General features: G+C 51.6%; 7 protein-coding genes and 1 non-coding gene across 12 annotated transcripts; 3 read left to right on the top strand and 5 right to left on the bottom strand.

Annotated features, from left to right (window-relative positions):
* The first annotated feature begins 14,260 nt into the window (after positions 1 to 14,260).
* On the top strand, positions 14,261 to 21,975 carry NR1D1 (nuclear receptor subfamily 1 group D member 1). Its single transcript, XM_033090134.1, has 8 exons — positions 14,261 to 14,927; positions 17,626 to 17,958; positions 18,232 to 18,320; positions 18,422 to 18,566; positions 18,933 to 19,576; positions 19,887 to 20,072; positions 20,610 to 20,820; positions 21,490 to 21,975. The coding sequence occupies exons 1-8, from the start codon at positions 14,897 to 14,899 to the stop codon at positions 21,687 to 21,689; spliced, it is 1,839 nt and encodes a 612-aa protein (XP_032946025.1). The 5' UTR covers positions 14,261 to 14,896; the 3' UTR covers positions 21,690 to 21,975.
* A 166-nt stretch (positions 21,976 to 22,141) lies between these two features.
* On the bottom strand, positions 22,142 to 44,707 carry THRA (thyroid hormone receptor alpha). The gene is made up of 9 exons (XM_033090135.1): positions 44,506 to 44,707; positions 33,997 to 34,347; positions 31,528 to 31,595; positions 30,854 to 30,954; positions 28,897 to 29,044; positions 28,104 to 28,309; positions 26,963 to 27,109; positions 26,110 to 26,368; positions 22,142 to 25,552 (listed from the first exon to the last, which is right to left on the bottom strand). Exons 2-9 carry the CDS (start codon positions 34,047 to 34,049, stop codon positions 25,302 to 25,304), a joined length of 1,233 nt encoding a protein of 410 aa, XP_032946026.1. The 5' UTR covers positions 34,050 to 34,347; positions 44,506 to 44,707; the 3' UTR covers positions 22,142 to 25,301.
* On the top strand, positions 44,166 to 74,729 carry MED24 (mediator complex subunit 24). Of its 5 annotated transcripts, none has more exons than XM_033090130.1 (27): positions 44,166 to 44,322; positions 52,087 to 52,297; positions 52,382 to 52,464; positions 60,465 to 60,503; positions 60,845 to 60,918; positions 61,288 to 61,520; positions 61,662 to 61,718; positions 63,166 to 63,277; positions 63,420 to 63,570; positions 63,864 to 63,977; positions 64,470 to 64,517; positions 64,943 to 65,025; positions 65,306 to 65,392; positions 66,020 to 66,131; positions 66,627 to 66,769; positions 67,281 to 67,318; positions 67,751 to 67,833; positions 68,211 to 68,389; positions 68,525 to 68,624; positions 68,919 to 69,094; positions 70,973 to 71,237; positions 71,639 to 71,820; positions 72,001 to 72,091; positions 72,430 to 72,529; positions 73,428 to 73,508; positions 73,838 to 73,986; positions 74,179 to 74,729. In XM_033090130.1, the coding sequence occupies exons 2-27, from the start codon at positions 52,168 to 52,170 to the stop codon at positions 74,293 to 74,295; spliced, it is 3,027 nt and encodes a 1,008-aa protein (XP_032946021.1). In that variant the 5' UTR covers positions 44,166 to 44,322; positions 52,087 to 52,167; the 3' UTR covers positions 74,296 to 74,729. The 5 variants fall into 5 exon arrangements, with proteins under 5 accessions (XP_032946021.1, XP_032946020.1, XP_032946023.1 ...); XM_033090129.1 differs by lacking the exon at positions 44,166 to 44,322 and adding an exon at positions 51,619 to 51,698; XM_033090131.1 differs by lacking the exon at positions 44,166 to 44,322 and adding an exon at positions 51,677 to 51,698 and having other exon boundaries at positions 52,109 to 52,297.
* Positions 67,569 to 67,672, top strand: LOC117014144 (small nucleolar RNA SNORD124). Its single transcript, XR_004421448.1, has one exon. It is a non-coding gene; the product is annotated as a small nucleolar RNA SNORD124 (small nucleolar RNA).
* Positions 74,730 to 76,154: 1,425 nt separating the features above from the next.
* On the bottom strand, positions 76,155 to 78,578 carry CSF3 (colony stimulating factor 3). The gene is made up of 5 exons (XM_033091021.1): positions 78,529 to 78,578; positions 78,227 to 78,381; positions 77,743 to 77,850; positions 77,494 to 77,640; positions 76,155 to 77,136 (listed from the first exon to the last, which is right to left on the bottom strand). The coding sequence occupies exons 1-5, from the start codon at positions 78,539 to 78,541 to the stop codon at positions 76,972 to 76,974; spliced, it is 588 nt and encodes a 195-aa protein (XP_032946912.1). The 5' UTR covers positions 78,542 to 78,578; the 3' UTR covers positions 76,155 to 76,971.
* A 6,787-nt stretch (positions 78,579 to 85,365) lies between these two features.
* Positions 85,366 to 98,279, bottom strand: PSMD3 (proteasome 26S subunit, non-ATPase 3). Its single transcript, XM_033090911.1, has 12 exons — positions 97,880 to 98,279; positions 95,551 to 95,741; positions 94,025 to 94,162; positions 92,641 to 92,777; positions 91,527 to 91,717; positions 91,269 to 91,372; positions 87,908 to 88,022; positions 87,684 to 87,803; positions 87,442 to 87,545; positions 87,031 to 87,186; positions 86,028 to 86,078; positions 85,366 to 85,836 (listed from the first exon to the last, which is right to left on the bottom strand). Exons 1-12 carry the CDS (start codon positions 98,097 to 98,099, stop codon positions 85,759 to 85,761), a joined length of 1,605 nt encoding a protein of 534 aa, XP_032946802.1. The 5' UTR covers positions 98,100 to 98,279; the 3' UTR covers positions 85,366 to 85,758.
* A 2,491-nt stretch (positions 98,280 to 100,770) lies between these two features.
* On the bottom strand, positions 100,771 to 110,912 carry GSDMA (gasdermin A). The gene is made up of 12 exons (XM_033089110.1): positions 110,761 to 110,912; positions 109,109 to 109,327; positions 108,739 to 108,919; positions 106,559 to 106,724; positions 105,635 to 105,731; positions 105,091 to 105,138; positions 104,668 to 104,694; positions 104,111 to 104,131; positions 103,241 to 103,395; positions 102,642 to 102,756; positions 101,847 to 101,920; positions 100,771 to 101,336 (listed from the first exon to the last, which is right to left on the bottom strand). The coding sequence occupies exons 2-12, from the start codon at positions 109,320 to 109,322 to the stop codon at positions 101,094 to 101,096; spliced, it is 1,341 nt and encodes a 446-aa protein (XP_032945001.1). The 5' UTR covers positions 109,323 to 109,327; positions 110,761 to 110,912; the 3' UTR covers positions 100,771 to 101,093.
* Positions 110,913 to 127,338: 16,426 nt separating this feature from the next.
* Positions 127,339 to 129,392, bottom strand: LRRC3C (leucine rich repeat containing 3C). The gene is made up of 3 exons (XM_033090145.1): positions 129,285 to 129,392; positions 129,040 to 129,107; positions 127,339 to 128,683 (listed from the first exon to the last, which is right to left on the bottom strand). The coding sequence occupies exons 1-3, from the start codon at positions 129,390 to 129,392 to the stop codon at positions 127,882 to 127,884; spliced, it is 978 nt and encodes a 325-aa protein (XP_032946036.1). The 3' UTR covers positions 127,339 to 127,881.
* Between the last annotated feature and the right edge of the window lie 1,613 nt (positions 129,393 to 131,005).

Genomic DNA, 131,005 nt, shown 5'->3' with positions numbered 1-131,005 from the left:
TCATAGTTCTTAATACCATCTAATACATAATTTACCTTGTTTATTGTCTTCTCCCACTAGAATGTAAGCTTCATGTTTTGTTCACTGTTTTGTTTATATCTTCAGCACCTAGAACCATACCTGGCACAAAGTAGCACTTAATAAATATTCAATGAATGAGAAAATGAGCTGTTTAGCTATATTAAGAGAAATCATCTACCCTTGACCTTTACCTTGTTTGAGAATGACAGTCACAACATTAATACAGTGTAAAAAAATATTGAAACCTAGGGGATAATAAAGTTGTCTAGGACAGAGAAAAAAGAATATACTATGTGGAAGGAACTGAGGAAGTGACAACTGAGGTGGGTCCTAAAGGTTGAGACAGTAGGAGAATATTTCAGACTGATGATAACATTGCAAAGCATGGGATAAAAGGATGTATGGAAGTAAATGGGAGAAGTTGGCTGGCATTTAGCTTGGATAGTGGGGAGCATAGGGGGTAAAGCAGGTAAAATGGATTGAGACCAGATTATGAAAAGTCTAAAGGCCCAGTTAAGAATGAATAATTTACCAGCCAAGGTGAACCATCAAGGGATTTCCAGCAAAATATGGAATGATTAGATTTGTTTTTAAAAGCTGACTTAAATATTTCTTTGCACTGAAGGCAGGAGGCCAACTTGAAGGCTGTTCGTCCAGGTGTGAGGTGATGAATGGTTAATGTACTAGTGGTATGGGGATCTAGAGGGAAGGGCAGGAGATTCAGTGGTTAAGAGCAAAGGCTCTGGTGTGAGACTGACTGCAAGTAGCAATCGCACTTCCACCATTTATGGCTATGTGTTACTTAACCTCTACCTCGGTATCCGCATTTGCAAAATGACTATGGTAGTACCTTACCACACAGGGTTATTAGAATTAAATGAGATAATCCATGAAAAATGTTTATCATAGTGTGTGGTACCTGGTAATGCTTGAGAATATAGTTTTCACATTATTAATTTGCAGAATATGTTGATCAATAGAAAGTGGGAAGGGGTGAGGAAGGACTTGTGGTCAAGATTTCTACAACAAGGCAGATGGCAATTCCATAAACAAATGGCATGTTTTCTTCCTCACTAGACCAAGTGTGAACTTAGACTGGCTTCATCAGCATCACCTGAGAACTTGTTAGGAATGCAAATTCTCCTGCCCCACTCTAGACCTAATGAATCAGAAACTCCGGGGTGCATTTATTAGTCTGTTTTAACAAGCTCTCCAGGTGGTTCTGATTGCACCTTAAGTTTGAAAACACTGCCTTAGAGTCTATACCATGGGGTTGGCCAACCTTAAAGTGCTAGATAGTAAATATTCTAGGCTTTCACAGCCCTAGGGTCTCTTGCGCTATTCAATTTTACCATTGTAGCAAAAAAAGACAATATGTAGATGAATGAGTGTGGCTAATGATAGGTGGTTGGTTAACCTAAGGTACTAGTGGTATGGCAATATAGAGGGAATGACAGGTGGGAGACTCATTATTTAAAAGCAAAGGCTCTTGTGGGAGACCAAGGAGTAATCACAGTTCCACAATTTCATAAAATTGTGTTTAGGGACACTGAAATTTGCATTTCATATAATTTTCTTGTGTCATGAAATATTAATTTAGATTTTTCAACTATTTAAAAATTCTGAACTTATTCTTAGCTTGCAACACATACGAAAATGGTTATTGGGCTGGATTTGGCACTCAGGCTATCGTTTGCCTACCACTGGTCTAATAGACCAACATACTAAACTGGAGCCGATCGTCAACAAAATGAAGGGAAAAAAGGCATTAAAATAGTATCCATTTCAGTCAAGGCAGGGTGGCCTAGAACTGTTATTTATTCTGAGATTACATGCCTCCTATTTTCTGTGTATTAAGATTCACTTTTGTGAAATGATGGTGATAGTAAACAGCAATTGGTGGTGGTAGCTTTTTAATATCCTTACTTGGCAAAATAAAAAACTGGCAATCTTACATCAGTCCCCCACTTTTTTTTCCTGGAAACTTTACAGCTCAGAAATCCAAAGTGTAGGATTTCACTGCTCCAGACTCAGTAAACATGCTTTTCTCTCCCAAAACCAAAAGGCTGGAATTTTGGGATTGGAAGCCTGATCTTGATCTTCATTCACAAGATAATGTGGATAAATGACCAGAAAACTGAAACCTGGGAAGAGAAGTTCTTCTAAGAAGGAAAGAGAATTCTTGCTTCCAAACCATTAGGTTTTAAACTGTGGAAATCCCTGAACTAAGACATAAGGATGCAAGGTAGCAAAGAGTCAAGGCCAAGAGGGAGAAAGTGGAGCTACTAGCTGTGAGGGAGCCTAGGAAAACTGTAGGACCCATAAATCAAGTCCCCAAACAATTCTCTGCCTATTTTATCTCTAATAGGATAATAATCATTCCCTTTTGCCCTCTGGCTAAGAGTAGGGACAAAGTTAAAGCCAACACTTTCACCATTCCTCTAGGGCTTTTGGAATGGTGGAATTCCGTTTCTATGACCTACATTCTTTGAAGGGAGCATCTATGGTGTGGAAAGAGCATGTAGCAAGCCCTTTTACCTGTCTGGGTCTTGATTTCCCCAGCCCAAAAAGAAATTTGAAATAGATCATCTTTAAGGTTCCTTCCGGCTTAAAGGCTGTATGAAGCCGTGTTTTCCTGCTAACAGTGGGCAGAAGTAGGTAGTTAAAAAAAAAAAAAAAAAAGGCTTGTTTTGACTTTTCCCCAGGGAGAGAGGATTCATCTAGGCGGCTTCCTGAGGCTCTTGGAAAGGTAAATATAGATGGATTGCGTGTCTAGCATTACCCCAGCCCCACATGGCACCAAAATGAGACCATGGATGGAGAGGACACCTTTCCCTTCTTCGGGAGGATGGGGGCTGGGGAACCATTTTGGAGCCAGTTTCCGGCTCCCAAGTTCGGCCCGGGCTCCGAACTTTTTCTGGCAGACATCCTGTTCTGCGTTCCAGGCATCCACAAGCAGGGTGCTCATGTGCCGCTCCCCTTTTCCCCTCTCCTGGGCCTCTCTGAGGGCAGAACACACCCTCCCTGGTGCCTTTTTTTTTTTTTTTTTCAATCACAACTCAAATTTGGGTATTTTTCTCCCTTTGCCAGCCCCGCCAAAACTTTCAGTGGGCTCCGCCCTCTCCACGTGGACCTCCCTTCCCTGTCCCAGCAACCCCTGCGAGAATCCCACCCCCAACACGTGACCAACCAGACATTGTTGTGTTTCCTTCCTGGGGCTCCCTTTTCGCTGGCACCAACTAAGGACTGGACAAAAGTGCCCCCTTCAGGGTGAATGTGAGGTAGCAGCCTGGGGAGAGGAAAGTTGACTGAAGGCTGGATGGAGTACAATAGGGGAACGTGGATGCCTCTGCTTAAAATGATTTCATATCCATATAGCTCCCTCATTAATAATTAAAAGATGAGGCAAATTCAAGAGAAGGGATATCATCAAAGAAAACTACTTTGGAGCTAGAGTTGATGTGTTAATCCCTAGCTGCAAAGTGGGTTACCTCTGCTCCACCTCCATTTCCCCTAGAGTTCTTCATGATGTTGGCATAGCTCTCTGAGATCCTCAGATACCAGGCAAGAACCAAGTGTTGTTTAATTATGGGCTGGATAGCGGAAATATGGACTCTCCTAGGGACAGTGTTCAGTTTTTTGCCTCCTTCACCACCTCCCCTTCCCCAACAATACTGGAAGTAGCTCTCCCTCTATGGGCTCATACTCCTGAAGCTGACATAAATTATTTCCAAAATGGAATCTCCTCGTCTCTCCTCGTTGGGAACATTTGTCCTGGATGGGAAGAACCCCAGGAGATCCCGCTGGAGGAAGGGGGAATGGGTAGGACAGCAAAAATTAGTCCAATGGGAAGCCTTGATGCACAGAACAAGGGAGCTAACCAGGAAACGCTAGAAAATGGGTCAAATGAACCCAAACAGAGGGAACCGGTTTCCTTGGGGAAAAATCTGACCTAGACTTTGTCTACTTCCTCCCCACATGAGAGACTGGGTGGTGGAATTGGGGTAACGGAAGGTATGTGGTTGGAAGCCAACTGAGAGAGTTATACGTCGTGTAATACTCAGAAGGAAGGATAGGGAAGGGCAAATTTAAAATCAGAATGATCACTGGGCTATTTGTCCCTCCAAAGTCATAGAGGTCATGAATAACAGCCCAAGAGCTACAAGTCTTGGAGCCCAGGGAGGGGGATCTCTTTGTAGCCAAGAAGCTCGCCACCCTGAGGCATGTTAAGGAGCGCTGTGTGGAAGGGAATGGGAGGAGTCCTGGGGCAAATAGGGAAATAGGGTCCTGTCTCCCAGGAAAACAGCCCCAAAGCGATCAAGCTAGAACGTTAAGGACTAGGGAAGACACTTGCTCTCCTATAACTCAGCATCTGTCAGCGCTCTCATTACCAGGTGCTATTTCCAGAGTCCTGCGCCTAGGGGAGGAAAAGGGAGGGGCCCTGGTGGAGAGACAGAGGGAGACCCAATGGGCTCCTCCCCCAGCCCAGCTGCAGTTTCAGATTTTCGCCACTCGGGGGCTCCCGAGCTCAACCACAGCCCCTGAGGAAGGGAGGGAGAGAGCGAGACAATCTCTAGAGGACAGTGTGGGATGTCAGTAATGACCTGAGCAAAGAGGTGACCTAGGGGTCATTTGCTCTGAAGCTGCAGACCCTTTTCGTGGCCGTTGGGAAAGCATCCAGCCTCCACCCTTCTATCTAAAAGGGACTCGTGGCACTGAGAACCATCTCTGCACCTCTTACCCTCACCCTCTTCTCTGTGGTCATTTCCTCCTCTGCGCGTTTCCTTCCCCTCCCCCATCCTGGCGGTGGGAACACCAGCACCACCCCACCCCCGGCCTGTCAGAGTCCTGAGGAATGCTCTCACCCTGGCTGGGTGCCAAACTGTGGACTTCCTGGGCTTTGGGGTGGGGCTTGGCCGATGGGAAGCCCTTTGGACAGAAGAGCCACCCAGTCCAGTGCAGCTTGCTCACCAGCTCGGGCTCTCTCTCTCTCTCTCTCTCTCTCTCTCTCTCTCCCTCTCTCCCTCTCTTCCTCCCTCCCTCCCTCCCCTAAGCAAAAGGTTCATCTATCATTCTCTGTCACCACCACCTAATTTCCTACCCCCACAATAGGATTTCCTTGCCAGGGCAAAACATCCACAATCTGGAGGCAGTGGGCATCCTAAACACTAGTTTATAGTGAGAGAGAGAAAAAGCACCTATTTCAGAACCTGCCTTCCCTGTTCCAGAGGCCTGTACCTGGAAGGAGAGATTCAGCTGTCAGGGTCCTGTGGTAAGGGGTTTGTAAATGGTCATTTGGCTCTGGGGCTCCTTCTGGATCCTTCTCAGAACCCTTGGGTGTCTATATAGTAAAGCCTGGGAGTGGCTTTCTGCATATCTGACCACCTTTACTCAGCCTCCATATCCCTGAAATAAATCAGCTGAAATCTGAACTCACTGGTCCACATCAAGGCCTAGGAAACCTTTCCAGCCAGCTGCAGTGGACTGGGTGTATTCAGTAAGAATGGGGAGCAGCAGAAACCACTCCCAAATCTAATGACTAGAGACCAGGCTTGTCAGAGACCTCTGGCTCCTATCCAAGAGGTCATGCTCAGAAGGTTTTTGCATTTGGGGGTTGGAGGGTCTTCTGATATCATCTACAAATGACCAAGTGAGAATTCAATCCTGTGGCGCCCCCTGCCTCACCGTCCCTCAGTGCACCTTTTGCCGCCCGTCTCCCTCACGTTGTCATCTGTAGACCTGCGCCCGATTCCCAAGTTCATATCTTGAAACCTCGCCCCCACACCCAGGGCCTAGGGGAGAGCTAATGTAGGTCACTGCAGCTGAGCCTGCAGCGCTGTCTGCTCCTTGAGCCCAGAGGCTTTCAGGCACGGAGAGGAAACCTTGCAGGGAAGTGAGAGAAAGGGTTCTGTGAGAATCAGAGGAAAGCATATTCCTCAAAAAATGAAGCAGGGAGAGGCCAGGAGTCAACTGGTAGTAATGGGATAGTAATGGGACTTGAGATAGTAAAGGGGCCCCTGAGAGCCTGCATGTGATGGAAGAGGGAAGGCCAGAGGAGAGGGACTGAGCAAGGCTTCTATCCCTGGCTTCCTCCAGCCCCCAACCCCCCATGCCTACCCTTGCTCTGTTTGCCTGTGTTAGGGAACCCTTCAGATCCCCCATTCTCCAGTCACTTAGCTCTCCAGGCTCAGGTTTCATTCTCAGGAGCCTTTGTGATTTGCCTTAGGGATCCTCTGCTTCCTCTGGTCGCAGTTTCTGGGTCTCAGAAAGCTGGAATAGGCCAGGATTGTCCCCACCCTCCCCCATTGAAAGACTTTTCCTGCTTGTTATCTGTTAAACTCATTTTGTGGGGTACTTCCAACCCTCTGGGACCTCATTCATTTTCTTGGCTCTCCCTACCCTTGCCTCCAAGATCCCAGGGAACGTGTGTGTCTCATATGCTTTTAGTTATGCATGGGGAGTCAAGGACCTATGGCTGCAACTAGCTTGGGGTCCCCATGGCCAGCAAAAATAGACAAGGAGTCAATTTCTCTATCTCCGGCCTCAAAACCACTTAAACCCCAATCAGTTGCTCTAGTAGGAGCCACAGGACAGGAAGTAAAGTAGGTAAGATGGAGAAAGAATAAACAATTAAAAGCCTAGCCTTCTCTTCCCCTTATTCGTCCCCCAGTACCTTCCCTTCCCCCTTCATATCTCAGCTACTCATCCTCCCATTACAGATCTGCCCTCATTTCCAGAATCCTTGAACACAGTAGGCACTCAATAAATGCTTTTTACGCGGAGTCGAACTGTATCTGGTTATGCTCTCTAGCTAAACTTTGAGTGGACGAAGCACAAAGGGGGAAAGTGGACATTCCCCAGAGCTGGGCTAGGTTCTCCTGCAGGACCGATTGCTGGGGAACAAATGGTTCACAGACTTCAGCGGGCATTAGCATCACCCGGAGGGCTCATTAAAACTCAGATCGCTGGGCTTTACCATTGAGTTTATGATTCAATGGGGCCCGAGAATTTGCATTTCTAATAGGTTCCCAGGTGATGCTGACCCTGCTACTGATCCTAGGGCTACTAACCTACCTGCTGCTGGTGGAGACTGTGAACCACTGTCTCAGGGAACCACAGCCCCTCACCCCAATGCGCTCACCCTGGGGGCCCGGTTGGTTCCAATTTTGTATAGTTTAGGAGGAAGAAACAGGTGAGAATTGGAAACATGTGACTCCTGCTCTGCCCTCCACCCCAAGGGGTACAGGGATCTAAGAAAGAAAAGGATGAGCAGATGTCCGTCTCGGACTGATTATCTGTTTTATCTCTTTTGAAATAGTCCATTGACTCTATCCTTATTGAAAGTCACTTCCCAAAAAACATGTTTTGCAGCAGCAAGGGAGCACTAGGAATTTCCTGTGGCGAGGCAGCGCCAGTGTGGGGAAGGGAGAGGCAGTGCTGAGCGAGCGCCTTCCCTTGGCTCGGGCAGAGCCACGTGCCCCACCCCCTCGCTTGCACATGTCTCCGCCGCCACCGCCAGCAGCAGCCGGGCTGTTTATGAGCGAGTTGTTGTGGTAGAAATGGAGCAGGCTGCACATGCCCGGCCCATGTGACCCCGGCAGCCCGCGTGAGCCTCGAGCCCAGCCGGCACAAACACACTCGGCCCTGTCCTCTGCTGGCGGGAGAAACAGGAGGAAAGATGAAGAAGGAGAAAGGCGCCCTTCTCCTTGTCTCCTGGCTCTTTATCCTGCTACTGTCTCCTTTTGTCTCTCCTGAAGCACCAGGGGAGCAAACACCCAGGAAAGAAACACGGTTTCCCTGGGCATATTCTCCTCCCAGGCAGCCCGGTGACGTTTATACAACCCTGAGCCCTAGGCCCTAAATGAACAAAGAAGGGCCTCCCCAAGCCAAGAGAACAGAATGGCCCATGCCAGCCCTGGAACTGATGTGCTAATGTCAGCCTGGAGGCAAGACCTGGTTTCCCTTAGCCTGGGCTCCTCAACTCAGGCTGCCTCGTCCCCTCTTTCTAGGAAGGAAGATGCCACACAGAGATGCAGCAAGTGCCCATTCCGGGATTAGCACAAGGAGAGTTCAGGGATTTGTGGGGTCAGGGACACCAAGCAAGGGTTCTTTCTTTAGCCGTGTCTGTGGGGTTAGTGGACAGGAAGGGGAAAGTCCTTCTGCCAACTGGGGATAGGGAGGAGCTGAGGGTGGGGTAGGAGGGAGCAGGGGGGAGGAGATCTGGAAGAACTTCACACTAACCCCAGCCCAGCTGGAGAACAAACTCGGGTGCTAAAGACAAGTTCAGTCTCCATCCGTCATGGAAGTGTCTCCTTCCACTCGCCTGGCCCTGAGAGCCTGTAGAATCCTTCTCTCCGCACTCTAACCCCAGACCCCCCCACTTCCAGCCCTCTGCTCCAGCCCTCTGCCCATGTCCCTGTTTCTGAGCAGCAGTGCCTCTTGATGGGAGGTGAGACTGTGCTGGAGTCAGGCGGACAGTAGGTTAGCAGGAACAAGCAAATGAAATGAGCGAGCACGACCCACATTTCCTCATGGCACCAAAACTTTGCAGATCCTGCATTGCAGAGCTAGCGCTTTTTTTTTTTTTTTTTTAAATCTCTGCTGGGCCCCTACACACGTCTGCATTTTTGCAACGAGTACAGATTTTTTTTTCTTCAGGGTGCAAACTGTGCATTCTAATACGCCAAAGCTCCTTCCTGTGGCATTGAAAACCTCTTTGGCAAATTGCTTTTCCCCCCACCAATTTAGAAGAAGGGGGGGAATCCCAAATTTATCTTTCTCTCCTTCCCCTGCCACCCTCCCCCAAGATACTGCAGTCTTTCCAGCCCAACTAACAGCTGCAGACCAGGGGAGAGGGATGAGAGGAAAATGATCCTTGTTCCTTCTTTCTAAGCGCTGAGCTGGTGGAGCTGGGATTGCTTTTTTTCCTGGGCAGCCCATTGCACCCCCCTCTTTCCCTCCCCATTCTAGCCAGTGTTTATGTAAGCCTCCCAGAAGCTCCACACGGCCCCTTATGCCTGACCAGCCCAAGGCTCCTCTGAGGTCCATCCTGCTCACGAGGACTGTCATGAGCCTCTGGCCTCCCCAGGCAGCTGCATGGAGATCTGCAGAGGCCCAGCGACTGGGGAGAGATGCTGGATAAGGAGAGGGCTTGAGATAGAGCTTGAGATATGGGGTGAAAACAGGCAGGCACACAGGCACCGCCCACCCACCACACACACACATTCCCCTGAATCTCAGTTCTACAGAAGCTCAAGGATAGCCAATGGACAGGTGCAGGTACCTGGAAGATGACACCACTAGTTGGCTCCAGCAGCAACATAGCAGAGGTTGGGCAGGATGGCCTTGGCATAACATGTGCTGGATGCCACCACCCCCTAACCCAGGAGAAGGAACCCCATGTCAGAAAGAGGGTGATCTGGGGTTGCCAAGGACAGTCCATGCCACCTCCTGGATCCTGTGAGGTGGGTGGCATCCTGGGCTCTGAGAGGGGGACCCTCTTTCAGGTTCCCCAAAGAATCTGCTGAAGAAGCATTGGCCCAGGACGGTGGGTGGCTTTTAAAGGGCTGTTTCTAGAGGTATCCATGACTCAGGCAGGTGAATGGGGAAGTGGGATGTTGTTCTTTAGGGCTTTTTACGCAACTCTGTCCTTGGTGGCCTTCCACACTCATTGAACCAACCCATTCTTAAGACCTCCTGAAAGGAGGCACCGTGGCTCTTTAAAGGGCCTGGACCTACCGTGTTTCCCTGAAAATAAGACCTAACCAGATCATCAGCTCTAATGTGTCTTTTGGAGCCAAAATTAATATAAGATCCTGTATCATATCATATCATGTCATATATCATAAGACCCGGTCTTATATTATAGTAAAATAAGACCGGGTCTTATATTAATTTTTGCTCCAAAAGATGCATTAGAGCTGATTGTCCGGCTAGGTCTTATTTTCGGGGAAACAGGGTACCTGCCCCTTTCCTTTCATGACCAGTTGCAGATCCCAAAGTCCGGGAGGCAGGGAGAGAAGGGAGGTCAGATGCCTGCTCAGTTACTCACCTCTGTAGCAGTCTATGTGGAAGTTTGTTTGTTTGTTTGTCACACCCTATTCTGGCCCTCTTCTACCTTTACAACTAGATGAGGGGAATGTAGGAGGGAAGAGTGTAGGGAAGAGGAAATGTGGTTGGAATTAAAAGAGAGATTCTGGGAAGCTGAGGTACTGTGGGGGCAGGAGCCAGGGGTGCTTCAGGCTTCTCTTTTTGGGGGCACACCTCACTTCCAAGTACCATCACTGCTTAGGAAACACCAGGATGAGCCTGGTGCTCAGACATTCCAGCAGGAGCAATCACGTCTCCGGGAAGGGCAGTCTTGCTGGTGGCAAGAGTTTTATCCTTAGGCCTGGGGTTGAATTCCCAACATTTGCCATTTTCACTGTGTCTTTGGTAGTGGTAGTTCTAAGAGATAGCTGGGGGAGCTTTAGCCCCTCCAATAATCTTCATCAACTCTGCCATCCTTTGATGTGACATCTTAATTTTAAGTGAAGTGCTATGCAAATACATAGAGGTTCAAGACGCGTCACCTAGCCTGTGAAGCACCTTGGGCAAGTGAATAAACGTCTCTAAGTCTCAGATTCCCCATCTCTAAATTAAGAATGAAACCTACAGCATAGTTTTGTTGTGGATATTAACTGAGGTAATGTGTGTTAACGCACTTAGCACAGTGCCTGACGTACAGTTGGTACTTAATACTCGTACATATTTATTATTTCCTTTCTTTGGAAAAAGGAGTAGTGAGGTAGAGATAAAATCTGAGGCAACACACATCCATGGAAGCTAGCCCTGAATCATGCCTCACCTGCTCTGCCTCCATCTCCCCCAAATGACAAATTAGCTCAGACTTTTACCCTTCCCAAGACATCAAGGCTCTGGGAGGGTTCAGGAAAGTTAGCTGGCCTTTTAGAGAATAGGAAAAGGAGCTAGGAGGGCAAAGGGATGAGTCTCTTCTAGGCACATGGCTGGTTCCCTGATTCTGGGGCATCCCCAGGGTTTCTGTCCCAGGTTATCCCAGGTTTGCATCACCTAGGCAGGCAGGTTTTTCCTCTGGGCAGTGGTTTGCTTGGTGAGAAAGGAGGGGGAAGGGAAGGCACTTACTGAAGCTTGACCTGGTTACTAGCAAGGACCCACCCTCAGTCAGTGAATCAGTCAATCAGTCAGTCGATGCTGGCACAAGATTTAGGCCACCCAGGCGTTGCCCTGTTACCCAGAACAACCCACTGGCAAGGAGAGTAGATCTTGGATCACACGCACACATCCACACGTATTCACACTATTCACACTTACACACTCACATGTGTGGTTTCTCATTCACAGTCATATGATCACAAACACACACACACTGGCCAGAGCTTAGAGCTCTCAGTCCCTTGCCTTTCTCTATCTCTGCCGTCCTCCTCTGTCTAAAGAAATACAGGAGAGTTAGAGACATATTTGGAAACACACACACACACAAACACACACACACTCGCACAGGACCTAACCCTGCCCCTAAATGGTGAGGTCAGTCCCCAGGATCCCAGACTCTGAGGAATCTGAGCAGAAGTGTGTACAACATGGAGCCAGGGCTGGGCCTGGCTGTGCCAGGTTTTGGACATGTATCCATTCCACATGGTTCCAATCTGAGTACGGTTTATTAGGGATCCAGTTCCTTCTTGGGCTCAATGTGGCTATAGGAGGAATGGTGTGTGTGTGTGTGTGTGTGTGTGTGTGTAGGAGTAAACTGGAATGTCCAGCTGGCAGGAGGGGTGGGAGGTGGGGTTGAGATGCACCTGTTGTCTTAAGGTCAAGGTTGAGGTCAAAGAGAGGCCAAAGCTAGATTCCACTCCAGGTCCCCAAAAGAAAGCCAGACAACTCAGCCTTTTCTCTCTCCCTTTGGTGGTTCTGGGTCCCACAGTCTCTGTCCTTCTCCCAGCAGCTGCTGGCAGAGAGTGGAGCAGGGCAGATAGACTAGTAGCTTCTGGACCAAGGGACAGTCCTGTCTCTTCATTATTCTGTATCCTTCTCTCCAGGTGTAGAAGGAAGACCCCTAAGTTACTTCTTTGTCAGGGAGAAAAGGAAGGCCCTCTAAGAAGTGAAGAAGAAGGAGGGAGCAGAGGTAAGCCCCCTTCTTTGCCTTCTCTGTCCCAGACTCCACCTTCATACCTCACACAGACTGCAAAACAACCTAGCTTCTTGCCAAGAGTTAGGCTGACTGAGTTTCAGCTCTAGCTGCCTCTGCTTCCTCCTCCCTCTTACTTGCTGCAACTCAGGGAGGGAATCTTGACCCCTGGACCTACCCCTATAGGGATAAACACCAGCAAATAGAACAAGGGGTGGGCAGGATCGCCAGAAGAGCCAGAGCTGTGGGCCTTGGGAGGATCCAGGGCAACTAAAGGGAGTGTGCCAGTGGTGGTGCTGGGGCTGGTAGAGAGCTAGAGGTCATGCCAAGGGCCCTGATTTTGGGCCCAGCCCTGGCAGATCCCTGGACTCTGACTTTGGCTCTCATGGAGAGTCAGGAAGGGCACAGAGAGCATGCAGCACCAGACATGGCAGCTCACCTCCCAGCTTTTTCTCCAGAGCCCAGGGGGAGGAGGGAGAAGAGGTGGAGGCTGAGTTCTGAACCAAGTTTTCCTGAAAAGCCTCTTTCCTTGTTTGTCCGAGCCCCTCCCAATCCCTCCCACGCTCTGCTGCAGCTTCCCAGGCTCTGGGCCAAAAGGCCAGGGTAGGACAAGGAAGAGCCCACTGCCCTCTCTTTTCCACTTTTTTTAGGGGAAAGGAAACAAAGCTAAAGTCCCAGCCATTCTAGGGAGCCCGTCTTCTATTGGGAGTCAAAGTCTACTGGGATCAGTGGTCAGGCCAGTTGCCCAGCTGCCCCCCCTTTAGTCAACCTCACTGTCCTCTCAGCTCACTTCCTTACTACCCAGCTTACTCCTTCCCTGGTGCCCACACTCCTTCTTTTCTCTACCTCTCCGGCGGCTGTCATGTTTCAGGCACTGATGGCAATGCTGCCCAAGGAGATGCCTGTGAATAAGTAGAGAAGGGGGGGAAATACCCTTCCTAAAAGCACTAGGATTGAGGAAGAATTAGCCGGAAGCAGCAGGTGTCCCAGGCTCACTTGGCTGGTTGAAGAAGAGGCTTTTCTCTCTCTCCCATAATCCAAGCTCTCAAATGGGATAGATCTCTACTTGAGACCTGTTTTTACCAGTGGGGCAATTGCTGCTTTGAAGGGTGATGCTGGCTGTTCCTAACCTCTATTCGGTGTTTCATTTGCTCATCTCCCCATCTCCTGATGTTTAGGGTGGGCAGATGAAACTAGCAATGGATGTCTGACTTTGGGCCAGTCACTTCTAAGTCGCATTTTCCTCATTAGTAAAGGAGGGAAGGTTAAGATGATCTTAACCCTGGGTGCTCCCTTCTGAGTTACCTTCTGTGGAATCCACAGCTACCCTCAGGCACTGGCGTTGGTGGGAGTGGGGGGTGTCACGATGCTCCGAGGCCCCTGCCTCACCTCTGGCCCCATTACTTGAGGACCTCAAAGCACTTTCACCATAAAGTTCCCCTCCCTTGTCCTTTTTATTTCCCAAACAAAGGGAAATGACTCACTGCAAAGTCACCTCCAATGGGTGGGGTGGTGTCATACAAGCAAACAAGGAGTCCCCAGCGGCATCCCCACCCCCATGGCAAGTCATTTCCCTAGGGGTTGCTCTCCCTAAGCGGACTGGAAGGGGAAAGGGGTCACATTTCCTTTTGGTCTCAGGATTTGGCCCTGTAGCAGAAGTTCAGCTTAAGCTACTGACTCAGGGGATATCTCCCTCCCCTACTTGTCTTCTCTCCCCGTGTCACCAGTAACCTCAAGGCGAGGTCAGTTCTGCAATCACGTGAAGCCCTCACGTTTGCAAGGTTTGCAGAAAAGGCCTGTTAGCTTTGATCTCCCAGAGAGCAGCCAAGCTTGCCAGTCCCTCCCCAGGAATTCACATGCCTCTGCCATACAGGCTTTCCAAACACGCCACCCTGACTCTTCAGCGCACCCCACCCACCCGGTTCTCAGCTCCTCCCCAGTCCCAGCAAGAGCTTTTGCGAGGCAGAAAGGGGGAAATACACGCAGTCTGCCCACTTTGCCCGTGGACTACAAATCCCGGCAGCCTTGGCGTTACGCAGGCGCAAGGAGCTCAACGTGCCTGCTGCTGGAAAAGTGTGTCACTGGGGCACGAGGCGCTCCCTGGGATCACATGGTACCTGCTCCAGTGCCGCGTGCGGCCCGGGAACCCTGGGTTGCTGGCGCCTGCGCAGAGCCTTCTGTCCCAGGGAAAAAGGCTGGGGCAAAAGGCGGCTGAGATTGGCAGAGTGAAATATTGCTGCCGAGGGAACGTAGCAGGGCACACGTCTCGCTTCTTTGCGCCTGAGTGCCCTGTTTTTCCCCATCACCTACTTACTTCCCGACTGCAACCTCTCTCCCTCTGGGACTTTTACACCGGGAGCTCCAGATTCGCTACCCTACAGCGCTGCGGAGCCGTGGGGCAGTAGCACCCGGTGCACTGCAGAGACCCGACCTACCTTGCTACCTTCTAGTTAGAACTGCTGCAGGCCGATTCCCCCCTGGCCCTTTTCCTCCACACTCTCTCTCCTCTTCCCATGCAAAGCAGACCTCCGTTGCCTCAGCGTCCTCCCCTTCTGCAGAGCTGCAGTCCGGCCATCCCAAGACCTTGCTGCAGGATACCTCTGATCCTGATCGGGAGCCGCGGGGTCCACTCCCTACCCTCAGCCAGTGCCCTGGGGGCGACAGCGGCAATTGCAACCTCCAGTTTGTGTCAAGGTTCAGTTTGAATGACCGCTCTCAGCCTGTGAAGACATGACGACCCTGGACTCCAACAACAACACAGGTACTGAGATTTCTTTACTGTCGTCATCCTTTCTGTGTCACTGTCTCCTCACTTCCATCTATGCCTTAGAACAAGAGGAACTTTGTAAGGGACTGGGGACTCCGTCGGCGCGGGGAGTTTCTAGCGTGATGGGGGCCATAGGCAGGGATTTCTAGAGCCGGTTGTTCGGCCTGGCAATACGCCCGGAGGCGCTCTACTACCACCCCTCAGAGTCCTAAAGCTCTCTTTAGCCTGAAGACTGGAATCCTGGGCAGCAGGAAATGGAGAGCAGGTATATGTGATGGTGAGGTGAATAGTTTAGAGGGCCTGGGAGTTTTGGAGCAATGCCCCCAAACGCATCCATCTGTCCACCCCCTGCAGCTGTGGCATGCCTGGCCTTTTCGGAAAGAGGGCCTTCTCCTTCCTCTCTTTCTCTTCTTCTAGTTTCCGCAGGCTGGAAGGAACCTGAGGAGCAGTGGGGTGATCGGACTCCAAAGCAGGAGGGGCTGGGGGAATGGGTCGGATCTCACTGGGGAATCCTCAGTGACAGTAGGAACCGGCACTTGAGGAGCTGGGAGAGTGGCGCTTGGCCCCAGGGAGGATACCCACTGCGCTGGGGCGGCCCAGAGGGCTCACATGGCTGCAGAGCCGGGCCCACGTGCTGCGTTTGTTTTCATTCAGCAGAAGCCGTGGTCGCCACCTCATTGGTCGTTGCCTCTCGGCCCCGTTACATAATGAGCTCCGCCCTCCGGTCGCCCCGGCAACGCGTGTTCCCTTCTCTCCTCCCCTCAGTCGTCCTGGCCCAACTTGCGTTGGGGGCCCAGCCTAGGACCCGGTGGCCCGGGAGGGGCTGGCTGCTGTTCCGGATTGACGGGAAGCGGAGAGGGCGGGCCCTCGAGTTCCGGGGTTCCTCGTTGGGGAGCCACGTGCAAGAGGCACACGTGGAGCGGGGACGTGAGGCCTGCTGAGGGCTCCGCTCCCGCCCCGCCCCACCGAGATCTGGGTGAAGCTGGGCTGACTCACCGCCCCCGCCTGCCTCCTTTTCCTGTCCGCCTGCTCCGGTCCCCCCTCCTCCCCATCACCGAAGCAGAGTAAGATGGAGCCATCCCTGACCTCGCGTGGCCTCATGTTTACACTCCTCAAAGAGCTCTCACATTTAGCTACCCTTCTCTTCACTTCCTTTCTCTTTATTCTGTTTGCACCTATTTACTGTACTGCCTTTAGACTCAGTTTCTCCACATTCCAAATTCTTTCTGTTCCCCAAGCATCTCTTTCCTTAGTCCTGCAAACAGTCTTACTCCCCACCCCGACAAACAAGCGACAGTTTCCCTCCTAAGGACTTCCCCCAAAACAACCACATCCCAGAATCATAGATGAAAGGATATTAAGTCTCATCTTTTTTGTTTCACAGAAAGGAAAACTGAGACCCAGAGAGGGGAGTTGATTTCCTCTAGGTCACAAATCAAGTTGGTAGTGATATCTCTAGATCTAGAACTAGACTCTTGAGCGTGCCCCTTACTTCCAAGTTGGAAGTATCTTTGAGGAGTCTTAGCCCTCTTTTGGGGATGGGAGAACTAGGTCAAGTTCATTTACCACCAAATAAATATCCCACCCCCCATGTCAGCCTTGAAACTGTAGGAGCTGATCCTGTTGTGCAACTATTTTACAGGGAGCTAGGTTCACCCTGACCAACCTTGAGCTATTTTAGGGTTGCCCTGCCCAGCTTAGTGTGTGTCAGTGGGTGAGCAAGACATGTGCCTCTGGAGACACGGTAACATGGCCTGTGTCAGCTCACACGTGTTGTGTCCTGGGATCCTCCCTTCTCCCACCCCTCCCATGGCAGGCCAAACTAGGTGCTTGGCAAAGGTGTGGCAGGCAGGTCACCTTTTTGTCCTGCTGATACCACGGGAACACGGCCACCTGGTTGGCAATGTAATCAGAGGGCCAAAGTCCCTGAGTGGCCAGAGAACCAAGGTCGTTGTCACCAGGCTGAGAGATGTGGACGGGGAGTTCCAAAGCTGTAGGCTGAGCAATTTGTCCTTCATGTTTACCTCCTGCAATTTGCACTGTTGTCTTTCCTGGACTGAGAGGGAGACTCCACTCTGACTCCTGCTATTGGAGACCAGGGGAACCAGACTGGGCAGGTTCAGTATCTTCTGTACCTTCAGAGAATATATCTTTTGATTGGGGGGAATGTGACTATCCTACTCTTGTAAGACCTCCACTCTCCTCACTGTTGGCTAGCTGCTCCTCCATGGTCTCATCCCTGGAATGTTCTTGGTGTTAATCAGCAGCTGTTTATTTTGGAAGACTGGCCTTATGAATGGGTCTCAGCTGCTCATCCCATCCTTAGGTCTGCCGCTGACAACTCAGTCATTAGCTGCAGTCAGTATTCCCAAGGAAGGCATCCAGGGCAGGGGGGCCATCTACTCGTATGTGAGATGCCCACAGGGGTCATACCTCTAGGGACACACCTGACAAAGCAGAAGCTGAATGTACCCTGCAAAGGGTCCTGGGTGTTGGTTGGCTGTATCTAGTATGCGTTGGGGAGTTGCTTATTGTGGCTCTCCTGGGGACTCTTAAGATTAGGGTTCTACATGGTTAACTTCTGAGTGTCCAACAGTGTTTGGGGGGAGGCAGGTGGAGGACGAACAGAGTGGTGCCCTAGGACCAGAGATATATGATGGCTAACACCCGCTTCCCTGTGTTCTCCTGCCAGGTGGCGTCATCACCTACATTGGCTCCAGTGGCTCTTCCCCAAGCCGCACCAGCCCCGAGTCCCTGTACAGCGACAGCTCGAATGGCAGCTTTCAGGCCCTGACCCAAGGCTGCCCCACCTACTTCCCACCGTCACCCACTGGCTCCCTCACCCAGGATCCTGCTCGCTCCTTTGGGAGCATTCCACCCAGCTTGAGTGATGATGGCTCTCCCTCTTCTTCATCTTCCTCCTCCTCGTCCTCCTTCTATAATGGGAGCCCCCCAGGGGGTCTACAAGTGGCCCTGGAAGACAGCAGCCGAGTGTCCCCCAGCAAGAGCACCAGCAACATCACCAGTGAGTACATTTCCAGCTGATGTGGGGGATAGGAAGGCGGCCAGGCCTACGTTAGGAGTTGGTGTCCATGTGACAGTTACCCCCAGGGCCTACCCTGGCCTTGGAGATTTCTCCTAGAGCTGCACCAGCGGTCCAGTCGTCTGGTCATGCAGGTGCCCCCTAGATACTGACGCTGCTCCCCAGTGTTATCCCAGAATCTCCAGCCCAGAAAACCTCCATCTCCAGCCCCTCCGACAGCCCCCCTGCTCACCCGTGGCCCCTCTTTTCCCACAGAGCTCAATGGCATGGTGCTACTGTGTAAAGTGTGTGGAGACGTTGCCTCGGGCTTCCACTATGGCGTGCATGCCTGCGAGGGCTGCAAGGTGAGGCAGGCTGGGGGAAAGGGCAGGGGCAGGTGACGCCCTCCCAGAACACAGAGGTCTGGCGGAGACAGAGGTGCTCACTAGCTGCCCCTGCCTTCCAGGGCTTTTTCCGTCGGAGCATCCAGCAGAACATCCAGTACAAAAGGTGTCTGAAAAATGAGAACTGCTCCATCGTCCGCATCAATCGCAACCGCTGCCAGCAGTGTCGCTTCAAGAAGTGTCTTTCCGTGGGCATGTCCCGAGATGGTGAGGAAGCACTGTTGGCCCACAAGTATCCCCACGCCCTCCCTCTTCCTTTAACCCAAAGTGTCTGAATTAATCCCACCTTTAAAAAAAGTTCGAAACGAAGACACATCTACCGGGAGCCTCATTTCCATAGGGGGTGCCCATACTTCATCTTGGTAAACGCACATTTCTTTCCCATTAGTCTCTCTGGTCATCTCCTACCGCAATCCCTACTTAGAAAACCCCCTGATGGGTGTGGCTTTGCTGGTTTGAGGTTTGCTATGGAACCCCAAGCCTTTTCAGGTTCTTGCCCTTTCAGGAGGAAGGAAGAGAAGCACGTGAGTGTGTATGAGAACTTCCTGACACATTGCTCTCATCCTGTCACAGCTGTGCGTTTTGGGCGCATCCCCAAACGAGAGAAGCAGCGGATGCTCGCGGAGATGCAGAGCGCCATGAACCTGGCCAACAACCAACTGAGCAGCCAGTGCCCACTAGAGACCTCGCCCACCCAGCACCCGACCCCAGGCCCCATGGGCCCCTCACCACCCCCAGCTCCGGCCCCCTCACCGCTGGTGGGCTTTTCCCAGTTCCCACAACAGCTGACGCCTCCCCGATCCCCAAGTCCTGAGCCCACAGTGGAAGATGTGATATCCCAGGTGGCCCGGGCCCACCGAGAGATCTTCACCTATGCCCACGACAAGCTGGGCACTTCACCTGGCAACTTCAATGCCAACCATGCATCAGGCAGCCCTCCGGCCACCACTGCACATCGCTGGGAAAGTCAGGGCTGCCGGCCTGTCCCCAATGACAACAACATCATGGCCGCCCAGCGTCATAATGAGGCCCTGAACGGTTTATGCCAGACTCCCTCCTCCTACCCTCCCGCCTGGTCCCCTGGCCCTGCCCACCACAGCTGCCACCAGCCCAACAGTAATGGGCACCGTCTATGCCCCACCCACGTGTACCCAGCCCCAGAAGGCGAAACACCGGCCAATGGTCCTCGGCCGGGCAACTCCAAGAACATTCTACTGGTGAGGGCACTAGGGGTGAGGTGGGCAGGGGGCCCAGACGACTGGATTTAGCTTAGGGCAGCTGGGTGTGCCTGAAGGCTGACACGGGGCTATCCTCTTCCCAGAGGAGGATGCTCAGCCGGGCAGCAAGGGCTCTGCTTGGGAATCCCCGATCTCCACGTGGCACCTTGTTGCTACTTTACCTGAAAGACCCATCCTCCAGGGCCACAGCCCCTCAGTGAGGCAGAATCTAGGTCCCAGACCTGCTGGGGGAGCCCATCCGAGATTGCCTAGCTGATAACTCCCTTCCCCAAATCCCTTTCTCCTCCAGGCATGTCCGATGAACATGTATCCCCAAGGACGCAGTGGGCGAACTGTGCAAGAGATCTGGGAAGATTTCTCCATGAGCTTCACACCCGCTGTGCGGGAGGTGGTAGAGTTTGCCAAGCACATCCCCGGCTTTCGTGATCTTTCTCAGCATGACCAGGTCACCCTGCTTAAGGCTGGCACCTTTGAGGTGAGTGACTCTTTGTGCTCCCTACTCTTGACCTTGGGAAGCATCCGGAAGAAGGGGTTGGTGTCTAGGGCAGGCAGGGGCTCTGAAAGGCTTTGGGAGCCCAGTATTTTTGTCTTTAAAGACTAACTGATGAGGGGACAGAATGCCTCCCACTCCTGCCTCAGGATGGCTGGGACTTGTCTTCTCAGCTGGGGTCTAATCATATCCCACTGCCTTAAAATAACACCATAGGGCACATTGCTACCCCCATTCTAGGCCCGAGCACGTTCATTTTGGTGAAGTGCCTTGCCTAAGGTCACAGGTAGTGACAAAGTTGAGACTCAGATTCACGCCTGTTGGATTCCAAAACCGGTGGGACATTCCCCATCCTACCACCCGGTCCCTCCCTCCCCCGCTCCAGCACCACCGTTACCCATTCGGAAACTATCCCCACCGTTTACTGAAAAATCTAAGGCAGCACCAGTAAACCCTTCAGAACACTGTAGGGGTGATTGTAAGTGCTCCTGCCACCCCCACTCAGGATGACTGTCCCTTTAGGTGCTGATGGTGCGCTTTGCATCGCTGTTCAACGTGAAGGACCAGACGGTGATGTTCCTGAGCCGCACCACCTACAGCCTGCAGGAGCTTGGCGCCATGGGCATGGGAGACCTTCTCAATGCCATGTTCGACTTCAGCGAGAAGCTCAACTCCCTGGCGCTTACCGAGGAGGAGCTGGGTCTCTTCACTGCGGTGGTGCTTGTCTCGGCAGGTAGGTCAAGCTTTCGCCTGAGTCTGACCCCGGGGGAGGAGGCGGACGCAGTTCAATTCAACACACCTTTTATGGAGTACCTACTCTATGCCAGGCCCTGTGCTGGGCACTGGGGATACAGACATGATTCAGACACAGTCTAGCTTGGGAGACAGACTCATGCCCGACTAATTATAAAACAGTGAGATAAGTGTCACAGTAGAAGCATGAACCAAGGGCTTTGGAAACAACTATTTCTGCCTGGGGAGCTGGGCATGGAGGTGACATTTAAGTGGGGCCTCAAAGGACAATTAAGATATTGCCGGGTGGGGGTGGTGCGGGGTAGGAATTGGGGGGAAAGGGCATCCAGGCAGAGGGAACTACAGAGCACAAAGCAAGGGAGCCTGGATATGTTTGGCCTGTTCAGGGAAGGAGAGGGGCCTTGTGGGACGGGAGGTGACCAGCCCTGCTGAGCCCATGCTCCCAGCTCTCAGGCACCTCCTGCTCTGGGGCAGAGGCCTGGGAGGAGGAGTGATGCTCTCCCCCTCCTCCTTCCCCCTCGGCCGGCCTTCTGAGGGGTTTCAGGGAGAGGCTGCATTGCCCACCACGTCCTCCTCCTCCTTGCAGACCTCCGGTTCCTCGTCAGAGGAGCTCAGGGAGCCTGCCTCACTGCTGTCGTCTTCCCCACAGACCGCTCGGGCATGGAGAATTCCGCTTCGGTGGAGCAGCTCCAGGAGACGCTGCTGCGGGCTCTTCGGGCTCTGGTGCTGAAGAACCGGCCCTTGGAGACTTCCCGCTTCACCAAGCTGCTGCTCAAGCTGCCGGACCTGCGGACCCTGAACAACATGCATTCCGAGAAGCTGCTGTCCTTCCGGGTGGACGCCCAGTGACCCGCCCGGCCGGCCTTCTGCCGCTGCCCCCTTGTACAGAATCGAACTCTGCACTTCTCTCTCCTTTACGAGACGAAAAGGAAAAGCAAACCAGAATCTTATTTATATTGTTATAAAATATTCCAAGATGAGCCTCTGGCCCCCCGAGCCTTCTTGTAAATACCTGCCTCCCTCCCCCATCACTGAACCTCCCGTCCTCCCCTATTTAAACCATTCTCTCCGCCCCTTATTCCCTAGCCCCCCAATTTGTTCTATTTCTGTCTCAAATCCAATAGTTCACAGCTGAGCTGGCTTCTGTGGTGTGTGCTCGTTGTGGGGGTGGGGTGGAAATATTGCCAAGGCTGGGGGCACACCTCTCCATCTGGTCAGTTTGTGGGGCGGGTACTCTGCCAGCAGATGGGAGGATACAGGGAAACAGCACGCAAGTCTAAGGGGGGGGGTGCCCAAGGGGGTTATTTTCATCATATATTTATTACATAAATATATAGTAAAATAGACGAGCAACAATTACCATAAAAATATCTTTCTTTAAAATCCTGACCCAAAAACACAACGGGGTGAAAAATCGCACATAACAGACATACTGATTGTCAATGTGGGGCAGGAGTAGGAGCCCCCCCCAATTCACCCCTACTGGCCCCACCCCTCCCTGGGAAAGGGACCTACCTCCTTCCCTGTTTCTGGCCACAACCCCCCTCCCCCCACCCCAGCACCAGCTTCTCATACATTCAGTAGCGCCTCCAGGGAAGTGTCCCCCTCCCCCAACCCAGGAGTTCCCAGGGCAGGAATTACTGTCCCCCTTATGGACTGTGTCTGTCACACGCCCTGCCCTCTCCCAGCCCTGTAGACCCGCCACCAGGGGAAGGGGTAGGGGGGCTCCTCCACCCCCACCCTCCCCAGTTCCGAGCAGAGAGGAGGCTGGATGAGGTATGTGTGTTATGAGTGATGGGACGGGGATACTGAGATGGAGGCAGGTGGTGGGGGCGGGGTAGTGGTCATGGCTCTGGCACCCCCTTGTCCTGTCCTGGCCCCCTCATCCGATTCTCAGTAGCCACTCCTCCCACCAATACTGCACCTGCGGCCCCACCCTGCCTGCCCTAGTGCCCCGGGCCAATACTGGGGGAGGCATGCTCAGCACCCACATCAAGGCCATCCCCCTCATTAGCACCAATGGCCCCCAGGAGAGGGCCCTGTCGCCCACTTCCAAAGCAGGGACTGGGACAGCTGCCTCTCTAGAGCAGGTTCGTGGCACTCCTGAGTCCCCCCAGCTCCTCCCCCACCACGTGTACTCGCTCACACATTCACGCAGAGAAACGCACACATACACCCCACGTCACTGAGAGTGACGGGGAGGGGGTCGAGGGAGGAGTGGGGGTCACAGCTCATATGATTGGGGAGGGCTGGGGGGATTCCCAAATGCCTGTAAGAGGCCAAGCCTCTTCAAGGCCTTTTCTCCACCATGACCATGGCTGAGAATGGGGCTGGAGGGGTAGAGTTGGGGCCGGAGGGATGGGGAGACAGCAGACAGGTCAGGAATTCCACTGGGCCCCCAGGGGTAGGAGGAGGGTACAAGAGGGGCTGGCCCAGAGGACAGGAGGAATACAGGAATCAGTGCCCCAGGGAGAAAGAGGGAGAACAAAGACAGCCTGCGCAGCCCACCAGCCCAAGTGGGGCAGGGCAGGCACACGCACAGGTGACAGCGGATGCTCTTCCAGGCCCTCCCACCTGTCAGAACACCTGAACAGTGGGGGAAAGACATGCCCTGATGGGCAGCATAGCATTGCCTTCGTGTGTGTGTGTGTGTGTGTGTGTGTGTGTGTGTGTGTGTGTGTATAGGGGGGTAGGGGGCTGTGGCAGGCTGAGGGTTAGGGTGGGGTGGCAGGTTCCCCACTGCTTAAGACATGTTTGCCCCAATAGTGCAAAGCGCAGGAAGCCCTGGCACCCCTCCCCTGCCCCTGCCCCGTTCCCCATGGCTTCCGGGGGCATCTGTGTCCACCCATTCATCCCTGCCGACATGCAGCCCTGAGCCCAGGGCCCTCTGGTCTGCTCTGTCCCTCCCCACCCTCCCCTCGCCCCACCCATGGGAGAGCTACCTCCGCAGACCCTCTCCCCTGCAGAATGGATGGTAGCCAAAGGGAGGAGGAGGAAGGCAGCTCACCCAAGTGCAGACCAACAGAGCACTCCACACCAGAAGGGTGGGAGGAGGCTCAAGCCAAAGTCCCTGAATTAGAGAAAAGAAGAGGGGAAAAGGGTCCCAAGGGAAGAGGGGCGGCTGGCCTAAGAGCTTCAAAGAGAAAAGGAGGAGCACCAACCACCCCTTCCCCTGGGGCTTCAACTAAGTGCCATTGATCAAAGCACCCCATTCCTTGGGGCCTGCCCACCCAGAGGCTGGGTTAGTGAGTGGGAGTGTGGAAGGAGGAGGGCAGAGGTCAGAGAGAGCCCAGAAGACATATGGGAAACAGAGTCCTAAGGGGGTGGAGGCTCTGGGAGAAGCTCACGCACAGCCCCCTTGCCCCTAGTGCAGCAGCATCTGGATTGTAGCTAATACTGCAGGATGTGAGGAGGGCGGGAGCTGGAGCCACAGTTTTTCCTGTGTGGGTGCCAAGGTGCAGGAGTGGGGGGGTAGACAGGGAGAGGCCCCTGGGGCTGGGCACTTGAAAGGGGAGCTGTGCGGGCAGCAGGGCAGGCTGGTGAGGGGCCAGCTGGCATCCAGCGTGAGAGGTAGATGGAACTCAGCGGGCACGAGTGGCAGAGAGCAGAGGGAGTACGAAGGTGGGGGTGCCAAAGGGGCACAGAGGGACGGGCAGAGCAAGGGGGGGGTGGCCAGGACCCTGTTGTGTTAACTCACAGCTCTGATCGGCAGCCCTACCTTGGGGACCTGGTGTGGGGAGCAGTTCTCTCTGATTTAGGGGGAAGAGGGGCAGCTCTCAAAGTGCATGGGGGTGGTAGGGGGGGTCCTCCCCTCTGGCCAGCTTCAGTTAATAATTTAATATCATCTCTATCAATCGCTCGCGCTCTCTTTTTTTTCTTTTTCTATCTAGTTTTTCTTCATTTATCTTCTCCCCTTGCCTGGTTTCCAAAGTGCAGTTAGAATGACTATAATTTTTAACCTCCAGGGAGGAGCCAAGCCAAGCCCTTCTTTGCACCCAGGCATCTGGGGAAGCAGAGAGGCCCTTAGCCTGGAGGGGGAACCTAGGCCAAGGAACTGGGGGGGTGGGCTCTCTCTCTCTCCGTGTATGTGTGTAGGGGGTGAGTTGGGGGCATCTTCCCCCACCCCATATTCCTCTCCCCTACAGTCAAGATGGCTTGTCCCCTCTTAGTTCTCCCTCCCTTCCCCTATCTTCTTAGAGGACGGGGTCCTGGGAAGTGCAGGACAAGGTCCCCGAGCCTCCCACTGTCCTTTTCATAGCAAGTTCATTTGTTTGCCCTGTTCCAGGGCTGGAGGTTCTGAGAAGGGAGGGGCTAGTGCAGGGGTGTGTGTGGGAGCTGAATCTATCCGAGGATGAGAGGAAGGAGAGAAGAGGTGTGGGGGTCTCCCTCAGCCCCCAGCTCTGCCCCTTCTCTCCAGGCTCCTCCCCACCAGCTCCGCACACCCTCTGGCCGCCTGAGGCTTTAGACTTCCTGATCCTCAAAGACCTCGAGGAAGAGTGGGGGGAAGAGTTCGGTGGGGCACTCGACTTTCATGTGGAGGAAGCGGCTGGCGTGGCAGGCCCCGATCATGCGGAGGTCAGTCACCTTCATCAGCAGCTTGGGCCAGAAGTGCGGAATGTTGTGTTTGCGGTGGTTGACGTAGTGCTCGAACGCCAGCAGGTACGCCTCCTGACTCTTCTCAATCTTGTCCACACACAGCAGGCCTGAGCGGTCTGCAGGGAAAAAAGAGGCCTGGGGGTGAGCAGGTGAAGGGAGACAGAGGGGAGAGAGGAGGGGCTGTGAGGGGAGGAAAATCCACTGTGGGGGGGGGGCATGTGGAGGGGGTGAGGGAGGGGAACTATGTGGACGGGGATACGGAGGGATAAGCAAAGAGGACAGAGGGACAGAGAGGTGGGCCTGGGCAAAGAGAGGAAGCTTGGTGATAGGACAGGACTGTGGGCGGAGAGGTTTGGTGGGCAGAGAGGTGGATTAGGAATAGGGGTAGAGAGGGGATGGGGGCAGAGACAAAGAATGGAGTAAAGATGGGACAAAGAGCAGAGGAGGGATCGGGAAGCAAGAGATGGGCCTGGGGAACAGAACAGAGGGGGGACGGGTGACAGAGCATGACACAGGGGACAGAGGATGGGCCTGGGTGACGGAGATGGCTTGGATGACAGAGGTAAGCTTGTGGGACACAGTGGTGGGTTTGGAGGGGCACAGAAGCTGACGAGCAGAGACTAAGATTAAGGACGGAGGATACCGATAACCCTCCTGGCCACCCAGCAGGTACCTGTTGACATTAGCAGCACAGCCTGCAGTAGAGCCACTTCTGTGTCATCCAGGTTAAAGGCAGAGAGTGACTTGCCCAATTCAAAGATGGCGTCGGAGACTACGCCCAGGCCGCCATTCTTGAGCTGCTCCCGCTTGACAGCCATCTCCCCACTCAGCGTCAGGGTGTCGCTCTCGGGGTCATAGCGGACAGCCGCCCGCAGGGACATGATCTCCATGCAGCACCCCTTCAGGAGGATGATCTGGTCTTCACAAGGCAGCTGCAGAGCGGCAGGGCCACAGGGACACTCAGCACGCCCCACTCCAAAAGTATCCCCTGTGGGTGTCCCTTGGGAGCTGGGAGGCCACCATTGGCCTCAGCCAGTAACATGTACTCTAAATAGCTAAACTTGCACTGGGCCACAGACAGGCCCTATTTCACAAAACCTCACAATTATCCCTTCATTATCTCCATCTCCACTGCAGATGAGGAAACCAAGATGCAGGAGAGTTAGGCAACATGGCCACGGTCACACAGCTAGTATGACAGCCTGTCCCCAGTCAGTGCTCTTTAAGATGAGAACTCTCAGGCTGCCTTAGAGTTGGGATGGCTACGTAGACTTCAGGGGACTGGGCGCTTGCTGGTTCCTTAGGGTAAGGTAGCGGGCGTTGGGCAGGGGAGAGAGACAAAGAGAGAGACAGAGAGAGAGAGAGGAGGGAGACAGCACATGCGCTGCGCTGTTTGTTAACCCAAAGGAATTGCTCCTTGCCCAGAGAAACTCAGATGAGCATGTGCTGAGACTTGGTGACCTGGGAAGCTGCCCCAGGTTTCCCTCCAGTGTGGCACCATGTCTCTCCTCCCATTTGTCACTCACCTCGGAGAACATGGGCAGTTTTTTGGCAAAGTCCACCACACGGGTGATGGCCGGGGTGATGATCTTGGTAAACTCACTGAAGGCCTCTAGGTCCACCTTGTCTCCGTCCGGCATGGAGACAATGGGTGACTGGCCAATGTCATCAGGCTAGAGGGAAAGATGGGGGTCAGCAGGGGCTACAGACCCCTTCTAACCTCTCACTGAGGCTCCCTGCCCACCAGGGGGAGCTCCAAGGCAGTTTGGGGAAGATGGGCCACCAGTACCTGGGATTGCTATGTCCCAGGCCTATGGCATCCCTTTCACCTTGGGGCAGTGAATAGATCAGAGCCAGAGCTCCACGTCTGCTAATAATAACAATGACCATAAGGGTAGTAGAAGTAATGTCATAAAAATAGAAGCTATATTTATTGAGTATTTAATATGTGGCCAGGCGTTAGGCTATATGTTTTACATGTATTATCTCATTTAATCCTTACCATAACCCTGTAAAATATTATAATTAGCTCCATTTCACAGATGAGGAAACTAAGGCATAGTGCAGCTGACTAATAAGCCCAAGGTCACATGACTAGTAAGTTGTAGAACCAGGATATAAACCCAGGCAGTCTGACTACTGACCGTTACACGTACATCTGCTTGGTATTTGAGCCTGTATTCTTAACAAATAGCGCACTGTTCCACCCCTAGGAACCAGACAAGTTTTCTGCCTTCCCCCACCATATGCAAGCAACCATCCACACTCAAGCTGACCGTTCACTTGGCACTCAGTTTTGCCAGGGCCTAACACAATGCCTGGCACCCAGTAGGTGCCCCAAAATACTGTTACATGACTGTGTCGCACCCTCTCCTCCCAGTCACTGTGGGCAGGAAAAAGAGGAGAGGTCGCCCCTGTTCACTAGAAATTCGACGAGGAAGGCAAGGCCTTGTGCTCACGGAGCTCCCAATTGGATGGAATAGGCAGGACCCAGACAGCAAGCAGTAACACATATACAGGTGTGTCACCAAGACCACCAAGTTGTGGAGAGGATCAGCTTTGGTTTGGATTAAATTAAGAGGGCTCCCTGGTGGAGGCAAGACCCTGAGCTTGCTCTCCTCTCCGAGGCACCTGGCTGCCACTCACCCCCAAACCCTCTCTCCTTACCAGGAATTTCCGCCTCTGCTTCCAATGGCTGCCCTGGGCATTTGTGCTGCGATGGGCCTCCGTGGCAACATGGATCAGATCCCACTCTTCAGGAGTGGGCTCTGGTCGCTGCTGCAGTGATCGGATCATTTCTTCCTTCCGTCGCCGCTCCCGGTTCTGCTCAATCAGCTTGCGCTTGGCCACCCGCTTTGAGTCATCTAGAACCACTGTCAACAACAGGGAGACACACGCCCTTTGCATGACATTCTCTACAACCCTCTCAGAAACTACTCTTCCCACTGTAAAGGTTGGGGAAACTGAGGGCCAGAGAGGTTAAGCGACTTCCAAATCACTGGGACATCAAGTCCACTTTGGGGTGGTTCAGAGGCATGGCAGGTTGTGGCCAAAGGGCTATGGTGATAGTAATTATTAGAAGACCCTGCCACCCGATCCTAGCCAGTGAAAGAAGCCCTCTCCCACCCAGAAGTGGGGTGTCTTCTCTGATAGTCAGGAACACTGTGCTAGGGTGGGGTGCTCAGGATTTCCTTCTACCCAACAAGTCCCTCTAAGGCCTGGAGTGGTAAAAGGCACTGGGGCTCGTGCGCAGGGCTCAGAGAGGAATCCTCTGTTTCCTTTTCCTCAGGGATAAGGGCGGCAGGGACCAAGATTCTGAACATTCATTCCTCCATCAGCCTGACCTGGATTGTCACTGTGCCCCGTGGGCCCTGAGGGTTCCCTGGAAGGGAGCTGCCATTATCTGAACTTACCCCCCCACCACAGTCACCTGGCCCGACTCCCCCCACGATCCCCTTACAGTCCATGGCCATGCCCACGGCAATGCACTTCTTAAAGCGGCACAGCTGGCACTGGTTGCGGGTAATCTTGTCGATGACACAGCAGCTGTCATATTTGCAGGAGTAGGTGGGATGGAGGTTCTTCTGGATTGTGCGGCGAAAAAAGCCCTGGGGTTGGGGGGAGATGAAGCCTGTTGTGGTCATGAGCTCCCCTTCCTGAACCAACCATGCAGGTCACTGAGGGGTGGGGGATTAGTGAGGGAACCTGGCCGACTCCTGACACAGCAAGCCCAGGATCACTGGACTTTGCCAGGACTTGGGACCTTAGAAACACACGTCCTCAGCTCCTCAGGCTGCTAAGGGGTGGGGGGACTTGGTAGGGATGGTGTTGGAGGTGAGGATGACTGCAGTGGGGATATCTGGGCCTGGGATGGTATGAGGTGCTGTGAAGCCTGAAGGAATAGTAGCGTTGGAAGTCCAATTCATCCCTGATTTTCCATCTTGCTAAATGACTAAAAACAACACTGACCCCCAAACCTTCTCATAGATGCTGCCTGTTGCCCATGTGCTGGAGTTCATGAAATTGGGGTGGGGTGTCAAAAAGTCTAAATATGGCAGTGGGTATGAATTCTAGCAGCTTTAAAAGAAAATTTTCAATTCTATATATCATGTTGAACAGACACTACGTGCCAGGCACTTGGAAGCCTTTCTTTGATGCATCATCACATTTAACACTCATGTTAACCCTATGAGGTAGAAGATACCGTCTCCATTCCGCTGACTAGAAAACTGAAGCTTGGACAGACGTGATTTGCCCTAAGTCACCTCGGTTGCTTAAATTGCCCAAATGGCTAAATGGACAGCAGAGTCAGAACTGGTCCTGAGGTACGGGACACCAAGATCTGAGCTCTCAGACTCTAGGGTGTATTAAAATCACCAAAACGCTTACCAAAAAGACAGATGCCTGGGCCTCACACTAGACCTATACAATCAGACTCGTTAGGGGTCAGGCATCTCTGTCCTTTTGAGATGCTCCTCTGGGACTCAGATGTCTCTGAGGGTGAGGCTCCTTGGTCTATGTTACATTGTTTGTATTACATCCAGGGAAACTGCTATAGGACTCTAAATCCCTGGTGGTCTTGGTTTGGTTGACACCCAGACAGAGCAAAACCTGAAGCCTTAACATATCTTTAAATATTTCTGTTTCTTGGAAGGTTTTACATTTTCAGGAGGTCATGATCCTGGAAAAAACCATGCAGGTTGATAACGTCCAAAGTTGAAGTCCAATAGCCCCCCAAGTATATGACCTTGTCCCTTCTGCCCAGGGAGACTCTGCCCATGATCCTCTTCTCCTCTGGGCCCCACTGTGCCCCACCAGCATCGGTTCTCAACCCTTTCAGATTCAGGAGAAGCAACTGGGGAGCTTGTTCCAAGGCAGATTCCTGGGCTCCCCCACAAAGGTTCTGCTTGAGGCCTGGGAATTATGCATTGAACTAGTACTGCAGGTAGCCCATGAACCACATTTGAAAAACACCGATGTTGGTTTCCACTGATGTCTGTCTCTCTCTGGTAGGCCAGCTTGTGGGCAGGGCACATGCAACACCCTTCACGTGCTGAATGGATGGATGATAGCTGGCGTTTACTGAGTACTTCTTATGTGCCTGCCATTGTTTTAATTACTCTGTGTGAATGATCTCCTTTAATTCTCCCAACAACTCTATGTAGCATATTATCCCCATTTTTATAGATGAAGAAACTGCGGCTCAGAGAGATTAGGCTTCTTACCTATGAGGAGCAGGGTAGGGATTATGAATGAACAAATGAATTAATGAATAAGAAAAATGATGCTGATGTAACAGGTGGGCTTTCGGTTACATGTCTATAGAGCCATCTGTTGTGCCAGGTACTGAGGGTCTTACAGGGGGTGAGACGGGAATGCCGGCGGTGGGGGAGGGGCAGGAGCTGGCTGGTCCATACCTTGCAGCCCTCACAAGTGATGCAGCGGTAGTGATAACCGGTTGCCTTGTCCCCACACACGACACACTGCTCGTCTTTGTCCAGGTAACTAGGGATATACCCTGGGAGGGAGGAAGGGAGGCAGGCATGGCTTGGGCCCCCAGAAGAGAGGCTCCTACATTTTCTCCATCCCCCAACTTTTCCTTCCTGACCCATGCGCTAGCCCAGCCTCCCTGAAGGGTAGAATCCTAGAGACCCCTTAGAGGTTATCTTGTCCATCCCCTTCCCTACGAATATGGAGAATCCCAGAGTTCTTCTGCCTGCCCATTCAGGCTTTCCTCTTGCTGCATCTGAGGATGCAGGAGAAGGAGAAGCAAATATCAGTAGCTCATCTCAGGGGAACACAGCCCCGCAGCCGTTTAGCACAGGCCCTGACTCCAGGGTGAGGGTGGGGGTCTCAGGCAAGAGTGTCATCAGAGAAGGGAAGAGGCTCTTCCTGACCTAATCCATCTTCAAGGCCTTGAGGCATGCCCACATCACCCATCTCAGCTCCAGACGAACCCATCCCAAGCCCTCTCAGAGGCTCTCCCCACAGGACACAGGAGCTGCTGGTACATGCCCAGGCTCCAGAAGAGCCCTGGCCTGGTTTCGTGGGCTTGAGGGCAGGGAAGAAGGGCACATGCAGCCAGGCTCACCTGACATGCTGGTTTTCAGGGAACATTGGCCGTTCTTTCTTTTTCGCTTTCCATCTGGTGACCTGGCACTGGATGGGGGCAAAGTGGGCAGAATCACAGAGCAGTCTTTGGGCAGCCCCCTTCTCATCCAATAGGCTTATATAAGCCCCCAGGCCCAACTCCCTGTGTCTTGTGTCCTCATTCTACCTCCCACCCCCAGGTCAGCTGACAAAACTGAGAAGGGTCCAGCTATCTAGTAGCTTCAAGAAGAGAGATAAGGGGCTTGGCTGCAACACAAGCATGTTCTAGGGCCCTAACACACACCACACACACACACACACACACACACACGAATTATAGAACCTTAAATACCCATAATCCACAAGATATCCACATATTTAAGCCTTCAGTTCATGACTCATGACTCATGCAGAAAGAATCTTCGGGACATGCTTAAAGCTATATAACCTTTAAAACACACACATATATATGCAACACAAGACCACTGCATATGAATAACTACGCAGTCTTCAATATGAACCCAAGCATGGTAAATAAGCACCAGGATCTACATATCTATGTAACTTTTAGGTTATTCTCAAATGTGTTATATGATCTCTAGAATATACCCATGTGTTACACAACGCTCTGGACAGGCACCTAATAATACCACGCCCCTCCCCTCAGTAAACATGTTCCTTGATTTCCAAGTCATACACACATGCTAAATAACCACAGTGACTGAAATCATGTGAACAGGACCTTGTATAGTGCCTAGCAACTAAAATCTAGAACCAAGAATATGAAAACAGGAAGGGACTTCCAGCATCACCCTGTCCATGGCATCCATTTAACAGAGCAGCAAACCGAGGCCCCACTTGTGCCTGGTGACACTGCACTGGAATCAAAACAAGGACCCTGAGCCCCTCCATGCAAGGTATTAGCAACCTTCAGCCACTGTACATATATGTTGTCAAGCTCTCCACATACGTGTTACATAACCTCAGCACACACAGGTTACATAAGCTTTCTACATGCATGCACAGATTGTATAACTTCCCACACCCTGCATGTTGCACGGCCCCTCCCACTGGAGCCTGATGCAGCTCCCAACACACTGACACAGTGACCTTGGCCAGGGTCACAGTCAAAGACAGCTCTGTGTTCCACACCCCCTGGGGACTACCCCTGTCTGATTTCTACAACCGTTGGAAGGTCAGATCTCCCTCCCACCTCCAGGAGGGGAGGGTGTGGGGGAACTCCGGGCCACCTAGCCCCAGTTGTGCTGGCGGTCTTCACCAATTACAAGATTTACAGCTTCTAGGTGCAATCCCAGGGACAGCCACAAGGAGGCGCAGGGACATGGGGGAGGGGAGGGGCTGCAGCTCTGGGGGACCAGGAACCAGGATTCCCGCCTTTCTCCGGTTAGGAGCAGACTCTCCCAGACCCACGGAAATCTGGGCAGGGAGGTACAGAGGCTACCAGTGAGGGTGACGCAGTGACACGTCAGATATTCTTTTTCAGAGCCCCCCGTGGGGTGAGGTTTGAGGGGAAAACCCCCAGTGCCCTACCCAACTGCCAGCCCCATCCACTTCCTCCACCCCTCCAGGGACCCTGTCTCGGGCCCCAGGGCTTTGCCTGGCCAGGCCTTTGGCCCTCTGGCTCAAGATCTGGTCTCCTAGGCAAGAGCCACTCTGCTCCCCAGAGCACCCCCTCCTCTACCCACCCTATTCCTGGCCATATGCACAGGCTGTCCCCAGCTCCAGGGGCACCACACCAGAGCTCTGTGCCACTTGGAGTTGACGGGAGAGGCAGAGACCCTCTGGGCTCCTCAAGGGCAATGCACATCACAGGTAGTCCATCGCCAGCAATGTGTGCAGGGCTGAGGCCTCCTCCACGTGTGTGAGTAAAACCTTCACAGCTGGCATTCACTTCCACTTCCTGGGAGGAGCTCCATGGCAGTGCCTGCCCTTGCTTATGAACAAGGAAGAGCTTGTGGGGCTCCCAAAAGTTTCCAAATATAAAAGCGGGCTGTGACCGACAGTTACTGGTGCATGTGCCATTAACTGTCATGTCACATGCACCATGGCCTGTGGACCTCACACTAGTGATCAGACGTGAAGAGGCTGGCAGGGAGAGGAAGCAAATGGCAAGGCTGTTGGATGCCAAATGCTCAGGTGAGGGTGGCTGAGGGGACATAGGGGGCATTTGAGACTGCCCACTACTGTCAAGGGAGGGGCCACATGCCTGCTGCATGTAACTTCTCTGCTCTATATCACCTCCTCACTCCAAAACGGGCATCTCTCCGTCCAGGTACCTAATCCCCTGCCACATGTGAATATGACCTCATCTCCTGGGCAAAGGTAGGTAGCAGGCTTGCTGGCCTTGCGCCCATTCCCCTAAAGGCCCAAGCTCAGCTCTCTTTTGCCCAGCCAGGTGATCATGCCTGCTGCCTAGGAGTTGGCACGACCTAGTTACTGGATCTATTACCTGTTCTCCTCTGGGTCTGACCCACACTCCACCTTGCTTGGCTTCTGTTCCATTCACTTCAATTCCATCCAGGATGCCCTCCAGCACGCCAAGAGACTAGGGTGGGCACACTGGCCCCCCCTGCACGCCCACAGGCCACCCACCCCCCGCCACCCAGGCCTAGGGCACAGCACCCATGGTGCCCGCCTCAGCACTTGGCCTTTCACACCATGCCCTATGCCCCAAGGGGGACAGGCGGTGAGAGGGGCCAGGGAGTGGCAGGTGGTAGGACTGGGGGGAAAGCTGGGTCTGTGAGGGGAGGGGTCCTGGGCTTGGGGAGTAGCTTCAGAGTCTTGTCCTGTCCAGAAGTCCCTGTAGAGAGAGGAGAAAGGCAGGGATAAGGCGGCGCCATGGTGGGGGTAGATAGACAGGAGTCCTTTGGGGGCAACATTTTGGGCTCCTGGGGTTCACAAGATGGTAGTGGGCATGGAGGGCAGGCACAGGGAGAGGACCAGGATGACCCCTCAGATGAGCAGGTATAGCAGGCAGGATTGGAGAGCCATGGAAAGGGATGGAGGGAAGGAATGAGCTCATGCACGTACCATGTGTTAATCCTGACATTCAGGTAAGTGCCTGGCCCGTAACAAGCGTCGATTACATGTGAGCTATTGTTACCACCGATCTAGCCAAGTGTTTGTACAACTCATCATGATATAGGGCAAGAGGGGACTAGAAACAAGCTGTTTTCAGCCCAGGCATGGGGGGTACCCATGAAGGAAGGGTGTGGGGTGTGGGCCTGAGGGGCAGGGATCATGAATACCCATCTGAGTACCTTACTAGAGAGACACACTGAAAATCATGGGGAGCCAACCTCCCCTGTTGCTGGCCAAGTTACGATTCTCCAACCCTGGTCTCCCAAGGACTCCAGAGCTGTCCGTAGAAGGTCCCAAATCACACTTCCCAGTCTGAGGACCAGATATCCCAGTTGGTTTAGCTAAGCTACCACCCACCAGGATGGCAAGGGGAAGGGGGAAAGGAACCTAACACACGCTGACTAAATAGATATGTGCCCTCTGAAGTGGGCAGCAGAACTTTACAGATGAGAAACTGAGTGTCAGAAAGCTTGGTCATTCACTCAAGTTCACACAGCCAGTAAGCAGGTGGCTCAGGGATTAAAACCTTCAAGCTTGGCTTGACTGCTAGCCTTGTTCTGCTACCTGGGGTTCAAGGCAGTGCCAACCTGGGCCCACCTTTCCCTCCACACTGTACGTCTGACCACAGGCTCCAGAGCTGAGGCTTACTGTCTGCACACATAGGCAGGTGTGGGCATGTGCGAGGGGGACAAAGGGTGCAGTTCCGTACTCACAACTTTCATCACGTGGCTGCTGCACCAGAGACCTCACCCCTGGGCCCCCCACCCCACCTCCAGGAACTGATAAGGAGCCAGGGTGGGAGGGGAACGGTGAGATAAGTCAGGCCATTGGGCAGGGCAGGGCAGGGCAGTGGGACAGGGCCTCTGTACTCAGGCAAGCCCCCAGTGTGGGGAACGTGGCACGAGGACAGAAGGGTGGCCTATTCTGTTTCTGGTACCCCCACAGACCAGGACTGGGCAATGGGGGCTGGACAGGAGACTGGGGGGGGTGGCGGGTTGCGAGCAGGGAGCCTTAGCCCAGAGAGCCGTCAAGAAAGTAGGTCAAGTTTTTCTTGGCTTGTGGAGAAATTCCTGTTATAAATTTATAATGGCGTAGCCAGCTCTAAGGGGTGGAGGTGGGGGGAGGAGGAGGAGTGGGTGGGGATGCCCTGGGATTGGGCACTGGGGCCTGCTGCCCTAAGCCAGAGCAGTGAGGGGTAGGGGGCCAGGGCAGTCGTGGGTATTGGGCTGGACAATAGAGGGCTATTTTCTGTCACCCGTTTCCACTTCTATCTGTGCCCGATGTGGCTTCCTTGGGTCTGTCTGTAGGCATATGAATGTCTCTCTCTCTCTCTCTCTCTGGGTGTCTCCATTTCCCCCCCACCCCCAACCAGGCTGTGCCTCGGTGCTTGGCACACCCTGGCTGCGGTGCTGCCCCTGCCTGTCTCCTACCCACCTGGCATGCTGCCACCACTTGTTTACAGAGGCTGGAAAAATCCACTCGCCAGCCGGAGGCCCAAGCGCCCCCAGGGAAGGGAGGAGGCAGGCACAGGAGTGGGCATGCTGAGAGAGGGGCAGCCCTGGGGAGAAGGCCCTGGGGGCAAGCGAAGAGGGCCAGGGTACGTGAGAATGGGTATTAGCAGTTGTGGGCTAGGCCGGCCAGGGAACACCGGCAGCAGCCACATGCCGTGGGCAGCGCCTGCCCCGGGCCATAGCTCTGGAGGGCCCCCTTTTCTCTCACCCCTGCTACTGCCAGTTGCTACAGGGCACACCTGGGGCAGTGCCAACCTAAGCCACCATGTTTATTTTCCCTTCCCCCTCTCCAGCCCAGCCTTAACTCCAAATGTGTCTGGGCACTGCCAAGGGCTTGCACGTGCCCGCGGCAGGGAGGGGAAAGCTCTCTGTCTGCTCCACCTCTGAGCCGAGCTGACTGGTGCCCTGGTGCCTGTCAGTGCAGCCCAAGCTACACTGAGCCCCTGGCAGTGGGCAGAGGCACAAGGTGCTGCCCTCATTGCTTATGGCACCCTCACCTGGCACTGAGCAAGAAGCTGTTACCCCTAGAGACTCCTTGTCATCTCTCTAGGGACATACCTGGAGCTCTGAGATGACACAGAGCAAGCAGAGGGCCCAGGATGTGGGGAGGCACATACCATGTGAGCCAGTGTTAGCTGTGGGCAGAGAAAGGTTGGCAGGGAACGGGGCTGGGGCGAGGGTGCCCACCCTGAAGGGTGCTCCCCTCCTCCTCGAGTCCAGCTCCATTCCCCCAGTTCCTTCCTGGCACATCCCCTGCAGAGGCAAGGCTCTGCCCCAAGGAAGCAGAGCGTGTGGAGCTATAGGGTTCTAAGACTAGCCTGGACAGCCGGACCGAAAGACCCACCTGTCGGCTGGCCTGGCCACCCACTCTCTCTTTGTCAGATAAGAGCTACCAGTAGGGTAGCAGTGTGGGCAAGGTGCCCATGGAGGGGGAAGCATTTCATTAAGCTTAAGTGCTTCTACAATGGGGGGACAGAGACAAGCGCCCAATGCGGCATCCATGGGCACCATGCCAGGTTCCCACTGCCAGACTGTCCCACTCCACAGTCCTGCAAACCCAGGGGACTTTCCCAAAGGACTTCTGGGGCTGCCAGAAGGGACTCTCTGCCCCCAAAATCTAGCCCCCAATTCTATACACACTACTCTCCTGAGTGTCTGCTCTTGGCTTTGACCCCACCTGTCTGGGGCCCTTAAACTTTGTCCTTAATGCTCTAAAGAAAGCCCAGCCCTCCTCCTTGCTCACCACAGAAGGAAAGACACATTCATATAGAGGGGGTCCAGAAAAGGGGAAAAAGAAGAGGACAGGGGTAAAAGGGATGATGGGGAAGGAAGGGAAGAAAGATGAGGAGGGGCAAGAACAAAGAGCTGGGCAGGGATGGGGGTACAGCCGGGGATGCCTAGGAAATAGAGGGAAAGGAAGAAAGGCAGCAATGAGATGGGGTGGGGGATGGGGAGAGAGGGGTGAGGTAGAGAGGAGGACAGATCAGGGGAGGAGAGACAAATGAAGGAGAGGGAGACAAAGAGAGAAAGGTAACAAAGAAAGATGGGTGGGGGGGTGCTTTATGCCCTGCCTAAGTCCCACCCCATGGAGGCTGGGGGAGGGGGGAGTAGAAATGGTTTCCACGGTGACAGCTGGTTCTTGGTGGCCTGGCATGTGGGCTATTAATAGTGCTGTGGGTAGGTTCACACCTCCCTCTCCCCTTCCCCTTTGCCTGCTGCTAGGGTGGGGGGAGATACCCCCCCAAACTCCCACTGATCTGGCGTTGATGCACTGACTCCACACCATGGGAGCCAAAAAGGGTGATGCTAAAAGGCCCAGGTGGCCACTGTAGCCCAAACATATACAAGGGCATGCACAGGCAAACACAGGCATCTGTGTGCAGACACTGCCGCCTGTGCCAGCGTGGGCTCCCATGGGCAGCCACAAGCACCAACAGCCCCGGGGAGTCTGGTGGCGGTGGAGGCTGCAGAAGCAACCCAGGCCCCCACACCGAGGGGTAGATGCCTCTCGGGGTTGGGACCTCTTTCTCCTTTCCCAGATCCCCCCTGTTCTATTCCTGGGTATGGACTGACCAGGCCTGCCCCACCCAACTCAGTGTTATCCTACTGCCAGGAAAGAGAGGAGTGAAGGCGGAAAGGAAGGTACTACTTGGCAGGTGTGAGATGGCAGAGGAGTACACAGACACAGGCACCAGCTTGGCAAAGATGGCAAGGAGGAAGGAGGGAGGGAAGGAGGCAGGGAGGGAAGGAAGGAGGGCAAGGAGGCAGCACTCCTTGGTGGGCTCTCACTGGGCACACATGAGATGGGATTCTGGAGCTTAAGGGCAGTGATCCTTAAGTCTGAACTAGCCACTGTGAGACCCTGGAGGCTACAGAATGGGAGATGGGGGTGGGGGATGTGACATAAGGGGGAGATTGGATCAACAAAGAATCCTCTCCCCCAAAAGAATAGAACAGGAAATTCCCCCTGTAGGTCAGAAACAGAAGGACATAAACAGCAGCCTTGACTTGGGCCAGATGCCCAGTGTTAACATCAAAGACTGTGCTCCCCCCAACATAACCTCACCCACCTGCTGCTCTGCTCTCCCTGCTCTCACCCCAGGCCAGCTCCAGTCAGGCATCAAGGTGGGTGCCCAGGTCTAGAGGTCACCTCCATCCCCTATGCCGGGCCCCTTCCCTGCCAACCCACAGAACTTCATGTCCCCTGCCCCAATGCCCTTCAAGAATGGAGGTGGGAGATCCAAGCAGCCAAGAAGGCAGAGCTAGGAGCACCCCCAAGCTGGGCATGGCACATTCTCCCCACCCTCCCCCCAGCAGTCAGGGGTAATTGGAGCTGGGCGCTGGGGCAGCTGGAGGCTAGAGGCATGAATGTCACGGGGCCCAAGGCCCTCACTGCAGATGGTATCATGGGCACAGGGCTTGGGGTCCTCCCTTTCCCACTCCCCTCTTCCAAGGAGGAAGAAGGAGGCCACAGAGAGGAGTTGTTCCCAAGCCCTGGGGAGTATTGCCCAGGAGGGAAAGGAAAGGCAGGGATGTTCTCCTAGGCACCCAGGGAGGTGGAAGCTAGCCCCCACCCACCCAAGCAGAACTGGGAGAGAGAGAGAAAGAGAGAGAGAGGGAGAGAGAGGGAGAGAGAGGGAGAGGGAGGGAGAGGGAGGGAGAGGGAGGGAGAGGGAGGGAGAGGGAGGGAGAGGGAGAGAGAGGGAGAGAAACAGAGAAGGGGGTAGGGGAAGGGGGGAGAGGGAGAGGAAAAGGAGGGAAGGAATGGGGAAAGAGAGATTAAAAAGTGTGTGTGTGTGTGTGTGTGTTTGTGTGTCCGCACGCTCGCGCGCACGCGCACGCGCGCAAGTGAATGCAGCTGAGTCTCCGGCACACACACGGACACGTGCAGACACACACATTCACCGCGCATGCGCAGAGCGGCAGGCTTCGGGTACCGTTCCACAGAGATTCAGAGCCCTCCCCAGCTCACACATGTACAAAACACGCACACAGGGATGCGCGCACAACACTCCCACTCACTGATGTGTAAAAAACGCAGATAGCCACCAAAGCCTCGGTCCCCGTTCCCCTTCCTCCGCCCACGCGCCTGGGTAAAAGAGAAAATGAAAACAGGCAGCTAGGCTCTGCCAGCCAAGAGCTCATCTCTTCCTCACAAGAGGAAAAGAGGATGAAGAGGAGGTGCCCTGGGGCTTGGTCTCGTCACGCTGCTCTTTGCCACTGCTGGGGTGTGTGGCTGTACCTTTGGCCCTAATCTGCAATCCCAGCCCCTGGTCCCTAGACTGAATGCTCATCCCCAAGGTAGGGGGGCAATGATAGCATTTCCTGAGCACCAATAAGTTCCATCTTGCTGCCCTTGTCTACCCAGAGAACTTCTGACTTCTCCCTCCTGAGCACCTCACACAACAGGTATACAAAAGGGAGGTCCCCTTTGGCACCCCTGCCAGGGAGGAGGGCGGGCGACACCATATGCCTGACAATTATATGCTCCCCCCCCCCCACACACACACACACCAGCCCCAGACACCTCCATGAAAGACTGAGAAGTATCTCTGGTTCCAGGTGGCATGTATATATCCCCATCCTAGAGTGTGCCAGACCCTGGGAGGGCAGGAGAATCCACAGGCGTTGCTTATCATGCTAGGATGCAACACAGATGGAACACAGGTGTCATCCCATGGTATGCTATGTACCATTCCTGAGTGAGGTAGGCATCACTGTCTCTGGATGATGAAAACTCAGGTTCAAAGTCAGCAACTGGTGGATGGCAAACACCCAGCCTCCAACTCCCGGCCAGTGCTCTCTACCATGGTCAGGTTTGCCTCCCTGCCCAAGATGCACAAAAGTCCCCCAAGCACCTTTGCTGCCACGAGAACTAGAGTTGAGATTGGCTCCCAGTGGCCCACTACAGGGCATCCCCCCATTGTCCTTGCTGCACCTTGAAGAAGAGTTGCTGAATTAAAAAAAAGGGATTTGGGGGAGAGAGGAGTCATCACCAGACTCACAGAAGGAAAGAGGCAACCCAGAGACCCTGGATCTCAAGGCACCACACACCACCACATCGGTCCTTACTCCGTGCCTCCACCGTTCACACTAATGCCCCCTCCATGCATGGGTGGAGAATCTAGTATCTGTCAGCCAGGGCTGGGTCTTGGTTGATTGGTTGATGGTAGGTAGCTGGAAATGGTGGGTCCCCAGGAGAGACGAAGGGTGCTGTACTCTACACTCAAGAAGGGTTATGCTTTCCTTGTTATTTTGCTCCCCCACTCCCAGTGCTCAGACTTGTCCCAACAGAGATGCAACGATGCCCAAACATTCATGCCTGTGCCCCTAACTGGGAGGGGAGGTGTGTCCCAGGCTGAGATGCCAAGGCTCTTTTTAAGAAGCTAAAAGGCGAGGGTCAGAGGGCCTCCAGGTTACAAAAACTTGTCAGGGAGAAAATGGTGATGTGAAGTGTGAGTAGAGATTAGGGACCCACTATGCCTACCCACCTGCCATCTCATTTCTGTTCCTGTGATGTCTAGGAGATCCAATTCTCCACCAACCTTCTCCAAGAAATGCAGGGGACCCTAGCCCACAAGCTTCCTCACTGTAAGCATAAGTGCTTATTATGCACCATGCACTACAGGACATTACCTATTAGAGGAATGATACTTTGGTCTTTCATCCAGCTATGTGTTCCCTGTGACTAAACTTCAGTTTCCCCTTCTGTAGCAGCCCATGGATTCTCTATGGTAGAATCACTATCAATGCCTCCTGACCCAAACAGGCCATAGCCAGAGGAGAGCATGGCCAGAAATGCTTGGTGTCCCCTGCTCAGATTCCCTCTCTGGAAGATTTGCTCATTCTGCCGCCCTGGGCTGAAGCCTGCACTCGTAGGAGAGGGCCTCACTCAGCTCTGCACATAGTCTGGGCAGCTGTACCCTCAGAAGCAGGCTCTGAGGCTGGGCAAAGAGGACACAGCTGTTGGGCATCTCTGAGGTAGGTCTCAGCTGCCAGGGGTGTGGAGAAAGGCCACTGTGGGTCCTGCCAACTCCCGCCACTGCCCATGGGGGTGATTCTCTTCCAGTGGGTGAGTGTGGAAGGGAGCTCCTCACTGGCTTGGTTAGGAGCTAGTTGGATGTGGCCTGCACATCCAGCTTCCACTGGTCTGGTGTCTCCTGGCAGAGCCTGCCAGCCTGAGAGGTCAGCATGGGCAGTTGGTGACCCCTTTCCCTTCCCCCCTTTCCCAGCCCCCAAAACTTGCTGGCCTGCAGCTGCAGCACTGAGGAAGTGCAGGATGTCCTGAACAGCCAGCTGAGCCCCCCGCCCCCCACCCCAACCTCTCGATGACCCCAGAGACAGGGCAGGCGGGGACTGGGGGGCGGGGTTTGAGTATTAACAACCGGAAAACTATGAAGAACATCACTGCCAGTTCCCAGCTCAGAAAGGAGGTTGTGGCAGAAACAGACAAGAACAGGGGTAGACAGGGGTAGCGACAGGGTGAGAGTTATAGTCTGGCAGAGAAACAAGGAGAGGGAATCAGACACAGCAAGACAGAGCAACAGAGAGACAGCGTTAGAGAGAAATTCCAAGTCAAAAATACACATCACTCACCCAGACACTCACCAGCATACGGCCTCCTAAGGAAAGCTTCCAAGTTTAGACAGGAGGGCAGAGGTGGGAAAAGGAGCCAGACTCAGGGTGAGAGGCAGGAACTCAGCTGGGGGTGAGTGAAAGGCCCCCAGAAAAGGCTCAGACAAATGACTCCAGCAGGGGCAGCTAGATCTGCCCCACCATTTGTTTTTAGGGTGGGGATAAGGACTGCAGCACCCACTCCCTCAGCAGCCAGGATAATCCCAGCTGCTGGAAGTCACTGGACACTGCTTCAGGCCTGTGATTCGGCCCTCTGGAACCCCCCTGCCCCTACTCTTTGCTCTAGTTTCTCTGTCCCTTAAAAAAAAAAAAAAAAAGCTGAGCCTGGAGGAAGAAGACAGAAGGAAACTTAAGGGAAAAAGTCCATGACTATGTGTGCATCTAGGGGTGTGCGTCTGGAGTTGTCTGGACACCACTGTCGACCTGGACCTGTGACTGTGGACCTGCGCCTTGTGAACACCTTCTGCACCTGAGTCCCTGGGACTGTGTGCAAATCAGTGCACCTGTGTCCGGAGTTCCCACAGTCAATCCATTAACAAGTATTTACAGAGCACTTCCTGTGCTAGGCTCTGGGTGGGATCCAGCACTCTTGGAGTGATTCTGCCAGGTCTCAAGCTCACTATCTAGTAGGGTGGGATAACAAGCAACGGAGAACATTATCACAAATGCATGCCTTGCACCATTACGCAGGAAAGTCTTTTCACACAAATTTAATTTCCTTGGGAGCAGGGGTTTTGTTGTATACAGAACCTCAGAGATCCACAGTAGAAGTCCAGGAAAATACTTGTTGCTAAGTTGTGTATACATGTGTTGATGTGTAACTACGTTTGCATTTGACTGAGTAACAGCGACTGTCACGGCAGGCGTTGATGCCTGTGTGACTGGGCTCATGCAAGCACGTGTGTGCCTGTGAGTGACAGGGTCTTTTGTAATGTGCGGCGGTGTGCAATTGCTCTGTGTTCATGTATGCATGCGATAGTGACTTTTTCTGTGTGGGTGACAGCGACTCCTCCTTGCCCCTGTGTGTGACAGCGTCTCCGTGTGACCCTGTGCGTAGGTATGTGCATGGGTCGGTCTCCCGTGGGTGTGTCCCATCCCTCTGAGCTCCCCAGTGCAGCAGCAGCCTGCCACTTCCCTTGTTCCCATGTGGGTGTGTCCAGTAGCTCCTGTCCTTGAGTACGCCTGGGTGTCCCTGGGTGTGCATGTGGCTGTCTATGTGGGCATATCTTGGTGTCTGCATGTCACATTTGCTTCCCTTCTCATCTTGGACAACAGTCCCCTTCATCCCTTCCCCCTCCTGGGGCCAGAGCCATCATTGAGGGGTGGGCTACCATCCCACTGGCTGCCCTCCTTCGACCTCCACCCCTGGAAACAGTGGCTCTCTCCATTGCCCCTATCACTGCCCCCCTCCCCAGGCCTTTCTTTCACACGGGACAAGGGAGGGCCCCAGACAGAGAAGGGGCACCAGAGGAGACACGTTGCAAGGGGAGGGGAAAAGGGGGGGTACACACAACACAGGTCCCTTCCTCCCTCTCTTCCCCAACCACCCTAGCTTGCAACTCTAATCATCTGGGGACCCTCAAATACACTCCCCCCCAACACACACACATACACACACACACACCTCCACCCCACCCCCAGCCGCGTTTTTTGCAATTAGGAGTGTTGCAACCAGAGAGCCATGCTCAACTGGGGAGGCGGGTGGAGGGGGGGGCTTCCCTCTCCCGGGACCCTTGCAAGCCCACTCCCCACGCCACACGTACTGCCCTCCGCAGCTGGAGGCAGCTTTGCAAAGGCCACTCGGCCTCGGCCTGGAAGGCTAGGGGTGGGGGCTGAGGGGCAGGCCTCCCGCGCACCGTAAACAAACCGCGGCGCGGCGCGGCGGGCGGGGGCGCTCGGCGGCCGGCAGCGGGGCCGGGCCCGGGAATGCGCAGCAGACGGGCCGGACAGAGGCCGGGCGGGCCCTCGAGGGGGAGGCCTGGACGCCATCTCCGCCGGCGAACCCTGGGGCCCACCGACCTCCTAGCAACACCTCCCTTCCTCAGGGCGTAAGTTGCAAGCTCCCGGGTTGTGACAGGGTCTCAGGGGCGTCGGGGGCAGGCTAAGGTTGGCGGCGGGTCCCCCCCGGACGCCCCCAGCCCGCCGGGAGCTGGCCAGAGAGCCCTGTGGCTTTGCATAATCAATCGTGAGGTATTTGCATATTAATACCCCCCTCGCTCCCTCCCCCTTACCTCGGCGTGGCGCGCTGGACAGGGCTGGAGAGCGACGCGGGGTCTCAGCGCCCCGTGCCGGGGGCGTCCATGGGGGGCCGGTGGGGCCCGGGCCGCCCGCCTCCTGCGCCCGGGTGTGAGTGCGAGTGAGCGCGGGGGGGCGGGGGGCGAGTGTGGCGGCCCCGCGGCTCCTCCGGCAGAGGCGGCGGCCGCTCTTGGCTCCTCCCTCCCCCGCCCCGCTCCGGCTGGGGCTCTTGCTCGGCGCGCCCGGCCGGCTCGCGGCTGCTCCCTGCAGGCCGCCTTGCCGCCGCCGACCCGCGCCCCCCGCCCCCCGCCGCGCCCCGGGACCCCGGCCAGCCAGCCGCCCGGCCGCCCCTCGGCCGCCTCTACACCCGCCCAGCTCGGACTCGCCCTCCCCACTCCAGGCGTCTCCGGCAGGAGTGATACTGGGTGACATATTTTGAAAAAGATGTCATTTAAAAAATAGTCTTCAGTTGCTGGAAGAATGGAAGGTTTTGGTGTTTGCACCATGGGGATGGAGAAGGGAGTATTGACGAGACGCCTGCACCTTATAAGTAGGGCGAAAGTCTAAATACCAAACCCTTGGAGGTTTCGAGTTTGTTTCTGAGTTCGGGTCTCTTCTCTGCCAGTAACTCACTGTGTGACCTTGAGCAAATCACCCCTGCTGTCGGGGGCAGAGCTTCCTCAACCTTAAAATACCAGGGTTCGGCAGGTGACCCCTGAGGTCCTTTTAACTTCAATCATCTATGTTTTAAATTCTTTTGGAGTTTTACTCGCCATTACTCGCCATTTACTCGCTTCCTTCCCCTCTCATTTCTAACATCATTACCTGATCCACTGCCTCCCCTTTCAAATGTCACCCTATTTCAATATAGGCTCTTTTTATTCACTGTCATCAGCCATTTCCTCAACAATCTGGTCCTCTTGCTCGGCTGGGGAGGGGGCAAGACTTGCTCTACCCCATCAACTCTCAGCTTCACAGAGGTGGTATTTCCTTCCATGTTTACCCCCACCAAAATCCAAATGGTATCAGGGCCAATTTAAGGAAGGCAGCCTGCATAAAAATGGATGCCCTTCCCCTACCATCCAGCTCCCACCCACCCCATTGCACACACACACACCTGCACTCATGGACATAAAACCATCCCAGTGACGCCAGAGCCCCTTTCATCTCGGGATCTCCGAGCGCCAGGCAGAGCTCTAATTACCCCAGCACCCCCTCTGGCCCCGCCGGTTCCCCTGCTGTCATTAGCCCAGTTTTACCAGCGGGGGCCACAGCCTTCCCACGGCTTTCAGGGCTGGGCCCTGTTTCCACAGTCTGCTGTTGGAGTGTGTGTGTGTGTGTGTGTGTGTGTGTGTGTGTGTGTGTGTATGTGAAGGGGGAGCTGTTCTACAAAAATCACTTGCTAAGTGTGGGGCTTCTGACCAACAGCCTATCTGAGTTGGGCTGCCCTGGTTCATCTCAGTCTCAGCCACCTGCATCCTCATCTCTGTTGCAGCCACTTCGCTTACAGGGGGCATTGGGGTCTACCGTGCATGGGGAGGGGATGGAGCATCTCTTGGGACCCGCTGGAATCATGGGGATGAGAAGCATCGCTGGGATGAAAGCCTGGGGCTGCAGAGTGGAGTGCTGGTGATGAGGGGTATGCCATGGGTGAAGGGAGCCTGCAGTGTGGAGTTGTGGCAGCTGCAGTAGGGAATGGAGGCTGCAGTATGCAGAGTCAGCATGCAGTCAGTGAACCTGTGGGTTCGGCCTGGGCTCACAGTGGACATGCAACAGCTGCAGCGTGGGGCAGAAGGCTGCAGCGTGCAGTGTGAGGTGCATTGAGGGTAGCTATCTGCCCTTGATACCACCTCCTGGGTGATCGGGTTTCGCTGAAACCCTGGGGAGCAAAGCTGTGGTGTGCAGCGTTCAGGGTGCACGCTCTACCCTGTGTGGAAATAGTCTCTTGAGATTGGGCAGCCCAAGGAGTCGGGGGAGAGAATCCCAAAGCATGGGATACATTTATGCTCTGCATCAATCAGGCAGAACCAGGAGGCAATGGAGAGGTCTAGCTGTCATCTAATTAGGGCAGGGTGACTGAGTCCCGAGGGAAGATGACAGTACTATGGTTTTGTCTCCCCTCCATTCTGGCTTCCCCTACCACATCTCTCTATGACGAAAGGCCTTAAAGATACTGGGTGAAGGAGACTTTTTGAAATCCTAGACCCAGAGCCATAGAAAATGAAATACCTCCTGATCTACCTTTTTTTTTTTTTTTTACCCCAAAGGCACAGTGGGGCACCTTGAACTCAAAGACAAGTGTTCACCATTCCTATCTTCTCCTTACCTCTCTCCCTGTCCTTGGCTCCCAATAAGGGCTGCTAACAGACCTGGGCAAGGGCAAAGTGAAGGGCACACTGCCTCTAAAGTAGACATTTGGCCAGATGCCAGGTCCCAGCCCAGGTCCGGGCTTATAGCCCCTGTCCCTGTGTTTCATGGCCCTTTCCACCCCTACCTACGCCCCAATTCTTGAAGTTTCTAGCTCTTCTCAGAGTCATTTCATCTCCAGCTCCTCTTCTTTCCTTACCATGAAATCCTCACCTGGGCTGTCTCCTCCCATCCCCCCACCTCTGCTTCAGGGCTGTCTATTGGGAGAACAGGAAGGTGGGGCACAAGTGAGGATGGATAGAGACCCTCCAAGGGGATATGCTTGGCAGCCCCCTCCCTCTTATATTTTCGTTGCCATGGAGGCAGCAGGAACAGCCTGTTCTCTGGGCTCCCATCAGAGCAGCTATGCCCAGGCCCCTCCCTCTCTTCCTTCTTCCTTTTCTCCCTCCCAGACTGTTGCTAGGAAGCACCCCAAGATTTCTCGAGGGCCCCACCCCTAGAAACCAGGGATCTAGATATCTTTCTGAAGAACTTCCCCCAAAAGCCTTGAAGCCAAGACCCCACACAGCATGCTCCTCTCTTGCCAAGAAGCCCCAGGCAGTTTGGGGAAACAAGGGATAGGCCCTCAACCAGCCTGTCTGGGCACTAGCTCTGTGGCCTGGGCCTCAACAATTCCACTCCCTGAACTCATTTTGACCTCCTGGATGGTGGCAGCAAGTGATAAGCTGTCCAGCAGAGACCCCTTGACTCTGCAGACACAGCCCCACTTATTGGGGAGTTCTGGGAAGACAGCAGAGGAAACTAAGGTACCGCCAGCTAAGAGAATTTAAAACCCAGGTGTTTCTTCCCCCTTAGTGATCTCTCAATCAAGAAAAGATGGTGGAAATAAAGGAAAGAAAGAGGGGACAGTTTATGGGAGCTAGGGATCAAGTGGCTGGCAGAGATGAGAGACAGCCTGGGGAATTAGCAAATAGTTGCACTGCTAAAAGTAAAGTAGACACTTTAATGCCCTCTCATCAATCATCTTTATCCTATCAGATACCCTGGTTATGGGTCACAAAAAAGGGAGCCAGGTAAGGGACTCAGGCCAGGCTGAGCCTGGCTTTTGGTAGCTGAGGCAAGAAGTGGGAAAAGTTGACACCTTCTCCATGACGTCTTTCAGGATTTCTCCTGCTTTTATTCATTCATTTGACACTTTTTTTTTTTTTGAGCATTTAATATGTGCCAGGTATTGGATCCCCTAAAGTTCCCAGCTTCTGGTTTCACTCCCACACAGAACCTGCTCATCCAGCCTTTGCCAAGAGGAGAGAGGAGGGAGGAGGTAAGGGACTATCTTCTTTACCGTAGAGTTTGGGTCTTACCATACCGCAGCCCTCCCCATCCAGTTAAAGGACACGTGGGCCAGGCTGGTATGGAGGCCAAGAGTATAGAGTGGCTCTCAGGACCTGGTGGGAGGGGCAATGCGAAGGAATGGCAGGCTGGCCTCCTTCTCTGCCACTGTCCAGGCCTAAGGATCATAGTATCTCTTTTCTCTGCGCTGGGAGTATGGAGAGGGAAGGTGTCCTTCAGGGTGTTAGAAAACTACTCCAAGGATGGTTCAAATTCTGCCTTTTACTGTTCTGGCTGGTCTTTTTCTTGACTTCTTGTGAGGTCAGTGGGAAGACAGAGATAGGAAACTGTAGGGGATGCAGGGCTGTTCCTGAGTTGGGGCCACCATGTAGGTCTCTCCCCCATCCTCCCTCCCTCCCCCAGATAGATAGAAAGCAGGGATTTTGATGTAGGGACTGGTGGGGCGAGGGAACTGCTTTGGAGCCAGCTGTTGTATGAGTGCGTGGGAATGACTCTCTTTCCCCATCCATCTGCTGCCAATTAACTCCCCACAGTGGGGGGACCCAGGCAAGCTTCCAAAAGAAAATATTCCATTAGGGGAGGAGACTGACTCAGTTTCCCTCTGTGCCTTATATGTTTGCCAAGTATTTCAGTGTTTCTGGATCTAGACTCTTACCACTTGTCCTTATACTTCTTTCTAGCCTAGATAAGGAATGTCTCCAACCCCTTGAGTACCAAAAACCCTGTTCCTCACAGCCTCTTACTCCACCCCAAGCCTATTCTAGCCTTTTCTGCTAGAAACTTTTCAGTGTTGCCATGTCACTACCTGCCTGGCTTCCATCTGCCCCTCTTCTCCAGCCAGACCCCTTTCCCAGCAAGACCAGCCAACATGATGAGGAGGTTGGGGCTCAGGGATAAGAGAGCAGAGGTGGGAGCTCAGCATCTACCAGCGCTGAGGGAGAAGAAACAGACAGCAAAAGGAAGTGGAGTGAAAGGGGGTTTTGAGAGGGACACTTTCTGGGGAGAGTTTCCCTGCACATCCGAAGGGGATATCAGCATCTCTTCTCTCATGCACTGGAGGATTATCATGGAGTCCCACCCTTGTGGGGAAGCCAGAGAGCTTGTGGGTCCTAAGAAGCTACTGTGGTGTGGAGGGAAGAGGTGGTGCATGGAAAGGCTGTCTCTGATATTTACAGACTAGAAGTCAGGATAAAGTAGAGAAATTGAAGATAGCCCTTGCCCAGAACTAAAGGAGTCCTTGTGGAAACCCTGCAAAACTTAGAGAAAGGGCTACTGGTGAGGGGGGAGGGGGGGGCGCAGATAGCCTGACTACAAAATCCACCTCCCTGCCACTGGGAAGTGGGAAGGAGCTTCCCCGCCTCCAAGATCTGGAAGGTTTCCGGCCAGAGGGTGATGGCTCAAGCTGAGAATATTACTATCCTCAGGGCCCAAATATTCCCCACTCCCATGTGGACTGGACCCCACACCCACTCAGTCAGGAGCAGTCACAAAGTTGACAGCTTCTCTCCCACAGGGACAGTTTTGGCTATGAGGGACGGGAAAGAAGCTGCAGCATCCAGGAATGGCTGAAGGTGGGGAGCCCTGGGCTGCAGTAACAGGAAAGGAATGAGAGTAGGGGAGCAGGCAGAGATAGGGAGAGGGGCCTGGGAAAGGAAGGGAGGCCAGGTATGTGTGCGACTGCAGAGAGAAACGGCTTGTGTGTGTGGCTGGGGGTAGTTTGGAAGTTGTAACGAGTCTCGGTTCTCCCTCCTTTCTGCTTTGGAAGCTTTGGCTATACATATTTGGCAGCTGTTTTGTATAAACAGTGGTATCACTAGGGCGGGCACAAAAGGGAGCAGCATGGAGGGGCTGTGGGTGGTTGTATGGGGAGGGAGAAAGGCCATAGGCAATAATGACCTTAAGGGGATGTGATCTGGCGCTCCTCTAGCTGCACCTTCCCCTTCAGAAGAGGAGTCCTTGTCTCCCTGTTTACACTATGCTCCAGATACCCAGATATTGTTATTCTCTGTCCTAAGGGTCACAAGTTTGTTTCCAGAGCCTGAGTGGGCTGCTCTCCCAGATTCATTTCCCCGAGGACTGAGTTTGCCACTGAAAGGGTGGCCAAAACATGGTTGGTTGTTGGGGAATATCGAGGGAGCTTGGACTCATGGATTAGGGAGGATATCAAGCTCCTCAGGGCATGGGATGAGGGGCTGAAAATAAGGGTGGCAGGACACTGGCTGGGCCTGCCTGTTTACTCTTGTCCCTGGTTGTAAATGTTAGGGACAACCTGTTCACAGCACAGGGCAGGGATGAGGGCTGTAATAGGGAGGCTTAGACATTGGAACCAGAAGTGGGTAGCATTTGCTTTTGGGCTTCTCACTGAGGGAGCAAGAAGGGCCAATGCCTGAAGCCATGGACATAATTATCTACAATATGGTTCCATAGGATAAGTGAGACAGCACATTTTTAAAATGTATATTTTTAACATTTTCAATTACAGTTGAAACATCACATTGTTTTTAATAATTGTTTTAAAGAATGTTTTTAGCTACAAAGGAAAAACTTTGAAGATAGTAGATGGTCCCCACATACTCCACACCCAATTTCCGCTTTTATTAACACCTTACATTAGTATGGTACATTTGTTACAATTACGATTATTACAGTTGAACCAACATTGATACATTATTATTAACCGATGTCCATGATTCATTCAGATTTCTTAGTTTTCATCTAATGTTCTTTTTCTGTTCCAGGATCACATCCAGGAGACGAGTTACATTTAGTCATCATGTCTCCTAAGGCCCTCTTGTCTACCACCGTTTTTCAAACTTTCCTTATTTTTGATAACCTTAACCTTAGTTTCCTCCTTACTTTTCTTTTTACTTCTCCCTGTATTCAAGCAGTATGCAGGGCCAGGAGATTCTGGGAGGGCTGCCAGATTTGGGGGAGAAGTGGTGATGTGTGTGTAACTGAGGGAACCTCAATGTCGCCTCTGGAATACAGGTGTGGAAATGAGAACTCTGGCAGACCCAGAAGTTTAGGAAAGAAAGGAAAAGAGACCAGGAAAGAGGGAACGTATTGCTAAACTAACGCCACACCCTTGTTGTGCCTACTAACTAGCGGGTAAAGAAAGGGTGTCAGAATATGATTTAAATGCCGGTTCTGCAGTGACGTCATTGGGCGACGCCTGATGGCGAGCGGCCTTTCGAGAACCCTCCCCCCGTCAGCCTCCTGAGTCCCTGTGATGCCTCAGCTCTTACGTGTCCTTTCCTAAAGGAGAGAACAAGTGGGCTGACTAGCTTAGTCCCTTGTTTTTCTCGCTCGCTAGCTCAGTCCGAGAAACTACAATTCCCAGAAGACCTCGTGGTGTGACCTGTCGCTTGCTGCATTCCTATTGGTTCATGTTAGTTACTCCCAGCCAATAGAAAATTAGCTCTTTGATAAGTGCCAAAATGGCGATACCTGGGACCTAGAACTAGACTGTCCGGTAGGCTTAATTTGGGGAGGTGGTGGATGAAAGGAAAGAGGGAATTATAGTTTCAGGGCTGGGGAAGGTGGAGGAAATGGGGGTGGGGGTGGAGAATCTAGATTTTGGAAAATCTAGATTTTGGGACGCAGCCAGAGCGAAGGGAGTAATTAAGCAAGTGGAACTGTCTTAACTCTTTGTTATCCTTTTTACTTTTTGTATTAAGCCCCTTTGACACCCTTTTCTTAGTGCCCCAGTTCAAGGAGGGATGGTTCAGGAGGGAAGAACCTAACAGTAATCGTACCACCTCCCTTACCCTTTTTTCCTTTTCAGTTCCTCTGCCTCCGTTAAATTTTCTTGTATCTTCACCGTTCCATTTAACTCTGCCCTCCCCTTTTCTTTCCCTCAGAATCTCCTCTCCTCTTCTCTAGTTCGGTTTCTCCAACCTCAGAGCTCACTGCCTTCGGCCCTGCTTCCTCAGAGTGAAATCATGAAGGTGGTGAACCTGAAGCAGGCCATTTTGCAAGCCTGGAAGGAGCGATGGAGTGACTACCAGTGGGCAATCAACATGAAGAAATTCTTTCCCAAAGGAGCCACCTGGGACATTCTCAATCTAGCAGGTCTCAAGTGAAATAGGAAGGAAGGGTGGGAGGGCTAAACCCAGAAAAGTTGTAACCACACAGTCTTTGTTATTCCTCTTGCAGAAGCACTGCTGGAGCAGGCCATGATTGGCCCTTCCCCCAATCCTCTCATCCTGTCCTACCTGAAGTATGCCATTAGTTCCCAGGTAAACTGCTCCACCTATTCTGGCAAAGGTAAAGGACTTGGAGTACAATTGTTAGCTCACACTTTCTAGGTGAATTTGTTTGAACACACCACTTCTCTGAGCCTCAGTTTTCTCCTGAAAAGAATGATATTTCATTGGTTATGATGAATATTACATGAACTTATTCTATCAATAAATATTCATGGATGCTTATATGTGCCAGACAGTGCTGTAGGCCCTGGGGTTATGGCTGTGAACTGATACCAGCACCGAAAGAATTTAGTGAGTAATACAGACTAAATAAACAGTCAGTCAGAGGATGGGCTTATGATATAGGCTAGGACAGGGTACTGGGGGAGTACGTGGGAGGGGCACCTAATCCAGTCTGAGCAATCGGGGGATGTGATGTTTAAACCAAGACATGTATGTTGAGTAGGAGTTAGCCAGGCAGATTGATGAGAGTATACAAAGCCGAAAGAAAAGCATATGCAAAGGCTGGGAGACAAAAACCACGTGGTGTTGTTTAGGAGCTGGAAATAGTTCGGTATGGCTAAAGCAGCAGTTTACATCTCAGGACCTTTTATACTCTTAAAAATGATTGAGACTCCCATAGAGCTTTTGTTTATGTGGTATCTATTCATATTTACCATTTTAGAAATTAAAACTGAGAAATTAAAAAATATTCATATATTTAAAATTAATAAAAAATAAACCCATTGCATGTTAATAGAAATAACATTTTAATGAGAAGTAACCATATTTTCCAAAACAAAAAGAAATCAGTGAGGAAAGTGACATCGTTTTACATGTTTGCAAATTTCTTGAATGTCTGGCCTAATAGAAGACAGCTAAATTCTCATATCTGCTTCTGCATTCAATTGTACTAGTAGGCTGTTTTGGTTGAAGTATATGAACAAAATCTGGCCTTACACCTCAAATACTTAGTTTGAAAAAGGAAGAGTATTTTAATAAACGTTTCAGATAAATGTGGACAGTCTTCTTTAATATCACACTAAAATTTAACAGGTGATATGAAACCACATCAGTGAACTTTTTATACTGTTACATTACCATTTGGTCTTTCTTGCTTTTATCCATGCATGCCTGATTTTATAATATTATGAATTGGTCATTTGGAAAATATTCATTACTGAGTTATACAGATATTCCAGTTGTTGACACATTTAGTTATATAACGTCATCACATGGCATGGAGCCTCTGGGACATTCCACTGTACAATTGTGAGAAAATGAGAGTGGAAAAGATAGATAACATCATAGTAGTATTTAAAAAATAGTTTTAACTTCACAGACGCTAGGGGTTGTTCCTGGATCATATTTTGATAACTGCTAGGCTAGCACTTCAAGGAGACTGGTTTAGAGAGACATAGAGGCTAGGTCAAAAAGGACCTGTGGGTGATGCTAAGGAATTTGGAATAGGGTAATGAGTACCTATTTAAGTGGCTTTAAGTGGAGGAATAATGTGACAGGATATATATATATATATATATATATATATACATACATACATACATACATACACGCACACATACAGATGTGTGCGTGTATATATGTATATCTAACATGCAATAAAATGTGCCGATCTTAAGATTAATTCAGTGAGTTTTAGCAATTATATATATATACCCATGTCATTAACGTCCAACGTAAGATACAGAACATTTTCTTTCTCCCAGAAAGTTTCCTTGTACCCCTTCCTAGTCCATTCTCCTACAACCACTAAATGTTTTCTATCACCCTAGATTAATATTGACTATTTTTGGATTTCATAAAAATGGAATCATATACTCTGTATATTTCTCTTTTGTTTAATATCAATGTTTTTAACCTTTATCTGTGTTGTTGTGTATGTCAGTAGTTCATTCTTTTTTAAAAATTGCTGAGTAGTGTCCCTCAGTTGGCACATAGTTGTATTTCCTCTTTCTTCTTGGCATCATCTCTGCTTCCATATTAGCACATACTTACCTGCCTTATTCTTTTTAACTGCGGTATAATATTCCACGTGTACTGTATTTTGTTTTTTTTTAATTTTTTATTTTATAATCCATGTTTCACTGAACATCCTTATACTTACCTCTCTGCATATCTGGGAATATTTCCCTAGGATAGATACCTAGAAATGGAATTGCTGGTTTGAACAGTACCCACATATTAAATTGTAGTAGAGAGGTGGCTGGTTAACTTAGTTGGTTAGAGCGTGGTGCTGGTGGCACCAAAGTTGCCGGTTTGATCCCTGCGTGGGCCACTGTGAGCTGCGCCCTCCTTAAAAAAAATAAAATAAAATAAAATAAATTGTAGCAGATCCTGCAAAGTGCCCTCCACAAAGGATTGCATCAGTTTGCACCCCGCCTCCATAGTGTTTGACAGTATTCCCCACACCTTTGCCAATGCTGGATAGATTCCTTTAAGATTTTTTCCCAGACAGGCAGAAAATGGCATCACATTATATTATGTATTTCCATGATTGTGATGTTGAGCATATTTTTATATGCATATCTTCTGTGAATTACTTATGTATATAATTTGCCCATTTTTCTATTGTTTGATTATTTCCTTTATTTTTTTGGTAACAGCTTTATTGAGATATGTATCATGGACTATTTGGTTTATCCATTTAAGGTATATGATTCACTAGTCTTTAGTATATTCAGAGTTGGGCAACCATCACCACAGTCAATTTGGAACATTTTCATCACCCTGGGAAGAAAGAATTTTTACTGATTTTTAAGTGTCTTTTAATATAATCTATCTTCTAATCTTTATCTGTTATATATGTTTTAAATTTTCTTTGTTACTTTTCTTTAACTTTGTGATTTTATTTTTTTGGTATGTGGAGCTTTTAATTCTTTTTTTGTCAGATTTAACTTTTTTTTTTTTTCTATATGGCTTTTGTCTTCTATATTGGGTGGCCTGCTCCAAGGATCAAAATATATTCTTCTCTAATTTCTGCCAACACTTCACTTTTATGTTTTATATTTATTTTGTCTAATACATTTAGAATTTATTGTCGTTTGAGGAAAAGATCCAAATTTATTTTTCCAAACAGATAGTTAGCTCAACTGCCTTTGTTGTATAGGCTATTCTTTGTCATATCCTAAATTCTTTCAATAGATGAGGGTCCATTTCTTGACAATCTAGTATATTTCATTGATATATTTGTCTTTTTCACATCAGTACTTTACTAGTATGTTTGCTATCTGGCTAGGCAAGTCTTCCTGTAGTTGTTTTATTTTTCAAAAATTTCTTGGCTGTTTTCAGGCATTTTCTTTTCCAGACAAATTTTAGAATCAATTTGTTAAGTTCCTTTGAATCCTTTTGTTTTGATTGGAATTTTCTTGACTTTGTGGATTTGGGGAATTTGTGGATTAATTTTAGAAAAATTACTCTGGTTGTAGTTTGAAGAATGAATTGGAGGAGGGTAAGACAGAAGGCAAGGAGACCATTTAGTCTGGCATATTTTTTCTATAAAGGACCAGATAGTAAATACTTCCTGCTTTGTATGCCATATGGTCTCTGTCACCACTATTGTGGCATTATAGCATGAAAAGATATAGAAATATGTAAATAAATTGGAATGCCTGTGTGCTGATAAAACTTTTAATTACTTATAAAATCTGATGAGCCAGATTTGGCTTGCAAGCCATAGTTTTCCAGCCTCTGGTTTAGGCTATTGTAGTGATTCAGGTAAGAGATGATAGATACTAGCATGGACTGGGGAAGTGGCAGCAGGAAAAATGAATTCAAGAACAATTTAAGAAGTGACATTGAGAGAATTTGGTGATTAACTGGATGAGAGGCACGAGAGAGGAAGAAATCCAGGCTAATGTCTAGGTTTCTGGTTTGGAGGACTCGGTGACTGATAGGATCGTAAGGAGCCAGTGAGAGCACAGTAGGGCTGTTGTTAGGGTAGGGATGCAGATGAGGGGTGGAGAGGACATGTTTGATTTTGGCCTTGTTACGTTTAAGGTACCTGGTGGACTATCGAAGAGAAGGTACTCAGTAGGCAGTTGAATTCAGGAGGAGACTAGAGCTTTTGATTTAGGAGTCGTCAGATGATAATTGAAGCTATGGGTATGGGTGAGATTGCCCAGAGAGAGTGTGGAGAGTGAGCAAGGAAGTGAGTGACCCAAGCCACATTCCTGAGGAGCCAATCACATTTAAGGATCACACACAGGAAAGGAATTCCACGTAGAAGTCTAAAAAGAAGGGGTCAGCTAGGAGCGTAGAAAAGCAAGAAAGGGTGGCATCAAGAAAAGCCCAGGGAGGAAGGGAAGGACTGAAGAATGAGGAGGGGTTTCCTGGTGTTAGATTCTGCTGGGAGGTCAGTGAGATCAGAACTGAGACATGTCCTTGGGGCTTAACAACGGGTTTGTTGGTGAGCTTAACGGGAAGATTCATGCAGTGGAAAGGACAGAAGTGATTAAAGTGGGTTGAATTGCAAATGGAAGGTAGGAAGGTAAAGACAATAAGTGTAGAGACCTCTTATGCCTTGAAGAGCAGGAGAGAGAAAGTGGTGGTTAATTGGAAATGTAGAGTCTGCAGGAAGTTCCTTTAAAAATAGATATGTAAGCACTGATGGGAATGGCAAGAGGGAGAAAGAGGCTGGAGTAACAGTGAGAGAGAAATAAATACACATGAAAGACCTTTGTGACTTACAAAGTGCTATGCAAAATTAGTAATTTATTCCTCTTTCACAGTCAAGAGGCTCTTTGGTCCAGTGCTGTGCGTGTAGAGGGCACTTAAGAGCAGTTGGGGTATTGAACATGAAGAGCAGAGAAGATTAGAGAACAGCTGCAGGGTCAGTCTGGGCTGGCCAGCTGTGCAGTGGGCCACACAGACGGTCTCCAGTCCTGGACTGGTGGTAATTTAGAGCTTCTACGTTGATAGATGTATTAAGCCTGAAATAGGTTAAATCCTGCTGTGAAAAAACAGTTCACCATGTGGAAAGTATTTTTAGGTCTCTAGAGTAGAAGTACTTTATTGATACTGTTAGCAAAAATTGAACACAATTCTGAATTTGGAGACCATATAAACTCATTGTAAGTAACGGCATCCCTTAGAACATACAGAATTGCGGGTTTCTCTTCTGGTAGTTTGGGGTCAATTTGTAGTGGGAACGTCCAGCTCCCCCTTCAGGTTGGTATCCAACAAGGTTCAGTTCTCTGCCAAGCTCTTGCTATGGGGACATCAGTTATAAATAAACAAACACTTGCCTGGAACGTTATGGTCATCCTGCCCAGGCAGGCTCCCAACTTTCTGATCACAGTCAGACACTAGCACTGGCCTCATAGTGTTTCCTGCTGAGAGGGGCACTAAACACTAATTGTGTATTTAAGTCCTCTGTGTGTTTTGCACCTGTTTACCCAAGAATATTAGTTAAAGATGTCTGAACAGAGAGCAGTCTGTTCACATGATGGAGAAATTAGACATGGAGGGCATTGCCATACACTTAAAATTCACCATATGAAGGTCATGGAGACTGACTTAGTTAGCTTTCTTCTTAAATCTTTGGAAGTTTCTATTCCTCTGGTGAAGACAACCCACGAGGCAGGTATCTTGACAGTTTCTGTCATTGTGTCCTGCTTTTTCATTTTGCTGTGTTTTGCCACTGTTCCCCCCGCCCCTTTTTCCACCGCCCTCCCCCCCCACTCCGGTTCAAGCCGTCATTTCTCAGTCTAGTTGTATAGGACACAGCTCCCTAGCCCATACTGGTATTATGAGCCTTGCGCTCCCCCCGGCTGAGGCAGTCGCTCGACCGTTGGCCGCTCACAACAGCTCGCAGCAGCTCACGGCAGCTCTCACCGGCTGCCGGCCATTCACGCTGCTGCCGGCCACTCACACAGCCGCCCACCGCAGCTCGTGCCAACCTCCGGCTGCTCACGGCAGCCCAGCTCCAGGGAGAGCTGTTGTTCACAGTCTTAGCTGTAGTGGGCACAGCTCACTGGCCCATGTGGGAATCAAACCAGCGACCTCAGCATTAGGACCACCGCGCTCCAACCACCTGAGCCACCAGGCCAGCCCTTGCCACTGATTTTGAGTATATGATTGTAACTGTTTTCTATAGTATTACTCCTATTTTATCAGCATGCTATAATTATTATTTTTTAAATATGGCAACTTAAAAGACTTTGTAGGGTTTAATTTCATTCGGGAGAAATTACGTCTTTTTTTTTTTTTTTAAAGATTTTATTGGGGATGGGGAACAGGACTTTAATGGGGAACAGTGTGTACTTCCAGGACTTTTTTCCAAGTCAAGTTGTTGTCCTTTCAGTCTTAGTTGTGGAGGGCGCAGCTCAGCTCCAGGTCCAGTTGCCGTTGCTAGTTGCAGGGGGCGGAGCCCACCATCCCTTGCAGGACTCAAGGAATCGAACTGGCAACCTTGTGGTTGAGAGCTCACTGGCCCATGTGGGAATCGAACCGGCAGCCTTGGGAATTAGGAGCACGGAGCTCTAACCGCCTGAGCCACCGGGCCGGCCCGAAATTATGTCTTTTGAACTACATCTGTAATCTTATGGTGATGAATAGGTTTTACTAGTAGAAATTTATTTTAAGCTAAATAAATTTTTTTCAGAATGTTAGTTACTAGAATTCATTAACCCAAAACAATAGAAATGGAGGACCTACCTTCAGCTAGGCCCCGGACTAGGTTCTAGAGCAACAGATATAAATTCAACATTATTTCTGTTCTCAGAAAGCTCACTCTTTAGGTGGAATTTCCCAAAACGTATTTTGGAAATACTAGTTAAATGAGATTCCTTGGTCAAGTAAGTTTGAAAAGTAAAGCTTGCTTCTTCAGAGTAATCTTAGAGATTCTCATTGTCTACAGGTATATTGTGGTTCAGAAAAGTCCTACAGTAAAGAAAGCTCTTTACTAAAAGAACCTTTACTTTGCAGAAAGCTCTTTATATATATATTTATCCCAGAGTTTCTCAAATTCATATCACACAGAAGCTATGTGCATATGTGTGTGTGTAAAATTCATTTTTAAAATTTTTTTTATTATTTTCAGTTGACATTCAATATTATAAAATTTCTTAATATCTTCAAGAACCTTTGGAACAACATTATCCAGTAGAACTTTCTACAGTGATAGAAATGATCTATCTTTGTGCTGTCTGATACAGTAGCCACCAGCCACATGTGGCCATTGAACGCTTGAAATGTGGCTAGTATGACTAAGGAACTGAATTTTAAATTTCTTTGAAATTTAAACAGCCACATGTGGCTAGTGGTGTCTTTATTGGACAGTGCAGCTTTGGAAGCTACTTTGGGAAATACTGATCTAAAGGTGTGTTTTTTACTTATTCATTCTACAGACATTATCATCAAGTTTATGGGGGTCACTGAGTAAAAGTATTCTCGCCCTCAGGAAGCTCCTGGTTTTGGTGGGGGCAGCAGGCACCCGCTGTGCAGTGATGAGCATAAAGGGATTACTTGGAGCCCATAGGAAGGATTTCAGCTTTGGGTGGGAGGTTGGGGTTGGTCAGAGAAGGTGTCCTAGAGGATAAGTCCTGAGAAATGAGTAAGAGTGTGTATAATGAAATGCACTGCCTACTTCAAGGTGCAGATACTACCTAGTCATTACAGGAAATGTGTGCTGGTCTCCAGTTCTTGTTCAAATAAAATCTCTCTTGATAGAAATTATAGAGGTAAAGGAACATAACCTAGCTCTTATCCATCCTTCTGCTCACTGACAGTCAGTTAAACCTTGCGTGTAGTGGACAATGAGTGGCATGTGAACATGAAACGTGGCACCTGGGGATACCCCCAAATCATCTTCTCAGTGGGTTTATGCTTATGATGTCACCGGCGGTGAGTCTGATAGGAGCAGGAATGGGTACAATGTCTAGTGTTAGTGCCTCTCTTTTAATGGGTTGAGGAAGGCCACTGGAGGGGGTTGAGATTTTAGGAGAGCTGTGGCAACTTGAACTGTCAGCGTTTGTTTCTCTTAACTGGGGGACACTAATGGTCTGAACTTTATCTTTCTTCTTTCCCTCTAGATGGTGTCCTACTCCTCGGTCCTCACAGCTATCAGTAAGGTATGACCATAGCTATTCACAAGCCAGGTGGGGGGCAGGGGGACAGAGATATGGTAGTGACAGGGAGCCCCATGTCCTGGACCGCTCTGATCATGTGACCGCCGAGGCTGGCGGCAGCACACAAGGCCTCTGGCTGGCATTACTGCCTTCCATTGGAGGGAGGGGCATCTTGGGAAGTAGGGACTGGCAGTTAGGAGCCAATTTCCAATGTTCAAAGGATGCCAGGTGTGAAATCTGAGGTGGGAGGAAAGATGAGCAGGAATCCTGAATGTCCCATCTGCCTCGTGTAAGACCGGGGCTCGACTGGGCCTTCCGTAGCATCGCCAGTGTTCTTTCCACAGTTTGATGACTTTTCCCGGGACCTGTGTGTCCAGGCTTTGCTGGATATCATGGACATGTTTTGTGACCGACTGAGGTAACGGCAGGGGTGAGGGGCTCACAACCCCCATCATTAGCTTAGTATAAAGGTGAAGCTGCATGTACATAGACTGAGCCCAACTCTGGGGGTTTCCACACTTCTTCCCACCTGTTCATCTGCACCTATCCATCCCCATCCTCTTCTACTTATTCCCTGAGAACAAAAATGCCTCTCCTGGATTTGGAATGGCTCATTTGAAATCTTGTCCAGTGGAAGGCAATGGGGCTGTCTTCCCCGTCTTTGCTAGCTTCCCAGCTCTTCTCCCCAGTAGGGGCGTGCCAGGCGTGCCAGGCATCTGGGGATCATTGGTGTGGGTCAGATTTCAGCCATTGGAGCAGAGACTGATTTTGCATCCTTTCCTGGTAGCTGTCACGGCAAAGCCGAGGAGTGTATCGGGCTGTGCCGGGCCCTTCTCAGCGCCCTCCACTGGCTGCTGCGCTGCACTGCAGCCTCTGCGGAGCGGCTCCAGGAGAGTCTGGAGGCTGGCACTCCAGCCGCCGGGGAGAAGCAGCTTGCCATGTGCCTCCAGCGCCTGGATAAGACCCTCAGCAGCACCAAGAACCGGGCCCTACTCCACATCGCCAAACTAGAGGAGGCCTGTATGTCCCCTAGTTCCCCTGAGCCCCACCTGCCAGTGCTCCCATAGCTGGTTCTTTAATTGAGAGGGGAGAGGCAGGATGGCATCCCACTTTCCAGGAGGATCTGAAATCATCCCACTTCCTTTTTTTTCTCCCCATAAGCATTGCATACATCCCAGGGACTTGGGCAGGGTGGCACCCGAGCCAATCAACCAACAGGTATTTACTGAGCATTATTGTATGCCCAGCACTGTGCCAGGTGCTGGGGGCGGGGGGTGGGGGGCTACCGAAGGAGCATGTGGCAGGGTCCCTGCCCTCAGCCAGCGTACATGCTAGTGGGGAGCAGGACTAGCATGTAATATACATGGAAGAAATTAAGAGGACAAGACAAGCACACCGCCATCCTTGTGTTTTCTCCACGTCACTGACCATCTGAGAAACACATGACTCTAGTGTTTGAGCGTTGCCCAAAATGTCCCTTTAAACATTATACTTGTCTGCTGTCAGGCCTGCTGTGCCGTACACCTCTTCACTCAAGTGCAGATGTTAAATACTGGAACCCTCCAGAGCCTGAGATCAGACAGATCACCTAATGGGAGGGAAGATCCTGGTATTCTGCACATGGGGCCTGAAAGCCACAGTCTTGCTGTGGCTTGGGGGACCACCCGAGGCTCTCTCATTCTCCCATAATGAGAATGCTAGAATGGGTTACCCCCAGGTCTTCAGGACCTGGTTAAAGAACTTGTTTCAGGATTCATATACTTATTACTGCTCAAAATGTGTTCTATTGCCTATGAAAAATCCAGAAAGGTGACCACTGTGTAAACATGGGCTGTGTTGACAGTTTCTTAACTATCTGGAGCACTTAACAAATGTTTATTGGCTGAAAAATGAATGAATATTTAACTTAATTTGAATGGATCTCAGGTCATACCTTTGTTTTTTTTCCCTATGCTACATGGAGGTTAATGGGCTAGTTGGTGCCATTATTCATCATTTGACCCTCTGGAATTGTAACTAGGATAAGTGACTTATAATTAAGTGCTAAATCATTCGGTATAGACCATGAGTCAGGCATTTGGGAGGAGAGCTCAGTGGGCTGGACCAGTTGGGGAAGTTATTAAAGGCGCTGGGGCTTGAACAAGACTTGAAGGACAGTGAGAGCCGGAGCAGTGAGGATGAGTAGGAGGGGCATTTCAGGAGGGAGAGCAGCTAGAGCAAAGAAGCAGACAATGAGTGGATGAACACGGAAGGCTGTGTAGAGTCCAGCTTGACTGGGGTGGAGAGTGATGGCCACTTGGCAAGGCTGGCCCACTCCTGAAGTGACGTGTGGCTGCCTCCCGGTTCCAGTCACTGGACTCCACTCCCCGCCCCCGCCTCTGCCACTGCCTGTGTTAGGACATACCTAGTCTCTAAAGTCCGCTGCACGCATCCCCTAGAAGTCAGGCCTCTGGGAATGGTTTCTCGGGGCTCCACTGTTGGTATGTACCCTCCTTCTGGAAACAGTGCATGCTGCCCCCAGGCCCCAGCCTCCATGTCACCCTCAGGGGAAGCCTCCCTGCGTGGTTTTGTGGGCCCAGGGGGCGCCAAAGCCCAGGAGTTTGGGGCCAGTCTCTCCCTCTCCTCTGTTTCCCATCATGTTCCTGCATTTCCTTTTCTCTGCTAGCCTCCTGGACAGCCATTGAGCATTCTCTCTTGAAGCTTGGAGAGATCCTGGCCAATCTCAGCAACGCCCAACTCCGGAGCCAGGCTGAGCAATGTGGCACACTCATTAGGAGGTACCCGGCTCCCAGGGAGAGGTGAAAGGTCATGGGTGGGGGTGGGATGATGTAGCACCTGGCCCCGACCATTCTGCTCTCACCTCCTCTGCAACTCTTCCTAGCTCACCAAACACTGTCCCCTGTGTGTCTGTTCCCTCAGCATCCCCACCATGCTGTCTGTGCATTCTGAGCAGCCGCACAAAACTGGCTTCCCTACAGTCCACGCGCTGGTCCTGCTCGAGGGCACCATGAACCTGACAGGGGAGACACAGCCTCTGGTGGAACAGCTGATGATGGTGAAACGCATGCAGGTGGGAGGGCCAGAGTTGCTTCTCTGTCTCCAAGGTGGCTGGCCTCCAAGGGGGCAGGAGGGAGGATTCTTCGGGTCCTTCTGAGAGAAATAGCGTGTCTCCTGTTCATGGTGGAAAGTGGATCCCCGTCCTGCGTGGTTCTGCCATCTCACCTGACGTCCCTGGTCCTCACGTTAGAGTAGGGAAGTACCTGTGCTTTGTAGTGTCAGGCCCAGCCTGGTCCCCAGGAGCCTGCAGAAGATGAAGGGGGGATGGGGGCCCCTCTTACGCCTCACCCTTGGATCTTCCCACAGCATATCCCCACCCCCCTTTTTGTCCTGGAGATCTGGAAAGCTTGCCTTGTGGGGCTCATCGAGTCTCCTGAGGGCACAGAGGAGCTCAAGTGGACAGCTTTCACCTTCCTCAAGGTACCTGGGACATGGAAGCAGCAAAGACCCATGGAATGGTTCTCAGGAAAAGCAACAACATCCTGGACCTCTGCCCCATGTTTCTCCCCACTGGCGTCATGCCCAGCCTGCCAGATCCCCTAGCACGAGTTCCCATTGATTATTTTCTCTAAAAGTCCCAGGGCCATGTTTAGCCCACTTGGCAGGCCTCTGCTGTTTCTTAGCACACAGGTGCTGTTCAGCTCAGCTGTCAGCCAGATTGGTGGAGGGCAGTTAAGGGAGCCAGGGAAGTGGGGCCTGGTCTTGAAGCGGGGTCCCTATGTCCTGTAGGCTGAGGGCACCAGGTGCTTGGGTACCCGTCAGCTTCCTGATTTGGCTCCAAGAATGGTTTCCCTTCCGGGACAAGAGTGTTCCTATCTCTCTGCCCAGAACAGGGGGTTGGAGGGGATGTCATTAGTTTGGGTGAATGAGAGGAACTCATGCTTTCTGTTTTCCCCCTGCCTCACCCTCTAGATTCCACAGGTTTTGGTGAAATTGAAGAAATACTCTCATGGGGACAAGGTGAGTTGAAGAAATGAGATGGGAGGGGCACGGGAGTGGGTGAATTCTTGTTTCTGCCCTGGAGAAACAAGGGCAAGGGAAGGGTCACGTAGGCCCTAGCTGGGCAGTAGCGCGAGTTTGTGACTGGGGGAAGGGAAGTGTGTGTGTACCTGAGCACCTGCTGGCATCACACGCATTCCGTCTCCAGACAGGAGGCAGCCAGGCTGCTCCAGAGTCAGGGTTGTCTGAAACGGTCAGGGCCAGCATGGCCATGCAGGGAGCAGTGATGCCTCCTACTTGTGAGTCTAGTGACTGGAAGCCAGTGGGTGGGCACTGCCAACTTGTGGGCTTTTATATCCAGAAGAGTGTCCTTGTGAGCCTGCATTGCAGGCTGTGGGTGGGGAGGGGAACCTAGAAGCCAAATGGCAGTTTCTGGCCACTTACAGGACTTCACCGAGGATGTCAACTGTGCTTTTGAGTTCCTGCTGAAGCTCACGCCCTTGCTGGACAAAGCTGACCAGCGCAGCAAGTATGAACTCCCCTGCTCGCTCTTCTCACTCTGCCCGAAAGGGTTCTGGGCTTTTCTACTGCTCTTCTGTCTCCTCGTTCACTCCCCTTGGCGGGAGCAGGCAGCAACAGCCCAGTAGTTCCGAGTGCCTGAGCCCCTCTGCCCTCTCTACCTTCCCTCCCTCACTCCGAAGCTTCTTTATCCCAAAGGAGGGAGGATACTGGGCTGGGACCCACTGCTCCTGCCCCTCAGGAATCCCTGATCTGCGCCCTGTCCCCTCATCATCTTTTTCCCCTCACAGCTGTGACTTTACAGACTTCCTACTCCAAGAATGTAGGAAGCAGGGGCTTTTGTCTGAAGCCAGTGTGAACAACCTCATGGCCAAGCGGTAAGTGTGAGCTCCCTTGGGCCGGTCCAAGGACTGGGGCCCACTTCCCGGGCTCCCATAACTGCCCTCCACCAATCTGGCTGACAACTGAACAGTACCCGTGTGCTAAGAAATAGCAGAGGCCTGCCAAGTGGGCTAAACATGGCCCTGGCACTTTTAGAGAAAAGAATCGATGGGAACTTGTGCTGGGGGATCTGGCAGGCTGTCATGCCCGCCCTCTCATATCCAGACTAGGCTGCTGGGTGTCTCCCCTCCTGTGTAGAGTTTGGGTTGCGGGTGGCTGGGACCAGGCCACGGATTACCAGGATCAGACACTGATTTCTGCAGACCGGGGTTTTGCCCTCTTAGGTGCTGCGCTTTAAGTCTCAGCCTCCTTTGTGATCAAAGGCAAAATCCTAAATCTTCCTTCAATCTTAAATGAACTTTCAAAGTACAGTAGATGTAATGACCAATGACAAATTGAAGCAATTGCAATATTGGATACACTTTCATAAGCGTCACCTGACACCAAAGCTTCTTATGTGCTTCCTACCTTCTCTGTGCCTCTGCTTCTGGGGCTAGACTAGGGAGTGTGTCAGGAATTTATCTCGCTTCCTCTTCTCTTCTCTTGGCTGTTTACGGCCACAGTGCAGCAGACCGGGAGCATGCACCCCAGCCCAAATCAGGAGAAAATGCCAACATCCAGCCCAATCCTGGGCTGATCCTCCGAGCGGAGCCCACTGTCACCAATATCCTCAAGGTGAGTGTACCCTTCCCTTGCCACCAGGGTCATCTCTTCCCTCCTTCCAGTTTTCCCTCTACTTCCAGATACATAAACAGAGGCCATACACCTCTCTTCTGGCTTTTATATACAGTTGCTTTGGAAGCAGAGAAAGGGGGAAGGCAAGGGAAGCCACCCCTGAAAACTAACGTTTTCATTGAGTATCACTTGTGAGCCAGGCGGTAGGTGCTTTCGTTTAGGTCGTCTCATGCAGAACATGGGCATTCTCACAGTACTGACCTAGCCCGCTGCGGCCCCACCTCCATCATCCCAGTGAAGTTGATAGGGAGGGATTGGAGAGCAAGGCTAGATTTTAGGAACTGTGTTCTAGATTGGAATCAGAGAGATGTAGATTAAATTGCAGGCCATGGTGTGCCTATGGGCTGGAGACATACAGAGAGAAAGACTGTGGCTAGGCTGCATCTGGGGGGTCTTCAGTGTGCTTTAGGGCTTGATTTCCTCTCGTGTCCCCAGACGATGGATGCAGACCACTCCAAGTCCCCGGAGGGGCTGCTGGGGGTCCTGGGCCACATGCTGTCTGGGAAGAGTCTGGACTTGTTGCTGGCTGCAGCCGCCGCCACTGGGAAGCTTAAGTCCTTCGCTCGGAAATTCATCAAGTAAGGAAGGCTGAGCTCCTGACCAGGGTTGGGGATGCATATCTGAAGGAGGAGGTAGCAGGATAGGGGTGAGGCCCTGGGGCGCCCAGGCTAAGGCAGACCATCCCAGCTGGAGACCCTGGAGGAAGAGCCAGTTCTTTGGCATTTTATTCTCTACAACTGAGGATGAAGTGGAGGCGTTTGAGGAGGTAACAAGGCATTGAACAGTTGGCGTGGAAGGATTTCCACGTGTTATTAATCAGGGGCGCGCAAATTCTGTGGACTTTTCTTTGGTTGACCTGGCTGGAATTCGATATATAGAACATTGCTCTATTCAGCAAGCCATTCTCTAGGTCTTGGACATTTTAAAAATAGATAAGAGTTTTTTTTTTTCTGTAGCAATGGTGTTCATTTTAAGTTTAACCTGTAATTCGCAGTCTAGTGACTGTCTCTTTGAGTGGATGTAGCGCCCCCCCAACTATTGCTCAGCCCATGTCCTGGTTGGTGTAACCCGTCTCTATTCCTTCCACAGTTTGAATGAATTCACGACACATGGCAGTGAAGAAAGCAGTAAGTCAACACTGAGAATCCCAGGCCCGCTTGGCACTGAAAGAGCTGTGGAGGGAGAGCTCAGGGGAGGGAAAAGGAGGCCTTTTCTCATCCTGGGAGGCTCTGTTCTCCCCCCAGCGATGACTGATGAAGCTTTCGGGGAGGCTGGAAAGAGGGTAGTGCTGGGAAAAGGATGCTTCCCCAACCGCCCCTTTGTCTCTCTGGCTCCCCCTTATGCTTTGGCTGGGTATGGTGGGGAAGGAGGGTATAAGGAATCCAAGGAAGGGATGATGTTCCAGTTAAGACTCAAGAAAAGGATTCTGAGCCTCAGAGCTTTGAAGGAGCCACTTGGTCCCTGACCTTCCTTGAAGTGAGTCCTGATTCCCTCCCGACCCAGGCAAGGGCTTTGGGCCCCTGCCCGAGCTGAGGGGTCAGCCTTCTCATCCTTCACAGCCAAAGCAGCCTCAGTTCGAGCCTTGCTCTTTGACATCTCCTTCCTCATGCTGTGCCACGTGGCCCAGACCTATGGCTCAGAGGTGAGTGAGAGGAAAGCAGGTGGGATTAGGGACATAAAGTGGGTGGGGCAAAGAGGAAGGAAACCACCCATAGCTCTCCTACTGTACTGGCTACTCGCCCCCCCCCCGCCCCCATCAGTCTCCCAAGCCCATTGGTTCTGCTGGCTGCAGAAATCAGGTGCCCACTCTGAGAAGTCAGTCGATACCCCATCACATCCCTAACCTTCGGTGCCACATTCACACCGACCACTAGGTGGCAGCATAGCCCTTGTCTTTCTCTACACCTGTTTGTCCCCAGTTCTTCTGGCCAGGAAGGGAGAAAGCTGCAGGGCAGGAAACTGAGGTGCAGGTTGCCACGCCCTCCCCACCCAGCTGGTGACTCTCCCTTCCTTTCTCAGGTGATTCTGTCCGAGTCAAGCACAGGAGCGGAGGTGCCCTTCTTTGAGACCTGGATACAGACCTGCATGCCCGAGGAGGGCAAAATCCTGAACCCCGACCACCCCTGCTTTCGGCCCGACTCTACCAAAGTGGAGTCCTTAGTGGCCCTGCTCAACAACTCCTCGGAGATGAAGCTGGTGTCAGTGGCCTGGGCACCCACTGCAAGGGTGGCGGTGGGGGCAGCTCCAAGTCCCTCTCCCTCAGCCCATCCCACGCTCCCCTGTGGTGATTTTTCTCCCCCCACTCCTTTTTCTCCCCTCCCATCCCCTCATAGGCAGATGAATTGGCACGAAGCCTGTCTCAGCATTTCAGCGGCCATCTTGGAAATCCTCAATGCTTGGGAGAATGGGGTACTGGCCTTCGAGTCCATCCAGGTAGCCCACCCTGTCAGCAGCCATCTCTCTTCCCTGGGATACAGAGCCAGTCTTTGATAGCTTGTTATAGTTTGTAAGAACAAGAAGACCCTTAATGCAGGAGCTCATGTTTGCATGTTGATCTTCCTTGTAATCAGAGTCTTAGCTACTCCTTTCCACCCAGGTAACTTTGGGAAAAATCACACTTGGGCTCCCAGGACTCCACCCGCTGCACTCAGCTGCCCGCAGAGGCTGGGGAAAGTGGGAGCCAGGGAAGGGGACCCAGTGGCCCTAGTCACCCTTTTCCCCTCTCAGAAAATCACAGATAATATCAAGGGAAAGGTATGCAGTCTGGCGGTGTGTGCCGTGGCTTGGCTTGTGGCCCACGTGCGGATGCTGGGGTTGGACGAGCGTGAGAAGTCGCTGCAGATGATCCGCCAGCTGGCAGGGCCACTGTACAGTGAGAACACCCTGCAGTTCTACAATGAGAGGTCAGTAACCCGGCCCCTCCCTTCTGGAACGCTGTAGGTCTGTGTGAGAAGTCAGCACCTCCCGTCACCAATATCCCCCTCTTCTCTTACCTTCCCAAACACGGTGCTCACTTCCTCCCTCACTTCCTTATTCACGGGTTCACTCCCTGACTCAGGAACATTCTCTGTGTGTCTCTGTGCCAGGAGTGTTCTAATTCAGCACCTGCTGTGTCTCAGAAATACAGACCCAAACAGCTATGATTCCTGCCCTGAGAGAGGTCAAGTTCTGGAGAACTAGCTTGCCAGAAGAACAGTGATTGTCTTCGCAGTGTCACTGTCTAGGAACTGTGAGCCCATCTGTACATTTTAGAGGCCTTGGGTCTGCCCAGCCCCTGACCCCCTGCCTGGCTATCCTTGATGACATTTTTCTGCCTTGGCTTTTCGGGGTCTTGGAGGACCTCTCTTCAGCTGTGTTGAGTTCAGTGATATTGGTTCATTCACCCACCCAATAAGCTTTTTTTTCTTTTTCTCTTTTTTTTAATTGTAAAAAACACATAAAATCTAACATCTTAATCATTTTTAAGTGTATAGTTCAGTAGTGTTAAGTATATTCACACTGTTAGGAAACAGATCTCTAGAATTTTCATCTCATAAATCTGAAACTGTATCCAATAAGCAACAACTAACCCTTTTCCCCCTACCCCTAGCTTCTTGTAATATCATTCTACTTTCTATTTCTATGAATTTGACTACTTTAGGTACCCCAGGTACCTAAAATCATACAAATCATACAGTATTTGTCTTTCTGTGAGTGGCATATTTCACTTTGCATAATGTCCCCAAGGTTCATCTATGTCGTGGCACATGGCAGAATTTCCTTCCTTTTTAAGGCTGAATAATATGCCATATGTACATGCCATATTTTGCTTATCCATTCGTCGGTCGATGGACACTTGGGTGTCTACCACCTCTTAACTGTTGGGAATAGTGCTGCTATGAGCATGGGCATGAACCAACTGATAAATCGTGAGTGGCGACTCACGAGTAGGCGTCAGGATGTCTTACAGGGGACAAGTGGAAAACGGAGCTGAAGTGAGGTTGGGGAGGGCCTGTGAGATCCCATCTCCTGTTTGTCCCCCTTTCTTCCCTCATCATCCTCCCCACCACAAGTAATGGAGGGTTTGCTCTGACATCAGCCATGCTAAGCACCCTGACTCCTACCTGGGTGAGGAATAGTGGGAAATCTGTGCCTCCATTATGCAGTCTAGTAGAAAAAGTGGCTCAGAAAGTCATAGCGACTCACCTAGCATTCCAGAAACAATCAGCACTCAGACCCAGGTCTGTATTCACAGTCAAAGACGCTTCATGAGAAAATTCCTGGATATACACTCACGTTTGCCCAGCGACCAAGGGCCGGGAAGCGTCCTGTGGGGGCAGCCCTTGGGCTCCTGTCCTGGAAGTAACAGTTTGCTTTGGGAGGAAGCCAAGGCTGGGCGGGATCCCCCTGAAGCGCTCGGCACAGAGGGAAGTGATTGTATTTATTTCTGCCAGAGGATTGGCAGGGCCAGGCCTGGGGGATGGGGGAAGCTGGAGAGAGAGAAAATGTGAATATGTTGTTGGAATAACCTGGAGGGGGGAGAACCCCTCCTTCCCCCCAATAGGCTTAGTGCCCAGCAGGTGAGAGTCCTTCCTGGAGCAGGACTGGTAGGGTCAGCTCTGCTAGGGGTTGCAACTTCCTCTTGTCGCCTCCCTCAGCGTAGAATGGGGTTAATTCCCCAGGAATATTTCCGTAACCCAAGTCGTGGGAAAAGTCTGGGCTGGGCGTTTCTTTCCCTCCCCACCCTGGTTCCTGAAGCCGGTGCTGCTTGAGCCTCGGGTCCTTCCCCCCCCCCCCCCCAGGGTGGTGATCATGAGCTCTATCCTGGAGCATATGTGTGCTGACGTGCTGCAGCAGACGGCCACACAGATCAAGTTCCCATCCACGGGCATGGACACGATGCCCTACTGGAACCTGCTGCCCCCTAAGCGACCCATCAGGGAGGTGCTGACGGACATATTTGCCAAGGTGCTGGAGAAGGGATGGGTGGACAGTCGCTCCATCCACATCTTTGACACCCTGCTGCACATGGGAGGCGTCTACTGGTTCTGCAACAACCTGATTAAGGTAGTTGGGGTGGGGTGGGTGTGGGCCAGATACATGGGCCAGGGGAGCAGGTTTCCTCAGGCTGCAGGAGACATCTGAGAAAATACCTGACAGGATCAAACTCGGTCCCATCCTCTGACTTCCCCACACCCAGCTTGGTCAGCCTGGCCTCTCTCAGAGGCCTCTTAAATGCTGCGAGAAGATTCCTTGGAATACAGAGGCTGGTCCTCTCCTGGAGAGTGCTCCTGGATTCTGAGGGGAGCTGTCTCCTCAGGTAGCTCTGACCAGAGGCAGAAGGAGGGACGGAGCAGCGGCTGGAGCTCCCCGTGCGCTCCCAGGGAGATGGGCTGGAGTGGCAGGAATGTCAGAGCCCCACATTCTGGGCCCTCGGCTCCTAAACACCCCCTCACCTGCCTATCTAGGAGCTCTTAAAGGAGACACGGAAGGAACACACGCTGCGGGCAGTGGAGCTGCTCTATTCCATCTTCTGTCTGGACATGCAGCAGGTGACGCTGGTTCTGCTGGGCCACATCCTGCCTGGCCTGCTCACTGACTCCTCCAAGTGGCACAGCCTCATGGACCCCCCTGGCACTGCTCTCGCCAAGTAGGAGTCTCTGCAGAGCCTCAAATCCCCACAGCCCTGAGGCGGGCACCCTTCCCTGGGGTCACCCAGGGAAGCTGGGTGGTGGGGAGGCCCTGGCAGATGGGGCCAGATCACCATGGGCACAGAGACCCCCTTGGAAGCCCCTCTAATTTTACCTCTTTTCCCGGAACCGTTTGCCAGGTTGGCTGTCTGGTGTGCCCTGAGTTCCTATTCCTCGCATAAGGGACAGGCGTCCGCCCGCCAAAAGAAGCGACACCGTGAAGACATTGAGGTAGGGGACCCCTCTGTTCCCTTGTTCAGCAGACGTTTCCTGAGCCTCTTCTGGTAAGAGGCTCCTTCCCAGGCAGAGACAGCGAGGCACGCTCCCTGCCCCCGGGCGGCCTGTTGGTCACACATCTGCAGGCGTATCAGCTAGCGGGTCTCACTCGGATTGTTGGAGGGGCTGAGGAGAGGGACACGCAGAGGGAAGATGGCCCTGCTGGAGATGGCTGACTGAGGCCTGTGTGGATGTGGCTCTTCCCCACTCTGACCTGAGCTCCAGTCCTGTTGCCCAATAACGGGAAATTGGGGGATCCAGGAGTGGGTAATAGTGAGTCTCCTGTCCTCCAGGATTATATCAGCCTCTTCCCCTTGGACGACATGCAGCCTTCGAAGCTGATGCGGCTGCTGAGCTCCAATGAGGACGATGCCAACGTCCTTTCCAGCCCCAGTAAGTATGCGGACGGCTGGGCAGGCAGCTTCCGTCCCTGTCCCTGCTGAGCTGTTCTGCGCTAGTCCCGACTGCCTCCATCTTTGCTGGCTGGTCAGAGAGGGGCTGGCAAGTGTTTGTCCCATTTTGTCCCCTAGGGGCTGCTGCTCAGTTTCCTAACCCCAGAGAAACCAAAGGTTGCTGTGGGTCTCCCCGTAAGGGTTGAAGTTCTTCTGCCCCATCCACTCCCAGCCTGGGGCACCACTGTCCCTTCCCCACCCTTTACTTACCACAAGGTGGAGGGAATAACAAGCTACCCCAGTGAGTTCACAGCCTTGGGCAGAGTCTGTGCCGTTGACTCACCAGCTCTGCCTTTCCTTCCCCTGAAACAGGCCCTGAGGCGTGGGCTGGGACCCAGGGCTGCTCCCACTCTTCCTGTCTGAAGAGCACCCCTCCCCCACCTGACCTCCCAGCTGTCATGACCTCTGCTTGCTAAGGGCTCCTTCTGTGGCACTTAATTTTTCCTATTTCTAAGAGATTTCTCCTGAGCCTGGAAGTTTCTGAGGCCTCTTAGGGACTAGGGAACCAGCTCTGCATTTGAACAGAGGAGAGATGCTGGGTCTGCCACCTACCAACCCTATGACCTTTGGCTACTTAGCAAATCTGAGTCTTGGTTTCCTGTCTGTAAGTTGGAAATGTGAGGATTAAGCAGCTTAGTCCACGTTCAGCCCCCAGATAAGCTCTTAGAGCCTGGTGGTGCTCACCAATGTTAGTTCTTGTCTCTCATCTCCTTACGAGGTTCTCTGTATTTGGGGCCCCTCTGTGTACCCTCCACACCTGATGCGTGAGGTCTTCCCCGGAAAGGCGGTTTGAAGGCCTGAAGCCATTTCCTCAGTGTTGCCTCCACTTGTCCCCACAGCTGACCGGTCCATGAGCAGCTCCTTGTCGGCCTCGCAGCTCCACACCGTTAACATGAGAGACCCACTGAACCGAGTCCTGGGTGAGTCCTCCCTCCCCGCTCCTGACGAGGGCTGAGGCCTCGTCACCTGGAAGGGGTCCTCCCGGTGCCCTCTGCCCCCGGCCACATTCCCTCCCACCCCCCTGTCCTCCATCTGCCCTACTTGCTAGCTCTCCTGTCTCCCAGGCTCCCGTTTAGTGCCTCTCCTGACTCGTCCCAATTTTCCTTTTCCATTTCCACTTTTTACATCCCCAGTTTGGAGGGCACTCTTAGCACTTCTTTCTGTTCCCTTTTTGGTCCCCTTCTCCCAGAGTCTAATCTCTTCTCAGACCCTTCTCATGGAATTCTTCCTTCTCCCCCATCCCACACAGCCAACCTGTTCCTGCTCATCTCCTCCATCCTGGGCTCTCGGACCGCTGGCCCCCACACCCAGTTTGTGCAGTGGTTCATGGAGGAGTGTGTGGACTGCCTAGAGCAGGGCAGCCGAGGCAGCATTCTGCAGTTCATGCCCTTCACCACCGTGAGTACTTCCTCTCGGGGCAGGGGCTGGCCCCACCTTCTAGATCACATGGGGTCAGCAAGTCTCAGCAGAGCTTGGGGTTCAGTGGCTAGCACTCAGAGTGGGGGGGCCTCTTTCCTCCCGAGACATTGCACCCAGCATGAGGTAGCTCCAGTGAGCAGCTGTCTGTCTGTCTGTCTGTCTGTCTGGTAGGTATCGGAATTGGTAAAGGTGTCAGCCATGTCCAGCCCCAAGGTGGTTCTGGCCATCACGGACCTCAGCCTGCCCCTGGGCCGCCAGGTGGCTGCCAAAGCCATTGCTGCACTCTGACGGGCTTGGAGGGGCCGCAGGGGCCCTCTGGGAAGGCCCCAGTCCCAGGCGCCTCGAAAGGGAACAGTGAAGAAAGATGAGACATCATTGCTCATATCCACATGACGTAATAGCCTCTTGTAAGTTTCCAGGTCTTTCCCCTCTCCCTGACTTCTGACCTTTTGGATGTCTCTTGGTCTCGTTCTTTCATAACTTCTTGTCCCCACTGCCCGTACCTGAAGAGAGTGAGCCGCCTGATTCCTCAGCTCCAGGCCATGTCACCACACCACACTCCCTCCCGGCGCCCTGCCCCCTTCCAAGAGTAGATGTACCTCTGAGGAGCTTTGTAGGTGCCGAGTATGTGTATGTATATATGTATATTGTTATTTTGTAATACACGAGGGACATTCCCCTCAGCTCACTTGTAAATAAAGATCCTGTAGCTCCCTTGCTAAGTGCTGTCAGTGCTGTGTCCGATAGGGTGGGAACGGTGTCTTCTTGGAATCCTGTGTGCTGTGGCTGGGGAGAGACTCGGCCAGTGGTTGAGGGAGGAAGAGGTATGTACAGGAGGCCTGGCCGCAGAATTTGGATTTGCAGGGGCAAGGAGGGTGATGGGAGCAGTGTCCCTTCCTCAGACCCTGGCTGTGTGATAATGAGTCAACACCAGCCGCTGCCTACTCCTGACCCCCAAAGTCAGACTTACTTTGCAAAGGGTGAGGTTTTGGCGAAGAGCCCCACGGGGTAGGGGTAGGCTGTCCTGTTCTTCTTGGCCCAGTCCCACCCAGAGTCTTACGAGCCCAGAGATTGATCTGTCCACCAGAAGAGCGCTGGGGAGAGCAGGGGCAGGAGCTCCGTTTAACCCTGCCGTGCCTGCTCCCACCTCCAAGGCTGATTTCTTCAGGGCCGCCCCCGGAGGGAGGACGCTGAGCCGCACAGCTGGGAACTCCAGCCTGCCTCAGCCAGACCCGGCTTTCCAGGGAGCCACATGGGGAAGGGAAATGAGGTGATGAGCGTGGGGAAGACCTGAAGGGGGACTGGGCACTGGCTGGCTAGGCTCCGCAGGTCTGGTGGAGGCACCTGGGAACCACACACACGTCCTGAGCTGAGGGCACAGACGTGTGCCTCGAATGTGTGGTGTGAGCAGCCCCTGTAGGCACCACATTGCACCCGCTCCCCAGCTGTGAGCTCAGCCTCTTCAACCCAAGTGCTGAGACAAGCAGTAGAGTGACAGGCTGGCGTGAGACTGCTCCCTGCCAGATCAGAGGCAGAGCTGGGTGAGGGAGAGAAGGGCAGAGCCTGGAATTTGAATTGCGACTCAAGTTGTCCCCTTGACTTGGCGTCTCCCTAATCTGTACAAGGCACCTCCTAATGCATTCTTTGTGGGCACGTGTGAGCGGGGATGGGCTAGAGTTCATGGAAGGTGGTGCCCTGCCCGGCCTGTGCAGCTGTGCAGGGCTCCCTTGCTTCAGGCCGGCGTCGGCCCGTGTCTGGCCTGCAGCTCTCCCCGCTACCCCCCACACACCCTCTCCTCTCCTGGTATGGTGCCCATCTGCCTTCCGTCTTCCCCACTAAGCTGTGGCTCCGTGAGGGCAGGACATGCCCGCCTTGTCACTGCCATGTCCCTAGCACTTAGCCCAGTGTCTGCACAGAGTAGGTGCAAGGTAAATGCACGCTAAAGGAATGAATGTTGGTGAGACAGAGGACTGCCCCCGTCCTCCCTGCACCTCCTCTTCCCCTCCCCCTGCCTTTGACCATTGTTCAACTCCCCGCCCTCCAACCCCTGGCCAGGCACCAGCTGGACTCAAGAAAGAGGAAGGACATTTACTGGAGGTAAACACTTTATTATCGCGAAGTTTGGCTACAACGAGAAAGTAGGGGCAAAGGTGGAGAGTGAACAGTTGAGCTTCCCTCTCACACTCCGTCACATAATCTCCCAGGATCTTTTCCTGCCCACATTCCCCGTTAAGCAAGGCAGATACATGACCATCTGCCCAATCTGCCCAGCCCTAAAAGGAGTCAGAGTCCTGACTCCGGAGGGGGGCGGGGGGGGGCAGGCGTCACCAGCCTGTGGGTGTCTCTATAGGGCATCCAGTAAAACGAGATGTCAGTGATGCCTGGGCTCCCCATGGGTGTCAAAACACCCGAAAAAAATCTTACAACGAAAAACTAGATTCCCCAACAAATTTGTGGGACCCCAGGGTCAAGCCTCCCAGCTCTGGCTGCCCCCGCTGGCTTCATGCCCGTGGGGAGGGGATGTAGGGGAAGCAGGGCCTGGCCAACCTGGCACGTGTGCACCAAGCTGACGCCAGAGCGAAGGAGAGATACGAAGACCCAGCCGGGGAACACTGTTGTTTAAATATTAAACAGGGCTGTATTGTCTCCCACTTAGGAGACTTCCTGATGCTTCCAAGGGCCCCAAGCTGGGTACCCTCAGGGTCGGGGGTTCACTGCATCTCTTCCCAGTGCCCACCAGTTACAGGAATTAATACTTGGTATTTACCTATCTACCTCCCAGTCCAGGGGACAGGAAGACAGGAGCTTTTCTCCTTGCTACAGGCAGGAGAATGAAACTTGGAGGTGGATGGAAGGACCCAGGAGTCTGGGGCTCCTTTCCACTCTTCCCTGTCTTTAAATAATAGGCTTAAATAAGCATAAATATTAAATACAGATAAATACATGCAATAGGGAGGGTTTTGCTTAGGGTTCGGCAAGGTAGCGCAGAACACGGTACGCCAGCTCCAGGAAGCTCTGTAAGTTGGAGGCAACCAGGACACCTCCTGCCCGGCGCTGGAAGGCCGAGGTGAAGATTGGCATGGTGCCCTGGGTGGCCTGCCTGGCAGGGGCCGTCCCCAGGTCTTCCATCTGTGGGGGGAAAGAGCAGCAATCAGGCCCTGCTGAGTGGGCGTTACCACCGATGAGGAAATGCAGTGGGCTGATGGGCTGTGCAAGCTCACGGGGTTAACAGAGCCAGGACTTGAACCCTGGTCTGTTTCGAGGTCCAGTGATCTGGCTCCTGCCCTTGACTAGGAGTAGGGGAGGGCCAGCAGCAGGAGGGTCCTGGGATGGGGTGATAGCTCCCTGCATACAGCCCCCACCCTGCCCCCGAGAATGCTCCCACCAACCCCTAAAGAACTTCTGGGACCCCCAGGCTTGCAGCAGGACCTTTAGGGACCCACTCAGTCTAGGCCCCTAACACTTGCCGCTCCCAGTGAGGCTCACCTGCTGCCAGATGTTGGTGGCGAGGTCGGTGATGTCCAGCTGCAGCATGTCCAGGGTGGACGCTAGGTCCGGGGAGATCCCTGCCAGGGCCTGCAGGAGGCCCTGGTACAGGGAGAGCCCATCGTGGAGTTGTCTCAGGCAGCCCGCCTGGGGGACAGAGGAGGAGAGTTAGGGGTACTGCCTGCCACGCTGCTCCTCTCAGGGCTCGTCCCTCCCCCTAACCCGCCCTCTTCCTCTCCAGACACTCACCAGCTGCAGAGCCTGGCTGGAGCAGCTGCTCAGGGGAGCCTGCGTGATGCCCAGAGAGTGCCCGAGTAGCACCAGCTCCTCAGGGTGGCACAGCTTGTGGGTGGCACACTGGGGACGGAAAGAATGCTGAGTGCAGGGACTTGGTAGGACCAGGAGGCTCCTCCCCATGTCTCCGAGTTCTTCCCCTCCCTCCAAGTCCTGCCAGGCTTCTCAGCCCCGTTCCAGCCTCCACATCCACTCCAGCCGGCCCCTCCCAGCATTGCCCCCCCTCCCTCCCCCGTTTCTTCCCAGCCTTCCACTGCTTGGCTTCCAACCTGCTTGCTTCCATCTCCCTGTGTCTTTCCTCTCCCACGTCCCTTCCTGATGTTGTCTTCCCCATGTTTTCCTTCCCCTCCCTCAACTCTCCCCTCTGAGTCCTCTTTCCTCTACACCCCCACCCCACCCCACAGCATGTGTCCCCTCCCTGTCTGCCGCTGTCACTCACCAGCCTCTCCTGCAGCATCACATCGTCAGCCTGGATCTTCCTCACTTGCTCTAAGCACTTGAGCAGGAAGCTCTGGGGCAGGTTACTGGCCGGGCCCAGGGGGCTGGCGTCTTGCACCGTCCAGAGTGCACTGTGCCAAAGCAGCAGCTGCAGGGCTGGGAGCAGACTGTGGCTCAGGAGACACGCTCTCCACTCCCACCCGGGTCCCTTTCTGGGGGCTTAGGGACCCCCAGCCTCATGGCTACTCCAGCCTCCCTCCCATGCCCTGGCAGGCAGCTCTCTCGTCCTGGGTCGACACTCACCTATCAGCTTCATGGGGCTCTGGGCAGCAGGCTCAGCTGAGGGTCTGGTGGGTCTGGTGGGTCTGCCGGCTCAGGGCTGTGTCAGGGACCAGCTCGAGCGGGCCTTTATAAATAAGCCCATGGAGTCCTGGGAGGAAATTACCTGGTGCTGAGACTAAGGCTTAGTAATAACTTCCCAGGATTTATGCAAATTTGTTGTCCAGGACAATGCAGGGGGGTTGAGACAAAAAGCTGTTTGCGAAAGTTTTGTGAAATTGTGGAATCTCTGATTCTTCTTTGACGTCTTGCCCCCCTCAAGTTCCCTTCCTCCCCTAAGCCCCACCCAGGCCTGAATTGCCCCAGGGTGTTTGAACAGAACCGCTGAACAAAGGCTGAGCCACTGATAAAACCCTGGAGGCTGGAGTCTTGTCAGACTGATCTGGGAGAGGCAGGCCTCCAGGCGGCCCCTCCGTGCCTTCCCTGGCAGATCTGTGGCAGCCCCCTTTGCCACTCTCCTTTGGGATGGTCAAGCCACCTGCTCCCTAGGCCCCCGAATTCTGAGAGGGAAGAAGATAGTTGCCCCCATTCCTACCCTCAGGTTCCCGGCAGGCTGCCTTCCTGAGTCCCCTCCCAAGGGACCAGGGGCCTGAGATAGGGACATTAGAGTCCTGCCCCCACCCCACACTTTGATGGGCATCATCCCAGGCTCCTGTGCGAACTGGTTAGTTGGGAACTCCCCAGTCCCCCCATGACTCATCTTTTAAGCCCCCAGAATCCTGGCAGAGACCAGACGAAACCGGATGTCTGTCCTGAATGAAGCAAGACCCTTGGAGGCTCTTGGCTCACCTGACCTTGCCCTTCCTCCTCCTCCCGCACCGCCCCTTCCCCAATAGTGTCCCGGGGCTTTGGAGGTGGGGGTCTGGGACACGGGACTTCCCAGGCCAGGTTCACTGCCAGCCAGAGTGTATGTGTTGCCCTGAAGCGGAGAAGGGCTGGGGGTGAGAAAGAAGAAACTTCTCTGGCTTTGAATCCTAGAACCATGCAGTGTTGGCACTGGAAGGGATCTTGGAGACTGTTCCAACCCTGTGAACTGGGCCAGAGAGGAAAGTGCCTTGTCCAAGGTCATGGGTAGCAAAGTCAGTTACAACCCAGGCCTCTGCCTCGGGCTGGAGAGTTTTCCACAGGCCATGGAGCCTGCCTAGGGCAGTCTGACTGACCACACCCGAGGCTGTCACTTTCTGTCCCAATTCACCCCAAAGGTGCCAAAAAAGAGGCATCCTCTAATGAGTGGGTGTGTCTGACTGGGAGAGACCATCTCTGGGGTGGGGGTGCCCCCTGGTGGCCACAGCTGGCAGGTATTTCACCTGCTGATAGGTTCACATCCTGCTTCTGGTCCGCAGTCATGTACCTTAACGGCATTGGCCCCCAGTGCCCTGATTGAGCCCAGCTCTGGGCCCAGCTCCAGAGTAGACGGCTGGGTTTAACAGAACTGTGGAGGACAGGAAATTGACATTTCCTGTGGAGGACAGGTGGCCCCTTCCCCGACCCGCTGAGACCTCCAGAGGACGCAGCCTGCCCCAGCCATGTGTGAGCACTCTCTACACGTTATCAAATGCTTTCCTTCCGATAAGCCAATGCAGAGGGGACTAGAACCATTTCCTTTTGTACTGAAGATGAATCTGACCTCGGAGAGCTTAAGTAACTTGCCAAGTAGCAGATTCAAAGTCTTAAACTCTTAACCATCTAATCTCTTAACCAATGTCTGGCCTTCCTCACCTGTGACCAGGCCAGCTCTAGACTCAGACTTTTATCTTCACCTACAGTCCTAGTGTGTCAGATGTTTGGTTCAGAAAAATATGTTAATTCTAACAAGGGTAGCCAGAGTGGTGAAAGGGCTCAAGATCGTGATTTGAAGAAAACAGTTTGTTTTGTCTGGGGAAGAGAAGGGTATTGTTGTATGGTCTCAAGGGCTAGAAGTGGGACCGGGAGTGGAGGCCACAGACAGCCAGCTTTCAGCGCAACAGAAGGAAAGAGCTTTCTAATGGTCCTAGGTGTTGGAAGATGGAGTGGGCTGCTTCCAGAGGACGTGAGCTGCCGTCCCAGGAAGTGTTCTGGCATCCATCCCATAGGCAGAAAATCCAAATGTTGGCTGGCATTTACTGGGCACCTCTTATAGATCAGGCACCTTCCATTTAACTTTTGTCATTTCAGCTTATCAACCAAGTGGCAGCGTGTGGCTTATTCCCATTATAGACAAGGGACGGCCTCAAAGAAGCTAAGGGCCTTGCCCAAGTTCACAGCGGAGGCAGAGCCAGGCAGGATTTGCTTCCCCAGCCCCTGTGGTTCCCATTACACTACTTCCTGTTCAGATCGCTGTACTTCTTGGCTAAGGGCTCAATTCAGACTTCTGCCCCACCCAAGGTAGAATAAAGACCAGGTAGAGAAACAGCAAGGGCTTGTTACTGGCCATGACACACCCAGGCTGAGCTAGACCAAAATGATCTTCTGGCAGAGGGCCTGGCCCCAGGGATCCCTAGTTATTCATCCTTCTAGCTTCCAAAATGCTTTCCCAGGTATTTCTCAATGGCCAGAACTGTTCAGCAACTTCCTCTCACACTTCTTGTTTTCATTTGGCACTAGGTTTGGATCATCTCTAGACTCAGCCTATGGGCCAAAATCTGTACACCCTGAGTTAAGAATGGGTTTTCCATTTTTAAATGGTTGGAAAAAAAATCAAAAGACTCTTTCATAACATGTAAAAATCAAATGACATTCAAACCCCAGGGTTCATAAATAAATGTGTTTACGTATTGTTTATAGCTGCTTTCGAGAAGGGCGGAAGTGAGTAGTTGTGACAGACCATATGGTTCATAAGCATAAAAAAGTACTATCGGGCCCTTTAAGAAACTGTACACAGCACATGTGAGCAAGGAGACAGAGAGGTTCTCTGCAGCACGATTTATAATAGTAAACAGATGCCCACCAACAGTGGAATGGCTAAATAAATTATGGTCCATTTATGCCACATAGGCCTCCTTGGGACTCCCCCAGCCCCCCGTACCCCCGCAATGAAACTCCACGAGGAAAGAGGAGTTTTATTCCGTTGTATTTATAGTGCTTGGAACAGAGCTGGGCTTCGATATCTACATGATTAGACCTCAAAACCAATCCATACTGAGTGAAAAGAACAAGTTACATTCATGTGATACATCATTTACAAAGATTTAAAGACTCGAAACAATACTGTGTTTCTGGGGAGCATTTGAAGACTTGCTCCCAGGCATACGTCATTAGTTTGGCTCCGATAAAATTATAAAAAGTCTCAAAACAATTTACCATGTTTTGTAGGAAAAGTGTAAAAACATAAACTGGAAGGCTACCCACTGAATTCGTCAGAGTGGCTGCCTCTGGGGAAGGAGGGCCTGAGCAATGAACAAGGTGAGCTTCCAATTTATCTAATGTTTTTTCTTGGATTAAAACGACATGATAACAAGATGTTAACATCTCTTAAAGTTGGGTTGAAAGTACATGGGTATTTTATGTAATACTTTGTATTTGTCCGTTGTAGTGCAGGGGATCCTGCCGACTTCGCCAAGTGTCACACGGGGTGTCCGGCGGGGTCTCCGCTCCCGTTCCCCACATAAAAACGCAGGACATGGTGAGGCCAAAAAGGAACACCCACGGAGCCATAGGTAGGGGAGTCACACCACTACACTCCCGCTGGCGGCTGGGTTGGAGACACAGGAGCCACACAATTCTCAACCCTCACTGCGCCGTCCGCAGGCCCAGCCACCATCCTCCTGCCAGCTCCCCCCTTTTTCTTTTTCTTCTCTGCTAGCCTCGCCACGGCAGTTATATTCATGGCTAATGGCTCACTGGTTACAGCTGACGGCCAACTAGCCACAGCTGATGGCCATTTGATCACAGTTGATGGCCATTTACTACCTGAGCCAGCACCTTTCTATGTGAGGCCGAGAGCCTGGAAACTGCTTTTTGGGGCTCTGTCCCCACATCCGTAGTTTTCTTTTTTTTTTTTAATTATTTTTCAGTCTCTGTAGTTTTTTAATTAAAAAACAGAACTGGAAGATGGAGAACACAGTGAACTCTCCAAGCATAAAATTGACACTAAACTTCTCTATGAAAAGGAAGCCAAGCCAATGGGGATGAATTACAAGAAATTTCCAAACAGTGAGCAGACAGAACAATGGTCCGTAGACTCAACGTGAGCAAGAACAGGAAATCCTAGCAAATGACCCCAAGTCTCTGTAACAGGGTGATAATCCTCTCTAATCGGTTACCAACCAAGAAAGGATCTGAGGCACTTTGGGCCAGCCTCTGACTTTAAGATTTATAAACAATTATGAGGTTGGGCATCATTAGAAATATTAGTTACAATGAGATGTTTTAAGCAGGTTAGAAAGAGCCACAGGCAGCTGCACCTGCCCTCTGTATACAAGTCACCTTACCAGATACTCAAAAAGGCACTTTTAGAGTCAGGGAAAGAGGTCAAGGGCCAGGACAGCCATATGGGGTGTGGGAACAGAGTCCAGAAAGCAGTTTCCAGGCTCTCGGCCTCCCATGGAAAGGTGCTGGCTCGGGTAATAAATGGCCATCAGCTGTGACTAGTTGGCCATCACCTGTAATCAGTTAGCTATTGTCCACTGATATAACTGCAGTGGCTGAGCGACCAAGTGTGGATTGCAGTTAGCAAGTGAGGTTGATTGGCAGACAAGTGGACAGTGGATTGGGATTGCAGCTAGCAAGTGCGGTTAGCAAGTGGATTGTGGATTGTGTTGACCCTATTTCCTGTGTCCTGCCTGGCCGCCAGCGAGACTGGGCTGCAGGAAGATCCCTCATTGGGGTACTGGCGGATGTTTGCTTTTGTGTCTCGACCAGTAGCCATCGAGAATATAGTAGTATGAACCCCCTATCCATGGCTCCGTTGGTGTTCCTTTTTGGCCTCACCATATCCTGCGTTCTGGGAGCGGGACCAGAGTCCCTGCATGACACAGGGACAAACACAGATAGGCTGGAAGAAGGCAGTACAGCCTGACAGATGTAACCTGTGACCTGAATTCGGTATTGCGAAGGCCAAGGTTCACCTCCCACCTAAGCCTGTCCCGGCGTCCCGGGAGGGCACGAGAGTGCTCACCTTTAGTCCCCCCGCACCATCCTTCCTTGGAAAGGAATTAGAGCTCTGCTATTAGATTTTTGAATTGGCCTATACAATGGGGAAAGGATTGGAATCCTTAAAATAAATGAGAAGTTTGGACACTAGAATAAAAACGTCTTCCACAGATTGAAGGGGGTTTTGGGGGAGATGTGCCATTTCACAAAGCAAACTTACTTCAGTACACGGGGAGGTGGCAGAAGCCTAAGGGAAGTGGGCAATGCCAAATCACTGTGACAAGGCGGGGTGGGATCAGGAACCAAGGGAATGCCAGTCTAAAACATGCCTTTGATGGAAATGAAAGATATTGGGGGTGGTGAACCCCGGTTGGTGAACACACAGCATTCCTTTCCCAGCAAATGAGACGTCATTGAACAGAGTGCCAGGCACTGGGTGAGGCCCCGGGAGGGCACAAATACCCAGTGCTCTGTAAGAACTCAAACTAGTTGGGAAGATAAGGCTTTCACACCAACGACAGCCTAAGGAAGTATTTGGTATCGAGTGATCCAGAAGCCAGGGGGCTTGTGGGGACAGTCCCAGAAAGCAGTTTCCAGGCTCTCAGCCTCATGTGGAAAGGTGCTGGCTCGGGTAGTAGATGGCCATCAGCTGTGACTAGTTGGCCAGCAGCTGTTACCGGTTAGCCATTAGCCACTGATATAACTGCCTGATATAACTGCTGTGGCTAAGCTAGCAAGCGCGGATTGCAGTTAGCACGGCGGATTGCTGCTAGGAAGTGAGGTTGGTTGGCAGAGAAGCAGGTGGCGGATTGTGGATCGTGTGGCTCCTGCTTCCCGTGTCTCTAACCCAGCCGCCAGCGAGAATATAGTGGTGTGACTCCTATCCATGGCTCCGTGGGTGTTCCTTTTTGGCCTCACCCTACCCTGCGTTCTTATGCAGGGAGCGGGAGTTGAGACCCCGCATGACACCCTGCATGACAGGGCTACATCACTGTGAGGTAGGAAGCAGGAAGGATGTGTAGGAAATCAGGGGGTGGAGAGGAACAACCGCCCCCCCCCGCCATGTTCAGATAACAGCTTGGCAGCAGCAGAGTACGTGTACAGCAATGTTCCAGATGCCAGCCAGAGAACACTGGGCCAATTCAAATGACGCAACATGGGGGAAACCTGCTGTGGGAGACTTTGAGACCTAGGCAGGCATTTCCCCACTAGGAGTATATGCAGCTGGAGTAGGTGGGCCGGGGGCCACAGGGAGGCCCCTCCTGCCTGACCCCAACTCGGCTCAGTCAGGAGCCCATCCCCACTCCCTAAAGGCACACTGAGCAAAACCCTGCTCTCAACCTGCTGCAGCCTCAGCAGAGACCCTTCTCTCCTCTGCAAAGCTCACGGGAGGCTCGGGTTCTCGCCTTTTCTTTGATCCTTTAGAAGCCTAGATTCCTAATTTGACCCAGGAGGTCACTGAGTCTAATCCTTTGACAGATGTGGGAAAGGAGCCTGAGCAGTTTAGCAATCTGCCCAATGTCTGAGAGCCAGGCAGACAGGGAACAGCAAACCTGGGCCCTTCTATCCCAGCTGTGTCCCTACCCCGCCCTTGGATTCCTGGTCATCTTCAGCGGCACTGTCCTCAGGTTACACCTGGGGCTCGTATTCCAAGAGCCAGGAAAAAAACCTGGGTCTGTCAATACTGCAGGTGTGAAAGCCGAGGACTGTAATTAACTGATGTACAAAGAGCTTTGGAGAACTTTTTATTGTTTAAAAATCATAATTGAAGCTTCAAAAAACATACAACCCAACACATGTCCCAATTCCAGTCCCCTACTCCCTGGAGGAGAGCACAGGGCTTTCCCCTTTCCATCTTGCTGCCCACACGACTAGCCAGGACCCTGCCCTGGGGAGGCCGTCTGCCCGCCCTCCTGCCCATCGTGTGCTAAGTCACCGGCTGGAGAGGGGCCCTAGGGTGAGGTGGGGTGGCTGGCTCTCTACCCGCTTCACTCCCACCAGCACATCCGCAGTCTGTGAGCTGTGTGTGGGAAAAGGGGCCAGTTCCCTGGACAGGGGACCCCCCCACGGGGGAAAGAGAAAGAGCCAGTCCCCACTCACCCCACCCTTCCCCAGCCCCCCAGCTCAAGGGAAGCTGTCATCATCATCCTCTGCCATCTCCTTAGCAAACTCCAAGTCTTGCTGCTCTCGCTCACGCCGCTCCTGGGGAAACAGATGGGGTGAGGGCTGGGCTTCCAAGGACCAGTCGGGCTCTCACTCCGAGCTTCGCCCAGCCAGACCCACCCCCGGGCCAAAGCTTCACAGCTGCCCCAGCCCTTCCAGAAACGCCCCCTCTTCCCTTTGTGTAGGGACGTTCTATCTTCCAGTTGTACCCGCAGCAGCGGATAGCTTACCTCTGCAGATTCCAAGTCCTTGTTGTATGATTTGGGAGGAAACCTCATTGCCTGCAGCAAAGTAGAGAGAGGAGCAAGATGAAGAGGTGGCATTAACTTAACACATTTATTATGCTCCTTCTGGGTATCAGGCACCAAGGTATGAGCAAGACACACTATTCACTGTCCAGTTTAACCTAGTTGGGGAGCTGGGCAATAAGAGAATTAGGAGAATCTGGCGGTATAAGTGACTAACCCTCTGGATTGGGCAGGCAGAGGGAATGGCAGGGGGCAGGAAAAGGAGGGCGAGTGGACTGGCTGTGGGAATGGAGGAAAAGCAGTCCAGGCAGAGGACTCAACATGTGAAGGGCCTGGCCTGAGTGGGGCCAGTTTTGGGGGGAGGGGGTGCAGGCGAGCAGTTATGGGGAGTGAGGCTAGGACACGGGACCAGATCACAAAGGGCCTTGTGTGTCTCGATGCACAGCATTTGCCCAATTTTAGGCAAGGCAGCGATACCCGTCGTTCCCAGGGAGGGGGAGGAGACCAGGAGAAATCCAGCAGCCAAACAGCCCTAGCACCTAACTCAGTGCCCGACACAGGAGAAGGGATAACAGCGCTGTAGAACCAGACACCGGTCCGACCTTTTACACAAGTTAGACTCCACTAAGTGCCTTAAGGCAGTGATTTCATTTAATGGCTGTGAAGTAGGCAGGGCAAGTCATACCTCACGATTAGCTTCCCAGGCGGAGAAACAGGCTCAGAGAAAGCAAATGACTCCAATTCGGAAACAAATCTAGAACCCTAAACTCTGAATCGGTCTGGTCCCCCTTGGCACCCAGGCCCCTTAAAAGCAACTGAAGGTGCTGTAGTCCCACAAAGTCCTTTGCCCTTCTGCGGCCCCCTGCCCTGCCATTTAGTGATTTTACAGAGACAGACTGAGAACTGGGCCCCACATCCAGCCAAGCTCCCGCGAGGAAGCGCCGGTGCAGAGTGGAGGGCGGGCCTCACAGCCGGGCGGTCTCACCTTCACGGACATGTTGTGGATGTCCAGGCAGAAGGAGATGCGCTGGTGGAAGGCGAGCTGGGGCTCCCGGGTGGAGTAGATGTCCGTCATCTCCTTGGACTGCACATAGCCCTTCTCGTGGTTGATGCTGGCCTCAATGACGCCATCCCGGATGGCCTGCAGGTCCCCGAAGGGAGGCGGCACCACAAAGCCCATCCGCTAAGTCCCAAAGCACCTTGTCCCATCGCTGTGTCTTCCTGACACTCACACTCACTCACATACATTCTCTCTGGCAGCTTCCTGGCTGCACTGCAGACTGGTCTGAAAAGACTGCTCTGCTTTACCCATTCCCATCCCTGGCCAATCCCCTCCCACTCCCATCCCCTGAAATAAGGCAGAAGGTGACAACTACGGTGCCCGAACCAGCCCCACCTTGGCAACAATGAACTCTGCATCCTCTGGGCTATCCAGCTGCAGCTTCTGGGCGATGTCAGCCAGGGAGATTCGGGAATAGGAGAGGCTGATCATGCGTACACCTGGGAGAGGAAGGAGCCGGGGTGGGCAGGGCGGCACAGACCCTTCCTGCCCACAGACACCCACGGGTTGTCCCATCCCTTGGAGAAGCCGAGTCTGGGTCCTGCTCTTCCAGGGGCCCCTCAGACCCTGAACCACACCTGTCTTAATGACGTTGTGCCGCAGTCGGATGATTAGGGTGTAGGTCCCATCTGCCTGAAACTTGTCTCCAAACTGGTCCAGAACCAGGTTGAACTTGGCTAGGTTTCCCGTCCTGACAGCTGTGGGGGGAAGAGGAGTGGATCAGATGATGCAAATGGGCATACAAATCAGAGGCCACAGGGCCAGGGGGTCTGGCCAGCTCTGGGCGGGGCTCCGGCCTTACCTTGGGTCAGAAGGAAGTAGGGCATGAGTGAGCGCTTGAGGGATGGTTGACGGAACTGCAGGCGGTCCGGGATCTCCCCCAGCAACAGCTCCACCACAATAAGAAGCTTGTGTACCTGCCGATGTGACAGGAACAGTGGGCAGGGAGTTCCCCCGGACGGAAGAAGAGCATGAAGTCGGGCTTCAAGTCAGTCAGATATACTGGGCAATGGGGACAGCGACACTGGGACTGGCCCGTGATCAGGCCCATGAGCGAGGACAAACCCCTGGACCTGTGCTGGGCAGCGATCAAAGCTCTGCCTTTGGAGCCAGGTACTGGGAATACCTGCCCGACTGACCACACTTAACCCTGCTCTGAAACAGCAATACTCGCAAGTGCAAGCCCAATGCCCAGGTTCTGTGGCTGAGAAATGGTGAGGGCCCGGGGCCCAGAGGCCTAGGAATGGAACGTGAGTCAACCACGGGTGCTGGTTAGGGAGGTGGATTGTTACTGGAAGAGAAGAGGGGAACAATGTGTAGAACTAGTTATCTGGGTAGAGGCAGAACCTCAGTGAACAAGCCGTGTATGAACATAGGAGGCTGGCTGGAAAACTAAACCTGCCTTCCTCCTCCACAAAACCATGATGTATTTCTGAATAGCGCCTACTGTGGATTCAGCACCGTGCAAGGGAAACCACGGTGGAGGGGACAACGCCTGGCTATTAAGGAGCTTTCTACCAAGCAGGAGAGACACGAACATCATATGGTAGCAGGTCAGAATGGGTGGTGGGTGATCATGCCCACACCTGGGCAAGGGCTCTCCACCCTCCACGTACACCAAGGCTGCCCTGTCCCTGGGCATAACCTACGGGTGAGGGGAAACCCATGGAAATGTATGCCTGAAGGATTCTGATGAAGTAGAAAAAGGAGGGATGACGTTTCAGTCAAGGGAACAGGTTGGAAAAGAGGAAGGCAAATGTGAAGACACCTCGGGGGCGTAGAGGGGGCTACCAGGCCAGACGACTGGGGCCAGTCTGGGGACGGCTGCTTTGAATACCAGGCTGAGTTCTGAGTTTGGAGACAGCACGCTAGCCTTTATGTGCAGCTCAGAAATGCTGAGCGGGCTGAGCCCTTGGTTTCCTCATCCCCCAGATGGCACAATAACAACAGTAACACCTGGCCTGCCTACCTGCTGAGAATTAAGAGTCATATTGTACTGGGCAGGCCATGGGGAGCAATGCGAGCTTCCTGGGCAAGGTAACGGCGTGCCTGGAGCGCTGCGCACTCGGGCAGTTGTGTGGAAGCTGGGCTGGTGGAGGGCAGGGTGATGCCAGAAGTTAGTGGCTTGAACAAGGGCACTGGCCATCAGAGAGGAGACACATACAAAAGACATGGAGGCAAATCAACAGACGACTCAGTGATCGGGAAGAGAGGTGGGGAAGTCTGAGGTGATCCGGAGGCTCCCATCTCCATCAGTCGGGAGAACAGGAGGCAGCACTGGTCAGGGGCGCCCAGAGGGGTCTGTTTGCGACAAGTGGCGTGTGAGTCGTGGGTGAGCATCTGCATGGAGATGGTTGGCAGGAAGCTGGATGTGTAGGTCTGGTGTTCAGGATAATTAGTAGCATGCGTTGAACTGAAGGCCTCCAAATTCATATATTAAAGCCCTCAGCCCCCAGTACCTCAGAATGTGACTATAGAGAGCCTTTGAAGAGGTAATTAAGGTAAATAAGATCATGTGAGTGGGCCCGAATCCAATTCCTTGTAGGAAGAGATTAGGGAAGACCATTGGAAGATGCGGGAAGAAGATGGCTCTCTCTGAGCAAAAGGGACGCCTTGGGAGACGCTGACCGCGTTGACACCCAATCTTGGGACTTCTGGCTTCCTGAACTGTGATGAAATACATTTCTCTTGTTTAAGCCCCTGCACTCGGGTACCTTATTATGTCAGCCTGAGCAGACTAAGAGTTGGTAATAGACTCTGGTGAAGGTCAGAGTTGAGCTATAAAGCAAATAAGATTACCCAAGGAGCGAATGTGGGTTTTACTACGGACGGGTCAGCTGTCAAAGCGTTCTGTTGTGGACTCCACTTTAAACTTGCTGTCCCTCTTTACGCACTCTCCCTGTCCTCGTCGTGACTGAAAGGCAGCTTTCCTACCTGTGCTCTTTTCCCATTCCTACCCATCTCTTCCAAGGCCTTCTTGGCCCAACACTTACTTGCTCAAGCCCCTCTGGTGGGAAGTCCCCCAACTCTGCTTTCCTCTCAAGCAACCATTCCATCTCTTTCCTGCTCCCTCACCAACAGTCCACTGGCCAAAAACCTCACTCCAGCACTGTCTCTGCCCCTTCCTGCCACCTGGCTCCTCCCCAGAAAACTTGAAAACCTTCTTCACCCATAGTGAAATCTGGTTTGTAAACACTGCTTACCCTACAACGCCTATCCCTGGTATGCGGACACAGTCTATATGTTAATCACCTGTATTTTTAGTGGTTTTTAGAAGAAACTTTAGTGTATGTCCTATGTTAGAGGCAATCTAACATTCTGCACATGTATCCAGTGTGTCTGAAAAGCCATTCCTTTCTGTGAAAATTCTACCTATCTTTCAAACACCGGATCGAAGTTAACCTTTTTAAGATCTCTTTATTTGGCCCAAACCAAACCTTCCTTTCTCTGAACTTCTGAACAGAAACAAACCGAATCTCCTACCACACTGACCTAATCATTGTGTATTTTTATCTTGTTCTCTTTCAAGAGCACTAGGAAGTGGGTACTATTAAGGTGGGACCAAAGGTTTGTAATTGGGAAAACTGGGTCAAAATTCTGGCTACCAGGCCCTCAAGACTTTCTGAGTCAATGTTCACTGTCTATCTCTTCGAGGTCCAATACCATTTCTTACCCCTCTTTTCTATCCCTCACAGTGCCTAGTACCAAGGTCAGCACTCCAAAACAAAACATAACAACAAAATAAACACACAAAAACCAACCCTAGGTGACTGACAGTTCTCAGGTGGTCAAGGCTTATCTCCATCTGAATGAGCCGGCCTGATGGAGACTTCCTGGGGTCCCTGGCCAGACAACACTGCTCCGAAATGGGCACATGAGGGACCAGGTAAGAGCCTGAGGTTTATCAACACAATCCACGCTCGTGCCTGGAATAACTATACAGAGTGCTGGGGAATCAGGACTATTCTAAACCTATCGACCAAGGAGAATACTCTGAACATAACTGCCAGAGGTGGAGGTGCCGTCTGCTTCATGTGCTCTGAACGACGCCACCTTTTGGATACTGGACATTAAGGAAGCCTTCCCTGGCCCCTCATATAGGGGCACAGAACTAAAGTGTTATCAGATGAGCAAGTGGCAAAGGGGTGAGAATTGCTGCTCACAGTCTGTTTGAAGCCGACAGCTGTGTGCTGAGGGGCCTTGCGAAGGGCATTGGTCATTGTTCTCCGGGCCTCTGAATATTCCAACTGGATGGCTTTGATCCGCCCTGGGTGTGAAGAAGAGGAGAGTGGATCAAGAGAATGGTGCCACCCAAACCCCCTCGCAAACCAGAGGGCCAAAGCACCTCCGACGTACCCAATGCACCACATTTTTAGAAAATCTGCACGAAGAAAGCCTGAGACGACCTCTGACATGCTCACCTGTGTAGTAGAGGTACCTTGCCCACTCATTGTTGTTGGCCTGCTCGGGGAACACGGACTTGGACACCAGCTTCTCCGCCTGGTCATACAAGTTATAGTGCAGGTAGTTTCGCAGTAGGAGGTTCAGCAGGGTGGCCTGCCCGTCGGCATCGTGCCGGAGCGTGGCCGTCCGGAGCCGAGCATGCAGGAAACTTCGAGAAGGAAAGAAAAAAGATGTCAATTAAGAATGCTTCAAACTGCCTTTGACCTCTCCATTCTCTCTCAATCCCTAAAAACGTGATACAAACTGCTTTTCTGGTTATTTACAGAATATTCAACCACTGAATGCCTACTATGTGAGTCAATATTCTAGGTGCACCAAAAGGACAGAACCCTGCTCTCGGGGAGCCTGCCGTCTAGTGGGGGAGACAGACAATGATCCCGATAAGTGAGTGAATTATGCGGCAGTACAGAAGGTGATCAGAGCTATGGAGAATCAGGGTAAGTACCATGGGGCACAGAAAGGCAAGGAGGATGGGGCTGCGATTTTAAACAGCGTGGTTGGTGAAACTCACCGAGAGTTAATTAAACAAAGGCGTGAAGGAGGCAGGGAGAGGAGTCCTCTCAGAAGAAGGAGAGGCCAGTGCAAAGACTCTGAGGAGTGTGGCCGGCATGCCCAAGGGAGACTAGGAGGCCAGCCTGGCTGAGTCGGGGAGCAGGGGGAGATCAAGTCAGGAGACAGTGATGAGAGCACGCTGGGCCTTACGCCCTATGGCGAGGACTCTGGCTCCTCCCTGAGGGAAACGGGGAGCCACTGCAGGTTAAGCAGAGTGAAATGGTTTCCAGCTTGTCATTCCACCCTTGACCTACCAATCAGTCCTCCCTTGATGTGAGGTGAAGGGAAGAGGCCAGGACAGTTCTTAACAGCCCAGGAGCCATCTCCATTTCTTCATCTAACACCAGTGTCTCTCTCAACCCCTCATATGGCTCGGGGCATGTTAACCATTGCCCCCATTTCCTCTGGGCACTTTACATCTACCAGCTCATTGCCCTCTGCAAGTCCGTAACTCTGTGGTCGTGACTGACCATATTTCTGATCCTACAGGCCAAGAGTGAGACCCCTGGCCACCTGTACCTGCGCACCACATCCAGCTTGTCCAGGAACTCATAGACCCGGGCGTGGTAATAGTAACACTTTGCAGCCACAAGGTCCAGGGCCCGGCGGTTCTGAGTGCTGATCTTCTGCATCAGATCATCAGAGATCTTCTGTGCCTGGAGAGGCAGCCAAAAGAGAAGAATCAAGTGGTAGTTCCGCTAAAAGTTAAACATGGAGCCATCGTATGAGCCCGCGGCCCCCTCCTAGGCATATATACCCAAAAGAACTGGAAACATTTGTTCACATAAAAACTTGTACACAGTGTTCACAGCAGCGTTACTCACAATAACCAAAAAGTGGAAACAACCCAAGTGTCCATCACTCTATGAATGGATAAACAAGATGTGCTGTATCCATACAACAGAATGTTATTCAGCCTTAAAAATGAATGGCGTATAGATACATGCTACAACATGGACAAACCTAGAAAACATTATGCTAAGTGACAGAAGCCAGGCACAAAAAGCCACATGTTACATAATTCCGTTTATATGAAATGTCCCGAATAGGAAAACCCATGAGATAGACAATAGATTAGTGGTTGCCAAGGGGCTGGGGTGAGGATAGGGATTGATTACTAATAGGTACCAGTGTGGTGTTTCTTTTTGGGGTGATGATAAATTGTTCTGGAATTGGATAGTAATGATAGTTGCACAACCTTGTGAATATACCAAAAACCACCGAAGTGTCTACTTAAAGGGGGTGAATTATATCTAAAAAACAAACAAAAACCAACTAGTTGCAAGGAAAGGAAAAAACAAAACATGGCATTGAGGAGTGGGACCTGTCATTTCTTGAGTCTGCTCTTGGGACAGTGGCTATGACTGACAAAGAAGCTGGCCCCAAGTGGAAGGAGTGGTGGAAGTGTAACATAATATCCAAAATGGAGTTGTTCAGTCCCATAATAAGAGCTGCTATTTATTAAAATAGTGCATAAGCTTACTACGTTCAGATCATTGTGCTAAGTATTCTTGAACATACTATTTTATTTAATACTAATAACAGTCTTGGAAGTTGGGCATTGTTTTCCCCACTTTACATATTGCTAGGAGATATTAATCTGCCGAAGGTACAGCTGGGATGTGAACCCAGGTTTTTCTGTCTCCAAATCTACTTTTCTCAAAAGAATCTACTATACGGATATTGTGCCACAGAGTGACCCCTGCCAGCCCTTCCCCTTGGTGCTCAAGGAGGAATTGAGGGGTCTTCCCTGGCTGTGGGATTTGGTGCATTCCAACGGGGGAAGGGTCTGGGGGGCGGTTAACCCAGGAATTATCTCCGTTTCTCCACTAAAGACGATCTCCCCCGCCAACCCCTCGGACTGCTGGGGGCACGTGAATCATTCTCCCTGGGGTCCTGATACCTCTTTGTAGCGCTTGCTGGTCATCAGGAAGATGACCACCAGGAGTTGTAGATAGGCTTCCACTTCAGGCAGGAGGGGCGCCGAAGCAGCTTTTCCTGTGCGGGGACGGAACTGTAAATCAGCTTCTGTGTCCATGGGCTACGAGAGGACATGAGTTACCATGGAAAAGCTCAGTCAGATCAATCAACCAAGAAATTGTTAAGCACTCACTATGTATTTACACAAATACTGAATGCCTACTGTATGCCAAGATTTTTCTAGGTGCTGGGGATAAAAAAAAATTAAAGATGGAAGTCTCTTTCCGAAAGGAGTCAAGGAGGCTGGCAATACAATACCATACACTATAATACAATACAATACAGAAGAGGATTACAGGAGAACAACAATTTTACAGAATGTACTGGGAACAGAAAGATGATGTCGGACCCCTCACAGAACCTACAATCTAAGTGCAGAGATTAAACCACCACACCTGGAACTACTACGTACAAATTCTATCAGACAGGGTTTAATGAAGCGATGTAATTCTAGAAATGAGAACAAGAAAAATGAGACCAAAAAAATTTTTTTTGTAGGAACAAAGGAAATTTTGGGGAAATTGATATAGTACATATTTTTAGGTCTAGTCACTAAAACTGGAATAAAACGTAACAGCTCAAAAAGTGGTCATGTTGGGTGAATTTAAAAAGCATTCCGGGTGGGGATGGGGCAGGGGGCTTTCCCTTTCCCAGATAATAAACTCTTCATCATTCCACCCCAAGGGATTCCTGGAGATTTCACATCTATGGAACAGACTGTCAGCATACAGGATTTTAGGGAGATGAAGGTGGCTGAAGGGTCTGTAAGGTTTGAGAAGGGGCAGGATCTGGACGACAAGGGAGATTTTACAGCCAGGAAGGAAAAGGCGAGGTCTCTCCTGGCTTGAGACCACTGTCACTATCAAACTAACTTCATCAGCATTCACTGCATGTCAGGCACTGTTCTAAGAGCTTCATACATACTCCTCCCTGGCCACTGCCCTCCAAATCTGTTCATCACCATTCAACAAATGAAGAAAATGCGGCACAAGGAAGTTAGTTAGGTCACTTGCTCAAGTCCCACAGGTACCAATGCAATGGTAGAGTTTAAATTCAAATTCAACTCCACCTCCAAACCCTGTGCTCCCAACCACTGTTTATAGATCCTCCACTGAGAAGCTTCAGAGGCCAAGAGGTGGTGGCACCTTCTCCTAGGACAATAGAGACATCGCCTAACTGCAGGAGAGGGTCCATGTTGGGGGATAGTGGGAAATGAGTTTGGTTGGAAGGGTCCTGATTCCCTGCTCCTCTCCCTGACTCGGAAGAATGACACTACAGGGCAGAAGGCTGGTTCCCTTGGTCATGGGCAAATGAGGGTTCAAACGGGCTGCTTTGGTTCATTACTCTGCCACAGCAGGTAACAAGACGGTCTTCAGGAGGGGAACTACACGGGGGTGGGTGGTAATGAGACCAAGCCCGCACTCTTTCAAGCCGGCCTAACTCACTCACCTCTTCCAGGAAGGGTAGCAAGAAGTCTCGAGTGGTATTATTTGAGGTGAAGAAGCCATGCACAGCCTTATAGAGAACATAGTGGTTGAGGCGACGTGATGTGGACGGCAGCATCCGCAGAGCCCTTAGCACGAAACGAGGCTCCTTGCCCGAAACTGCCTTCTCCAGCTGTTTCACATGCTCCTTAATATCTGTGCAGGACCAGAGGAGGACAAAAAGGTTCCTTTCAACTCCTTCTATTCCCCCACCACCCTAGGCAAGTAGTTCTAAGGAGCCTCTTACGGGGCAGGATGTGGCCAATCACCTCTTTTACCCTAATCGGGCTAAGCAATACTTACGGACGCCATTCATTTTAAGACATAACCAAGAGACAAAAATAAGTAAAGCTGGGATAGGGGAAGAGGTAAAGGGTGAGAGAAAGAGGAAGAAAGGAAAAAATGATGAGAAACAAAACAAACACATAGATATTTATCAGATCTCTAAATAGGACAATACTTTCTAAATGTAAACAACGGGAGAAATCACTTACACGACAGACAAACTTGGCTTCAGAAAAAATCCTTTTGAATAATTGTGTAAACAAAAGAAGAATATCTGCAACAAATGTGACTAAAGATTTATATTCTTATTCTACAAAGAGCTTGTATAAATGATTAAGATAAATATGGGGTGAAAAGGACATTTCTGCTGGTATAATGTAAACCATTACAGTTTTCCTGGACAGTACCTACCAAAAACCTTAACAACATTTACCCTTTTGACTCAGGCATGTAGAGAATCTATACTGAAGAAAAAACTATTAAGGTAGATTAAAAACTTGGGCACAAAGGTGATTGCTGCAAAGCTCTTAATAACAGTAAGAACTTGGAAACAACGTAAATGTCCAAGAACAAGGGAATGCAATCAATCTGCATGCAGTTTCTCAGTTACCTCTGTATAGTTAGCACAGGGTGCTTGGGTCACATCAATGATATAACGATGACAACAGCTAACATTTAGGGAGGGTTTATTATGTGTAAATGAAAACACACACTCATCTGTATTTAGTTATGCCTTGTTCCAAACCATACATATAACTTGATCTCAATTATGGGAGAAAAGCTCAAAAACTGATAGGAAAAACTGTTAACCCTGGTTGATTTTTCTCCCCCAAAGTTTTTACAATAGACATGAGTTACTGTCCAATAAGGAAGTGAAGTGTTTATAAGAGACATATGTATATGTCCAGTCAGTAATGCTGAGTGGCACCTTTGCTATTGGCTATCATTACTTTAGGTCAAAGGATCTTTATTAGATGCTGAGCCTATATTACCCAACTTTAAAGTAGGAGCTGATGCAATCAATACTATCACATCCTCAAAACAACCACCCAGGAGCATAACTTTGCTTATCTCAATGTTTCTGAGCTATTTTCTCATGCAGTTAAAGTAGAGAGAAAAACCCAAGAAATAGTTCGGTCCCACTTGATCCAGAACTGGGAAAACAGCACCAGGCTCACAGTGGAAAGCTCTCGCTCTACCCCTCCAAACGTGGACAGGATGCTCTAAGTACGAAGAGTGAAGTGTGAACTTGGAGGAACTAGAGGATGGTAGAAAACTGGGAGTAGGCACCTAGGAGAAAAGAACTGGGGGGACTGGTATACAGTTTTGATCGAAGGGGAGTGTTAGGAACTCAAAGTTGACACCTAAAAAGTTGAAATGCGTGTAAAGGTCTTTAAAGCCCTTCAGAAACAAAATGGAAACAGAACCAGGAGTAAGGGCTTGAAGGGGAAGGAGAAAAAAGATGGGATCGTTTAGGCACCTCAATCACAGAAACAAAGAAGCAAGATACTAGGTAGAAAGGCTTCTTTTAGGGGAGTTTGCTAAAAGTAGTTAAGACAACAGAAACCTTTGTACACTCTTAAAACTCAGAGGCCAGTATTCTGCGTCACCCTGACCCCCTTTACATACACAAACACAAACACTGCTTTCTAGAGGGAAGAGGGATCGATCATATATTGGGCGCGATAGAATCGGTCCGGTGGGATGTAAATGGGAGTTGGAAAGAGGGAAGGACTAAGAGGGAGTCTCCAGGCCCAGTGAGACCTAGTTCTAGATGCAACGCCCGGTGGGGGGCGGAGGTGTGTAGCAAGGGAGGAGTCCTGAGCTTGAAGTTACTGGGTCTGGGGTCGGGAGTGTCAGGGTAGTGGGGGCGGCACTTTGGCGGGGGGTGGGGGGTGATCCTAAGGAACCGGGGAGGGTGGAGGTTGCAGTAAAGTCCCAGGAGAAGCTGGATCACCAGGGCGCTGTCACCCGTGATCACAGCACGTCCCCGGCCCAGGTTCTCATACCCTCCAAGGTGACGGTATCCAGCTCTCGCTGGGAATGCTCAGCTGCCGCCGTCGCCGTCTTGCCGTCAGTCTCCCCCGTTGACCCGCCACCCGCCGCCGCCTCCTCCTTCATCTCCACATCCTGGGGGGCCGGGGGCGGCGGTGGTTCCTGTTCCCCTCCGCCAGGCGGCGGCTTCGCCTTGTCCGCGCCACGGCGCCGTGCCGAGCCTTCCTGCTTCATGGCGCCCGGGGTCGCGGCCTAATCCGGGGTCCGAGGCCGGGGCCTCGCGTGAACCTTCAAACCAGAGACCAGGAACCGAGCCGGGCCTGCACACAACGCGGGCTCGTGTCGGGCCGCACGATGACAGAGCAGCTACAAACCCCTTCCCAGCGCTGGGCCTTCTGGGAAACGCCAGGCCCCGCGGGCCGATGGCCGAGTCAACAAAGGGGAAAGAAATCAACAGTCGAGGTGCAGGATGGGGGTGGATCTTCGAGGAAGGAGCGGGGAGGAGCCTGTATGAGTTTGTGGGGCTTTCTTTGGAGTGCTTAAGTGTGTTTTCTTTTTTTTTTTTTTTTTTCCTCCGGAGTGCATTTTTGGGCATGTCCACGAGAGGTCCCTTCAGGCTCCAATCTGGGTTACATCGGACTCTAAGAGCACCCACCCCAACCAGCGTGGAGTAGGTAAGGCCTATCAGAACGCAGGGCGTGATGTCTCGAGTTGCCGCGCGGGGTTCTTGTCCAAACTCGGTCAATTTGCCCCGCCACCGGCTGGGGTCGCCTTCGACATCTGCGAGTCGCCCTGAACAGCTAGCTGCCCCGTGCATCCGGCGCGAGGGAATTAAAGAAGCTGTGAAAGAGGGATGTGGAGCTAGGCTGTTTGACTTAAAACCAAACTGGAGAGTAGGAAGAACACCATGGGATTCGGACTTCCTTGGCAGATTTTAGCTACAACTGAACATAAGGCATAAAATCTCTGCAGCCTGGGAGCGTGGATAGGGGTAGAGTACATTTGTGTACAATCACTTTTGTTTAGCAAAATTTAGGGGTCCGCTCTGTGTACGGCCTAGGGCTAATGCATTCGGGGGGTGGGGTGGTAAAGAACAGCTCTAGAATGCAGTCTGCTGGAAACTTGTGCTCTGGGTCGCAGCGTATTGTTGAGACCGGAGGAAAGAGGGTGGAAGTCCCTATTGGCAGAAGCTTCAGGGAGTCCGTTGGGGCGCCGGTATGCATCCAGACAGACATTATAGTGAAATGGGGAACAGAATAATAGTGTACCTAAGGAGAGCCTGAGAATCCCCCAGGGGAAGGAAATTAGACCAGAAATCCTCAGAAATCCTGTCCACTTATTTTACAAAGGAATACTCCAGTGATTCTTCGGGAGGATACGTGGTCCAATTTATTTATTTATTTTTTAAAGAAGGGTTCAGCTCACAGGGGCCCATGTGGGGAACGAACTGGCAACCTTGGTGTTATCAACATCACACTCTAACCAACTGAGCTAAGCGGACACCCCCATGTTCCAGTTTTTTAAGAAAAAACAAAAACTCTCTCTCCTCTTGGAACTTTTCTCTCTTGCATAAGTGGAAGTCCTGAGTTTTAGACTAGGTCAGACCCTCCAAAAACAGTCTAGCTCTGTTGTAAGGTCCTAGAGGGCATAGAATATATTTTGACTATATTCTCCTTTATATTTATGTATAGAAAGGAAATTCTTTGCATTGCCCTTTTCATACTGTTGCACCAAATAGCTCCTTGCACAAAGCAGCCTCTTGCTAAATGGAAAAATGTGTGCTCCAGTTTTAGGGAACATGTCTTGACCCATTCTCCCTAATTATCTCCCTTCCCCTTAGGGCTGGGATAACAGCACTTTTGAATCATCACTGGAATAAACTCATTAAAGCCTTTTCATAATGTGGTATCTGTAATTGAAGCTGAAGGTGGGCGACAATGGTAAAGGAAGAAAACAGATGAGCTTTGTTGTTCATCCTTATGAAGTGACCCTTCTGGATAGTTAGGGTGTTAGCTCACCTCTTTAATACGTTTACATCATAGAAGAAAAGCAATCACGTCAGCAAGTAACTACCTAATATGTCCTTGAGCAATAGAGTGAGGCCTTAGGAGATGCCCCAGAATGAGGGAGGATGGCTTAACACAAAGCCTTTGGCAGTTGGTCATGAATTCTTGGTGTGTGCGGAAACTACTAACCGAGGCAGGGGGTGGCTACGAAGGGGGCGAGTCTGACTTCTGGGACCAAAAACCTTGGAGAAATTATTCCATCCAGAAAACTATTTTAAAAGAGGTTGGTGAAAGATGTTAAAACCCAGCTTTGGACAGAGGAGGATGGTATAAACTTAGAAGTTTTATGAGATCACAATATCCATATTAGCAGGATCATATGCCAAGCCTACACACATCACTTCCTCCCACAACCAACCTGAATTGAGGGCAGAAAAGGGAAAGGTGAAATCAGAAGATAACATCACAATTTGTTTTTAAAAGTTTTGGGTCAGTCTTATTTTGGGGTACCATTTTTTTAAAGACCTATTTGCATTTTCTGTTCAGTAAACTTGAAAGTTGTCTTACTCTTGTTTTGGGCTTGTACCATGTATCTCTAGTCGCTTACCCCAAGTCCAGAGGACCCCAAAGGCTCCTCTTGAAAGACAAGCTGCTTTGATGATCTTTTCACTTTAGAATCTAGATTCCACATTCTACAGCCTCAGTTCTCTGAGCATTTTCCAGCTCCCACCCCAGGTGCTGGCCTGAGGACAGGATAATAATATTCATGTTTATAGATCTATATGTAGTATGATAATGTCTATTTTCTTTTCTGGCACAACTTAAGAATTGCTTTATGATAGATTCTTTAAAGAAAAACACCAAAAGACATTTCATCAAAAGTGAAATAATATTTTCCATTAATTCCAGTAAAGCTTGATTTTTGGAAGCATGAACAGGAGGTATTGGGACAGGAAAGTAATTGATTTTGGTTTTGTTGAAATGCTTCATAGTTTTAAAAGTTTGAGTGTTTCTACTTTCAGAGGATTGAAGCATCAGCATATAGGCTTAGGGGGTGGCGGGAGATACAGAGGCACAAGTAGAAATTGGTTATCTTGGCGGATCAGCTAGGATTTCCATCATCCTCAGCCTGGTAGCTCTGAAATGCCCTGGGATGTTAAGGACACAGCATAATGAGGTAGGGAAGTTATTAGGGAAGCAGGAGGCAGATGGAAAAGGCAAGTTAGGAATCCTTGGTCAGCAACTGCAGGAAGGAGAGGCCAGCATAAAGGGCACAGAGGTGGGGAAGGGTGTCTGGGTCCCACATGTACTGGGGGCCTGATCTCTGCACTTCCAAGCCACTCAGCCCTACGAGGGCCTCAGTGAGGATCAGGTCCTCTTCCCCAAGAGAGGAGAGCAGGTCAGGTTGCAGGGGGAAAACACCCTCTTTATCCTGTAGAAAATTCTGTTCCATTGTGCTCTCCACCTGGAAGGAACCAAAATAGCATGAAAAGAAAGAACTGGAAACCTCTCCTCCTTTGTCCTAATTCATAAAAACCACAAAGATGGCCACCTTTCTCTTTTATAACTCCTTTCCTCACAACCCCATCTAAGCCTATCATAACGTGTGCAGTGGGCAGCATGTTTATTTTTAGCCCCATTTTATAGAGGAGTGAACTGAGGCAGACTCAGAAACATTAAAAGATTTGCTCACGTCACTTGACTAAGAATAAGCAAAGCCAGAGTTTTCTGTCTCTTCTCCCAATATCATGCTGAAAAACCCAGATAATTGCCCAGAAATTTACTCTTCTATCTCTAGTTGTGAAATAACGAAAAGGAAGAAACATGGAGAGAAATAAGAAGTGGGCATGAGCTTCTGGGATAAAACAGAGGACCTCTAGGCTAGTTCTATCCTTAATCTAAATTTCTATCTTTCCACTGGTTCTAGCTGACTCCCTTCCAAACTCTCCCGGGTATCCGCCGTTATTTTTCTCACAAGCTTTAGTTGCACAGGTAGGATCTTTTTCTCCATGGATTTTACCAGCAGCTTCTGTTGGGCTTCATTTAACTCTGGAGGAAAAAAGCAGAGAAAGAGATGTGTGTTGTTGGTGCAAGGGGACTACAGGTTCCAAATGGGTACACCTCCAGACTTGCAGCATTAATGAATTCATACATTCATCTGTGGTTGAATGCTTGCTCTGTACCAGGCACCTTTGCTAGGTGTGTTAGGTAAAAATCGTACTCCCTTCACTCAAGGAACTTGCAGTCTAGTGGAGAAGAAAAAGGAACGTGCAAATACAATACAGGGTATTAAGGGAGCCATAGCTGAGGGGTCTACTTTGGTCTTGGTGTTTGAGGGCAAGCTTCTTAAGGGAAAGAAAACATCTCAGCTTATACTTGAAGGACCAGAGAGTTCTTCTGTGTGGGGAAATGTTTCATGTAGAGGGAAGAAAAGAATTCAGGGGTAAGATCAGAAGATGTTACCCTCTGAAATGAAAGCTAACAAATATCGATATGAAAGTGCTGAGCTTAGCTATATGTTGAAGTTTTAAATGTGTGGCTGATAAAACTAAGGTTACATCTCAACCTCTATTAGCAAGACTAGTCCATCTTCTCAGACTATCCAACGTGACCCGGTGCGTCCTAAGGAATGAAACCAATTTTTTATAATGTAGATATAAACTACTTAACTGTGGTATAATTTGCCTGGCATTCATTCTTTCTTTCATTCAGGAATTCATTCAGTGATTCATTCCTGTCACTGGTGTATAAATGAATACTCCCTACTTACCTGTCAGGGCTCCAAGGAAATAGAGAATGGCACCCATAGCTTCCTTTGATAATAGGACATCTTTGGGGAGTGCCTCCAGTGTCACTTCATGTCCTTTGTCTAGAGCCCCTTCGAGCTGTGGGGAAGGAAAGGTGGGTGACTACTTAAGATGACACAGGTAGGGGGCCCAGCGTGGTGTCTGGCACGTAACCATCCCTTGACACGTGTTAACTTTCTCCCATTTCCTCATTTCTTTTTCAACGTATCAAGTCCTGAAAATATTGGACTCCTGCATTCCTTGGTCCCTGAGCCTTGGACTCTGGAGGGGAAAGCTTCCAGCCCCCTTCCAAGAGAGGGTCCTGCTGGCCTGCTGCCTCCCTCTGTCCCTCAGGAGAAAGCATGTCCATTGCAGGAGTCCCTACAGGGACGAGGGGGTAGAGGTGGCCTGGCAGCCTGGAGAGCACGTGGCCAGCCTTGGGGAAGGCATCTGCTGTCAGTTCCCCTGGCCACAGACCACCGTCTGCCAGTGTCAGATCACCCAACCAGCTGTAAGGCCCACACCCCCCTCCACCCAGAACCTTCCTTCTCCCGTTCTCCCCCTACTTCCACTGGGACCTCACCGTGAGCTCCAGGTCTTCTAGCTCCTTTTTCTTCCCTAGGAGTTTGCTGAGGGAGGTGAGCAGGGAGCTTTTCCCCACACGGCTCAGCTTCTCCACTTCTTGGGTCTCTCTTTGAATCTCTTCTTTCAGTGTCGTGAAGTCATTGTGCACCTCCCCTATGGGGACAGTTAACATGGCAAACAAACCGCCCTCCACCTGGCACCCTCCCCATTCAGTCGGCATTCTCCCCAAAGGCTCCTTCATGCAGCCCTTCTCAGGTCTCATGCTCTGCTCCCAGCTTGAGCTTGGCCTTTCTTTTTTTCTTGACCCAGGGACACAGTGATGAAGTTATCCCTCAGCTCTGACTTGAGCGGTGCGTGCGTGCATGCGTGTGTGTCCGGGAGGGTAGGAATGAGGAGGTGCGCCACGACCCCCAGTATCGACCCCCAATATCGTCTCAGCCAGCAGTCCATTCTCCCTGAGCTCCCAGGCCCCATCCTGGGTCAGCAGACAGTTGACTTCCCTTTCGCTAAGACTGCGGCTAAAAGTTGAGAAGGAAGGTCTGTATTCCCTTCTCATGAGTTAGTAGACAAAGAAGAATAACAACTCTGGTGACTGAGTGCAGGGCAGGATGAGACAGCTCCAGAGAGCCGTGGGTCTGTGTCCAGGGATGTGGGTAGATCAGGAAGGCTTGAGCCTTAGCCTGACCCTCTAGGGACTGGCGGCCTAGGAATACTTCCAGCCTGCATTGGAGAGAGTGGCCTCCGGGGAGCAGTGCCAATCTCCAGGACCTGGGACTCAGCCTGTGTCTTCCCTTCCCTCCACCCACCCCAGTGTTTCCCCCACTGCCTTCAAGCCCAAGTCTTGGGAGAAACTCACAAAATTCCTTACCAATACCCGATGTCTTCATAACTGAGGGGGAAAAAAGAACAACAAAGGACGTTAAGAATGTAATCGTCTAAAACAGTAGCATACCCAGGGCATGAAACATTAATGGGCGTTCAGAAATTGGTCCTGTCTCCTGGGATGTTCCAATAAGCTTAAGGATACTCTTGCCCCATTCGTGGGAGGCAGGAGCGGGTCAGGAGAGAAGCTAATGCAATGAGAAAAGGGGCACCTGGATTGAGCTGTCAACACTGTGACTCAGAGACTCCTGCCCCAGGTGCTGGGTGGTGGCATTGCACATGTGTGTGTAACAGGTTATAGCTTCTAAGGTCCTGAAGGACAGAGGTCTGTGGCATCAGACCACATGGCCATCCTGTCCGGAGACTCCCTCTTCACTGTGTTTCCCTAAGCTATTGGAATTTCTGCCACATTGCAGGGACAACTGTTGGCTGAGAGCTGCTCTGCCATGTCCATTGTCGGTCCCACGGAGAAGGGAAGACAAAGATTGGAGTTTTAACATTCTGAGTCAAAACAGTTACCGTGAAATGACAGGAAATACTTACAGATGAACTTCTCCTCTTCTGGCTTTTCTGCAGACAGAAACAATGCACACATGTCAGCATAAAACCTATTTGTGCCTTTTTATCTAGAGCGGTTGTCAAGGCAGCTTTAGCAGTGAACACATGGAGACTATGTTAGCTCATCTGCCCCCGCAATTTGGGCACACACTGTCTCCAAGTCTTGTTTCTGCTTCCAGTTGTGCCTTTTGGTCTCTGCCTTTGTGTTTCTCTGTCTCTCTTGGGTGGTATTTATATGCCTCTCTCTGTCTTTCCTAAAGTTAAGGATAGATATTTTTAGGGACTTGGGAAACAAAACCAGGGGCTCCTTGGGAAATGATGGTATGCGCTCGTAGAGGGGACAGGGAGTTAGCAGATAATGTCGGGTAGGACGGAAGATGCGGGGAGCCAGGAAGCAATCTCACTTACCTCCGGGAGGGAAGGTTTGCATGTTGTCATTGTAGATATATGGAATTTCTGTAGGGAGCGAGAGAGGGGAGAGCAGGACTCAACAGCGGTGCCACCTTTCCTTCTCTAGTCTCAAGTCTACCAGCTCTGTTAAGGGCGAGGGCCCTGCCCTCAAATGCCTCCCCTAATCCCCAGCTCCTCCTCTATTGCTGGAGGTAACCCTTTCTTCCTCTGTAAATCCTTTCGTATGATAGCACTATTTTCTCTCCTGCATCCGAGTACGGGTGTCTGTGTCTGTTTTCTCCATTGGCCACAGACTTTTTGAAGCAGAGGCTGTGTTTGTTCTCTGCGCTCCTCGTCCCCCAGCTAACGATGCCTGACACGCTCAGCATCAGGAGTCCCCCCACTGCCTCTTTAGAGCAGCCTCTGCTGTCCTGTCTCCGGCCGGCCGTTGTACCACAATTCAAACATGCTCCTTCACTCGCCACAAGAGGGGACCAGGATGCCTCAGTACTGGTGCGGGTAATTCTTGTCTGGAAGGGAGAACATGCCGGTGTCTGCTTACCCCACTCATTTTTGCCCTTGACCATCAGCTGTCTCACTCGAAAGGCCAGGATGCAGCCCTTCGGGATGGTGATAGCCTCCTTGTGGTTTATGGATCCCTAGGATTAGACAGGGAGGATTTGTGAATCTGCAGAGATCCCAAGTATGAGACATTGGGAGAGGGGGTGGGGGTGCAAGTGGAGGGTCAGGCCTGAGAACCTCGGGGGAGACGAGAAGTTGGGAACCCTTCAGTGCTGTCCCTGATCGCCTTTGCACCTGGTCCAGACTCCATGGAGTCGGTTTCAAAGCTCTTCTGCTCATTTCCGCTGGTCATCCCTCTAACAATCTGTACCTCTCTCTTCCTGGTTCAGATGCATGAAGGAACTGGGCAGACTTGCTCCATCACCTGCCTGTGCATCCCCGTCCCACCTTAGAGCTTCCATCGAGGTCCTGTCCTGGTTCCTTCTTCCTTTTTGCTATCCGTCCCATGCTCACCTCCTTTAAGAAGCCTTCCATGACTAACCCCTCCTCCTAGTTCCAGCTCATTCCTTGAATATTTATGTAAATTGATAGGTTATGTAGAGCATTACTTATTTACATTGAATTTGCCAAGCCCGTGTTTTCTGGGCTTTAACATATGTGTCTCCTCCATGAGACAGAACTTTCTAAGAATAAGGATGTCTCTCCTGTAGTTTGGGAGCACCATGAGGAAAAACCCACGACTATGAGTTTCCCTTGCCTGCAAGTTCCGTGTGGCACTGGGCACCATTGACCAGAGAGAGGATTTGTGTCTGGCTAGCTGGGGCCTGAGTCTTGAAGAGCAGGGCTAAGGTGTGGGGTTTTTTTTACAGCATCCTGGCTGGGCACTGAGGGGGCAAAGTTCATGTAGCCTCTGAGGAGAGGCTGAATGTAAGTGTGTCTCTGTGTGTGTGTGTTCGAACCAAACCTGTAGCCCCAACGGTGCAAAGAACGGGAGGGAGAAGCCACCCTCTGCCTTGCCGGCTCTCTCCAGAGTGACCTCGTGCACAGTCTCCACCACCTCCATCACCACATATAGGTTCTCTCCTCGATCATGCATCTCCTTCAGGAATGGATGCTCTGCTGCCAGCTTCCTGTGCAGGAGAAACATAAGGGAATAATCCAGAGCTTCTCCCCGCCTGGGCCAGGGCCTTCTCTTTTCTCTGTCATTCCCAGGACCTAGACACGGAGGGAAAGAGTGAGGACTCTGGAGAAACCCAGATCTCCGCTTCATGGCAGGGCAGCTTCTCTGAGACTTAGGGCCTCATCTATAACGTGAGGATGATAAACCTCCCGCCAGGGTGTTGAGAGAGAGACGTAGCACCTGGCCCAGAACAGGGCCTCGTAGTTGCTTCTTTCTCCATTTTCCCTCAGCTCCAGGGTGGATTCTCCTCCCTCTCCTCCATTTCTTAGCCTTGTTCATCTCTTCTGGAGTCTTTTGTCTCCATCTATTATCCTCTCTCTTGCTCATATTATATAAGATCTGGTCTTACATTATAGTCAAGTAAGACCAAGTCTTATATTAATTTTTGCTCCAAAAGACGCATGACAGCTGATTGCCCGGCTAGGTCTTATTTTCGGGGAAACATGGTACCAATTTGTACTTCCTAATCCCTTCACCTTTTTCATCCAGCCTCCTTACTCCCTCCCATCTAGTAACCATCAGTTTATTCTCTGTATCTATGAGTCTGTTTCTGTTGGTTTATTTTGTTCTTTAGAATCCACATATAAGTGCGATCATATAGTATTTGTCTCTCTCTCTGTCTGACTTATTTCACTTAGCATAATACCCTCTAGGTCCATCCCTGTTGTCACATATCAGCTTCATCTTTGACAAAACCCACTCCCTCACCCTGCAGTTAGCTGCCAAGTCCAGTTCATTCTGTTCCTTCCAGAGGCCTGGCACCCACTCCTCCCGTTTCATTCTGACTGCTCTCCCCAACTCAGCTCCTCATTTTATGTCTCTGAGGGACGTGGGACAGTGTCTCGCCCAGTCTGCCTGCTTTGAACCTCTGTCCCTCGTTCTCCATCTGACCAGGTTAATCATGACACATCAGAGCATCGTCAGGGTCTCCCTGGTGCCTGTGGAATAGTTTCATCTCCTTGACCAGAACGCCTGGGTCCCCCATGATGTGGGCCCACCCTACATCCCGCACTTGTTCCACTCATACCTCTTCTGCTCCTGCCAAGCCAGCTATTCATGGTTCCTATAGGTTTTGGGATTTCTCACCTGTGTGCTTTAGTAATGCCCTTCTCCCAGCCTTGGATGTCCAATTTCTACTCATCCTTCAAGGCCTAGCTCGTGGGCTGCCTCCTCTGTGAAATCTGTCCTCATTTCCCTAGCCGGAAGTCCCGGGACTTGCCGCAAAACTCAGACAAACCCCTCCTGTCGCACTTAGCACTTCTAGTTACTGTGGTACATTTTTTTCACACTCCTAGATCACAAGTTTCTTGGACAAAGATATTCTAGTGCACTCCAGCACCTAGTAGGGGTGGATATACGAATATTTACTGGATGACTTCCAAGCACCCCAGGCCTTCCGTCCTGCACCCACAGCCTTCATCTCCTTCCAACCACTACTTAACTACTTAAAAGTCGGTTCCCCTGTCAAGCCAAACATCTGCGGTGCCCAGCATTGGCATGACATCTACCACGCCCCTTGTGCTGCTGGGGCAGCATTCCCAAGGGCTGCCCGGTGTGTGACAGGGCTGAAGGCTTCATATCTGGGAGCAGAATGCCGTGCTCGAGCCACAGTGGGGAGCAGTTAAGACCCCTTCCCTTGTTAGTGTATTCCATAGTCACAGGGTGGGAAAAAACCCTAGAGGTTTTCATCCGACCCCATCATTTTTCAGAAAACAAAACTGAGGTCCTGAGAGAAGTGACTTTTCCAAAGTCACACGGTCAGTTAATATGAACACACGTGTCCTCGTGTGTGTGACAGTAGGGACGTGACACCAGAGGTAGTGGAAGGACGGGGGGAGAGGTTAGGAAAAGGCTAGAGGCACCCACAAGTCAAAAGGCTCATCTTCACGAGCTCCCAGTGGTGACCTTTAACTCAGGGCCCACGCCCCCCATCCTGGTCGCCTCCCAGCCCTGCCCAGTCTCACCGCTCCCGGTGCAAGGTCTCCAGGGCCTTGGGAGCCACACTAAGCGTCTGGACCTCTATGGTGCTGTTCCGAGACAGCCCTGCGGTCCCCGTCACCTTGACTGTCCTTGGCACATCCACCTGTCCCTCCACTCGGGCATCCAGCATGTTCTTAAAAGCAAATTTCCCAGAGTCTGTCAGATCTGCAGGAGGGAGAAGAGGAAAGAGGCTGCACTAAGGCATCTATGCTTCTTCCTCCGCCTCCGGGAGAACTCTGGGCTGCATGACACCTAACCACCTCTGGCGGAGGGAGCTTCGGGGTCCTTGTCGTCGTCGGTAGGCTGGTGCGAGGCCCCCATCCCGCAGGACCCAACCCCACACCCGAGGCTGACCTGAAGGTGAGCTGCCGGGTTCGAGCACATCCAGGAGGGTGTAGTCTGTGCGCACGTACCGGGCACCCCAGAAGAGCGTGCTCTTCCTTTTCCTCAGCACCAGGCAGAAGGGGTGGAAGCGCTTGAAGTCTATGAGGCTCTCCAGGGGTGTCAGGTCCCCTCGAGGGTTTAGCTGTTTAGTCAGAGTCCGGGTGACATTTTCAAACATGGTCATTGTCACTGTGGGGGAAAGGAAACAGGAGAGTAACCAGGTGGGAGACCAGGACATGGTAAGGCTCCTGCAGAGAGAGATCATCCAGCTCTTGGTGGGTGGATGGGTGGGGCACCTGAAGGATTCCCGGATTCTCAGAATGTCAGAGCTGAAAGGAACCATTTTATGATAAGGAAACGAGGCCTCGAGATCTGAGACAACTTGCCAGAAGCCGCACGGCTGGCTAGAGAAGCCGGACCCGCTCTTTCTTTGTCAAGGGCTCTTTTCTCACTCCACACTCATTTTCTTCCCGGACTTGGAGCCCGGCTAGAGCATTTCTTTAGCGATGGGAGTAAAGCTCTTCTCACACAGCTATGCCTACCTCATCTTCCCAGAGAACCGTGACAGCCCGGACCCAGGGCCGCCAGGGGAGGGAAGCAGGAGGGCCTGGGAAGGCAGTTGCCCTGTTTTGGGGGAGGGTCACTTCCTTGACCCGACTGCCCCTTTGCCCTCTTCCTGGCTGCTGGATGTGGGGACTCACTGCCCTCAGGTCCTGCCCAGTAGCTCAGGCATTTCACCGCTCCTCCTGTGCTCCCCCTCTGCTTACAACACCCCCCTTCCTATCTAGAGAATCCCTATTTATCCTTTAAGCCTCAATTCGAGTCGCCTCCTCTGTGACCTCTTCCCTCACCCTTTCAGACAGCAAGTGACTCGGCCCCGTGTCCCCCAAACACTTTGTACCTACCCTTCTAAGACACCCGCTGCCTGCGTTATGATCTGTTCACCTGACTCTCTCGCCTACTCGACTGTGACCACCCAGAGGGCAGGAAATGGGCCTTACTCATCTCTGTAGAATCAGCACAGGGCACAGTGCCTGGCGCAGACTTGGAGCTTGGCAAATGTGTGCGGAAAGAATGAATGAACAGATGCATGAATGCCTGTGGCGCGGGGAGTCATACGCTGGGGTGAGAGGGCCCTGGAGGATGTGAGGCCTGCAAAAGTGTGAGGTGCAGAGCCTCGGGTCTCTGCGTTTGAAGTTCAAGTTTGAAGTTCAAGCTCTGGCTGGAGGGGCCAGCTAGTACAGCCAGATTATCCTCGTGGGTGGAAGAGGACACACCAGCCGGCCTAGAACTGCCTCACCTCCCCTGTAGGCACTTCAGAGAATCAGGGAAGCAGGAGGCGTGAGCACAGATGTACGGGGCTGTTCTGCCAGCCACATAAGCTCCCCTCACTACTAAGAGAGCCCAGAGGCGACAGGACAACCCCCTGGGGCCAGCCAGATTCAGTGGGCAGGGCTTGGGCCACTGCAGTCTCCTCCTCACCAGAGAGGTACTCACAGGGCCACTTCTCCATTCTCTCTCTACCCAAGGCCGATCAGGCGACCTACCCGATTGGGCTCTAGGGGACTCCTAGGCCCTTTTTGACCCACCCCCTGCCTTCTCCACTGCCATCAAGCTCTTACCAGGGAGCGGTGCTAGGTCCTGTCCTGCAGCTCTGTCTGGGGTGAGGGTCCAGGGCTCACTCGGTGTGTGGGTTGAGAGGGTGACTGTCTCCTACCAGGACAGGCTGCCGCTTTATGCCTCTGTGGAGGCAAGGATGTAGGTAGGCTTCTAGGGACCCCGCCTGCCCCAGTGACCCCACCCCTGTCCCGCTCCACTTCCGGGAGAACAGCATCAACCTGTTCCATGTGTGCCCTGCCCCAGGCCCTGAGGGGGTGGGGAGCTGCCAGGCAGGTGCCAGCGTGGGTTGGGGAGTCAAAGCCAGAGAGAAGTGGCAACTGAAGTTTGGTTTGATGGGCTGAGAGGAGAGGAAGGAAGACACCTTTGGGAGAGGGGCTGGAAAGAGAGGCTGGTGGAAGCTGGCGTGTGTGTGTGTGTGTGTGTGTGTGTGTGAGAGAGAGAGAGAGAGAGAGAGAGAGAGAGGAGGGAAGGCATCTCTGTTCTGTCATCATCACGGTCGTCAGGAAGCATCTAGGATTCATGATGAGGCCGCAGGGGTGTGATAAGGGGATAAGAAATCCTGTGTGTCTGCATATTCCAGCAGAAAGCAGAGCAGCTAAAATGTTGCCCTCCGTCTTTCTGCTTGTCAGCCTGTATGTTAGTACCTCACTGTTTTAGCTGCATTTACGTATCTACGGCACTGCTAGAAGCATAGTCTGTGTAGGCAGAGATGGTTTCTTGTTGTTTCATGTTCAGCATCTCTGCTCCTCATGGAACATTGTACATACACATACACACATATATGTAGGCAGAGGCATATGGACTTAGTAGAAAAACCCAAAATGCATGTCTACCATGGGAATTCAGACATCTCACCATGAGTCACTCAGATCCTGCTCATAAGTCCCGGCCTGGAAGTTAATTTAAAGGGGACTTTGCCTACATGGTCAGGTCTATAGATGACAGTTCAGGACCTTTACAGGCCAGGGTCCTCCAGTGTTGGGATATGTGTCTGTACATGTGCGTGTACAACCTGAATACAACGGAGCCTTCACACTCTCACCTGAGCTTAGCATCACCGTCGAAAATGAAACACAATCTTGAAAGCCATGAGGAATTAGGTCTGTACTGGAGGTTTTCCTGAGGGGCTGGTGGTGAATGGGGAGGTTAGACTACACCACATTCAGTAAAACTCCCCCCAAACTTCATTACTCCACCTTTGTCCCCAAATTCTCACCCAATATGACAGCTCCTCCTATGTCTTAAAACAAGACCTTGCCCTTGCTGGGTCTCTGGTCCCTGCCCCCTATCTTTTTGCTCACCTCCCTTCCCACCCACCCCAGGCCCTTCTTTTGCAGCTCTGTAATTCTTCCTCGTTCGATGGCCCGAACCATTACATCGACCAAACATTCCTCCTCCTTCGCAGAGGCACAGGTGAGAGCTTGGGCACGTGACAAGGTTGTCATCCGTCATTTGGTCCCCCTCACATGTGCCACCCACATATGCGGAATGTGTTTATGTGTAATATCCTTCCCATCTGTAAGTTTTCCTGGTTCTTCCCGGATTTCTGCCTCTTGCCCTCTGATCTCTGAATCAGCACATGGCTGTGACACCACTGCAGTCCAGCATCTAGTCCTGGGCCGTGTACTCTCCCATCCCTTAGCTCCAGAGTAGGTGGTCTCACTCCCTACCCTCTCATCAGCCCACCATTGCCTCAGTCCCACTTTTGGAGGTTTTTTCCTGGTGTTCACCCTCCACCCACTGGCTTCACGCCAAGATTTCCAGTCCACTTCACCTTCCAAAGATCTAGAGAACCGTGGTTTCAAGAAGCCACACATGTATCTGCTCTGAGGACCCCAGAAATCCATCTGGCCAGAAGTCCATCTTTCCTCTGACCCAGAAGACTTGCTCCTTTCGTTTCTCGTGCCCTCTTTCATTCACTCTGAACTTTACCAGACCTGTCCTCAGTCACCTCTTTGTCCTGCCCTCCCCCCTCCTCCCCCACATTGAACTATCCCCAAACCGCCTAATGGTGTTCCAAGCAGGAGGCTTCGAGTGTTCAAGACAGAGAAGAAATAAGGGCTTGAGGGGTCAGCCAGGTTAAAGGTCTTGTGTTGTTGGAATAAAAATACCCATGTCAGGCTTGTCCCTGTGCTGCTCCTGCCACCCATCCAGGATACCCTATCTTTTTGTCACATACTCCCCACCCTCATAGTCTTAGGGAAAGGCCACAGAACCCCTTTAGGGTCCAGACGCTCCTTCTCCTTAGAGTCTTGGTTTATGTTCAGGGGAATCTGGGGCATGATTTAAATTGCACTAGAAGAGATTTAAGTTTGATGCGTAAGAACTCTTCAGGTCCATTGAAAGTCCTGAAACCTGAGGCTAAGGTGCTGAAAGGTGCTGATGCAGGCGGCAGGCTTTGCTCTCTATCTCCCTCTGGTGGTCAATCAAAGGAGGTAAAGGGCGATAATCACCCCGGAGGTGCGCTCTCAGATTGTGATTTGTGCACGGTTGCTAGATGGGGATCAGGCAACAGAATTGACTTAGGGGAGAAAGCCCCAGCCACCCACTTGTTCTCTGGGAACCTGAATGTCTCTCTGACCCACAGAATGTCCTTCAGGCATTGCAAACAGACACAGACATTGGGACAGAACATTATTTCCTTACCCATTTTCCTTTTTATTATTGTTGATTTTCTCCTCAGGAAGGGGCCAAAGAGGAAAGAGAGAACAGCAGGCTACTGGAGTTCAGAAGGGTGGAACGCACTGATCCTGGCAAGAACGGGAAGAAGCTGGCACTTGGGATTTACGAGGTCAGGGAGAAGGTTCAGTAACATGCTTGTAGGACATGGAGCCCACTTGTAGGGTGTGGGATGGCTGGAGCATTTGGGGGAAGTGACCCCATGTACAGACATAACGCGTACTTCCAAACCTTCTCTGCGTGAAAGGAAGTGGGATAGTTAGGGAGGAAGACAGGCTGGAATGTGGGTGTGACGATGAGAGGGCAGGAAGAACACACCCCAAGGGTGTTGAGTTTTTATATCTCCCCTGGGAAATTGGAAGTTTGGGGTGCAGATTGCAGACTGTGAGCTATACTTCCATAAATGAACTATACTTCTTTTCTGAACAAAGGAAAATCCCTAGACTCCTTTCTTATCCCCTGAAAAACTGAGGTTTTTTTCCCAAATTAACTTTGGAGCCTGAGACATCTCCAGACTCCTGGCTGAGCAGGCATTGTTCAACATCTGGTGACACTTATTCAACTTGAAGTTGTGCTGAAGAACTGAAGTGCTGAAAGTAATTGTTCAGCCTGAGGCACGTCAAACAGCGTCAGACTTGAAGATGTCAGGCCTCGCTGCCCCCAGCCCTCCACTGACAATCCCCCTATGCCTCAGGCTGAAGATGCGGCTGGAGCAGGTGTTGGAGCTCCTATCTACGTCATGGCTTTGCTCCTCAATTATGACTGCCAGGCCCTCCTGATAGGACAAAGCCCCCAGGTCCTTCTTAAAGAGACGGGATCCCAGATGGAGCCTTTGAAGCTCTGCCTCCAAGAACACTTGGAGCTGAAGTGTCTCTCCATTTCATCAGCTTCCCCAGGCTGTGCCATGCCCCACTCTGCTTTCCTTAGCCCTGATTGGGGATAGCCAGGTGTTGTTGGCCAGCCCCTGAAAGAAGGAGAGGGCGGCATAGGGCACAAAGTGGTCACAGGCATTGGACTCCCATATACAGAGGGGTCCATCCCCTTGTATGTCAAGGCTGCAGAGTCACCAGGGCCTGGATCACCTTCAGTTTCTCACTCAGAAGCCTCTGCCCAGTTTGAAGGGAAGACAGAAAAGCACTGCCTCCCTCTTGAAGGCATGATCTCCATCTGCACAGTAGAGAATAAACATCATAGGATGCTTTGCTTTGGGGCCGCCACCAACTTCAGCGGTGGTCTGCAGTAAAAATTTAAATTTCAGCCCCCATCCTTGACACCTCTGCCCATGAGTGCTAGGGTCAAGCAGGAATGGGCACGGATTAAGAATCTGGAGACCTGAGTTCTGTAGAGAGCTCTGTTAGGAACCTGCTCTGTGGCCCTGGAGAAGCTCTCTGGGCCAGTGTTCATTCCTGAGCGAGGAGCTAGACCTGAATGAGCTCCTGCATCCTCTCTAGTGGTCAAACATAATGTTACCCTTCTTGTCTTTCCTCACACCCATCCTGCAACTCTTAAGACAGACACCTCACCAGCTCTGTCTGTTGGGGAAGGAACCCTTTCTCCATGGACATGGCCAGCAATTGCTGTTGCTCCTCACTCAGCTCTGCAGAGGGTAGGGAAAGCAGATAGAGGGAGGGACAAGGGCATACTCTCTCTTCTAAGGCAGCTCTGCGAGCTGGGACTAACTTGTGTATATGCGTGTGTGTGTTGGGGGACAGCAGATTCACTATTTCCCCTCTACGAGAGGATGACAGAAGATTCCTGGAAAGATATATTCCATTTTTGGAAAATAAAGATGGGACTAGGTGGGTGCGCACCTTTTGCCTTTTCCTTGGAGAAGGGGACAACAGGATTTGGATTCTGATTCACTTTGCCTATGGTTTGGTATCCGAGCTGGCTTCCTGGGTGTGCGACCTGTCGTGTTGCTCATGGTGCCATACTTGGTTTAATGCTCTGCTGTTGCTATCGTGAATAATAATTCTTAATAATTTTTTAACAAGCAGCCCTGTATTTTCATTTTGTACTGGAATCCAGAGATTATGTTGCAGGTCCTGGTTGGTACCACTGGGCCTAATACAGTAGGCCTATCAGGCCCAGCAGGGACTGACCCCATCCCCACTCTGGGCCCTCACCAAGGAGAGCCCCCAGCAGGTAGAAAATGTAGCCAGCTGGTTGAATTTGCTAAAAGTTTCTTGCTGTCATTCGAGGACTGTGTCCCTGGCTCGGCACCAAGGATTCTCTGAACCACTGGCTCACTAAGATCCACTTGACAGAGATGGGAGTAATCCAGTTAGAGAGACAAGGGGCTCCCTGAGGGTGACGGAGCGGGTCTCCCCGCTCAGAGTGGGGACTCCCTCAGGGCAGCGGGCCAGCCTCTGCGACAGCCTAAATAAGCCTCCCTCGAGTGGACGTGTGGGCTGAGATCTTACTGGAGGAGGCAGGTCACGCCCCATCCAGCCACACTCGGCCCCAGGATGACCCAACCCCTCCCCTAGCCGTCTTAAGCCCCGCCTCTGGCACCCGCCTAGTGCCACCACCGTCGCCGGCTCTTACAGTCTGGCCCTCACTACTTCAGCACGGCCCCCAAGTTCCCCAACTTCTCCCCAGGCGACCTCGCCCCGCCCCCAGTCGTCTTAAGCCCCGCCTCTCGCCCGCTCAGTCCAGCAGTCAACACTCCAACCTTCTCCAGAACTCCCTCCTCACTCTGTCCCCGGCCTCCCGCAATCCCGCCCACTCTGCTCTGGCCTCGTCCCTGGCCCCGCCCCGCCCCGCCCCACTGTGTCCTCCAACTTCTGCAGCATCCGCGTCTGACGCGGCTGCGCCAGTCCTTCTCTTAGCTGCGAGGTCGGCTGTTCTGGGGTCAGGCCCTTCAGCGCCAGCAGCTCCTCCGCATCAGCCTGCAGCGCCCCAAACTGCGTGGGCTCCCGGGGGGCCAGCTCACGCCCGGACTGAGCTTTGGGTACAGCACAGTGGCGACCAGGGTTTAACCCACTCCGCCTGTTTTCACATGACTTCACCCAGCGAGTCCCTTAACGCAGGCACAGAGGCCCCCTTCTGGGGCTTGGCGTCCTGTGACCTCCCTCAAGTATCCTTTCCTAGGGAAAGATGATCAGGACAGAATCTAGTGTGGGATGCCCTGGGAGCTCAAATCCTTACAGTATTTTCCAAAAGGCATCGAGGTTACTGCAGAGGGGAATGGGACACTTCTGTCACCATAGCAAATGGAGAGACGGAGCACCAGACTGAGATCCCCAAGGGAAGAGGCATCCTCCTGCACCGTGGTGCAGCCCTAGGTGGGTTTAGCTCCAACCTGCCTGGAACAGCATGGGGAGGCTGGTGGCAGGGAGAGGACACCCAAGACATCCGTGGCTGGGATCCCATACATCACCATGTCCTGCCAAAGTCTGAGGGACTTCTCTGCAGCCCACCTGTCATCACACCTAGGTTTGGAGAAGGGGCTCTGGGCTTGAGTTCCTCACTTGACGTGTTTCTTTCCTTTGTGTCTTTGTGTCCCTCTTGCCTTCATAGACTTGGTCCACCCTTTCACTGCCCCGTCACATTATGGGGTGGGGAAGAGAAGAGTCCTTCAGCTTCTCTCACGTTTGGAAAGAAACATTTTCAGCTTCTGCTCCTTGAATGGGAGGATTTCTGTGGGGGCCAGAAGTGGGGCACTGGCTGTCACTGACACCCAACTCCTTGCCTTCCCTGGTTGGCTCCCCTACCACATAGTGTGGCCTCTGGGAGTGGGAGGAGTGATGGGAGGTGCACGCATTAGGGAGCCACACAGAAGGGGTTGGGAGGGGCCCAGGAAGGGGCTGAGGTCACCAGCTGTTATGGGGGCAGACCCTAAAGAGGAATGGAAGACCCCCACCTCCCAGATTTCGACTTGACTCCAGAGGCCAGGAGGCATGGGATGCACACTGGGCTGTCTGCCTCCCCTCCTCTCCCTCACATTCCGCCCAGCGTCCTCAGCTGTTCTCTCCAGTGATGATGGCTAGAGGCAGGTTGATGGTGGTGTTGGAACTGAGAGAGCCCTGGGGAAAGAGACAGGCAGTCTAGGGGGTGGGGGTTTGGAGTGAAATGAAGAGAGGGGAACTTGGCAGAGGGTGGGAAAACTCTGGCAGTGGGTGGAGCTTCAAGGGGAAAGCACCTGGGTTTTGCTCACAGATTCACCACCAAGTAGCTGGTGAACCACTGGACTTTTCCCAGGTAGTTTCCTAAACACTATGAAGTGGGAATTATAATAGCAATTTAGCCTACCTCACAGGACACGTGTGAGACAATAGATGGAAAAGTCCTTAGAAAAGAATGGTATTATGAAAGATGAAAACGCAATTATTAGGGGAACTGGATGAGAGGCAGGTATGGCTGAAAGAGGTACGTTAGGATGCCCTAATGACAGGCAAGGATGCAGGAGAGATTCCAGGACTGTGGGAGGGAAGGAGTGGGGGCAAGCATGTTATGTATGGGGATGGGGCAGAGAAAACATCTGGGAGATTGCCAACTTCGAACCTCCAGCAGTGAGGAGGGGAATGGAATGTCACATCCAGTCTTGCCCCCCTTCTCCAGGGTGGCTTCCTTCAGTGTCTCCACAGCCTCAGTCACCATGTACAGGTTCTCCCCACACTGCTGAAGCTTCTTCGGTTTCCTGTGGTGGGTGGGGTAGGGCCCTCTTCCTGTCCATGTCCTCCCTCAGTTGCATCCGTGGGTCTACCATTGTCTCTCCCTCTGTCCGTTCTCTTGGAAGGGGAGTGTGTGTGTATGTCCCAGAGGACAGGGGCCCTGTGGTTTCTAGTCCTGGTTCTTCCTTGACTCCCTGTGTGACCTCGGATAACTCACCATCCCGCTCTGAGCCCTTTTGTAAAATGAAGATCCCTGCCAGCTCTCACAGCCTGTGCAGCTTTGGGTTGGGCGTGCCCTCGGTGCCAGCCCCTCTCGGGCCTGGAATCCTCAACCTGCCTCCCCACCCCACTCTGCAGCTCACCTCTTCTTAGGTTTCTCAGATCATTCACAATACTGAGGGGTGTTTTTAACTTTTTATTAAAAATATAGCTAACATACAATATTATATGAGCTTCAGGGACACACCATAATTGTTCAACATTTATAGACCTAAAGAAGTGATCACCATGATAAGTTCAGCAACCCTCTGACACCACACTATGCCACCACAATGTTATTGACTCTATTCCCCATGCTGTACGTTACATCCCCATGACTTACTTGTTTTTTACCTGGAAATTTGGGCCACTTATTGCCCTTAACCTCCCCCCCTTTTTAATTTTTCAATTACAGTTTGACATTCAATATTATTTTATATTAATTTCAGGGGTACAGCATAGTGGTTAGACATTTATCTAATTTAAGAAGTGATGCCCCTGACTGGTCTAGTACCCACCTGGCACTATACACAGTTATTACCATATTGACTACATTCCTTATGCTGTACCCTACATCTCCATGACTATTTTGTAACTACCAGTTTGTACTTCTTAACCCCTTCACCTTTTTCATCCTGCCCCCATACCCCCCACCTATCACCCCAACAAATCTAGTACCCATCTGACACCATACATAGTTATTACAATATTATTGACTATATTCCTTATGCTGTACCTTACATCGCCATGATTACTGTGTAACAACCAATTTGTACTTCTTAATCCCCTCCCCTTTTTTCACCCACATCCCAACCCCCCTCCAATCTGGCAACCATCAAAATGTATTATGATTTTGTTTCTGTTTTGTTTGTTTGTTTATTTTGTTCTTTAGGTTCCACATATAAGCGAAATCAAATTGCATCTGTCTGACATACTCCAGTCAGCACAATACCCTCCAGGTCCAGCCATGGCACCATAGGTAACTGGAACCCATTTCCTTCCCTGCCTGAGCAATATTCCACTGTACATATGTACCACCTCCTCTTTACCTGTTCTTTCATCAACGGACACCCAGGCTGCCTGCACATCTTGGCCATTGTAAACAATGCTGCAATGAACATATGGATGCACAGGTCCCCTCAAAATAGTGTTTGGGTTTCTTTGGATAAATACCCAGAAGTGCAATTACTGGGTCCTTCTTTGTCTCTTGTTATAGTCTTTGTCTTAAAGTCTATTTTGTCTGGTATAAGTATAATTACCCCAGCTTTTTTGTTTGTTTGTTTACATTTTCATGAAATATCTTTTTTCCATCTCTTTACTGTCTTTCAATCTGAAGTGATTCTCTTGTAGGCAGCATATGTAAGGGTCTTGTTTTCTTATCCATTCGGCCCTCCTATGTCTTTTGATGTCTTTTAATCCATTTACATTGAAGGTAATTGTTGATAGATATGTAGCTATTGCCATTTTATTATTTATAATTTTGATCTTTTTTTTACCCCCCTGTCTTAAAGAAGTCCCTCTAACATTCCTTATAATACTGGTTTGGTGGAGATGAACTCCTTTATCTTTTTCTTGTCTGGGAAGCTCTTTATCTGTCCTTTGAATTTAAATGATAGCTTTGCTGGGTAGAGTAGTCTTTGTTGTAGATCCTTCTTTTCATTACTTTGAATACTTCCTGCCAATCCCCTCTAGCCTGCAAAGTTTCTATTGAGAAATCAGCTGACAATCTTATGGAGGCTCCCTTATAAGTTACTAGTTGCCTTTCTCTTGCTGCTTTTAGGATTCTCTCTTTGTCTTTAACCTTTGCCATTTTCATTATAATGTGTCTTGGTGTGGGCCTGTTTGGGTTCATCTTGTTTGGGGCTCTGTGCTTCCTGGGCTTGTACGAGGTCGGACAATTAAGTTCATGAACTCATCCTATAAAAAGTGCTACATACCTCATTGCTGAATATCACTATGGTCACCTTTGAAGTACTCCGCTTGGGAAGCTATGCACCAATGCCAGCACCTAGTCCACCCTTCAAAGCAATTTTGGAACTCTTTTTCTGGAATGGCCATCAGAGCTGTCATCATATTACCCTTGATGTCCTGAATGTCATCAAAATGTATTTCTTTCAATCTTTTCTTTATCTTTGGGTAAAGAAAGAAGTCATTGGGGGCCATATCAGGTAAGTAGGGAGGGTGTTCCAATACAGTTGTTTGTTTACTGGCTAAAAACTCCCTCACAGACAGTGCCTTGTGAGCTGGTGCATTGTCGTGATGCAAGAGCCATGAATTGCTGGCGAAAAGTTGAGGTCATCTAACTTTTTCATGCAGCCTTTTCAGCACTTCCAAATAGTAAACTTGGTTAACTATTTGTCCAGTTGGTACAAATTCATAATGAATAATCCCTCTGATATCAAAAAAGGTTAGCAACCTTGTTGCAACAAGTTCGCAAACTTAATTGTCAGACATCGTATGTCTATTTCCTTCACCGGATTAGGAAAGTTTACAGTCATATTTCCTCAAATAGGTTCTCAGTCCCTTGCTTTCTCTCTTCTCCTTCTGGTTGCCCCTATGATGCAAATGTTGTTACAATTGATGTTGTCCCTGAGGTCTCTTAAACTATCCTCATTTTTTTTTGGATTCCTTTTCTTTTTGCTGTTCCAATTAGGTGTTTTCTGCTACTTTGTCTTCCAAATCACTGATTCGATCCTCTGCTTCATCTAGTCTGCTGGTGATGCCTTCTAGTGCATTCTTATTTCAGTTATTGTATTTTTCACTTCTAACTGCTTCTTTTTTACGGTTTCTATGTCCTTTTTTATGCTTGCTACCTCTTTGTTGAAGTTCTCACTGAGTTCCTTGAGCATCCTTATAACCATTGTTTTGAATTCTGTCTCTGGTAGGTTGCTTGCCTCCATTTCATTTGGTTCTTTTTCTGGAGTTTTCTCCTGTTCTTTTATTTGGGATGCATTTCTTTGTTTCCTCATTTTGGCTGCCTCTTTGTGTTTGTTTCTATGTATGAGGTAGATCTGTTATGTCTCACAGTCTTGGCTGAGTAGCCTCATGTAGTAGGTGCCCTGTGGGGCCCTGGCATAGTCTCCCTGGTCACCTGCTCCAGGAGTGTCCCTTGTGTGGGTTGTGTGTGTCCTCCCGTTATAGTTGAGCTTTCATTGCTATTGGCACATCAGTGGATAGGATTGACTCTCAGGCTGATTGGCTGTGGGGTTTGGCCATGTCCTTAGCTTATGGGACTGCTGTGTGAGGGGCTTACCTCAGTGAGTGGGATTTGCCCCAGCAGACTCTGGTGCCTGTTGAGACCACCCTTTGTGTATGCTGCTTGTGTGGCTAATTGGGTGGTGCTCTGCGATGGTCTGAAGCCAACCTCCAGGTATGTTGGTTCTGAGGCCTCTAGGGAGGGGACCTGGTGCAGGCCCAGGTCACCCACTGCCTGTGACCAGCCGGGGACTACTTGGTAGGAGCTACAAAGTGATCTGTGTTTTTTCGCTGCCTGTGTTAAACCTGGAGGCATGTGGGAGAGGCCATGGTGTGAACTGAGGATGGCTGCCACCAGTACCAGGCCTGGGATAGCTCTGCAAAAAGCCAAGACACTTGCTGGCTACCTGCCAGAGCCCTGCTGCTACTTACTGGCTCCCTTAAAGTTTAGCCACTGATAAAGCCTCATGCAGTATGCGAGTTGGGTGAGGCAGAGTTTCAGGGAGTCACTAGAGTGGAAAGAGTTGTGCTCACCAGGTTACTGCACATTCTGGTTTGGGGCCAATACTGAGCCTGGAGCTACTCAGGAAAAGTCTCAGAGTACATCGAGGCCAGTTGTCACCCTCCTGGAGCCCGTGGACTCTGATAGTTTTCCAAGAAAGAGTGCAATGTGGGCAGGGCTGGCTGCTCTCAGAGAAAGTGTCTCCGGGATTGGGGGAGTTGGGTAGGGCAGGGTCCCAGTGAGTCAGCAGGGAGGAGACCTGGAACTCACCAGACCAATCAGATTCAGATTTGGCCAGAAGTGTAGGGGGCGGGCTGAACACATTAAAGATGGCGGCCATCTGCCTGGCTGCATGGGAGAAGGACCCCACACAGGGAAAATGGCAATTGTCCTCCTACCCTGGCCTCAAAGCCACATACCTCAGTCTGTTCCCCCTATGCCTCTGACTGCCTCCGAGTCATCGTTCCTCCACTGGAGCCCAAGGTGAGTGCCTGCAAGTGAGTGAGTCTATGTGTGGGTCATTTAAGAGAACATCTGGGTTTCCAGCAGCCTTCTGTCCCACACGGATTGTTGGAATCCCTACTGTTTTTCACAGCCAGATGGTGTGGGTGCTCCTCTTCCTGGAGTGTGGCTGGGTCCTTCGCTCCTCTAGGGAGAACCTTCGAGGCTGAGGTATCCCTTCCTCTTTTTAACCACCATATGGAGGTTTGGGACCAGCCCGTTTTGGGACCAGCCAGTCTTGACATGGCTTCTTCTTTATATCCTTAATTATAAAACTTCTGTTCAGCTAGACTTCAGTTGGTTCTCCAGGTTGATTGTTCTATAATTTAGTTGTAATTTTAATGTGTTCATGGAAGGAAGCTATCATGGTGTTTATCTACTCTGCCATCTTGGATCTCCTGTGACAATGCTGAGATTTTGGATGTCCAGGGAGTTTTGACATTTGCCACCGACTATGACAGAGATATTCACCAGGAGACCTGAGAGTGCAGTCTTGGTGATCTTGGAGTCTTTTTTTGGTTCTACAGGACAGACGTGCCTGTGTGCTTGTTTCCACACATCCCTGGAAGGAAACCTTCCTTGATTGATTCTTCATGATAAATTGACCCGACCCCAAAAGTGAATGAGAATTGAGGGCTGACCGCAAACATTAGTTTTATTAGGGGGACTTGAGGTTTTTATTTTGTGTTCTAAAAGAGAAAGATAGTAATCCTCATAAGTGCAGAATTGAGTATTGTGACTCAGAGAAGATAAACTGGATTCCATGAACCTGAGGCAGGCACGTGGGTTGTTGTTTGTGATAGGACATTAAACGGGACAGAGAGATATGAATGGAGAAGAACCATAATGTGCTGAGTCCAAGTGCTGGAGACTCCAGAGCCATCTTCACCTAACCAAGGGGCTGTCCTGACCAAGACTTTCTCTGCACAGCCCCAGGGACAGATCTTGGACCCATGGGAGGAGGGAACAAGGAAACAGGCCAGGTAGAATGAGCATTTCCAACAATTGTTCTTCGTTATTTCCTTCAGCCCTGATAGAAAGGAAACTTTCTCAAATGCATCACCTGCTTCCTGTCCCTGAGAGTGGATGTTCTGAGATTTGACCTTTTCTGCAGGTAACTCAAAGTCAGAGTGATTAATAATATGCATTTTGCCAATGCTCAAAGGTCCCTATCCACACAGGGCCATTTAGAGGACACTAAAGGCCTTACTGCAGTGCTTTTTTGAGTTCTTGTAAATACTTTAAATAATGTCCCTCCCTGCTGTCAGGCTGTCATTTCTCACTGCTGTTATTCTGACTATCTATAATATACTTTTTGCTACTTCAGATATATTGTTTCTAACTTGTTGTATGCAGGAAAACATAGTTCCAAAATTATTAGAAGCCTATGTAAAATAAGATTTTAAAACTGGGTAAAATAAATGGATTCTGAACGAGTGTTCCTGTGAGCAAAGTATATGAACCTTAGTAGGTGTTGGCTTTAGGTGACCCTTCTGGGCTCACATGGCTCTTGCGCACACCTTGTCACCCTGGCTAGTATTAATGATACACTAATCTGTCAGGTCCCCAAGGATGGGCACCATGGCTTCCTCATTGTGTCTGTAGTGCCTGCCACGTAGTAGTAATTCGAGTGTTTGTTGAATGAATGAGTGGACTTGTGGTGGCATCTGCTTTGGCAGTGTGGACACCTTGCTCTGCTTTGTTTGCTTCATCGCGGGGTTGGGGCAACATTCCTCCTAGACAGGCGAGGTTGCTGGGGACAGTCCCAGAGAGATGAACGTGTTTTTTGTTGGAACTCCCCTTAGTCTAATGGAGAGGCACAGTCCCTCCCTTTGGGATAAGCTACCTGTGTTCCTTCTGGCTTTGATGTTGGCATCCCTCACTCTGTAGACAAGCTCAGTGTTGCTCTTGAAATGTCTGTACGTGAGCCCAAGACAGGAAGGGTGGGGCTGTGCCCTATCCGTTGCTCCTTAACTGCCTCCCTCAGCAACTTGGTATATTCAGTTTGCTCCTCTATTCGTTTCCTTTTGTAGAGAATGAGGCTTTGTAGGTGCTTCAGTCTCTGTGTCTGGGGTATGTTTGGGTCTCACCAGTTTCAGAGCTCTTCAAAGAGAAAGGACCCTGTTTCTTCCATTAGCTTGGGAGTCCCCTGAGAGTTAGGTTTATATCTCTCCCCCTCCGACTGGAGGCTCCTTTCTCCGCTACTCCATAGGACAGGAAGAAGCTGGTGGTGGAAGGGCTGAGTGAGGGACTTCTCCTCTTCCCACGCTTACACACAGCCTGCTGGCTCCGGGTGCTGCGTGGAGAGGACAAGAAGGGGCCTGTCCCAAGCCTCCCGAGTTCTTGCCTCAGAGCTAGACCAGGTGTGTAGCTGGGCTCTCTTGGCACCTGACAGCTTTGTACCTGGCTCCAGTACATTCCAGTGGGAGAGGCTGGTTTTGACTTAGTGCCTCCCCCTCTGCCTTTACAGGTACCAGGCAGATGGGCCAGAAGCAGGCAGCAAAAATGAGGCCATCCAGCTGCCTTGCCACGGCCTGGGAGGCATCTCAGAATACGGGTCCTATGATCCCTGATCTCTAGCAGAGATAAGGATGGGGGTGAAACCAGTTATGCTACCCCTTCCTGCCTGCCCAGTGGACAAGTACAACCCACAGGCCAGGGTGCTGAGGGAAGGGCTTAGGGGTTCAGCAACTGTTGTTCTAGGTGCAGGTGTCTCTGAGTCTGTGGAGGCCCTGTTCTTTCCAGTCTTCTGCAATGTGCTGAGCTGGAGCTACAGCTTCTGAAGCCCCCTTCCCACCAAATTCTGACTCAGAGACCCTAACTGGCTGGCCTGCAGGGGTTCTCTCCCTGGGGAGGGGAGCCAATGAAGCATCTCCCCTGCTACCTCCTCAAGCCCCCACTCATGTTCCCTCTTCCTTTTGCCCTGTCCTAACTCCAAACAGGAAAAGGAATTTGAGCCAGATGGGGCCATGGAGATAACTTGTGGAATATTTATTATCCAGGGCTCTGGGACTCCTCCTGACCAGGCCTCTAGGCAAAGCTTCCCTCCCTGGATCCTTTCTCATCTGAGAATTGGGGATAAGTGACAGGGTAGGGGAGCTGACTCTGCAGACCTTAACGGCTCGGTCCCTGCTGCTCAGGATGGCAGGGAGTCCAATGAGGCTCCAGGAATGGGCACCAATGGTAGCAAGGCGAGGCCCCGCCTGTCCCCCACCCTTCCACCCCCACAGGGCTACACAGTCTATTTCCCAGGCCCCAGTGCGACCTGGCCCCGCCTGATTCCGGTAGGGGTGGGTGAGCAGAATGGGGCAGACTGAGAGTGGCAGGGGAAGGACTGATGGAGGCTTTGATAGGTACAGGCCAGGATTCCAAGACCCAGGCCAGGGTGTGTCTGGGGTGGACGGTCAAAGCTGCAGCCTGAAACTTCTCACGCCCTAATTCCTTCCCTGAGCACCCCTGGAAGTAGGGAGGCCAGGGAGAAAAGGATGGGGGGGCGGTGTCCCAGGTTTTTCTGAGATGAGTCAAGTGGAGGCTTCCTGGCTGATATGAGGGAGTTCAGCCTTGGAGTGGTGGGAGGGGCCTCAAGGGTGGAGAAGGTGCTGGAAAGAAGACAGGGAAGTCAGGATGGGTCAGAGGGACCAGGGAGGTGACACATTCCCCTTTGCTACTACTTGAGTGGCCACCCAGTCAGCCCAGGCTCTGCCCTAAGTGGAGTGGAACCCTGGTTCAATGATGCTTATCTTTAGTTTCTAGTGGGGCTCCTATAAGCTTCCTCAAAGCGGCTGTGTCCTCCATGGAGGCCACATGGGCCGATCATCCTTCTTGGGGGCAATAGACAGGATGTGTTGACCCCTATGGGTCTCTTGAGGGCCTATTTGGTGACAGGGATAGCTCATACAGCCCCTTGCTTCAGCCAACTTGGTCTCTACCCCTTTACCCCCCACCAAGAATTCTTTTATTAACTTTGAACACATCTAGTTTCTCCCTATCGCCTGCTCAGACTCCTGATGAGAGAAAAGAAGATTGCCAAGAGGGTAATAGCTCCCTCTCCCTTTGCTTCCTGTGCCCTTCCAGCAGGCTGGAGACTGCCAGCTGATGACTGATGCCCAGACATTGCCCTCCTCCCTCCAGGCCCCCTCCATTCCCCATCCTTCCAGTTCCGGCATCATTAATTCATAGGCCCTGGCATCCCTAGCAGATAGACTCTAGTGTCAGGAGCTGAGTGTCTAGTGCCAGGTAGGAGGGGAGAGAGGAGTTGGCCTCCAGCCCAGCAAGAGCACCCACCACCAAAGTGGCAGTGGAGGTGGTGGTGAAGGTCCCAACACCCTCCCATTCCTCACTGCGAGGCCACACACATTCAAGAAAAGGAGCTCTAAGAAAGAGATCAAGGGCATTAATAAAAATGACTTTATTGAGTTATCCTGGGGTGGTGTTCTGGGGGTGAGAGACCTCCTAGTCTGCTCCCCCGACGCCAGCTCTCCAGGAGTGACCCATCTCCATCTCAGGCATAAAGGAGACCACTTCACCCCCAAGAGAAAGAGTTTAGGAAACCCTTCAGTGTATAAAGGAAAGGCAGAAAGATGGGGAGCCTCTAGGAAAGGAAGCAGGGGTTCCCCAAAAGGGGTTCCCCAGGGGTTCCCCAAAAGAGAGTACAGGGAGAGGAGCCTGGGGCTAAGAGAGAGGCAAGAAGTGAGGGGGGAGCTTCTCAGTAGAGGTGAGAGAGAAGAGAGGAGGAGCCCACAGGATCCGTCTCAATCTGGCCACACCCCAACTTTCTGACCTCACCTCCAGCTTGTTCCCACCCTCCCCTCGCCCCTTTTTGCACCCTCTATTCCAGCCCTCAGGTAGGTCTTGCTGCTGCCCAGACATTCCAGGTTGTTTTCCATCTTCTTTGCTTTTGTCCACCACCTTTCAGCTAAGGTCCTCCCTCTTCTCCTCAAAGCCCTTCTCATCCTTTAAGAGTCAGTTCAAACATCTGTACAGCACAGCGAACCCTTCGAGGTCACCTCAGCCAGGCAGGGTCTCCCTCCATGCGCCCACAGCTGCCTGCTCCTACTTCTGAGCTGGCACACGTGTCACCCACTGTCATTCTCTGTTCTGTCGTCTCCCTACCACTATGGACTTGGGAGCTTTGGACTTCTGAATCTAGAACAATCTGGGCCCAGAGTAGACACCAAAAGTACACACCAAAACTCCAGGCACCAAAGATAGTGTTGGTTGAGAGAGACAGGAGTTTCGGGGAGACAGAGGAGGAAAGGCGGTGGAATTTGGGGGATGCGACGGGGCTGCGGAGGAGGCAGAGGGGGTGAGAGGAACACAGAGAGCACAGGTGAAGGAGTGGGGGTGTGGGGCCGGAGAAGAGGACCCTGGCCTCACAGCACTGTGCTGAGGGTGGAGGAGCCATCGGAGCGCATCGGCAGCACAGGGGCCCGCTTGAGGGGACGTCGGGTCTCATCCCGATTCTGCCACACGTAGTGGGTCAGATAAGCCACCACCAGGGTCAGCCAGCCCCCCATGGTGACCAGCAAAGCCACGTCAGTGCCCCGCCGGGCCCCGCCCCGCCCCGGCCCACACAGCTCTTCCTCCCCTGCCAGTGGCAGGAACTCCTGCCCCACGAGGTCTGGTCGGGCTCCTGAGCCACACACGAGGCCTGTCCCAGTGCCCGGTACCAGCCTCACCTGTCTGAGCACCTCCTGGAGGGCACAGTCGCAGTGCCATGGGTTGGCAGACAGGTTCACTTGGGTCTGCAGCCCCACGAAGGCCTCCACGGGTACCGAGGCCAGCTGGTTGGCAGAGAGGTCGAGGTGCCGCAACGTGCCTTCCAGGCCCTGGAAAGCAGCCCCTGAGAGGTGGGCAAGGACATTATGGGATAGATCCAGCTCCTCCAGAACAGGCAGGTGTTGGAAGGCACCAGCTGGCACTGACGCCATCTGGTTGGCATCCAGGTAGAGCTTGCGGGTGTCGTTGGGGATGCCGGTGGGCACGGCACTCAGGCCTGCCTGGCTGCAGCGGAACGTCCGCTCACCAGCTTCCTCTGCCACGTAGCAGCCCTGGGGAGGTAGTTGGGGGCTGGGCATGGTACCCCCTGTGCCCAACACCAGCAGGAGGGACAGGAGGTGACCAGCTGGTGGGAGCATGGCCATAGGTTGGCATAGTCCTGGAGTGGAGTAGAATCTGGAAAAGAAAAAGCCCGATAAAGGAAGTGTGAGTCGAGAGCATTCCCTACTGCCAGCTCTCTCTTTCTGAGGTCCCCCTGGGGAGTCTCTTTGGACTGGAGCCCCTCCTTTGGGGACTCTCTCAGGCCTGGGTGAGAACTTTGCTTCCTCTTTGGGGTCTAGGGCTCCTCATTCGGGCCCTTTGGGTAACAGATCCCCTGGGTCTGAGACTCTTTTAGGGTCTCTGATTCTGGGGCTAATCTATGAAGTCTCTTGGTCCAAGGCCCTATTGGTCATTCTGGGTCTGGGGGCTTCTAAGTTTATGCTTCTGAGTTTAGTCCCTCATTGGACTAAAGTCTTTTTCCACCATCCTACCTGGGTGGCTGCCAGGTGGGCCAGGTAGGCACCAGAAGGCCGGTTGGCACTAGTGTGAAGGAGACAAAGAGGACAGATCAGCAATAGGACTTTAGGGCATCCAGCTAGGCTAGGTGACTAAGGCCCCACCTCTGTGCCCAGCCACCCGTTTTCCTGGAGCATCCACCCCTCTGCCTGCCCCAGCTTTGTCTTCTCCACCTGCTCCTTCCTCCCTCATCCTCTCCCTCCTCCGCCCAGCCTCTCACCCCATTGGTGGGAGAGCTTGCTCCTTGGCTGCCCTCTCCCAGGAAGTAGCCTCCCTGCTGCTCCGCTCTGGAGACCCGCTTCCTCCTCCAGAAGTCCTGCTTGCTCATAGCTGCTGGAAGTTGGGGGCTGGGGCCCAAGAGTGTTGAGTTTCCTGGCATGTGACTCTGGGCCCCAGGTGTCAGATACCTGAGCCATGGCCTGGCCAGACGATGCCAAGAGAGGGCAGATCCTGGACCCTGATGAACTCTGCCTGGGGAGACAAGGCCCCAGTTTCATTCCCTGCCTTGGGCTCCCCTCCCAAGGCTTTGCCGTTGCCATCTTCCATTCTTCCTCTCCCAGCTGGGGCAGAGACTCTTCCTCCCAGAGCCTGTGTCCCTTGCCCAGAGCCTGGCCAAGCAGAAGGACCCCGTTTGGCAGGCCTGCAGGGCAGAACTGGGGTGGGCCCCATCTCATGTCTATTGCCTCCGGCAAGCTGGCTCCCTCCAGCTCCCTTCTTCCCCCACTCTCCTTCTCTGCCCTTCTACCACGCCCTTTTTCCATGATGAGCAAACTGGCCTTGGCCTTTTCCTTGGAAGACTTGTCTCTAGAGCAGCTCGTCTTTGGCTCCTCATAGAGCAGCTCTCTTGCCTGAAGGGCAGCACTGTGGTTCCGTTTTAGTTTGTTCTCTGTGCTGTTGGTAGGTGGCTCCTCTAGGAGTTGGAAGGGGTTCTTCAAGGTGCCTGAAGTCTGATATTGTTGCCTACAAGTTTTCCTGCCGATTTTATGTTCTGGATTAGAGCTGACTCAGGTTCTCTCAGTTTGCTGGGGCCCAGGGTTCCCAAGTGGGTCCTTTTCACTCTCCCTTGTGCCTGAGAGCCAAGGAGGGCTGGGTTGACTTATTCCCCAGGGCCTCTTGATCCCACCCACCATTTGCAGCCCATGCCACTGCATTACACAACCCTCTCTTAATGTTCACTGAGTCGTGGAAGGGAACAGAAGAGCGGGATGTCACAGAAACTTGCACAGAGGAGGCTGAGGTCATATGCCATGGAGACCTCTTTGAGAAGGAAAACCTTGCTGGATTTTGTAAGAGACTACAGATGACCAGAAACACACACAATTGCAGGGCCCAGTAGAAAAATGAAAGGAGGCCCTTGTTCAAAGACTGTTATGAATATCAAGATGGCAATAGCAGATCGCAAAACCAAGTGCAGGCGTGGCGCCCTGTGCAACTGCACAGGTCACATGCCCATGAAGCTGGCCCTGTAGGTGACCTTTGAACAGGCAGTTTCAGAAGCGTGATGGGGGCCAGGATGAGACGGTAGGAAACCAGATGATGTCATCGCTGGGGATGCACTCAACACTGACTCATTCTCATGACATCAATAGGGCATTTCTCACAGTCACATTTGTCCAAGGAATCAGATAAAACGCGTTTTCTATACTTGGGCAGGAGAAGTGAAACGTTTGTCTGTGGGTTGCTTGTTAGACCAGGCACTGTGCCACTGAATACTTCAGTGTCCATTGCGATTGTAGCTGGACGTGGAATAGAATGCATGGAGACCCTGTCCCTCCCACCGCTCTTCTCTTACACTGGGCGGGGGCTTTAGCTAAGACACCAGAGTTGAGCCTGGCTGTCGATGGAGTTATCTCCTTGTCAGACGAGGGCAGCTGCCAGCGTGGGACTGGGGTGCCCTGCACAGCAGCTGCAGGAGAAGCGGCAGTCCACACACAGAGGAGA

Source organism: Rhinolophus ferrumequinum, chromosome 21 (assembly GCF_004115265.2).
Source record: "Rhinolophus ferrumequinum isolate MPI-CBG mRhiFer1 chromosome 21, mRhiFer1_v1.p, whole genome shotgun sequence".
NCBI classification, from domain to species: Eukaryota; Metazoa; Chordata; class Mammalia; order Chiroptera; family Rhinolophidae; genus Rhinolophus; species Rhinolophus ferrumequinum.
Note: the sequence above shows the minus strand (reverse complement) of the source record. Positions and strands in the feature narration are given on the sequence as shown.

Excerpts from the sequence above, each read along its gene's own strand:
- GSDMA (XM_033089110.1), bottom strand. The coding sequence starts at position 109,322 with ATGACCATGTTTGAAAATGTCACCCGGACTCTGACTAAACAGCTAAAC. Across the intron at positions 108,920-109,108 it reads ACCCGGCAGCTCACCTTCAG|ATCTGACAGACTCTGGGAAA; the intron begins GTCAGCCTCGGG and ends TCCCTCCTGCAG. Across the intron at positions 102,757-103,240 it reads TAGAAGACCTGGAGCTCACG|CTCGAAGGGGCTCTAGACAA; the intron begins GTGAGGTCCCAG and ends CCTTCCCCACAG.
- CSF3 (XM_033091021.1), bottom strand. Across the intron at positions 77,851-78,226 it reads TGATGCTGCAGGAGAGGCTG|TGTGCCACCCACAAGCTGTG; the intron begins GTGAGTGACAGC and ends TTCCGTCCCCAG. Across the intron at positions 77,137-77,493 it reads CCACCAACATCTGGCAGCAG|ATGGAAGACCTGGGGACGGC; the intron begins GTGAGCCTCACT and ends TTCCCCCCACAG.
- MED24 (XM_033090130.1), top strand. The coding sequence starts at position 52,168 with ATGAAGGTGGTGAACCTGAAGCAGGCCATTTTGCAAGCCTGGAAGGAG. Across the intron at positions 61,521-61,661 it reads CGCCAAACTAGAGGAGGCCT|CATTGCATACATCCCAGGGA; the intron begins GTATGTCCCCTA and ends TCTCCCCATAAG. Across the intron at positions 67,319-67,750 it reads ACATGGCAGTGAAGAAAGCA|CCAAAGCAGCCTCAGTTCGA; the intron begins GTAAGTCAACAC and ends CATCCTTCACAG.
- NR1D1 (XM_033090134.1), top strand. The coding sequence starts at position 14,897 with ATGACGACCCTGGACTCCAACAACAACACAG. Across the intron at positions 14,928-17,625 it reads GGACTCCAACAACAACACAG|GTGGCGTCATCACCTACATT; the intron begins GTACTGAGATTT and ends TTCTCCTGCCAG. Across the intron at positions 20,821-21,489 it reads GGTGGTGCTTGTCTCGGCAG|ACCGCTCGGGCATGGAGAAT; the intron begins GTAGGTCAAGCT and ends TCTTCCCCACAG.
- PSMD3 (XM_033090911.1), bottom strand. The coding sequence starts at position 98,099 with ATGAAGCAGGAAGGCTCGGCACGGCGCCGTGGCGCGGACAAGGCGAAG. Across the intron at positions 95,742-97,879 it reads GGATACCGTCACCTTGGAGG|ATATTAAGGAGCATGTGAAA; the intron begins GTATGAGAACCT and ends GGTCCTGCACAG. Across the intron at positions 91,373-91,526 it reads AAGGTACCTCTACTACACAG|GGCGGATCAAAGCCATCCAG; the intron begins GTGAGCATGTCA and ends CTTCACACCCAG.
- LRRC3C (XM_033090145.1), bottom strand. The coding sequence starts at position 129,392 with ATGAGCAAGCAGGACTTCTGGAGGAGGAAGCGGGTCTCCAGAGCGGAG. Across the intron at positions 129,108-129,284 it reads CAAGCTCTCCCACCAATGGG|TTTGTCTCCTTCACACTAGT; the intron begins GTGAGAGGCTGG and ends TGATCTGTCCTC. Across the intron at positions 128,684-129,039 it reads CCCACCTGGCAGCCACCCAG|ATTCTACTCCACTCCAGGAC; the intron begins GTAGGATGGTGG and ends TTTCTTTTCCAG.
- THRA (XM_033090135.1), bottom strand. The coding sequence starts at position 34,049 with ATGGAACAGAAGCCAAGCAAGGTGGAGTGTGGGTCAGACCCAGAGGAG. Across the intron at positions 31,596-33,996 it reads TCAGACCCAGAGGAGAACAG|TGCCAGGTCACCAGATGGAA; the intron begins GTAATAGATCCA and ends GCCCCCATCCAG. Across the intron at positions 28,310-28,896 it reads CGTGGGCATGGCCATGGACT|TGGTTCTAGATGACTCAAAG; the intron begins GTAAGGGGATCG and ends TGTTGTTGACAG.